The sequence below is a fragment of the Taudactylus pleione genome, unplaced genomic scaffold (genome assembly GCF_031769625.1).
Source record: "Taudactylus pleione unplaced genomic scaffold, aTauple2 ptg000041l, whole genome shotgun sequence".
NCBI lineage: Eukaryota > Metazoa > Chordata > Amphibia > Anura > Myobatrachidae > Taudactylus > Taudactylus pleione.
This window is the reverse complement of record NW_028284443.1, coordinates 32,910,631-33,054,809: the sequence shown is the minus strand read 5'-3', so window position 1 is coordinate 33,054,809 and position 144,179 is coordinate 32,910,631. Positions and strand designations below refer to the sequence as shown.

Genomic DNA, 144,179 nt, shown 5'->3' with positions numbered 1-144,179 from the left:
GGAAAAGGAGGCATTCTGTGTAAAAAAAAAAAAGGCAGAGGTCCAATATGAGTGACCCGCGCCATGCCTTGCACTAAATTTCATTATGCCTAAACTGGGAAATGTTTTTTTTTTTTTTTTTACGGGGAAGGTGCCAAAGGAAATTTTCATCCTGGGCACCCCTTGGTCTAGAACCTGCCCTGAATACCATCCAGAATGTGAAGCTGGGTAAATCCGACTGCATAGCAGTCCCATAGAAACTTATGGGGGCTACTTTTGCGGTTGCAAATGGAGGGACCACAGGGATTCCGGCGGGATATTGGAGGGACTCTGATATCTGGCACGGTCTCTACTTTTTTACATCTAGGGGATACTTAGAATTTCGGGCAAATGTTTTTGGGGGATTCCCAAAAAATAGCTTTAATAAATGTGTGTGTGTGTGTGTGTGTGTACGTACAACATGACACAATCTAGTGATAACGAAGGAAAAGACAATGCCACTGTTATCATATTGCAGAATTCAGGAAACATATAATTTCCCTTGTTTCTCTGTTACAGCAAGTAGTAACATTCTTATTCTGTGTGAGCCACCCTTATCACTTCATACTGCAGGAAATAAACATTCTTTATTATTTTCCAGCATGTATTTGATCTGTTATTCTTGGTATAAAGCATTTTGGTTTTTTTAAAACAGTACTGATTAAATTATTTTTATATGTACTTCTTTATTATATGGGCAACACAGTAAACTACACCACTTCTAACAATTGAACTGTTTTCAAATCCCCTGATGTTTCACTTAAGGGCCGTATTCAATTAGAAGCGAAAAGCCGAGATCCGCGAAAAAGTATCTCCGTATTCAATTCCAAATACTTTTCGCGTACGCGGAAACGAAATGCAATGTAATAGGCGAAAAAGATTTGCCTCTGAATGGCAGGAGAAAAGAAGTGCATTTTTTTTATTTTGGGGTGCAAAGGTGGGAAAACCACTCAGAACCCTTGGAACAGGCCCCCAAAGGACAACTATGTCAAAAATCCCTAAAAATAAATGAGGAACACCCCTAAAAAGTAGTTTGAATTTTGGGGCGAAAAAGGACAAAGTGGGGGTACAAACATAAAAAGTAGTGAAATAGACTTTTTGGGGTCTGCAAGTATGGGTGAGGTGTTTTTTTGATTGCAGGTGCTTGCTTCAGGTGCGTTTTTTAAGACTTCACTTTAGCGACTTTAAAATATGCTTGCCCCATTTTCAAGTACCCCAAATTAGATAGGACTACTTATTTTGTAAAAAAAAAAAAACTGCTTAATGCTATTCTTCACCATTTGTGCAAAGACGCAATTTAAGTACCCCAAACAGTTTTATTTACTTTGTACTTTTTCAAACTACTTTTTAGGGGTGTTCCTCATTTTTTTAGGGATTTTTTTATGCAGTTGTCCGTTGGGGGCCTGTTCCAAGGGTTCTGAGTGGTTTCCCCACCTTTACACCCCAAAATAAAAAAAACGCACTTCTTTTCTCCTGCTATTCAGAGGCGAATCTTTGTCGCCTATTAAATTGCATTTTGTTTCCACGTACGCAAAAAGTATTTGGAATTGAATACACAGATAAGTTTCCTACTGGCAAAAAGTCGCAATCGGCGACACTTTCTTGCGGATCTCGTCTTTTCACTTCTAATTGAATATGGACCTAAGTCTGTGAATATGACATCAAATCAGCCAGGCAGCAGGAGACTTGAAGAAGGTCCAAGTAGAAGAAACTAGGTTACACTTGACATTTAGCCAAATAAAATAAGGAAATATAAGTTATAAAAAATATATTGTAATATAATCTAACTCTATCTATCTATCTATCTATCTATCTATCTATCTATCTATCTATCTATCTATCTATCTTAAATTAGACCCTGATTTTTATTATGTTATCACATGTAGGTGCACACGGAAGCCAGAACTAACGTGCATGGCGCGTACACCTCTACAATATCAGCAGTGTAAATACATAGGAAATAATTACGTGTGACACAGAAGCGTGAGCATCTAGAATTCTGTAAGCATAAACTGTAAATTAAATCCCTAGTCTTTAGCAGGTTAACAAACAAGTGGAAATACCCTCCATTGTGATCTTAAGCTTGGCAGGGAACAGAAAAGTAAAACTAATGTAACTGTGAAAAAGGAATTTACACACTGGGAAGAACTTCCTCCACCTCTGAGAGGCGGATGGCGAAAAATACAAAAAATCAAGATCTTTTGACCATCAATTTTCTATAACAGCGTAGAATCAATTTATTTCCACTGAAGTTTAAATATTTAGCCATCACTGGCCTAGGGCGAGCGTCAGCGTGCATGTGCTAGCCGTGGGGGACACTGGGAGGAATCCGATTAAATCCCTCTCAGGGAACTTTGCGATAAGAAGCCCATAGGCTTCTACTAGGCAACGCCATCTGTAGATGACGTTGCCTTTTTGGTCCAAGCTCTGTAAAGTATTGGAAAGTGGGGAATACAGTCAAACCTCAGAAAACTGCATTTTTGAAGGTTTGACCGCATGTTTGATGTTGATGCATATCGCCGTAGGTTGTCGATTTTATCAATTTCTAAATGTCTGTTCCATAATTGGCTAAATGACCACCAACATTTCCTGAGCTGCTAGAGATATTGGGGCAGTGGATCAATGGGTATATAGTGATAAGGAAGAGGAATCAGAGGAAGACACTGAAGCACATGGACTATCAGAAGGAGGAGAATTACACAATGATCTAACTACTGACAACTTCTTTTTGACTGATTTTTTTGGTAGATGCCATATTTAGATATTTGTGCATAACCAGCAATAATGAGGCAAAGTAGATTGCAGGGTCATTAAAATAAATGTCACTTTTGCATTCTTATATAATTAGATGAGAACCACACAACAATAATATAGAAAAATAGCAATTTAGGTAGTGAAATATGACACCCAGTTGGTGATTTGAGAGATCAATGCTGTCTCTGGAGAAAGAAGTCAGGTTCCATAATATAGTCCAAAATAACACAGAGCGTAGTCAACTACATTTAAAAGGAATAGTCCAGCCACGTAGTAAGGTAAATTGCACAGGAGAGAACAAGGCAAAGGGCAGTCCAGTAGGTCTGCAGACCAATAGAAGAATAGTATGACCAGCAGCAAGGCAAGTCCATTAGGACACCCACAATGGAGAAAAAACAGCACGAGGAAAGTCCAGATGTAAACAGTTGGGATGACCAGCCAGCTGGCTAATAGTAGAATCCAATGGAAACCAGATGATCAGACAATCAACAGGAGTCCAGCAATGATCGAAAAGCCATCAATTCTAACCAACAGCAAAATCCAGAAATATACCTTTGGGGGGGTCACTAATAACACATCACTGATCAGCAATATCAACCAGACATCAGGACCAAAGAAGCAGTGCGTCTCCACCACCAAACTTCAACTGTGTGATACCTCCTGTCAGCCTGACATCCACCCTCACATTGACCATCGGTGTCTCAGGCCCAGGTAAAATTGTGACTGCAAATAGTCTCAAGGCCGACTCAGGAAATAGGGACAGCAAATAGTCTCAAGTCCACCCGCAGTCTCCCAGGCCTTCAGCAGTATCCTGCTTCTGAAGTCTGGGGTGGGAGAAGCAATACCTGTGATGTTTGATGGGCTCTGTAATACCTGCTGGGCTCCAGATTACATCTCAGCTTCTGGGAAATATCAAAGAGTGTCCCACTGTAATGGCTCCAGAGTTGAAGTGTCATACCGGCAACAGCCTTCAAACAACCAGGAGAAGTCAGAATATCCCGAGGCCTCGATCCATACTAATGGCCCACTTCTCAGTCAAGGTTTCTGTATTTAAGGAAGGGGGGCAAAGTTTAACCATGAGAGCATTGCCAGTGGAGCCTGCTTGACTGTTTGGGGCTATCAATCAGGCAGCCAGGTAGTATTTGTCTGGTAGAAGCAATGTTTTCATAGTGAATGACATAAGTAGCTCACAGCCACATAATTATTCTATTAACACTATCCAGCTAGCCAGATGGTGGCCCAAGACATTAAATAGGGGTTTGGCCTGGGGGCACATGCCCTTCTTCACTGACCTAGTTCACTCCAGGATGTATACCACAAAACTTCTGTTTGTTATGATTCAGAGGAATACAAGCTCAAAATTCCACATTTCAGAGACTTTCCCTTGGATTTGTTATTTAAAGCAGAAGAAACATTTTTTTTAGAAAAGACCACTCTCCATTATACCAAAAGAGAAAAAAAACATAAACACACATACACATACAATTTCAACTTTAAGTGAATAAAAGATTCCTAATAACCCTAAAGCACCTTTTTATTATTAAATAAATTATTAATTTCAACATTTTTTGATTAGCTCTATTTAGTTGGTTATATTTAGAGTGCCATCATAGGTGTGTCAAGCCAGGGCCGTATCAAGGGTGGTGCGACCTGTGCCATGGCACAGAGCTCCGCAGGGCAGGGGGCGCTATTTGAGCCTGTCAATTTTTCTGTTTATTTTCATTCTCACTTGTAGCTTCCTCTTCTTTTATCCCCGTCATCTCCTGGCCTCCTCTATCTCTTCCCTGGGCCTTCCCCATGAGGCCACGGCTCTTTTTCAGGTGCACTATCTTATGTCCCTATTTAAAAAATGGGGGGGCGCCAATGTTCTCACTGGCACAGGGCACCAGAAAGTCTAGTTATGGCTCTGTGTCAGGCAACTTTGTCAGTTTTGGGGGTTTCAAATATCATCTCTACACAGGTATTCCGAGGGTCGAATGGATGGCGATCTGGCCAACAACACTTCCTGCTCAGCCAGATAGATTATAGAGAAAAGCAACTGCAAACTTATAAAAAAAATAAAAAAATCTGCAAACCTTAACCTGTCTCTGGTCATTGCCAATAATCATATACGATAAGGTCATTGGCTTCAGGCTGTGTAAATGTAAACACTCTATACTGTCTGTGTAAGAAGTGCCCTGCATTGGACATAGTAGAGGCAGGTACTATGACATGGGCAGATAAGGCACTGCAGCATTTGTCATTATGCACCATCCATGAGCCAATGGCGGCTCATGAACTAGCAACCAATCAGAGAAGGTAAAAGATGCCAGAAGATGGAAAAACATAAAAGACACCAGCTGGCGGAGTCAAGATAGTGACGAGAGTCAAGAGAGGATCCAGTGCTTGGTAAGCAAAGGAGTGTCTCTAACCCCAGTGATGAAGGTCAAGCACAAGGAGTCCAATCCATCTGTGCCTGCCAAGGTCAGCTAGATCAGGTAAGGCCTCAGTGAGGCACCACTTCCTATCTATAACCCTAGACTACCAGAATGTTTCCCCTGGATTACTGGGTGCTAGACCCCGTAGAGATTGCCCTTCTTTTAATGCAGGCACTAGGTCCATTACACATTTGGCACTAGGACCATCCCATGGCGGCACTGGCTCAGAAGGTCAATAAGTCTGCTCTTTAGTCTATGAATCCTTTAACATGATACATAAGCGTAATTGTGCATTTTATATATATATATATATATATATATATATATATTGCACTCTACTATTATCTAGCATCTTAAAACTCTTTCCCTTCCAACAAGTCCATGCAATTTTGCACACATCTCCTGTAATGCAGCAGCATTCAACCCATACTTGCCTATTCTCCTGGGTCAGCCGGGAGCCTCCAAAAAAACGGGTGGCGCTCCTGGACCCCTGTAAAAGCAAGCAAGTCTCCCGCACCTCCCACACAAACTCCCACAGTGGGAAAGGGTGTGACGCAATTCACAATGAATCGCGTCATCATGGCCCTGTCCCTTGCTTCACAATGCTGGAAATCTCTACATTGTGTAGTGGAGGCAGGGCCAAAATGACGCGATCATGCCCCCTCTCTGTCCTTAATGGCGTGTAATATCCCCGGCCATGCCCCCCATGTCGCACCATACCCCCCCGCTATGCCGACATGGCTGCCCCCTCTCTGGGGGGGCAGCCAGAAAGTCAGCAAGTATGATTCAACCTCCTGTAATGGACCACACATATCTAGTAAATTAGCAGATATCGTTGGCAACAAATTACATGTAATTGTTCACATATTGTTGAGCAGACATCCACTGATGTAGCCATCAGTGTGAGCGAAGGCCATTTTCTTGTAGCACACTTCCTCCTTATTCTTCTCTTCGGTGTTTCCTCCATAGTGGGTGGTGAGTGATTATATCATCACTGTGTTATGCCCACTCAGCCCAGTCTCAGGGAGATTGTTAGACTCTCCAGGAAGGAACAGAAATCACCCATTGTTTCAGGGAGTCTCCCTGACATTTAGGGAAAGTGACATATATGATGCAGCTTGTTCCACGATCTGGGGCTGCCTTGCAAATTTTAGCATGGGCAGTAGGAAACTCCACTGGCCCATAGTATATGAATAGTGACACATTTCTATGATGACTGTTCAATGTGTATTATTTGGCTCAGGGCCATACTGAGGGGTGTGCTAGAGGTGCTGTCGCCCATGGTGCAGCGCTGTCTCTGCCCCATGGCCCCTGCATCTGACTAGTAGGGTGACTGCATCAGCACCCTGCAGCCAATGGTCCTCCAGGCACACACCCTGCAGCCAATATACCCAGCTTTACTGAGACGACTATTGCAATTGAAAACAAAATACCATTGTGTCATTAGGCAATATGTAAAGATTCCAGTGGATATATTTGGTACATTGTATTGTACAGTATCGCATATGTTTTGCCAAATTAATACAATCTTGTTATGGAATTAATAAGTATTCTGATTGTATTCTAATAACATATAATAAACTTCTATTCTCAGGAACAGTTCAATTTATTGCTAATTATCCAGGAGCAAAGGTTTATTAATAGCTCATGCATATGAAATAGTAGAGCCTGTCACTCTTGTAGGTCATGAATAGCGGTTACCTTGCTTCCTCTATGGATAATGTATCTTATAGGGGGATGTGAACCAGCATGTCAGTGGCCTGGTGCTGGTGTGTCCTGCACAAGAACAAGGCACCCTATCAGCTCCGACACGTATTTCGTCCTTAGGCTCAGTGAACTTCTGCATTGATATTAGTGCCAGGTACCATCGATAGTTGACCTTGATGGCATAAAACCATCGGATGGAAACCATCAATGGTTTCATCCACCAATGGTCATCCCTGCTATAATAAATTACTTTCTGGGCAGTGGTCCAATCAGAGATTGGGGGAGGAGCTTTGTGGGTTATGCTGGGGGGGCGGTGCTAGGCTCAGTGTCCTGGCACATGAAAGAAAACCATTGCGTTGCTCTTTGCCATCGATGGCAGAGAACCATTGGATCTCCACCATTGATGGCAAAACAATTGCCCATCAGTGCTTAACCATCGATGGTGGATGACCATCCCTAATGTTGAGTTTGGATAATGATTGATGGTTTTAGAGGCCAATTGAAAAAGTGTCTTGGTTTTTTGACAGTCATTTCAGAGAGTTATAGATATATCAGTAGTTCATTTATAGTACATGAAAAGATAGATCAGGGCACTGTCTAATTAGTGGTGCAATCCAGTGTTAGAAATAGGATTGTTGGTGACTTGTTTCACTACATTTGAAGTAGCATATGGTAAAGATCACCTTAAGATTGTCAAATAAGGTAGCAAATACCATCATAACCTCCGACCCTTGTGTGCTACTGCTCTTGAGCAATGTGTCTACGTGTCTTCAGCTCCATCCTCCATGCTGGAATGTCATGCACGACATACTATACTCGAAGTAGTGACTACATTATGCAGCCTACATACCCCTAATAGCTTCACTACAACACCACCACTGTACCGCTACACTTACAGAACCAGCATGCATACTGCACTTCCCCCATTGTATGTACAGAGTCAGGTGTGTGTTCCAATCTGTTGCACACCACCTGGCTGGATCTGTGCATACATCATATACTGAGCTGTATGCCTGTTATACATACCTGCTGCATTAACCATCCTGTAAACCATCCTGTGTCATCCTGTAAACCTACTCTGCTGGTTACTAAACCTAAGACCTGGTTAAGTTTTCTACCTTGTGGAGTAACCTCCATCACACTGCCTAAACCCCCCCGGGTGCCCTAAACCTAACCCTCCCCCCATGCGGCTGTCCGCTCACGGCGCCCGGCATCCTTTCGATCGGGATGCCGGGCGCCTGTCTCCCGGCGTCGGGGAAATGACAGGCGTCTACATCTAGACGCCCGGCATTTCGCCCTCGCCGGGATATAACAGTCGGGAAGCCGGCTGTCGGTTTTAAGGTAGCCAGTTTCCCGATTGTATACCGTTATGACACCTGATGAACTCCTGCACTGTCAAAACCTAAACAAAGTGCCCTTCACCAATAACAACCTCCTTTCCCGGAACACAGACTTGTTCATAGGTATTCGGCTGCCGTCTGGACTTTGCACTTAATGTAAAACCAGTGCTTCAAAAACAGGTATCAAAATATAGACATAGGAATCTGACACTCTAAGAACACATATAGGGAACTACACCTAGATTCTCAGGAGTTCCCCCATCCAGGAATAAACCCAAACCCTTACTGCTTAGCTTCCCATACTAGACAGAAGTCTGTCTAAAGCTAATTAATATAGTAATACAAATAACACTCCTAAAGAATGATTACCAGTATACTCTTCTGCAGTTAATGTCACTGCAAGCTAGTAACAAACAAGGATTCAATTTAGCTACTAATAATGAAGCAGTTAACAAAAGGGTATGCAGTTATATTGTCACTACATTAGTAATATATACATTATTAAGCATTAGTAATAATTACAGAAAGATAATGCAATAAACATGAGTAATTGCAAAACTTAGTAATTTCTTTAGAGACACAGCAAACTGCAGGATAAGACATTTCAAAACACATGAACTATCCAGAGTAGTATATTAGCCAGGTGTAAATCTGCTAGCAATAATATGTAATAGAATGAATCCAGGATACTTAGCAGATGAAGAACCCAGGAATCCTTCCTAGGCAGCTTGCAAACAGCTAGATCCAGGGACCAGACAAGATATGGAATCCTCTGGGAGACTCTGCCAGAACAGAACAACAAACACAGGCCCAAGAGCCAGCACCTGATTAAAACTGCTGGCAAACCAATCACAGTCTACCAGGCCAACGCCCAGGCTGACATCATTATAACAGGTGAGCAAGTCAGCAACCATTCCAATGATTCATTCTAGACTCGACCAGCCGAGTATAGATATAACAATGGGATGGCCAGACCCAGGTGGTGGTTCATGCTGCTTTGCAGCATTGCACACACTTCTGTCTCCATAGGGACCTTTTAACAATGCTACAAAGCCTTTTCCACTAGCAAATTTTATGCATTTTAAATGTTTAAGCAAGAAAAGTTTTATTTTGGTCCCTTCAATGAGTGTGATCTGCCAATGCAGCCCTCAGACTAGAAAATGTTGTACATCCCTACTCTAGACCATCCTACTGCAAAGTCACTGCATCTCTTCCACCATTGAGAGGATTTCCTCCTCTGGTTGATGCCTCCCTGCAGCACCAATCAGACAATTGGAGACCGATCTCACTACTTATATTGTTGTCCACCCTACTTAGCTCCATCTCATAAGTCTCTATGCTGTGCTACGGGTATATGCAGTCACCATGCCAAGGGTCATCAAAGTTGGCCATGGAAGCTGTTGCTCTCTACTTTTTTCTTGTACTGGTGGGGAAACCTACTGCAGAAATCATTTCTGCTTTGATATATTTTGAAAGAGGAGTGCTCTACTGCACAGACTTCAGTCTTCCTGTCCCTCCAGGGAGGCTTCATGTCCTGTTTCAGGATTACTACTGAGCATATGGAGGGGTCTTTTCTGTGTAGAGTAGAGAGTAGAGACAGCATATAATGCTGTTCCAGCATCCTGCACCACTACCCACAAGCGATAAATAGTCACTGGATGTATCACATTCCGCTTAAGCTCCGCTAGATTATAACCAGTGTATCACAGTGAATACGGCTGTACATCACATATTTTTGAATAAACCATCCTATTGGTTAAGCTACCGGGCTGTCTGTAGTTTTAAGACATTCAGCTGTAACTCTGCCATACCACCTCACCTGTCACATGTACACATGCATTTCCAACAATATGGACTCTATACCATTGCCAGTAGTAGCAGCATCTTGCTATATATGTGCCGCTGTGGTGGTACAGGGACTTAACCTTTGGTGTGCCACACCGGGGAATGACGGGGGCAATTGAGACACTCTGCGGCTCCAAGCTGGAGACCAGGAGCGGAGGCTCCTGGTGTTCCAGCGATCCAGCCTCCCAGATGGATGCGGCGCACGCTGACCCCTGGAGGCAGGGAGCCTAGCTCCCGGCTCTCCAGCACAACGGGCAGCGTGGCCAGCAGTTTAACCCTCGGTGCACTGCACCGAGGGGGAGACCGAGGTAGCCGTGTACTGTGGGTCAGGAGCGCTGGCTCCTGGTGCCCCAGGGCAGCAAGAAGGGAGCAGCAGCTGAGCGCTGCTGAAATAGGTACAGCTGCTGCAGCCAGGGCATGATCCCAAGCTGCAGAGCTAAGAGCCCGGTACTGGGGACTGAGAGCTTAGCTCACAGTATCCCAGCACTGCAGGGCTGATTTAGTAAAGCCCAGCACTGAGCGATGGACACAATGGTTAAAAGCACACCCCTAGGTACATATGGTTAAATTAAATGTATAATATGAAATGCATGTATGTTAAATGTATAATTTAAGGAAAAGTGCACTTACCTGTGGTCTGTGAAGGTCCAGGGGGATCCAGAGCTCTCTGTGGGCTGCTGGGTCCCCCAGCCTCTTCCCTAGTGGAATAAAATGTTCTCCTATGCAGCCTCATGCCTGGAAGTGGTATGAGGGGGTGCATAGGAAGCTGGCTAAGGCAGCCAAATAACTGTGGTAGGGAGCTCCAAATGAGCTTCCCTTCCGTGGCCAGGAAACAGCGCCCAGGGACCCTGCTTGCCCACCTCTGGAGCTCAGATTCAGGCAAGGCTAGCAAGCTTGGTCCCTTAGCAGATTCCTGGAAGTCCGTTTTTGGAGGGAGATCCATATCTTCCCAGGCTGTATCCAGACGGAGCGGAGCCGTGGGCGTTGCCCAGCTCCTAGGGTGAGCCCAGGCACAGGGGAGTCACCACTCCCCCTTGCCATAAGGGACAATGTTAAATGTGTATGTGGCCAGCACAGTGGCTTCACAAGGGGGGTGCGGGGGGTGCGGCCACAACGGGTGTCACCCTTCAAGGGGGTGACACCAAAAACAGCAGCACACACAGCCGCGGGCCGCACCCCATCCACAGAGACGTCTGCCCCCTTCCCCGGCACCACCGCCGATCCCAAATTTCATGGCCTTGAACGCCGCCGCTGCCGGGGATCACTTCATTCCCTCACCGCGGTCGGCGTCCAGAGCCACACATAGGCACAAAGCACAGAGCATCTCTCTGTACCTGTGTGTGGCTCTGGACGCCGGTCGCGGTGACATCATCAACCATGCGGCGCGCCTGACCACCTCTAGAGCAAGCCAGCCTGGACATCTTCAAGAAAGGTAAGTAGTAATGCACAGTGGAGGGGGCACAGCATAAGGGGCGTTCTGGGGCCACTGCATAGGGGCACTACTGGGGGTACTGTATAGAGGGCACAGTATAAGGTCACTACTGGGGGCATAGCATATGGGGCACTACTGGGGGTAATGTATAGGGGGCACAGTAAAAGGGCACTACTGGGGTCACTGCATAAGGGGCACTACTGGGATAGTGTATAAGGGGCACTACTGGGAGTATTGCATAAGAGCACTACTGGGGGTATTGTATAAGGGGCACTGCATAAGAGCACTACTAGGGGTACTGTATAAGGGGGCACTACTGGAGGTATTGCATAAGGGCACTACTGGGGGTACTGTATAAGGGGGCACTACTGTCTGGAGGCACTACTGGAGGTATTGCATAAGAGCACTACTGGGGGTACTGTATAAGGGCACTGCATAAGGGTCACTACTGGGGGTATTGTATAAGGGGCACTGCATAAGGGGCACTACTGGGGGTATTGTATAATGGGCACTGCATAAGAGGAGCTACTGGGGGTATTGTATAAGGGGCACTACTGATGGCACTGCATAAGGGGGCACTACTGGGGGCACAGCGTAAGTGGCTCTAATACAGGAGGCATTGCATAAAGGGCTATAATACAGGAGGCATTGCATAAAGGGCTATAATACAGGGGGCATTGCATAATGGGCTCTAATACAGGGGGCATTGCATATTGGGCACAACTACAGGGGGCACTACTAAAGGGGGAACTGCATAATGGGCACAGCTACAGGGGGCATTGCATAAGGGGCACTAATACAGGTGGCATTGAATAAGGGGCACTACTACTGTGGGCATTGTATAAGGGGCACTACTACTGTTGGCATTGTGTATAAGGGTCAATAATGTGGGTGTTGTGTAAAATGGGCACCACTGTGTGCCAGAACATAAATAAGGGACACTACTTTATGGTGTAATGTGACTCAGGAGCACTATGTGCGGTGTAATGTGGATACGATTGTGCTACTGTGTGACATAATTTGAATTGGGGATAGTATTGTGTGACCATGCCCCTTTCTTTCGAGATCACGCCCTTTTTTTGTGCCACAGGCCTTAGGCGCACGCTGTCCTTTTTTTGATAAATCGTCGGGGGAGAGGGGGGAGGGGGTCGTTCCACCACGTCTCAAGGACCAATTTAAGCACTGCTACCCAGAATATCGGGCGTGGCATCACCCACCGGGTGTGCTTTGCATTCTGGGAGGAGTACAGTGTGACTGCTAGACTGGTAAGGGGGCAGAGTTCGCGGAGCTGCGCACCTTTGTCCCGACTTTTTATTTTTTTTTGTGGGGGGGGGTGTCACCATGCATTACAGCACTGGGTGACACCAACCCTAGTGACGCCTCTGGGCCAGCACATGCACAGGTCATGCACTTATGATGAATGGTTAGAAACCACAGGTCGGGCTTACCCCCTGTGGAAGTGTGTGTTAGAATGACATAAAAAGAGGGCCTGTGAGCCCTGTATGTGTACATCTTTGACAATCCTTTGTGGAGGAGACCTGCTGTTTTGATTCCTGTAACATATTGTATGCTGATTATTCCCCTTCAATCCGAAGGGAGGGTCTTTTTTAAGACTGAGAGCAATAAACACCTTTGCCTTTAAATTCTACTACATCTGTATCCTGCGACCAACAGAATTGGCAAAACGCTATTCCGTTCTCCTGCTGTTCTGGGTAAGAGCTCCATGTCTCCAAGTTCAAGCCCTCTGCCAAGCTACCGTGCAGACCTGGTCCATTGTGAGGGATCAGGTGGGAACAGCCGACACCAAACAGGAGGTGTGTCTGCAGTTAATCAACGCATACACAGCAGAAGCGGTTCCAGGTGCCGATGTAGGAGCCTGAGTGTACCAAATAAGCGGTTCCAAACGCCGATGGTAGAGTTTGGTGGTGGCAGCATTGTTACACGCCCATGGAGCAGTGGGCGGAGTCAGTGACAGGCGGTCACTGACGGTGATTGGGATTCCGAAAGCGCTAACCCGTGACCAGGGACGGCCTAGGCGAAAGGCGTCCGGTCACAGGAATATGTGCCGCAGCTCCCAAAGGAGCCGCAGCACTTATGCAGGGGTGCCGCGGGTGGATGGGTTGACAGCTCAGCTAGTAAACTGGTTAGGCCACGTGCTGCCTCTCTCAGCAGCCCGAAGCCATTTACACACATACCCAGCCCCATGCTGTGCTGCTGCTGGCTCTCACCATCTCACTGACAGTCACAGTCAGAGCTGTGCGGCCCCATCCCCCATACCTCACAGCGTGGCTCCTTGCCTCTGCTTAGGTTAGTGATATTCTGTCACACAGAGAGTGTCTGAAGTGTAGAGACAGTGTAGTTATTATTTTTTACTATTTAATATATGTAATTTAATATTTATTTTACCCCTTTTTATCATGTGTTTAATTGTTAAATAATCTATATATTTAGCATTGGTGTGGGGTGGGTGTATTGCAGACCAAGGTACATTTATTATTACATGGTTATAGATGTTTTAAATAGATATAAAGTGCATAAGACTTATATACTTTTTACTTTTTTCTTTTGCACTTTATCTTCAGTTAAAATATCTACAACAATGTAATAATATCATTACCATGGTCCTCAATACTACCTTCCATCCCACACCAGTGTGAAATATAGTCAGTAACAGGGGGGAGATGTAAGAATAGGTGGTAAATGCCAAATGTGCTATAAGCAGCGCTATTTGACACTTAAACCAACATCACAAAGTATGAAAACAGATAATGTAGAGAAAAATCACTTTTCTCTACGTTATCTGCAAACATCGAATGATTTTGACATCGCCTTTCATTCTCCTAGGGGTGCCGTGAAAAACCGGTAGTAACACTAAGGGTGCCTTGAAGTGAAAAAGTTTGGAAACCACTGCCCTACAGTATATATATATATATCAATTAAATATTTATCAATTTCAATGTCGGATGTTTTGGCTCTTTTTTTATTATTTCCTTTTAAATAAGACTAAATTAAATATAGATTTAGAGATACAATTACAAATCATTGTAAATAGTTTTCTAATATTATTATTTTACAGCATCACATATATATTTGCAGCTAAATTCACTACTGTGTGCATTCATTTTAAATGAAGTAGTAGATCAGCTGAGATTACCACTTTATAGCACTAGATGGCAGACACATTCTAAATACGACATGAAAACGTAGAAAATTAGTTGCACATTGCACTCATGGTCACAGAGGATGACATAATTTATGTATTGATTTTATATCATGTTAAATCTAGCAAACCAGTAGTGTGGCTTATGAACGTACCCAGGGCCGACTCCAGGGGTTGCGGTGTCCTGTGCCAGTCCAGTCCCCGTCTCCCCTCTCACGCACTCGGCCTCACTCGCATGAAAATGGTGGTGTGGCCTAATTACCATAGGCCATGCCCGCTAAGTGACGTTATTTGGGGGGGCGTGCCTGCATGGCACACCTCCATTGTAACGTCAGGCTGGGGGACAGCCCAGCATCCCGTCACTAGCTGGGCTTCCCCCAGACCTTTCCCAACACTGAATGGATGCCGCGCGCAGGCACGCACCATCCATTCAGCTACTCCGTGGTCCGGCACTGACGCACAGCTGCGGCGGTGTGGGTGCCCAACCTCCCGATTTGACCATGCGCGGGACACTTCAGCCCATGGGTGGAACAGTGGGATAGTGCTGTCCTACTGAAATCGGGATGTTGCGAGGGGGTGCGCCCTCTATGGGGTGGCGCCCCTGTTCGACCGCTCTGGTTGAACATCCCAAGAGCCGTCCCTGAGTGTAACAGTAAATAAATATAGCGTTGAATGGAAATTGTCATGTTCCTTGTCTGCATGCTCCCAAATTCTCCCCATGTAGCTCAAGAGCTTTTCTACCTCCTACAACATGGGCATATGCAGGATTTCTAGAAGAGGGTTTCCAAGTGCTTAAATTCAGACCAAGGCAAGCAAAAAAAAACATACAAAAAAATGCTGCAATAATAAAATTAGAAAAATAAAATGTATCAAACATACACTAAATAAAAAAGAAAAATAATGAACCATAAAGTAAGCTATGCAAAACACGCTTAATATTAACCTCCTTTAAATAAATCAACCTTGATCATATTTCTAACTTAATATAAAACCTTGTAAAGTAATACAGCTCCACAAAATGAAAACTAATCATCCCTCATATTCAGTTAAAAAAAAATTTTCAAATAATAAAATTAGTGTTACAGTTACCCAGTGCTTCGCATCATTTTTTTCAGTCAAGAAACCGGAGGTTACTTACTTTTCGCATTTTCTTTTTCCCTAAAGTCATGGACACAGAGTCTCATCATAAGTAAGAACCATACACTAGAACCTAAAAATAAGTAACCGGAATAACCGTGGCCATATCATTGAAGCCGAAGTTTATTAAAACATAGGTAGATCCTGTTGATATATGTGTGCTATTGGTGTAGAACCCGTGAGGTTATCAATAGGCACCAGTGGAATGTGAATCATTGAGTTTAGGGCACACAGTGATATGTAACCAGAGTTGTAGGCTTATTGGCAGGGCCTCCAAGAGCCAAGGCGGGCCCCTGTAATAGGGGGCGTGGCCTAATCTCGGGAGGCGTGGCCACGCCCCCTTGCTGGAAAAAAAAATATTTGCAGCGCCGCGCTCTGAGCCCCCTCAGCCCAGCGCAAAGCCAGGGGGGGCGCGATCAGTGTGATCACTCCCCCGCACAGGCATAGGACCTGCTGTGGCTGCTGCTCATCAGCCACGAGCAGTCTCCAACTGCAGCTCAGCACACGCTGTGTGCTGGGCTGCTGTGAGGGAGGGGGGGCGGCGTCGGACCCGGGCCCCCGCCGGGCCCTTCTGGAAGCCCGGGCCCGGGTAATCTGTACCCGCCCCCCCCCTCTTGGCGCCCCTGCTTATTGGTATCAGCAGGGTAACAATGGTAACATAGATCATGCAGCAGTGGTATACACACAATGCTATTGCAGTTGCTGGGCATTGTAGTACACCTGGTGCAGAATGCACCATTGGGCACTGTTCTCACTGTGGGGGCTTGTGTACCTAAGCAGTGGTGGGACAGCTCGGTTCTACAGCCCTTGTGGTAGGGTCTAGATAGGCAAAGCTGCATCCACACTGAGGACGCCGGAGGAAAAGAACTTGTGGAAAAGTGCGCATGCGCAGTAACGCATCTGGGAGGAAAGTCCTCCTGTAAGAGCCACAGCGGGTCCTAGTGCCTGCCGGCTCTAGCTTGTTGAATGAAGACAGCACAAAAAGCTGCACTCCTGTAGCAGGGATAAAAAGGAAGAAGAAAAGGGGATCTGTACATGGTGCACATGTATAAAATCTGATCTTTATTAAATTGTATAGAATTACTCACATAACACATAAGCAAAGCGAAGTATTAAAATAAAGGTATAGAAAAAAGATAGTGCATAGATTGAAAAGAATGTGTGTGATTAAGAATAAAATAATGTGTATTCTTTTATACAGCCGAGTGTCTTTCTTTCATGTCTTATAATAAAGAAGTTTAATCTGTATCATGATATCAGTGTCTGGTTTCTTGTGCATGTATCTGATCAAATACGTTGGTACCATTTCAAATGCATTACACTACTAATCCCACAAATTGTATTGATTTAGATAACGACTGATTATAGATGGAGCTTGAGATTGAGGTGACACCGTATCTCAAATACTGTTAAAATTGAGGTGGTTAAAGTGGACAATAACAGCTCAGTTGCGAAGGATACAATTATCCCTAGCAGCTGTTGCATTCGTCACTTGTATCAGTGCTCTGTATCCTTTTACTCCATCGTGATATATTTATAGTAATCGTTAGCTATCATAAAGATGTGGGAGTAGTCTTTCCTAAATAGATATTTTTTGCCAGGTAACTGATCTAATAAAGATTAAATATCTTATGCTTCACTATGATAGAGAGTAATAAATATTCTCCTGATAAATGGGTATGAATTAAATCGATTCTAATAGTTTTGGTAATCTTATGGCAATAATTCTGTGTCAATGCAGATCTTCTGTGTCATAAGTCACTCTTATCCCAATAACATGCGTATATAGATCATTTGCACGGTATACATATAGTACCGCTGTAACCGCTAATGCTGTCACTGTACCCTTATTAATAAGTAGCACTTTAAGAAGGATCATATCTCCCATTATCAGTCAATTCCTGGTAAGTCTATTGCTCATACATATAGGGAGGTGAGCCTAACAATTCCTAAGTGTAATATACGTGGAGACCATGTCTCCCATATAGGGTAAGTCGGAGCTAGGTTAATGGCATGTAAAGAGGAATAGAAATCATGTTATCAGCACTGATTTACATAACACCAATAACCAGATTCATTTTAACATGACAGACACTTGGCTGTAACTGCCGATGTACGTTTTGTAACACTGCTTTAACAAGGCCTTGTCTGTCATGTTAAAATTAATCTGGTTATTGTTGTTATGTAAATCTGCGCTGATAGAATTATTTCTATTCCTCTTTACATGCCGTTAATTTAGCTCCGACTTACCCTATACGGGAGACTTGGTAGGGCAGATGGGTCAGGATCTTGTATGATCTAGCCCCTGCCCACCACAGCAGCAGAGTTCGGCAGCGGGTGTGGAGATAGCTGTGGATTTTCCAGGCATGAATCCGCAAATATTTAGGCCCCACCAATCACAGAGTTGACAACAGACTGACAGTCAATCAAGGATGGCCGTGGCAAGCCACTCGCGGCTCACCGCGGCTTCACCCCGCCCCCTGAACATGGCTTATATTAGCCAGTGCGAGGGTGCGGCGATCAATCCTATGGCCGGAAAGTAGTGATGAACAGGTCCCGAAGAAAGAAGAAGAAAGGAAAAGATGCCGGAAGCCATTACAAAAGAGCTTAAACAGGCCACCATAAGCCCTAGCGGGTGAAGATAAAAGAGCCAACACCCACCAGAAGTGGGTTCGGTGAAGCCATCGGAAGCCCTGGGGCAGCAGTGTACCATGCAAAAGAGCTAAGGCCGGCCATTTCCGCCCAGGTGAAGGCTTCAGGAAGACCAGAGGTGGTGGACGGTGTTCCACCTCCGGTGAAGACCATGTGGTGGCCGTAGCAGAACCATGCCTGGTCCAGCCAAAAACTACAGGACTAGTAAATCCAGATTTAGAACCCCTAGACCGCCAGGGTCGGGCACAAGGCATGTGTGCACATTCATGCACTAGGCCTGTGGGCAGTAGTGGGCAGTATGCCCCAGCAGTATAGGAGGGCATTGGGCCCCATAGGAGCAATCCCCCATTAGGCGGGCACTAGACCAGGCAGACATCAGGGGGCATTAGGTCCAGGTATTGCACGTTAGGTGGCTGCTAGGCCCTATAGTAGTATCTGCCGCATTAAGCCACACTAGGCCGAGCTCCAAGGCTACTCGGCCCTATAGGTATTGCTTTAACTCAAGTTTAGGCGGGCACTAGGTCCAAAGGTCCAGAGAGGGCATTACACCCTATATGTATTGTTTCAGTCCCAGGTTAGGCAGCCAGGCCCCCATTAAAGGTAGGCTGCGCTAGACCATTGTATTCCCACCACAGCCAGGCCCCCATAAAAGGCAGGCTGTGGTATATCATTGTATTCCCACCACAGCCAGGCCCTCATTAAAGGTAGGCTGTTGGTAAGTCACTGTAAGCCCCCACAGCCAGGCCCCCATTAAAGGTAGGTTGTTGGTACGATACCAAATAGAATATTTGGGTGTTGTAAGTGTCTGTTTGAATTGTGTCACCACTGTTACTGCATTAATGGGTAATTGCATTGTTGGGAAGTTTAGCAATAACGTGTCAAGGAAGTGCACTATACACCATCTGTATTTTCTGGTTGTTCACAGAGGCCAGCTAGAGTTAGGGCCTGATGTGTGAATGAGTAGTCAGGGTGTTGTGGGTGGCCACCTATAAAAACACAATCACATCAGACAGAGCGCTACACTATTCCCTGAAGAAGGCCTGGTAGGCCGATACGTGTTGGAACCCTGCAATCCACACCACCTATAGCGTTTATAACCATAACGCAAACCACACAGCTAAGCAAGCAGCCAGACCAGCCTGAGACCTGGGGACCGCATGACCTCGCGGGCATCCCGGAAGTCTCGCGGCAAGTCGGCAGCCAGCTGTAATCCTCAGCGTGTACCGCTAGATTCATGCTGCAACCCAGAGACAGAGCGGAGGTCAGATGGCGAGGAGGAGAAGACTGGAGCGGACCACTCTCCAGGAGGAGAGTGAAGCAAGTCATCGAGGGTAAGTTGTGCACCTGGGGGATACGGGACGCCGCCCCACCATACACAGCGCTGATACCCAAACTTTATAACAAGACATTTTTTTTTGCTGCAACATCCAAGACTTTGAACAACCCCCCCCCCCCCCCCCCTCATACTTACCCACCTATTCCACTAGCCATTACTACAATTCTGGTCAGCAAATCCTTCACGTGCATCCCGACCAGCTACAACTCCCGCCTGATATTCTTGAATGATTCAAGACATTCTTAATCTCTATACTTCATAGCGGTTTATAGACCACAGGAGTAGTGGTAACTACATTTTTTTTGTCTATATAAATAAACATATTATTTTTCTAAGAATATACGCTGGCACTGATTTCCATAACTAGATACATTTACCATTAGCGCGGACTACCTCTATACCCTTTTGTTGATTTTATGTTTATAGGGATTGGTTACTCCCTACTTGAGGTCCCGCAGCTGTAGCAGACACCCCAGTAGAGTAGTGAGCGCTGATCCAACCTAACCCTTCATATTGCTAGGGAAAGAGTTTAGGGTATTGTAGCCGTGGGGTGGGCGGTTTCTTATGTTTATTTGCAGGTGCCAAGAACAGGACCACTCATCCATCAAGGGGACCAGTGTAAATTTGGTAAGCATAATTTGTGTTGTTGTGTAATCTGTGTTTGTGCATTATCATTTTCCCTCTTTTTTCGTCTGTTTTCATTCGGGTTGCACACTTGTGCTTGGCACGTCGGTGTGAAAGTGCCAATGATAACCATCTATTGATCCCAGTGGATGTCAACTTGACTCAGTGCATGTTTTCCTTGCAGGGCCTGTGAGCAGGAGTTGCAGCAATATGACTAGACCTACACGCTGAGCTTCGGTACCAAATAACAGCGAGTGTAGCCGCAAGTACAACTTGCGGCTCTCCCAGAAATTCAGAAAACTCTTACGGTTCCTCAAGAACCGATCAGGGAGGTTCACTTTGGGCTCTCTCACAGTAGTTTTGGCGACAGATGTTGTACGAACCTCCTCAACATGCAAGGACAATTCCTGAGAGCTTGAATATGTGTGGCCAAAAATTTTGCTAGATTTATGCCTGGATCCATGACAGCCGCTAAATCTGTCCGGTGATAATGTTACGGTGTCCTAGGAATCACTGTGTAAGACCCCAAGAGTCACTCTGGCAAGGTCTTCTGCCAGTAATAGCCACCCACTGTTCCCTTAGAGCTGGCCACGCCCACCGGTACTTAGGTGGCCATCTAGTCTTACACTCGGGACAGTAGGGGCTTACAATGTGAACCTAATGACCACAAGATGTTATGCAGCTGATGATGGTTCAGACAGCAAGTCTGAATTGGCTGAGAGGACATTAACACATTTGTAGTACTGGTAGTATTTTCAAATTGTGCTTTTTAATAACGTTGCCAGCATATAATATTAACAATTTAGTTGCCTTGGGGCCCTTAATCCGGCCCTGTGCTCTGGTGATATTTCACTTTATCAATTATCATATCAACACCCACCCTTAGCATTGTTCCTTTTTTACTAACAGTTGTTTTACCACAGAACTGTTTTAATTCAGATGTAATGCAGTTTCTGATACCAGGGAACTCCCCCTAAGGGGTCCCCTGAGTGAAACATGCATCTGCACTCCCAATTGCAGATATCTGCCATTTTCAGCAGAAATACTGTTTTAAATAAAATAATTAGGACCACAATCGAAGATTGATTTACTTCATCGGGTAAGGTTAGTATTGGGTGTGGCGGTGGGGCGGTGACTCTTTGGCTTCTTGCAAGCATGAAAGTGTTCTTGGGGTGGAAGGTTAGTATCAGGATTGAGGTCATTTCTACTTCCAAACCCTATGTCACACTGGACTTTGCCTAGGTAGACAGCACAAAAGCTATACATCCTTCGCTACTTTTGGCACCTCTCTTCCAAGAGATCTCAGAGGAGATCCATGTGCTAATGTAACCCACGCCATCATGGTCCTATCAGGAGGGTGCCCCACTCTCCAAGAAAAGTCCCCAAAATTCATGAATCTACTGTACGTGCCATGAGAGTATGCAAGCATTACATAGTTTATGAGAGTAAGAAGTTTTAATAAACAAAATGAAATGCAAAAGGAATAGCATGGTAAGTTATTTACTTGGACAAGGAACAGTAAAATCACAATTATTCTGTATACTGATATAATGCTACATTTACATCACAGTAAACTTTGCCTGTTGCTTTACAGTGACAGCTCTCCCCCACTCATCGCAACCACTGCCCCAGCCACTCCACAACGCCATGCCCTCTCTCACCCATGCAAAAAAAATATATATTTTACATGCAAAAAAAAATACACTGGCCCAAGGGAGCCCCAGCGCACAGTTTGGGGACCCCTGGATAAGTTAATAAATGTAGCAGTAGGCATGTGAGCATACGTAACTGTAACTATAGATATGCTTTCCACTCATTCTTTGTTCTGTTTCTGTAAGACTGGTAAAATAGCAGCCAGGTTGAGATTCTGGGCCTGATTCAGACTGTGAAACAATTGTAACATCGAGTACCATCGCAGCCTCACGCACACTTGCACAAGCTCTGACCTTACTCAGGAAGTGCTAACCCCGTCGCATGCAGTGAGTACACAAGCTGCGTATGGCATCGCAGTGGATTAAAACACACTGGCATGCCTGTGTTTCACCGACCATCCCCCCCCCATCACCACCCCCAAATGGTACTTCCTGTCAATCACTCTGTGATGGATCTGCGTAGTCCCGATCTCAGCGGACTGTTCGCGCACACGCACTACGATGCACGGTCACACAGTAAAAGCATATTAGTACACAGCCACTATCCAGAAAAGTGCAGGGGATGTGGTGCACAATCAGGAGTTTCCCAAGATGTAGGGCTGTGTGTGAGGGCCCCTGAGTGCGGAGACTGTAGCAGCCACCGCAAGAGTAATCATACTGCATTGTATGCAGGAAAAATGAGTAAAAATACAAGATTATAAACAAATCGTCTTATTTAGAATTAGAAGCAAATCCAGTTAAAGAATATAGATTTACACCTTTATAACCCATGTTGTGACTCCAGATGTGCAAATACAATTTATTTTTCTTTTAGGAAAAATACTGACGAATTTAGCACATCTGAGCAGCAGTATCATAAAAGGCTATGATACTGACTCTTCTATTCTCATATAACTTATCATCAAAATAACATAGGGGCCCATTTATTAATGATCGCATTTTGCAATGCGATCAGGGCATCCAGTACCGCCCATGATCGCATTGCAAAATGCGATCATATCGGCTGAATGTATGTACTGGCACATGCAGGGAGACGGGCTCCCTGCGATGTGGCAGGAGTGCATGCGGGGCTACTGTGAATGCGCAGTCCCGCGGGCTACACATGAGTGGCGTGCATTGCCGGCGGAGGGATCTGGGAGATCCCTCCGCCGGCTGACTTGCGGTAAGTCCCCATAGACTACAGCGGCTAACGCTATCTTCAGATGGCGCATTCCCGATATTGATACTATGGGTGAGGCGGCTGCCGGCGGCAATGGAGGGATCGCAGCAGGTATCGGAGATATCTGCTACGGTCCCTCCTTCATACATCTGGGGGATACTTAGTATTTGAGGTAAACTCCTTCATACATCTGGGGGATACTTAGTATTTGAGGTAAATTTACCTCAAATTAACTTTGATAAATGGGCCCCATAGAGACTAATTTCTTTGATCTAGTCATAGTTTTTTTGTTAATTTATTTACTAAACTATTATACTATATACTGTATAACAGTGAAAATATATATCATAGAATTGTGAAGTTCTCCTGTATCAGTGACTGCACTATTCTGAATTTATTTCTGAATTTCATCATTACAATTACTAGAAAAACCACCAGGCCATGATCAACAGGAAATATGTGGTTTCATATTCAGGAAATCAAACAGCTGCAGAGTTAAGAGAAACATAGGAAACATGTTTATGGTGTTTTTTTTTATATACTAGTATTTTGATCCATCATTCACATGGTTGCTAGCTTCTGTGGCCACCATACAGCCTAATGCCCTGTGTGTCTCTCACGCCTCATCCCTCAATGTTCTCTACAGCTTCAATACTTCCCCACATATCTCTCCAGCATCATGCTACTCCATGTGTCTCCAGCATCATTTTCCCCTTGTGTCTTTCCAGCCTCATGCCACCCAGTGTCTCTTCAGCCTCCTGCACTCATGTCTCTTAAACCTTATGATGCCCCGGCCCTAGTGTCTATTTTATCTATATCCCCCTTCCATCTTTCTCTCTCTCTCTCTCTCCCCCTGCCATATACTGTACCTCTCTCTGGTCTCTGTCTCCCTCACCCCATCCAATAGTCGTGGGGCCACTGTGGGTGTTGTGGTTGGGGTTGCATGGTGGGAGGCAATCATGTGGGGTGATTGTGGGGAGTGGGGGACAGATGTAGGTACTGGCAGCACTGGATGGCAGAGAGGAGAGACTGTGGCTGAGTCTAGAAGGCAGCCAGTGAGAGCTGTCAGTGGAGGGAGGGTGCGGAGCCTTCCTGCAGCTCTCCACTGACTTTACGCTAGGTCTACAGCATTAGCTGCTTTTATAACTCCACCCAGGAGTGGGTGGTTTGTGTAATATATAAGATCTACGAGCTATGATGAAGGGACATCATTTTATTAAGGTAGTGGTGCTTCCACCTAAAAAGAGATGCAAGCAGAATATTATTTTAGAGAATATTGCAATCTAAATGTGTGCTGTATAACAATAATTAATATGAAAATACACAAATAAAGCCACAAAGGCAAAATTCACGCATCACATGAGATTATGGACCTCATTTTTTTTTAAGCCAGCCTCCCACAGCTTTAGCAAGCGGCCAGGTGATGGTCGCGATCATCGCGACCATCGGGCTTGCGACGAGACCCTTGTGGTAGGGTCTCATCTGCCGTAAGCCCCAGTGAGCTTCCTGTTCTAATAGAGCAGGAAGCTCACTACTGACATCATGAGTGATGTCAGTAGGGCCGTCCACAAACGGCAGGCATTCCTTCAGGAACGCCTCCGTTTGTCCAGCCACCTCCCCTCCCGGCCTACAAAATGGGGCGAGCTGTTGATCAACATCGACAGCCGTCCCACTTATAGCGAGCCCCGAAGCAAGTGAATTTCTCACTCGCTCCGGGGCTTGCGCACGTGCATTGTGCAGTGCCCACCATCGACCCACTTGCGAGTGCATAGCGCTTGCGAGTGGGTCTGAATGAGGGCCTATATCATTTATACTGCACATAATTAGGACATTATAAGCTAAGGAAAAGGAAATATATAAAGATCGGGTAAGCGGAGCTGTCTCCCGTGGTAGATGGTAGGTTTATCCATGCAGCAGTCAATTCACAGCACACCAGTCCAGGGTGTCTGGTACAAACAGCTGCAACTATTTTTAATTGCAGCAAAGGTAAAAACAAAACATAAACATAAATCCTAGCTGGTCCGGCTCTACTGTCCAACTCACAAAACAGCATTCACTTCAAGTAGAAATGGTGTCTCTCAGCAAACCAGTAGCTTTTCACTATTCTATAGAGCATTTGTCGAGGAAGGTTTAGGTGTATGAAACATTAATGTATGACAAAAGGGAGCCAAGCAGTGACGATTTTGGTGAAGCAAGTCAATGAAAAAATGGTCCATGGTAGGTGTCTGTCTGTTTGTCGGGCTAATCTTGAGAACCGCTGGCCAGATTTTGATGCAGTTTTCACTATTCTGTAGAGCATTTGTCAAAGAAGGTTTAGGTGTATGAAACGTTAATGTATGACAAAAGGGGGCAGAGCAGAAAAGATTTTAGTGAAGTAAGTCAATAAATAAATGGACATCCTAGCGCTTTCTTGACTTATGCTGCCTAAACCATTAAAGACATGGGCATAGCTATAATTGTAGTGTCTGTGTTCATTCATACAGATATACATGGAGATCAAGAGCTATGGTCAGCATACTTTCAACATCTTTATTGAACTGAGAACAAACATAAAGCAACACATTTTGCAGCAGATGTAATGATATACTGTAAAATAACAAAGTGGTGAGACATGGTACTGCAGGCATTAAACAACAATGTGAATCTGGCAGAGCCAGATTCCAATATATAACAATTCCTTCCCCATGTAGACAATTTCCTGTTCCCCCTCTCCTTACAAATCCATTCTTTGTGGTGCTTGTCTTACCCAAGGAAGGTAATGGCGGTCTTCATGAAGGACCAGTGAACTTGAAGCATGAGAGCTTACGTTGTCTCCGGACTCAACCTGATCGGTGTCCACGCCAACAGTATCATGGGGTTGACACAATTGCGTTACCCCTGACAAGTCATCCATACAATCCTCTGCATCTACTGGTGCAGGCATTGACCCTTTTCAAAGAGCCACGAATCGGGCCAGTGATCTGGACCAACTGGTCCTCCCACTGAGTCCCCTCCTTTCTCCTCCCCCCACCTGACCTGGCTCTCTTCCTCTCCCCACCTGACCTGGCTCTCTTCCCCTCCCCACCTGACCTGGCTCTCTTCCCTTCCCCACCTGACCTGGCTCTTTTCCCTCCCCACCTGACCTGGCTCTCCTCCCCACCTGACCTGGCTCTTTTCCCCTCCCTGCCTGATCTGGCTCTCTTCCCCACCTGACCTGGCTCTCCTCCCCTCCCCACCTCAACCTGGCTCTCCTCCCCTACCCACCTGACCTGGCTCTCCCCCCACCTGACCTGGCTCTCCTCCCCTCCCCACCTGACCTGGCTCTCCTCCCCTCCCCACCTGACCTGGCTATATGAATAAAGGCAGTCTCCAGTGTCTATGGTGTCCAGCCGAAAAGGAGAAATTGAAAAGGAGTGAAGAAAACTGAAGAAGCAAATAGTTGCAGAAAAAAGGTAAGTGTTTTATTTTAAATGTTTATAATATATCTATTCATATAAGTAATATATTTAATATTTTAAATTAAATATATACAGTGTATATTTCATTCAAATATTTAATATAGTATTTATTATTATTTATCATTGATGCGGTCATATTCTCGACTGTGGGGATTCCGGCGGTCAAAGCACTGCGTAAGGGGCACTACTACTGTGGGCACTGTGTAAGGGACACTACTACTGTGGGTACTGCGTAATGGGCACTACAACTGGGGGCACTGTGTAAGGAGCACTATTACTGTGGGCACTGCGTAAGGGGCACTACTACTGGGGGTACTGCATAAGGGGCTCTAATACTGGGGACACTGAGTAACGGGCACATATACAGGGGGGACTATGTAAGGGGCACTAATACTGGGGGAACTGCATAAGAGGTACTACTACAGGGGGCATTGCATAGAGGGCACTATTACTATAGGGAGCATTGCAAAAGGGGCACTATTACTACAGGGGAGGCATTGCAAAAGGAGCACCACTACTACTGTAGGCACTGCAAAAGGGGCACCACTACTACTGTGGGCATTGTAAAAGGGGCACTACTAATGTGGGCATTGCATAAGGGCACTACTATGGTCATTGTGTATAAGGGGCACTACTGTGTGTTGTAACAGGAATAAGGGTGTAATGTGAATCAGGGGCGGTGTAATGTGAATAAGATTGTGCTACTGTGTAGTTTCATTTGAATAGGGGATACGATTGTGTGACCACTCCCCCTTTTGTGAGGCCACGCCCCTTTGTGCACTATGAGCCTACGGCGCACACTCTCCCTTTGTAGAAAACTAGAAGGAAGGGCGCATATTTAATAGTTTGCAGCACGGCGCCAAACATCCTAGCACCGGCCCTGCTCACGTCTGATCATATTGGCAGTTATGGGAAGACATTCCACTTGCGTCATTGTGAAAACATCCCAAGATTCCTCTGTTTTCTGTGTCAATGGGATCTGTAAAGGCAATCGTGACAAACCATCTGCGTTAGCATGTTGTGCAGTCTGCTTAAATTCTATAGCAATGTCCACCTAAGAACAGAGCCCAGCGATGCATCCTTGCAGCTGCAGTGACAGAAATACCTTTCCGAGGGTTAAAGATGGACAAAAGCGGTTGGTGGTCAGTTATAAGCGTGAAATTCTTACCATATAAATACTGATTGAATCGTTTTACACCCCAAACCAGGATTAAGGCTTGCCTGTCAATCTGTGCATAGTTACGTTCAGCCTTGGATAATGCCCGAGATGTGAAGGCGATTGGGCGCTCCTGTCCATCTGGCATAGTATGTGACATGACAGCTCCAATGCCGTAAGCTGAGGTATCACAGGCCACTCTAACAGGAAGCGAGGGGTCGTAGTGGGTTAATACCGTGTCTGACGTAATCAAAATCTTTGCCTGTGTAAAAGCACGTTCACAGTCTCTTGACCATAGCCATCTTTGACCCTGCTGGAGCAACTGATGTAATGGATGTAGAACTGTTACTAAGTTAGGCAAGAATCTGTGGTAACAGATAGTTAATGAACCCCAAGAAGGAGCGAAGCTGGGACATGTCTTTTGGCGGGGGAGCCTTTAACACAGCTTCCACTTTTTCCTGACATTTGTGCAGTCCATTGGCATTAATAGTGTGCTCACAGTATGTAACAGAGGCCATGAAGAACTCACACTTGTCTTTTCTGGCTCTGACCCCATATTATTCAAGCCACTGCAACACCAGTTTCAGGTTTTGAAGGTGTTCTGCATCAGATGAGCCTCTCACAATAATGTCAACTAGATAGCATTGGGTACCAGGAATCCCTTATAACACTTGGTCCATGGCTCGCTGCCAAAGGGCAGGGGCAGAAGCAATGCCAAACACCAAACGATTGACCTGTAAAGTCCTTTATGTGTGTTAATGGTGAGAACATCTTTGAATCATCCTCTATCTCCATTTGTAGGTATACATCAGCTAGATCAATCTTACTAAACTTTTTCCCTCCTGCCAGATTTGCAAAGATATCTTCAATTCTTGGTAATGGGTATTGATCTGTCTGCAGTACTGGATTTATGGTGACCTTAAAATCCCTGCATAGCCGTACCGTGCCATTTTTCTTTACTATTGTGACGGCAGGAGTTGCCCAAGGGCTCCAGTCCACCTTGGATAAGATATTCTCACTTTCCAGCCTGTCCCACTCCAGCTCCACCTTCCGCCGAATAGCGTAAGGTACCGGGCGAGCCTTATACAACTGAGGAACAGCTCCATCGGTTAGCACTAGCTTCCCTTTTATGTGTTGCAGAGTCCCAATGCCTGGTTGGAAAACTGGTTGGTTAAGGACTGTCTAAGGGACAAAGGTGGGGAGTGTGTGACGCTCAGGCTTTTGGTGGCTGACCAGTCTAACTGAATTTTTCACAGCCATTTCCAGGCCCACAATGCTTGGCCGCCCTTTTGTATGATGTATAAGTCTCCTGCTGGCCATTATATTGTATGAGTACAGGCAACACCCCGCGTGGAATTACCTCCCCAGTATATGTTTTAAGCAGCATCGAAGTTATGTTTAAGTTTACATTTTTTAAATGATTTTGGTACTCTTGCTGTGACATTACAGAGATTGCTGATCCTGTGACCAGTCCCATTTTAGTAGGTTGGCCACTTACTCATGGAGTGACCCAAATTGTTTGTTTGTCACTGCCTTTTACTGCAAACACTTCCAAACTTCCCAAACTGTCTGGGTCCACCTTGTAGTCTTTCAAAGCACATGTATATCGTACTTTAGTGCGATTTGGTCTCCCACCAGTGGTCTCAGGGTGATATGCCTGCGACTGGCAAACCCATTTAATATGCAGTTTTTAGTTGTATTTCCTACACAGTTCATGTTTAAACCTACAGTCTTTGGATAAATGTGTACTTGCACCACAGCGATAGCAAACAGTACATCTAATGGGGCGCCATGTGCGTGCAAAGGTGTTGTTGTTACCACCATTTTGTGAACTGAGATGCTGACTTGCCTCCTATCTGCAATTCCGTAACATCTTTAGCTGCAGCGTCTATAGACAGTGCCACCTGTACTGTATGTTTAAACGTAAGATCTATCCCTGTTAGTAAATGTTTTTGTACACTCTCGCTAGAAATCCCACACACCAGACGATCTCTCAGAGGATCGCTCAGGCCATCTCCAAACTGACAGTGCTCTGACAGTCTTTTTAGTTCTGCCACATACGCAGCCAGTGACTCCCCCTCCTCCTGGTTCCGTTTATGGAATCTGAACCATTCTGCTATCAGGAGAGGCTTAGGGGACAGATGCTCTTGTAAAATCTTAACAATATCTGTAAAAGACTTTGCAGCAGGTTTCTCAGGGGTTGTTATACTATGGAGCAGACCATAGGCTTTTCCCCCCAGAGCGCTATGGGGCCCATTTATCAAAGTTAATTTGAGGTAAATTCCCCGAAAATGCCTGTTTTCGGGGGTTTACATCAAATATTAAGTATCCCCCGGATGTATGAAAGAGGGACCGCAGCAGGTATCTCCGATACCTGCTGCGATCCCTCCATTGCCGCCCGCAGCCGCCTCCCCCATAGGTTTCTATGGGGGATGCGATGCTGCCAAATGTATCAATATCGGGAATGCAAAGCATTCCCGATATTGGCCCCAGCAGCTAACGCTATCTGAAGATACCGTTAGCCGCTGTAGTCTATGGGGACTTACCGCATTTCAGCCGGCGGAGGGATCTCCCAAATCCCTCCACCGGCAATGGGCGCCGCTCATGTGCAGTCCGTGGGACTGCGCATGCGCAGCAGTCCCGCATTCACTCCGGCCACATCACAGGGACGGGCTCCTTTCGGAGCCCGTCTCCCTGCATGTGCCGGTACATACATTCAGCCAGTATGATCGCATTTTGCAATGCGATCATGGGCGGTACTGGATGCCCTGATCGCATTGCAAAATGCGATCATTAATAAATGGGCCATTTAATACAGTGAGTCCCAACCTCGGTCCTAAAGGCACACTAACAGTCCTGGTTTGGTGATATCCATGCTAAAGCACAGATGGTTTAATCAAAATAACTGAGGTACTAATTAAGTTGCCTGTACTCAAGTATGGCTATCCTTAAAACCTGGACTGTTAGTGTGCCTTGAGGACCGTGGTTGGGAACACCTGACTTAATAGGACTGGTACTTGTTTCTCTTCAGCAACATTATTTGCCACAAAATACTGTTCCAGTCTTTCTGTATACAGGAGCCAGTCATCCTCTTGTATGTGAAAGTCACTTAATGTGCCTCTGTGAATAGCCATGACAGCAAGTCCTTACCAGAGCTTGCAGCTGAACAGAGGGGGTCATTCAGACCCGCTCGCGAGCGCAGGACGCTCGCAAGCAGGTCGATGTTGCCCCACTGCGCATGCGCACGACGGAGGGAGCTCCGTCGTGCGCATGCGCGAGACCCAGATAGCGACGGGCTCTCCGTCGCTCCGGGTCTCGCACCAAAGGGGGAGTGCTGTCGATGTTGATTGACAGCACGCCCCCTTTGGTGGGCGTGCCGGGGGTGTGGCAGCCAGACGGAGGCGTTCCCATGGGAACGCCTACAGTCTAAAGCCGGCCCCACTGACATCACTAGTGATGTCAGTGGGAGTGATTTTGGCTCTGATAGAGCCAAAATCACTCCAGGGCTTGCGGCAGCGAGACCCTACCGCAGGGTCTCCGTCGCAAGCCCGATTGTCGCGATGGTCTTGACCATAGCGACCATCATCATGGACGCTCGCATAAGCTGTGGGTGGTCACCCACAGCTATGCGAGCGTCCAGGAGGACGCTCCATTTTCATGGAGGAGGGTCCTGATTCAGAGCGAGCGCTCTGATCAGAGCGTTCGGCTCTGAATCAGGCCCAGAGTGCAAAGTAATTATCTCACAAATGCTGCCACTCCACTTCCCTTCTGGACTGGAAGATGTGGCCTGGGGTCCTGATTCAGACCTGATCGCACAGCTGCGTTCGCACGCAGTCTGTCGATGTTTGCATTCTGCGCATACATCGCAGTGCACGAACCGGTCACTGCGAACGGGAATCGACTGCAGTGAGCACACAAAGCCTCCATACAGTGATTGACAGGACATGACCATTTGAGGGTGGTGATGGGGGGGGTCAGAGAAACACAGGCGTGCCAGGGCGTTTAAATGCCATTTCAGGGACGTGCATAATTAAGCCCCAGTGACGGCATACGCATCCTAACGTCTAGTTACACGCACAAACATTATCAATGTCTGCGGTAGGGTCAGGTCAACCACAACTTGTGCGTGTGGGTCCGATGGTTCTCAAGGTTACCGATGTTTGAGCTGTCTTGCGAGAACAAAAGTAAAGGGAAGTAGGCGGCATTATGTAGTGTTGGGTGTCTACTTATTGTGCTGCAGTTGCATTGCGTATGGGGTCATTAGCATATTTTTGCATCGACAGGATGTGTGATCAGGTCTGAATCAGGCCCTGGGTTCATAAGCCACTCATCGCCATTTGTAGTGTCTGTGTATGTGCTCATTCATACATACATATTGGGAGATCAGGGGATATGGTCAAAATGCTTTCAACATATTTACAGAACTAAGGCCCTCATTCAGAACCGCAGTACGCTCGTTGCATTCCGATGTTGAGAAACCGCGCATGCGTCGGTGTAACACTGCGCATGTGCGTACGGCAGATTGCAAGCTTTTTGTCACTCGTTCGGCAAATTGCGAACAGGAAGTGACATGTCAAATGTGATTGACAGAACAGGCCGTTTTTGGGCATTGACGGGGGTGGAGATGGAAAAACGCAGGCGTGGCAAGGCGTTTTTGGGGCGTACATAAATTAGCTCAAGCGAACGTCCAATGTGTTCGTACCAACTCATACATCACTGGCTGATCCTCTTTCCGTTCAAACTGCTCGCACAGCTTGGGGTCTGGCTTACTCGACCACAATGGCGATGGCCTTGTCCTTTGGCCCGGGCCTCCTCGATGTTTCATCGATTTATCACGGCTTGTCAGATAAACAATCAACTTTGTATTGAAAACCAGCTTGTAATGTTTTTGTTTTTTTTTTCCTTTGGAATAGCACAAAACCGTACGCAGCTGAAAATCTCGGCTGCTAATTTCAGGATTACACAATCAATTAGCGTTTTTTTGGAGGAATGTATTTTACAATTTTGTTAGTGTTTTTGGATATTGTAACAATATTGTAATCATGTTTGTGTGTATTGTAACCTTTTGCATTGGGCTGGAGTTTTTGGGTTATTTTTGCCAAAGTGTTCCTTAAAGTAACATTTTGTTTTAACCCTTGATTTTTTGGAACTCCAAAACTCAGATTTCGTTCTTTCCTTGTGGGACAGGATTAACTAGAAACCAATTTTCAATTAATGTCACAATACAGTTGCGAACAATTTGTAGGTTTTATTTTCAAAACACATTTTAATACAAATCATGTGCATTGTCACGTACATTTTTGGGGTCATTGTTACCCACTAATCTTTGTTACATTTTTTTTTTAGAAATGATATTTTTGGTTCGAAAAATACAAAAATAAAAAAAACAATTCACAAGAAAGGAGAGGGAAGTTTTGGCCAGAAAGGAATATGGGGCAAGCACAGAAGGAGTGTGGGCAAAGTAGCCAGTGCTGTCATCGTTTCTTTCCCCTTTTGGCTGGGGTAGGGTGGGCGCCAGACAGGCTCCGGGATGTCCTCTGGCTGGCCTGTCCAGAGGCAGATGTTGTGGCCTCTGGACTATGCACAGGGCTAGGCACATTTGGAGGAATGGCTTTTGTGGTGCCAGAGGTGGAGGATCCTGATGTTCCGGCAGGAAGGTAGGTTGGCTCCACCATGTGCTGGCGAACGAGCTGCTCCAGGGCATTGGCGATTCGGATGTTGGCCCTGGTATTTTCAGCCAGGGCCTGACCAATGGTCACGTTGGCCGCAGCATTTTGCTCCAGGGCCTCAGCCATCCGTAGCAGACTGGCGTCCATCCTCTGCAGAATCTCCGTATGGGAATCCGATTTAAAATTGAGTTCTGTGAGGAGTGCCACTGCCTGCGAGGGGGATTGCCCAGGACTGGCTTCAGCAGGGTCCTCAGCCGGATGTACTGGTTCCTCCCCTGCAGAGCCAGCAGAAATTCTGCGGCCAAGGCTCCCCTCTGGAGCAGACTCATCCGCCTGTGTCTCTGTGAGAAAAAAGAGAAAAGAGGAACATTACAATCTACATATTATCACATTAACATTTCAGAGTTGGTTACATCACAACATTTACCTAGGACAACATGAGGAGCCGCAAAGTCTGGCATGTCCGTATCCATGTTGGACACGCCAAACACCTCCACATCCTGCACACACCCCTGTGCCAGCTCTTCCAAATCATTAAACTCCAATGACACAGGGGTGGGACCCCCATCTGTCCCCCTTGCATGCCTAGCCCTGTCAGCCATTTTTTGTTTCAGGTGATATTTGAAGTCTTGCCATCTGTGGGTGAAAAAGTAGCCATTATTCCTGCATTATTTCACCCTGTTTTTTTTGGGTGGTCAAGTTTTTACTTACCGCCGTTTGACATCCCGGGCTAGACGGACATAATCACCCACCCTATTGACAGCACTGGCTATCTCCTCCCACATTCTCCACTTCTGGCTTGCACCCATATTCCTGTCTGCCTGTGGCAGGATGTCCACACACTTCTGAACCAAAACCTCCATCTCCTTTCTTGTGAATTGTGGCTGCCTTTTCTTTTTCCCAGCTTTGCCCGGAATACTGGGCCCAGCAGCCTCTTCCATGTCATCCTCAACACCTATTTTCAATAAAATTGTTAAATTTTAGATGGCCAACTTTCACTATATTCTGCCTCAAAATAATCCTTGATTGGAAATGCCAGAAAAACTTACCGGCCGCCTCTTGGCCATTGTTTGGCTGGTCTGTAGCCATTTCTCATAACAAAACAAGAAATACACCAGACCGTTTATTTTTGGTCGTGACGTATTTATACATGCGTCCTTATTATTCGTCCGCATCATTGATTGTGCATTCCTATGATCCCTCCTTAATTTGAGCGGGAAAAGAAACACTATTTATGGCTTGGGACGACTCGAGTCTAGGTGGCGGGTGTTGTTTGTTGGAGGTTACGTTGGTCGGAGTGGATTGTTGACGGGAATTGTATTTGGCGGTGTTTGGCAATATTTTCAGTGCGTTTTTTTTGTGTTTATCTTTCCGTTCGCTTTTTTTCGTGTGGTTCTTTTATTTGTGGTGTATTTTTTTGGTAAGTTTTTTACCGTCTTCCTTTTATTAAATTTGGCTATCCTTTTTTTTAATTTTGGTTCCCAAAATTTATAATTTTTCTCCTTTTGTAGGTTTCTTTTGGCTCTGCCCCAACGACCTTTTTGTTCGGTGACTTCTATATCCTGTATTGGCAAGTTTGGATTTTCACTTGTTTGTTAAATGTTCATGTCTTTTTTTACGCATCTTTTGTGGACATTACTGTTTTTTTCTTTGTTTTTGTGTTTCCTAAATGTCTGAACTAATTAGCGCATTTTTGTCTGCTTATTTTCTCTAGTTAAATTGCGAACTAATTAGCGCATTTTTGTCTGCTTATTTTCTCTTGTTAAATTGCGAACTAATTAGCGCATTTTTGTCTGCTTATTTTCTCTAGTTAAATTGCGAACTAATTAGCACATTTTTGTCTGCTTATTTTCTCTTGTTAAATTGCGAACTAATTAGCGCATTTTTGTCTGCTTATTTTCTCTTGTTAAATTGCGAACTAATTAGCGCATTGTTGTCTGCTTATTTTCTCTAGTTAAATTGCGAACTAATTAGCGCATTTTTGTCTGCTTATTTTCTCTAGTTAAATTGCAAACTAATTAGCGCATTTTTGTCTGCTTATTTTCTCTAGTTAAATTGCAAGCTAATTAGCGCATTTTTGTCTGCTTATTTTCTCTTGTTAAATTGGGTGATATTTACCGTTCACAATCTTGGTTGTTGTTTGGGCCCCAAATTGTGGAAGTCTGCTCAATGTCGGTTTGCTCTTTGGAGAAATGTGTGTTTATCCCCTTTTATGTTTTGTCTTTTACCAAATTAAGAATCTTAAATGGACACCAAAAATTTTGTCCTTGTTCTGGTCTTTTGATTTTTAGGTTTGGTAAATCATGACAATACCCCGGCATGTAAGCATCATTGGATTGTATCGTAAAGATAAGTATTTTTCAATCTTTTTTGGGGGAAACAAACCTTAACTTCAATTCTTGCCATTTCAGGTTGATCTTGGTCGGATTGTTGTGGCCATGCTCCCGGAAGCCGACCAACCTCAATCTCGTCCCAGGCATAGGCATCGTAGGCGTGCAAGGCCCCAGATATATAGAACACGTGTCACCCTTTTTGGAATGCCCGATGATGAGGTGTTAAGGTGCTACCGTCTTCGCCCCAAATCATCATAGATACTCTCTCATTAATAGAGAGTGATCTTGAGCGGCAAATTGACAGTCCTACAGCAATACCACCACTTACGCAATTTATGGCAGTGTTACATTTCTGTGCCTCAGGATCCTTTCAAACCACGGTGGGAATAGTTGCGGGAATATCCCAGTCCTCCTTTTCAAGGATCCTGAGGGCAGTGATGGAGGCCCTTTTCAAGCACCTCCATCATTTTATTAAAATGCCTTTGGATATGGGTGCCCTTAGTGTGGCCAAGGCCAATTTTTACCAAATTGCTGGCTTCCCACACATCATAGGGGTTGTGGATGGTACTCACATACCACTTCAGCCTCCAGCACGGCTGGAGGCCATTTTTAGGAACCACAAACACTATCACTCACTGAATGTAATGGTGGTATGTGATGCCTCCCTCCAGATCCTGTCCCTGAATGCAAAATTACCCGGGAGTGCACATGACTCATTCGTCATCCGGCAATCAGGGATATGGCAAAAATTAGACCTTTAGTACATACCAATGCTAAGCATGATACACAGTGTTCCTGATGTTGTCACTTCTTTTTCACAAGAGACAGTGGCTACCCTTGCACGCCCTGGCTGCTCACTCCTTATTTGGCTCCCACACCAGGGCCACAAAGTAATTTTAATTCCGCACTTACAGCCACCAGGCAAGTGGAGCAAAAGGCTGATTCAGATGCCTCCACCGCTCTGGTGGCGAACTCATGTATTTGCCGGATATGGTTTCGAAAATTGTGGTCCTGTGTGGGATATTTCACAACATCGCCATAAGGAGTGGTGTCCCAATGCAGCCAGAGGATGCCTTGCCTGAGGATGGCCCCCCCGAGGTTGGTCGGAGGTCAGTATGTGGGGGGGCCATACGCGATGATGTGGTGGCCAGATTCTTTAGGTAATTATTGGCACAAAAGAAGTTATTTGACACAATGTCGAAAGGAATTTTTTTGACCATCAAATTACTCGTTTTTTTATTTACCATCTTGTATTTTATTTCATAATCTTTTGGACTGAAACGATGACTACTTCCTGCTCCCAAAAAATGACTTCATGGGCACACATTGGATATATATTCTGGACCCAATTTGGAAACGCAACATTTGTGGAATCATGTTGGCATGCTCATTCGTCAACCAGTTCTTGATTTTTAGTTTATTTTTTATTATGGTGTTTGCTGGTTTTTACATTTTGTTATCACTGTGTGTATTGTTTGTGAACCAACACTTTGTGTTTTTTTTATGTGGTGAATACATTTTTTGATTTTGGAATCCCTAAAATGTATTTGTACATTACAAGCAAGTGTAAGCAGGTTCACCCACGTAAAATCTGCTTAATGGTTAATCCTGTAATGTGGCAATTTGCACATTATTTAACTATGCTTTGTGGGTAAAAACCAACATCAAAAGGTATTATGTAGAATCAGTATGCTTTGGAATCTCGGCCTAAGCAGGTTTCCCACAAAATGTTTACATGTAAATTATATTAAAAAAAAAAAAACATCTGGAAACTCGCAAAACCTATTGTTAGTGTTAGCTGTTTCAAGTGCCTGCTTTAAAAAAACAACATAACACAATCTTAGTGACATTAGTTGCAAATACTTGCTGCAAGAGTCTACTTATGTAAGTTTAAACAATCTAAGATTTTGAGACAAGGAATGAGACTGTATTCAAAATTTAACTTTTTATTTTCGAAAAATAATTTGAGGGAAAAACAAAAAAATTAGGGACGCAGGATCCCTGCCATCCGATCCAGGACCACCAGCAGGCCGATCACGTGCCCCCGCATAAGTTGGACGCACCCGGCTAGGTCCGCCAAATGCCTCTGGTCCTCTGTGGGTTAGAAAATTGTGGTGCTTACTACAATGAATCCATAATTTATGAATCTCAAAAAATACTCAAGCAAAAGAGACTTAGCAAAAAGTGACAATAGTGTTGCAAAAACCACATAAAAAAAAAACCCCTGAACAATCAAAATATGTACAAACAAAAAACCATAAAAAAATAGCAACCGTAAGCCAGACATACAAGTTTGACTGTTTTGACATGTGGGATATGTGTATGGGGAAATCAGCTGTGAAATGTAAATACAAACAGATATATAACCAAACTTTTTTTAACCAAAAAAAAGGAAAAGGCACAGACAAAGGATTAGATCAACACATTTTCCTCAACAAAAAAGGATAAAAGGGAAACATACCGTTAAGAATGACGGCTGGCCCCGAAACCACTCCCTCGTCCTCCTCGGAGGTGGTCACATTTCCCAAGGAGGTGGGAGGGGTTATCACCAATTCTGGAGATGGGGTGGTCAAGAGAGGGGTGGGTTGAGGGGAGGGGGAATTGGGATGGAGGGGAAATTGCAAAAAGGGATGGGCGACAGGGTCTGGGCAGGCTGGGGAGGAGGGGGAATTTTGGGAATTTTGGGGAGAGGAGGTTTGGCTGGGGGTTGGAGAGAGGGGACGAGAGCGCCGTCTTTGCCGGCGATGACGCCGTAGTCTTCGCTCGGCCCCTAAATGATGGGAAACAAATTGAGGTTAGTTTAGAACATCACCTTGTTAAACGCTAATTGTTTAACCCAAAAAAAGGAAAACATGCACACGCAGATATGAGTGCAAAGAATAAACAGGCCAAACAAGAAAACATGCACACGCAGATATGAGTGCAAAGAATAAACAGGCCAAACAAGAAAACATGCACACCGGGATATGAGTGAAAAACCAAAAACAGGCCAAACAAGAAAACATGCACACGCAGATAGGGCCACAAAGATAAACATGAAAACCAAAGAAGAAAAAACTTACTTTCCGCTATACGCATGCGAAAGCATGCCAGCAAGCGGGGCGTCCGCCGTTGAAGGTCGGACTACCTGCGCTCCAGCTGGCCGATCTGTCGGCGTGAGCCGAAGGAACGCAGGCGGCCGCGAACCTCCGCATAGGTGGCACGCTTTTCCCGATTGCTGATGGGGGGAGGCTGGCTGGTGATACGCCTGTCCATCATCTCTGTTAAAACCAGAAGCTCTCGCTTGGTGAATGCAGAGGCTCTCATGATGGCAATGGTGTATTTTTAATAAAACAGTTTTAATAAAGACCAGAAAATAATTTTGATTGGCTAATGTAGTTGGGAAATTAACAGGAACCATTCTATTGGTTAGTGTATGAGTCATGTGTTCGACAGGCCCAAAAATCTATTGTGAGTTATGATAGGCTTGATGCAGTGACATGCGTAAGCTAATTTAAATAAAGAAATGAAGCCAGTAAAATATGCGTGGGTAAAAACACGGAAAACAAATGGATAATTGGCTCAAACATGTATTTTGGCAAAAGAAACTATTGTTTAAACCGTACGTATTCTGCGGGTAAACACAAACACGGACAAGACTAAAGTTTATTGCAATTAAAAAAATAAAAAATAAAAAACATGTGAAGAGCAATTAAGCTAATTGATATATTGATTGGCATGATACGATTGAAGGAGGTAGGCAGAATGAACGAGCAGGTAATCGGAATCTGACAGGCCCACTTCCGGTTTGTACTTGTGTGTGCGTTCCCTGCAAGCCACATTGGGGATGTACGCTCACTATTTGGCTCGCTCGTTACCTAGAGGAGGGGTCGGTAGACTTTGGGGTGGAAGTTTAGCTGCGTTCGAAATTACGTGCGAGCGCTTAAATTTACATATTTCGGCACGTACGCCGAACGTACGATCGGCCACTTGCGTCCGGCTCTGAATCAGGCCCTAAGAACAAACATAAAGCAATACATTTTGCAGAAGATGTAACGATATACTGTAAAATAACACAGTGGTGAGACATGGTACTGCAGTCATTAAGTAATGTGAATCTGGCAGATTTCAATATATACAGTCAGGTGCATAAATATTGGGAGATTTACAGAATTTTCATATTTTGGCCTCTATTCACCACCACAATGGCTTTGAAATGAAACAAACACGATGTGCTTTAACTGCAGACTTTCAGATTTAATTTGAGGGTAATTACATCCAAATCAGGTGAACAGTGTAGGAATTACAACGGTTTCTATATGTGCCTCCCACTTTTTAAGGGGCCAAAAGTAATGGAGCTATCAACTCAAAAGCTATTTCATGGACAGGTGTGGGCTATTCCCTCGTTATTTCATTATCAATTAAGCAGGTAAAAGGTCTGGAGTTGATTCTAGGTGTGACATTTGCATTTGGAATCAGTTGCTGTCGACTCTCAATATGAGATCCAAAGAGCTGTCACTATCAGTGAAGCAGTTAAGGCACATCTTGTTTGTTTCATTTCAAAGCCATTGTGGTGGTGAATAGAGGCTAAAATATGAAAATTCTGTCAATCTCCCAATATTTATGCACATGACTGTAACAATAATGGGTGCAGGGGGTGCCATTGCTGTGAGGCCTAAAGCCTTAGGGGGCCCCGATCCCAGTTTATATACTGTAGTTGCATACCAATTTCCTGTTTGCCTGCTAAGCACTTGGGTCTGATCTGTTGCCCAGCCTGAATAGGGTGACACTCCATTTTCAGTGAGAGGTGTGTTTAGTGGATGTTATAGTGGTAAGGGAGTACTGTAATGTGGCATAATCTGTACTGAGCACTGTAATATGGTATAATATGACTGGAGGACACTATAATGTTACATAATATAAATTAGGTCACTGTAATGTGGCACAATATGAACTGGAGGGACTAAACCATGTAGCTCTTGCGCAAGCTCTTGCGCAGTAGCTACATGGTTTTGTCTTTTTTGGTTGTTACAATTTTTGGTATTAACTAGACCAAGATTGCTACTAGCTAGCCGGTGGTATATCTATGTATAGAAATTACTAGAGAGCGCCGGGTATTGTAGTTTCATAAACTACAAATCAATTTCTTGTCGATGAACTGGAGGGACTATAGTGTGACATAATATGAATTGGAAGCACTGTAATGTGGTATCATTTGAAACTGAGGGCACTGTAATGTGGCATGATGTGAACGGGAGGAACTATAATGTGAACAGAGAAACTGTAATGTGGCATAATATGAACTGGGAACACTGTATATCATAATGTGAATTGGGGGACTGTCTGTATCAAAATGTGTACTGGCAGCCATACAATGTGACATAATGTAAACTATAGCACTACTATGGGGCATAGCATTAACTAGGAAACTATTATGGTTCACAAAATATTCTAGGGCACTTATATGGGTCATAACATTAACTAGGGTACTACTATGGTTCAGAAAATTAACTAGGGAACTATTATAGTGTTAAAATAAAAAAAATAACAACTGTTGCGGAGAGGTGACTCTCTAGAAGCATTAGGACAGGAGCCTATTTTATACCATGTAGAGAGTGATATGTGTTATCCAGTTTCTCCAGAAAAATTGATGCAAGCTCGGTTTACTGATACAACATGAATTTTTTTTTTCCTTTTTTTACAGTTCCTATTTCATTCATGTGAAAAATGATTCTTTAATTTCAAACGAATCCAATTCCCTGTGATTGTCTGCTTTAGCATGACAATAAATAAAACACAGGGACAGGCACTTAACGTGGAGATTGTTTTCCTCGATGACAACTTTATGTGGCCCTTTTGCGTGTCATGTCAAAACAAATTATTTTTGTGATGACGTCAGGATGAAAACTTACTAATGTTGACTACAAGGCAATCTTATAAGACCTCGGTTAAAAAAGATTATATATATATATATATATATATGTATGTGTGTGAGCATGTGGCATAGAATAATGGGGGTATTTCAGCAGAGGGTGGAATTGCAAAGCCGCAAAGAAGCAGCTTTGCAATTCCGTCCTTGCTAAAATCTAAATGCAGCAGGAGGTGTCAGATACATCCTGCTGCATCTGCGATACCAGCAACCGAGGTCACAGCCTGGGATCACCATGATGTTGGATGGTGCCGGCCAGCTGAGTAAGCCTCAGCTTACGCAGGCTGGCCAGCATGCAAGGCCAGGAATCTGCATCCATGGACACAGGTACTGGCCTTGCCGCTCCAGGTCGTAGGCCGCTCGCGCTCCGCAAACTCCTCTGCCTGTCAATCAGGCCAGGGCATACGGGGACCTGCATGTGATCACGCAGGACCCATTCTGCTCATGCACACGTGAAGATTTCCAATAATCGTGAATCTGCGATAATCAGGAATCTGTGTTCAGTAGTGCACTTACACTATATATATTAATATATATTCAGACATCAGGCTACCCACCTGTCAGCTCTCAGGCTCACTGCTTCACCATGGCCCAGGGATACGGGAAGTCGAGTAAATGAGTAAATGACCCGGTTCTGCCTCGAAGGCACTGCAGGCAGGCTGGGCTTTGTTCTGACCAGCCACAGTCTTGCGAGATTTGACGTCATAATCTCACAAGACTGTGATTGTAGTGAAGCACCACAGGGGCGGGGCGCTGTAAGGGAACAGCTGAGCGACCAAGAAGGACTGCAGCACATACTTACCAACATTTGAATGGTGCTCTCCGGAAGAAGGCTAGATGCAGGTGAGCAGTGATTGGCTGGGGCCGGACTATTGTGTCATTAGACCCCATCCCCTCATGACGAAATGCCGCAAATCGCGGACATATGGATAGGGGGCGGAGCCAAATGCCACAGTTATCATATAATCACGTCATTAAGCCCTGACCTTTCTCACCAGACCGTGAATTTATGGTAAGATTCCCCCATTCTGCCCACTTCACCACTCTTCCGGGGGTGTTTGGTACCCGAAATATCGGGAGCCTCCTACAGGTTCTGGGAGAGTAAGCAAGTATGTTGCAGTGGAGACATCTGAATGTTGTACTCCAGTTTTTAGCTAATTGTACTGACCGGGGACAGTGTGTGTGGGCCCCTAGGCAACCACCCCTGCCGCTCCACCTATAATCAGCTCCAGGGCTCCACATAAAAGTAGGCCCATCATCATAGCAGCATAATGATGACCACCTACCTACAGGGGATGCGGTCAATATGCCAATTGCTGGGATTCAGAATGCCATTGCCAAAATCCCGACACTAGTCAGAATACCGGTGCCGGCATCCTGACCACCAGTATCCCGAAAGTAAGTATCGGGGTTAGGAGTAGTGTTAGAGGTTAGGGTTAGGCAGTAGGGGGGGTTAGGGTTAGGCACTAAGGGGGGATGGTTAGGTTTAGGATATGCGGGAAGGTGGAGGTTAGATTTAGGCACTAGGAGGGAGGTTAGGGTAGGGAGAGGGGGAGGGTTAAATACCGTCCTACAAGTGTCGGCATTCTAACCCTGTCAGGATGCCGGCATCGGGATTCTGACTGCCGGGATCCCGAACGCCGCCATCAGTCAAGCCAGCCAGCCTTCCCTGCCTGCCCCCCATCCCCCAGTCCAGCCAGCCTTCCCATATGCCCCCCCCCTTCCCAGTCCAGCCAGCCTGCCTTTCCTGCTTGGACCCCCCAGTCTTCCCTGCACCCCCCCTCATAGTCCAGCCAGCCAGCCTATCTTCCCTGCCCCAGTCCAGCCAGCCTTCCCTGTGCGCCTCCACCCTTGTCCAGCAAGCCAGCTTGCCTGCCTCCCATGCCCTGCCCCTCCCCTAGTCCAGCCGGCCTTCCCTGCTCTTTGCCCCCCTAGTCCAATAAGCCTTCCCTGCCCTTTGCCACCCCAGTCCACCTTCCCGGCCCAGTGCCTCCCTTGTCCAGTCTTCCCTGCCCTAAACCCTCCCCCATTAATATCCAGGCTTCCCTGCCCTGTGCCACCCACCCCCTCCACCATGTTTACACTCCAACTGATGCACCACCCCTGAAATAGCTCCACACACATCATCCACAGCTCCTTCCAACTCTTTTCTATACCCGGGGGGGGGGGGGGTCCTACCTATTTTATCAGTATCGAGCCCCACAATTTCTGATCCATGCCCGTATGCCTGTGCAGGGCTGGTGCAAGGTTTCAAGGCACTCTAGGCAAAACTTCACATTGCCGCCTCTAATTCCCCAATACACTCTTTCAATCCATTTACATAAAGCCAGGGAAACACCATCCAATGGCACTACAGCTGCTGCAGTCCACTCTGCACAGTATTTTTAATGCATTGATGTGTCCTATTTGTATATGACTGCAGGTGACAGATACATACCTGCACAGGACATTAAAATGGGCAACCACTTCATACACATCTGTCCACACTACTTGGAAATAGACTACGCGCAATGAGTAGCTCTTGTCCAGGTACATAAAGGAGAGTACATGGTGTGCATTACCAGGGTGTGCAGAGATGCAGGGCTGGCCCTCAATCACTAACTAGGAAACCAAGAGCAACCTATCACGCAGGCAGGCCCAGCGACAGGAGGGGAGTAGGGGCACAGCTGTACTGGGCCCCAAGATTCAAGGGGCCCACAGACAAACCTAATGGAAGTGCTGCCTGCTCTGCTGCTGCAATGATGCAGGCTGCACTGCAGGCATGTTCGGGCGCTGTCAATGCTTGGTCCATCACAGGCAGACAGGACCCGAACATACCTGCAGCGCACACTACATCAGTGGTGGAACGTCCGGCGGTATAGTGGCAATGACAGCAGTACTAAAAATGAGTCAGACTGACTCATTATAGTGCACTGCCGTGGGCCGTACCACAGAATGAGGAGGCGGTCTGACTGCCCTCCTACCCTCGCGTCTCCTCCCCTCCTTTCCCCTACTGTCTGCTCCGTCCCCTCCTCTTGTCTCGCACTGCTGTTGCCAGGGGCCTGACGTCACACTCTAGTGACCGGCCCCGGCGCAAAAAACAGTGTTCCACTCCTAGATGCAGCCAGGCATGCGTTCTCTGGCTTTGCCCTGCTGCGTCGCCCAGGAGAAGTTCCCTACTGTAGATAGCGTCTCTGCAGAAGAAGCAGGTGAATCAATCAATATCTATTTTTTTCTTCTTCATTTTTATGTACCAACCAACTTACCCACGACCAGCGATGCGCGTCCCCGCATGGACGATTACGATATCGTCCATTGTCCATGCATGCAGGCCAACCTAGAAGATATCGCTATCTCACCATAGGGGTCCGTGATCGTTGGCGGTTTTTGGTGTGTGGATGAACGATATTGTTCCTCCAGCACACCAGGAATTTTAACGGGAGATCATTCAGTGATTTTGTTATCACTGACGATCGTCCCTTGTGTACGCACCTTATGTCTCTCCCCGTCACCCTCTCTTTGGTCAAACCTCTGCTATATGACAGTCACATTGGTTATATTCCTTCGCAAACAGGCGTCTTCCGAACCACGTGATCTCCCTTGTGAAAATGGAATACTGACTGCAGTCCTAGGGAGGAACAATTTCTTCAAAGGTTGTCCATTGCAGAGAAAACACATATAGGTAAGGTAGACTCTCAAACCCCTGGCCTGTACCTGCCAAGGAACCGGGGATGGGGGGCCCCTAAAAAAAGTGTGTACAGGGCCCCATGATTTCTGTTGTATTCTAACCAAGAGGCTACCACTTTCACCTTATACCAGGCACTTTAAACACATCTGCCCTGGCGGCTTCCCATGTAAATTGGCAGGGAGCCGGGCACACCCCGTCACTCCCTGGTCGCCTCCAGTTTGCCCTGTAACCGCAGCTACCTGTGCAGTGCAGGGTACTCGGCTCCTCAGCCCCATTGACAGATGACTGTACATTATGGAGGCCGCCATGTTGCCTCACACCTCTGTATTCTCCTCATTGCGCAGGCACATTCGTCCTGATCATAGAGAGCGCCCGTCTGCTGTCAGTGAACTTGCATAAGTAAAGTGGATTCTATACCCCTGAATGTAGGTAGAAGGTCACACTCTATGGTGCGCGGACAGGTTCTCGACTGTTGCCTGGAACAGCAGTGGGGGATAGTAGCGGGTGGCTTTGGGAGACTTGTCCAGTCTTACAAGCGTCTGGGAGTGACACCTGAAATTCAGGAGCCTCCTGGACGATCCAGTAGAGTAGGCTTAATGCTTAATTTTTGCCCCAGCCAGCCTCAGTGGGTCACCCCCTGAGGTCCCGGCGCCCTTAGACAACTGCCTAAAGCTGCCTAATGGAAGCGCCAGACCTGGTTGCCTAGCTGTCCATACAGATGAACATAAGTATTAGAATTGTATTTCTAGCTTTCTCACAAAATAATGCAATTTTTTAAATTTTATGCATTTAGGGAGACAGTAGGGCTAATAGTGTAGGGCATGTACACGCCCACATGGCTCTAGCTACACCCACACAGCCTTGGTCACAGCTCCTCCCCTACTAAGTATAGGCCCTTGAACATTTTCAACCCCAGGCCCATGTGGCCCTTAATACGGCCCTGTGTGTCACTGCACTTGGACCAATGCTGTGTACTTGCCACAGGCTAACATTTCCGTGCCTGTAGACAATGCAATTGTGGTTTAATGGTTTAGCATACACTATTTTATTTTAATATATTTATTTTGTTAATTCCTTATTGAAAGTACAGTAGCTGTTACAAAAATACAATATAATGCTTAACAATCTCATATTTTAGGGATATTTATCTGCTTGAAACTTTCGTTAGTGCTGTGTGTGTAACCCAGGCAGTTCTATGCCTTCCTGATCTGTCTGCATCACAAGCAGCTTAGGGTGCTGTGTTGTATTTATATCTACACATCCAGGCTAATCTTTTACATGACAGATTAACACCGTAGGAGTAATTGGTAATTTGTCGCTTACTTTAAAAGAAAACTTATTGCAAATTGCATAGTTAGCTAATTTATTCACAATTGTTAGAAAAACAAAACCAACAACAACAATATCGTACTTTAAAATAGCTGTACATTAGGCTTTGATAGGTCACATAACATCTCAGCCTATGTGGCTTCAACATAAACATATGTAATCTGATAGCCCTCACATAACATGTTGGGTTTATGACCTGTATACTAAGGCTTTTCCATTAAGAGCTGACACCACCAAAGAAATGGCTCTCACATGAATAGAGCTTTTTTCCCACATGGGACTACCCGAAGTTGCACTTACCTATCAGGGCACACATTTTATGTCCTAATTAAAGCTGGGGGTCCTGACGCTTTTAGAAATCTGCTTAGTTATGACAGGATTAGGATGCATATCCAAACGGAAAAAGATTTAGATGAACATATACCCTGTCTCTTGCTTGCAGTTTGGGACCTAACCCAGATGTTGACCGGCTTTTCCCATTTGACCTTAGAAAGTCTCACCCTCAGGGTATACATAATGTGCTGTAGGAGTCCTGGGAAGAATGGCCCTTTTGGGAAGAAAATGTATTTCAATATATGTTATACATACCTAACTGCTTAGATTTAATTGGTCATCTGGCTCAAGAAAAATATTAGGAGGTTCACAGCAAGCCCTGGGGAAAATATGTCATCAAGATAATGATTCCTTGCTTATGCTCCAGGCCAGGGGCGGAACTGCCAGAGACAATAGAGGCAGTCACTGCCGGGTGCCAGTCCTGCAGGGGGCACCTCTCCTCCATTGTCCCAGCCAGCTTTCTCCGTCCCCTGCCCTGTTAGTAAATGCACTCAGCACCAGGGTCGGACTGGCCCGCCAACCACAGTGCAGCTGCTTGATGGCGACAGGGTGGGACTACGGGTGCACCTGTACTGGGCCCCAAGGTCCAGACGGGCACAAAGCGGTCCGCGGACGGCATATAGCTCCAGAAGAATTGAAATAACAGCGCTGCTTGCTGTGTCACAATAAAATAATGATAAGGTAGATGGAATACTTATCCGTATTAGTAGAACTTTATATGCCCCTCTTATGATGATAATTTCTTCTTCTACCAGAAACTCCGTGGACACATAGAAAAAAGGGGGGTATGTATGGTGTCAGTGTGTGGTTTTTCTATTAAGTAATAATACACCCCAAAATTACTTCAACACAATACTGAGGATACGAATTGAGGCGTACCCCAACTCACTGGATTAGAGATGGGTATACTCCTATATTGATTTCTCAAATAGAAATTCATCCAACATTGGTAAACGCACCCCCTGCAGTACCAAATAGATTTTCAAAGTATGACAATAAGGCGTACCCCAACTCACAGGTTAAGAGATGGGTATGCTCCTAAATTGGTATCTTTTGATCCAAAGTCCAACAAACAGGTCTAAAACACACACCTGGACCTACACTTGTAAGGAAAAACAGGATATGTAAAGGTATCTTTGACCCAAAAGAAACTTGAAAGCAGAAAGCGTACCAGTACTCACAAAGCTTCTAGTTGTTACAAGCTTTGTGAGTACTGGTACGCTTTCTGCTTTCAAGTTTCTTTTGGGTCAAAGATACCTTTACATATCCTGTTTTTCCTTACAAGTGTAAGTCCAGGTGTGTGTTTTAGACATGTTCGTTGGACTTTGGATCAAAAGATACCAATTTAGGAGCATACCCATCTCTTAACCTGTGAGTTGAGGTACGCCTTATTGTCATACTTTGAAAATCTATTTGGTACTGCAGGGGTGCGTTTACCAATGTTGGATGAATTTCTATTTGAGAAATCAATATAGGAGTATACCCATCTCTAATCCAGTGAGTTGGGGTACGCCTCAATTCATATCCTCAGTATTGTGTTGAAGTAATTTTGGTGTGTATTATTACTTAATAGAAAAACCACACACTGACACCATACATACCCCCCTTTTTTCTATGTGTCCACGGAGTTTCTGGTAGAAGAAGAAATTATCAACATAAGAGGGGCATATTAAGTTCTACTAATACGGATAAGTATTCCATCTACCTTATCATTATTTTATTGTGACACAGCAAGCAGCGCTGTTATTTAATTTTTTCTGTATATCCTATAAATTCCTAGATCTTTTAGGGAAGATCTCTATTAAAAGGGCTGCAGCTTGCTTAGAAGCGCCAATAGTCTCTCCGACCACTTGTTTTGTTCAGGCATATAGCTCCAGCCGGCGCGCCATGGCGTGCCAGTACCCACTGCCCAGCTCCCTTGTAGTCTGGCCCGGGCAGAGCTGGGCTCTTCCATGTGGCTCAGATGCAGCCTGGGCCAGACATGACCGCTTGTCAGGTAGGCTGCGGTGGAGAGGGGAAAGGGCCAGGGGTTTAGGACTGAAGAAAGTGAAGAAGGTTGGGGGCTGAAGAAGGTAAAAGGGGCTGAGGGCTGGGAAAGGGGATGGGAGTGGGACTAAGGGCTGGGGAAGGTGATAGGAGTCTTGGGACTAAGGTCTGGGGAAAGTAATGGGTGTCATGGAATTAAGGGCTGGGGAAGGTGAAGGTTGTTAGGGGTTAAGGAAGGTGATGAGGCCGAGGAAGGTGATGGTGGTCTGATGAAGGTGCTGAGGTCTGAGGTTGGTGGTCTGAGGTTGAAGAAGGTTATGAGTAGCTTTTGGGCTGAGAATGGTGATGAGGGTCTGAGGCTGAAGAAGATGATGAGGAGCTTTTGGGCTGAGGATAGTGATGAGAGGCTGAATTTGAGGAAGGTGATAAGAGGCTGAGGACTGAGGATGGCTGGCTGCAGACTCCATCCCTCCTACCCCTGAGGCATCCACAGCACTGTCATCAAGAAGACCATAGAAGAGATGGCAGATAAGAAATACAGCCTGCATCATCAGTGACAGTGTGGTAAGACATAGTGTATTTTTACCTTATTTAAAGTTATCAAGCTTCACATATCACACATGCAGGGGAAGTATGTACGGGATCGGAGGTGGTGGTGAGAAGGTTTGGCCCTGAGATTTCTGTTGCCGGCCCTCTATGTGTGTGTCTTTTAAAATGTGTGTGTGTTTCATTATTTCTTTTCTAACTAAGGGTGATGTTGGTGGGGTGGTGTTTTAATGTTGTGTGTGGGTAGGGAGTATATTAATAATGTGTCACTGTGTGGTGTATTCATATTATCTGTGTTATATGTGGGTCACTGCTGGGCACTGTGACACTCTTCATTACATGGCAGGCACTGCGACACTCTGCTTTACATGGAAGACACCACAACACTGCATTATCTAGTGGGCATTGCAACACTCTGCTGTATATGGCGGGCACTGTGACACTCTGCATTATATGGTGAGCACTGCGACCCTCTGCATTAAATGGCGGCACTGTGATACTCTGCATTACATGGCGGGCACTGCGACACTCTCTACATTACATGGCGTGCACTGCGACACTCTCTACATTACATGGTGGGCACTGTGACACTCTGCATTATATGGTGGGCACTGTAACACTCTCTACATTACATGGCGGGCACTGCAACAATCTGCATTATCCGGCGGGCACTGCAACACTCTGCATTATATGGCGGGCACTGCAACACTCTGCATTATATGGTGGGCACTGCAATGCTTTCTAAATTATATGGTGGGCACTGCAACACCCTCTGCATATGGTGGGCACTGATGGTCTCTGTATTATATGGTGGGTACTGCAGTGCTCTCTGTATATGGTGAACAGTGATGCTCTCTGCATTATATGGTGGTAACTGATGCTTTCTGCAATATATAGCGGTCACTGTGACGTCCTCTGCATTATATAGTGGTTGCTGTGATGTTCTCTGCAATATATGGTGGTCACTATAATGCTCTCCATATTGTCTGCACAAAAATGCTTTCAGTAGTCTATGGCAGTCACTAAATTGCTATCAGTATTGTATGGTACTAATTAAAAATGCCCTGAGTATTGTCTAGCATCACTAAAATGCTCTCCGTATTGTCTGGCAGTCACAAAGATTGCAAAAGGAATGAGCGATTTTTACACTACTGTACATGCGTCATTTTCTGAGCTGCTGCTCTGTGCATGCATCAGATTAGCAGTACAAATTCACATGGATCTGCATCAATCGTTGAGGTGAGCTGTAACAGGTTAGTGGGAAATGGGCTGTAACTGGATGGGGATTACTGAGTCAAATAATATAACTCATTTTCATAGTGATGTCAAGTGCGTGTCATTTGTTTTACAAAGTTAAAGAGTCAGCATGGGACAAGGAGGGGGCGCCAACATCTATCTTGACTCCAGCCAACTGGGATGAAGTTACGCCACTGCTCCAGGCGGTATTGTTCTGTTGCTGCTACCAATGCTGAAGAGTTTAATTTTGCCAAGATGAAACGAACGCATGAAGGTCTTATGCAGAGTAATTGAAATGAATTTTAAAACATTACAACTAGGAAAGGGAAGTAAATATTATGTTATTTGTTACACCTTTCACAGGTGATGTTGATCCATGGCCCTTAGGTGATGGGAGAGAGAGGGGTATATTTACTAATGGTCAATTTTGAGATCCTGTTCTATGTGTAGTCGATTTTCGTTCGTTATTATAAATCAGAGATTTACTAAAGGCAAAACAGACTATAAAATCGACTATAAACCCAATCCTGACCAAAACTGAACATCGACCAAACATCGATACTTTTACATAGACAACTATAAGATCCCCTGATTTACTAACAGTTGGTTTGAAAACCAAACAAAAATCAAACACAAAGCCAACATACAACTCAACAAAATATTAGACTAATAACAGACAGCTTCAAAAATCTATTCTATTTGTTGGACCTTAATTATAATGCCTATAAAAGGGGACATAAGCATGTGTTGGACTGTGGCTGTAGGAATCATAGCTATTCAAAGCTATGCAATTCTGGGCCTAATTCAGACCCGCTCGCGAGCGCTGAGCGCTCGCAAGCGGGTCAATGTTGGCCACATGCGCATGCGCACAACGGAGGTGGCTCCATCGTGCGCATGCGCGAGACTCGAATAACGACGGCCAAGCCGTCGTTATGGGTCTCGCACCAAAGGGGGCGTGCTGTCGATGGTGGGCGTGCCAGGGGCGTGGCTGCCCAGACGGAGGCGTTCCCATGGGAACGCCTACCATCTGGGGCCGGCCCCACTGACATCACAAGTCAGTGGGGCCTACCGCAAGAGTCTCAACGAGACCCTACCGCAAGGGTCTCCTCGCAAGCCCGATGGTCGCTGCCAGCCATGGTCCAGGACACTGGTCAGTGTAATGCAGACCGCACGGATTGCAGTCTGCACTACACAGTAACAAATACCGCCGCCGGCTAATACACTTGTACTTTCCGGTGGCAGTGTGTTTGTTTTGGCAGCCAATGAGAGTCAGACAGACTCTCATTGGCTTCTGCGCCCACTACCGGAACCGGGCTGGAGCTCACTCATAAGCTCCATCTTCTGGCTCCCGCAGTAGGTGATGGGAGAGACATCATGATGCCTTGTAAGTGGGGGTTTTTATGTGTGTGTCATTGTCTGGCACTGCTGGGGGGGCACTGCATATGGGGGACTACTACTGGGGGCGCTATTTAAGGGGCCCTACTAGGGGCACTGCATAGGGGAAGCACTACTGGGGGCACTGCATATGGGGGACTGCTACTGGGGCATTATATAAAGGGCACTGCATAGGGAGGACTACTACTGGGGGCACTACATAGGGGGACTACTACTGGGGGCACTATATAAGGGGCCTTACTGAGGGCACTGCATAGGGGGGACTGGGGGCACTACTGGGGGAACTGTATAGGGAGGACTACTACTGTGGGCACTGCATTGGGTGGACTACTACTGGGGCACTGTATAAGGGGCACTGCATAGGGGGAACCACTACTAGGGGCACTGTATAAGGGGCACTACTGGGAGCACTGCATAATGGGGACCCTACTGGGGGCACTGTATAAGGGGCACTACTGGGTGCACTGCATAGGGGAGACCACTACTGGGGGCACTGCATAGGGGGTACTACTACTGGGTGCATTGCATAGGGGAGACCACTACTGGGGCACTGTATAAGGGGCACTGCATAGGGGAACCACTAGTGGGGGCACTGTATAAGGGGCACTACTGGGAGCACTGCATAGGGGGGACCAATACTGGGGGCACTGCATAGGGGGGGCACTACTAGAGTCACTGTATAAGAGACATTACTGGGGGCACTGTATAAGGGGCACTGCATAAGGGGCACTGTATAAGGGTACATTACCGGGGGCCCTGTATATGGGGCACTGTATAGGGGCACTGCTACAGGGGGCACTGCTACAGGGGCACTACTACTTGGAGCTTTAAGGTGCATATGGAATGAAAAGGAATGTTCCCAGAGTGACGAGAAATGGTGGTTTGTCATGTTGACATGCCCCCATTTTCCATTGAACACGTCCCTTGTAGCATGTGCCCACACCCACTTTTTCACACCTACTTGAGGAGGGGGCTCCAAATACCCTAGTTACGCCATTGCCCCCGCGACTACCTGTCCTACTTGCAATTTGCAGGAGAAAGCACTTCAATGTTACTGGGGAAGCTGCAGTCCCTAGGTAAAATCTGCCACTGCACAAGATATAAAATAAATATACTGAAAAAATAGGTGTTATAAATAAATTTAGGGGACATTGCTCATTGGTTACCATTGAAGTGGGAATAATAAGTTTCACCTTCTTTAAATACCATTTAGCAGCATATATCATTTATTATTCAGCATGTCAAGTGCCAGGATTTCCATATAGAGTGAAGGGTGTTACTCCATAGATTCTACAACACATGCTCCAAGCAGCAGATGAACAGATTGTGTACAAGAGGATGTATTCAAATGTATAAACTGAGGACTTAATCTTGTTAGCTATTAGCCTGAATACAGGCCTTGACTAAGACATTCCTGTGGCGGACTCTTATTTAGCAATTGTATTGTGGGTTTTCAAGGATTATAATTATGTATTGTTTACAATAATTATACTGTACAATTGCATTTATAGATACTGCATGTAAATATGGAACTCATTTTATTGTTTGCAAGGTTGCTTGTCCTATGGTGTTTGTCCTATGGCTCAAACTGGAATCGGTATGATTAGCCAGAAATCCCGACAATGGAAGGCCGGGTGGATGAGAATGCCGGCAGTGGTGGGTAAGTAAGCTAACCTAACCCTCCCTTGGTGGTGCCTAACCCTAACCTCCCTAGGGGGTGACTAACCCCATCCCCCTCGTAGTGGTGCCTAAACTTAACCCCCCCTCCCCACACACCCTAAACCTAATCCTCCCGGGGGGGGGGCCTAGCCTTAACCTCCCCCCAGTGGTGCCTAACCCTAACCCCCGTCCCCTAGCCTAACCCTAACCCTCCCAGGGGCTGCCTAACCCTAACCCCCTCGCAGTAGTGCCTAAGCCTAACCCCCCTCCCTGCACCCTAAACCTAACCCTCCCGGGGGGTGCCTAACCCTAACCTCCCCATAGTGGTGCCTAACCCTAACCCCCCTTCCCGTAGCCTCACCCTAACCTCCCCAGTGGTGCCTAAACCTAACCCCTCCTTCCCAAGTACTTTGCAGTTACTTCACCATCAGGATGATCGGGATTCTGCTGCTTCGTGATGCTAGCATCAGTATCCCATTTACTGTCGGGATATCGGCATTGGTATATTGTCGGGCCGCGGGATGTGGGCCGCGGGATATCGACGCCTGGCATTTCGTCCGCCAGCAATGTGACTGTATAATATTGTTTGCGGGCCTGGTGAAGGCCACGCCCACTCTGTGTGATGCCACACAGGGGTGGGGCCACAATCGCCGGTGATTACAGCAATGCCCAGAGTATCCTGAGGATGCTCCGGGTAGCTGTAAGGGCAGTGGTGTGACTGTCTGAAGCAGCACTGCTGCATAGATTCTGGCTGCAGGGTACCATTCTAGGCACTCTGCTAGCTAGATGAGGCTACCAGAAAAAAGCTCTGAGGGCCAGACTAAATGATTCTGGGGGCCTTATACGGTCCCCGGGCCTGAGGTTCCCCATCCCTGATATATATATAAACAGGTGTTGGCTGGCAAATATCCTGTGGGCAAGCACATAGCAGTGGCCTACGAGCAGCGGATCTTCCTTAAAAGGTGGATTTAGATATAATACACAGTGGCTGATTTTATATATATATATATATATATAAATTATCTACACTCTGTAATATAACTGATCATTCTTAAGCTAATTACACACCTATACAATTACCGGGCCATTCTTTCGATTTCTACCAGTTAATACGATATCGCAAGAGTGTGTACTCACCTTCGATCATGTTTTGTTTTCTATAGTTTATATATAAAATTCATTGGTCTGTTTGTCTGTCTGGTTATGCATTCGGACACTCCTGCACCGATTGGGATGAAACCAACGTAATGTGATTCAGTTGGATCCTGGCCAGGTTTTAGGGGTGTACGCTGGACAGAACTTTGACTGGGGGAGCCTGTTCTGAGCCTTCCACTGGATGGATTTGGACATAAACTTCACAGAGTGGTAACTTTGGATCCCAGAAGACCTACTAGGGGGTTGAGGTCCCGGTCGGACCTCCTGTTGGTGTACACTGGGCCGAACTTTCACCCGGGAAGCCTGTGCTGGGCCTTCCACTGGATGGATTTGGATGAAAACCTCACAGAGGAGTGGTAATTGGTCTGGGATGCCTAACTTAATAACTATGTAATAAAGGGGCAAAAGGAGCTGGCTTGCGACCTGACAGATGACGGTCCTATGCGATTGTATCCCCTGATACCTCCGGTATACACTCTCGCTGGTCTCCAGATATTGAGATGTGTAGTAATGAGGGGACCAGCGGAGCCGGCTTGCGACCTGCCAAATGTTGCTCCGATGCAACTAAGACCCCCTGGTTTCATGAATACTGGATCTCTATTGAGCGGAATGTAGCGTAACCTCAGCGGTACGACAACATGCAAATAACTATGCTCCTGTGTAACAGCACAGGAGTGCGTATACTGTCATGGATAGCAGCAGGTAGGAATAATGACTTTCCCAAGCACGCCTTCTGACCGGTTTCCTCCGACAAACTGATTTTTTAAAAGAAAATAGGTGCACCTATTTTTACTGTTTTGCCCTGGGTGACAGGAGCGCCATCTGGCAGGCCGCAAGCTAGCTCCATTTGCCCCTTTATTACACCACAGTGGTTGGATATCGGCGGTGAGTGACTGTATTGGAGCACACGGCAGGTCGCAAGCCGGCTCCATCAATCATTTGCTTACATATTTACTAGCAAAGACTGCTTTCTGTTTTTATTCTCATGTTGCTCTGGAATCAACTGAACAAATCATTGAGCTAACTATGAACAGATTTTTTATATATTCGCACACGGATTGCTATACATATTGGTTGATGTAATTCGTATGTACACTGTATGTTTGAAAATAAGTTTTTGTACAGGATGCTTATGATTATAGGTTGATTAATAGAATATATTATATATTTTTTAATAAATAAGGTATTTTACCCATATGTATTTGTGATTAATTTACACCACTATAGAGCTGTTTATAAAATATACTAAGCACATAAGTTAAGTTAAGATAGTATGAAGGAAATAAAAATATCTAAGGTCTACCTGGTGATATTTTCATACGAAAATCGATAAATGAACTGTTGAAATATGGAGTGCGCTACTGGTCTACCTCCTTAGATGAAGCATTCTCCTTAACCAAGATGGTCGCCTTTTTATCTTCTGCTCATGCGCTGCGCCATCTTGTATGAGTGCCACAGTGAGACATGGACCACTTCTGCTTAACTCCAGAGACTCTGCCAGAATATCCTGCATATTGGTCAGTATATACAGCTCATCCAGCCTATACTTGCTCCGCTACCTCCATACATCACCGACTGGTGCTCTGTATGTCCCTCAAGCTCTGCTCCATCTAGAACAGTGTGGGAGTATGGGAGTAAGACTGTACTAGTAACTACTACTACCCTTCAAATAAACCTGACACCAGGTATAGCACCTGGACTGTTTGCCGTATCTGTAATTCTGCTAGGGTTGCTATTAACTCTGCATACAACTGCCGAATAGCACACACATATCAATATGAGCAAGACAGTTATTTAATTGAAATGCTCTAAGTAACATCAAAACATACTCTGTTATTACCTTCTTTAAAGAACTTTCAAAATATTTTGTAAAATCTTTATTTTTACAACATTTTACTTATTTTACAATTAGATTGTACATTTATGTACTTCTGTGGGATTCAACACACCCTGCACTAAAAGGAGCTGGCTGAGTGTCACTGACTTAACCCCCTTTGCTGCTAAGGCATGTCATATTTTTTTTACCCCTTTACTGTGTCTAATTTAACCTTTTTGGGCTAATCACATTTAAACTTCAATACAGGGCCGCAACTAGGGGGGCCAAGTGCCCCAGGCACTGGTCTTGAGGGGGGTGCTGAAGAGATGGTGGGCCTGGGTTGCTGCAGTTGTTTATTTGCAGCTGGGCCACAGCAGTCCTTGAGAGAGTAACACAGTGCTGCAGTCATTCTAAGGTGGCGCTGGTCGCAGTCCAATAGGAGCTCATGGACCGGCAGCCAATCAGCAGCAGCTGCCGGTCCGTGAGCTCTGATTGGCTCACGACAGGTGCCACATTAGAATGACTGCAGCGCTGCAGAAGGTTGCCTGCCAGTGCGGCTCCAAATTAACACCTGCTGATGCAGGCACGGTAAGAGGCTTAGGAGGGGGAGAGGGGAAAGTTAAGAGGCTGCTAGAGGTGGAGGATGAAAGGCTGTTGGAGGGGGAGGGTAAGAGGCTGCTGGAGGGGGAGGGGCATAATGAGTAAGGGGCATTACTGTGTGGCATACTGTAATGTGTAAAGGGCATTACTGTGGCATAATGTGTAAGGGGCATTACTGTGGCATAATGTGTAAGGTGCATTACTGTGTGGCATACTGTAATGTGTAAGGGGCATTACTGTGGCATAATGTGTAAAGGGCATTACTGTGGCATAATGTATAAGGGGCACTACTGTGTGGCATAATATGTACTTGGCATTACTGTGGCATAATGTGTAAGGGGCACTACATAATGGCACAATATGTTGTAAGGGGCATTATTTTGTGTGGCATAATGTGTCCCATAATCACACACCCTTTTCAGGAGCGCACTCTATGTTTGTTTGTTTTTTGTGGCGGGGGGGGGGTGGCGCCAAATTACTGTCTTGCCCCGGGTGACAGAAATCCTAGTTTCGGCCCTGTTCGATAACAGTATTTCTTCAGTGCAGTACTCATGCAAATAATTTTTTCTTTTTTTCAAGAAGACTGCATTTTTAGAAAATACCATTCATTCTTCATAATTTATGACAGTACTTTCAGGAATGTGACACAGCAATGGAAAATAGCACATTTTGGGCAAACAACTGAAAAGAAGGTATTTCTGATAGCAGATCTCCAGATAACAATGGTATGCCATTTGTGTTTGTTCACCTATGCATCTAATACTTTTACTTATATAAATATGTGTTTATTACTTGAGTTTATTTCAATATTGTAGGGTGTAAGGCGATCTAAAGGCAAGGAATAAAAAGGGACACCATAGTTTGAAAGAGAGGATTCCCTCTTTCAAAAATGAAGCTTCCCCTATTTATGTCTGATACAATAGGGTGAGCTCTGAACACCTTTAGAGCCCCTTCCTCCCTCTACTTTAAAATTATTTACTTCCATCTGCTCATTTACAGTTATTATTGTCTGCAGGACCTGTGCAAATGTGTCACAATATGGTTGTGTATAGATCCCCTTCAGTTAATGTACCGGACCTGCCGTGAAGTGAGGGTGGAAGTGCAATGCCATGCCCTGACAGTGCCAATATTTTGTGTCCACTGTAGTATCTGGCCATCAATAGTTCAAATTTGTACCCTCATGGGCTTGCTTCACTCACCGTACTTTTGGGCACGGTGGTTTGTTTCACTCACCACAGGTTACTATTCCCACTCTATGTCCATGTGGATAGTAACTGATGATGTCAGGGTACATCTACTGAAGGGAATCTATCTGCAACTGTCACAGTATTAGGATAAAGTAACTACCCATTGAGTTCAAACGGGACTGCAGGGGCAGTTGGTAATATTGTAACAGGGAAAGAGCAACCTGAAGTATAATGCAATATGAGACCTGGATCTGAGCAACCTGAATACAAAATGTATATGTATAACACTGGGATATGCGTAGGCAAAGCATTCACCTGTAAGAAAGGGGTCAGCAGAGAGATGGGTTCCTAATCAGACAGTCCAAGATTTGATACACATTTGGTCATGACAATGGCAGGCAAGAGTCAGGCAAACATGTAAGACTTCAATGGTCTGATATACAGAGATATATAATCAAATGGAGCGGACAGAGGCTTAGTCTAATTCTGGCCTGTGGGTCTGATACACTGTTCAAATCAAGTGGCAAAGGAACAGGCAATGGCAAGGTCAGATATCAATAGCTGGGTAGGTATGCAATAATCAGCAGACAAGAGAGTAAGCATAGTGAATGGCCAGAAGTCACAGGTATAGTCAATGCTCAGGAAATACACAAGAAGATGGAGTGCAGGAGCTAGATGTATTACTGGCAATCACCTAGAACTAACTGCTAGGTATGAACCTACTTTATAGCACTAGGGGTAGGGATCCAAGGCCATAAAGAACTGCAGGCCATCAATGCACACTGGTCATCCTCCTCTCCGCCTGTGGGAAAGATTTTTAAAGGGTAGGTAATCCATATCGAATATAGAACATTTGAGATAATAGAAAAAAAGAGCACTGGTGTATAACAATTCCAACCACACATACAGACAATCTGTTATTGAGAAGTGGCAACTGGTCTGTTACTGCACCAGTTACAGGAAAACCTACCATTAATAGTGGGCAGTGATTAGTGGGTTTTCTGTAAAGCTTTAGCTGCAGCCAAGTGGGACTGCCCTACAATTCAAACTATACTGTGCTCATACTGAACTATCTTATTCCGTTATATCTGATTAACTATGCTCTCCCTCTCTCTTTCTCTCTCTCTCTGCCTATTTATCAAGGCGCTCTTGCATAAAGATTATGTAGAAATTGTATTCTGCATGATTTAGGTATCAGATCTATTTAACAAGAGCTGATCATAGGAAATATCACAGATCTATCCTTAATTAGGCTATTTAATGGAGCAGATCACAGTCCCCATTATTCGTATTCGGGTATGCAGTCTGGTTTTATTTAACTTGCTCCAAAAAGCATAACTTTTCTGAGCTTGGCCCATTGGCTACCTGCATTAGCTGCTTTGCCCCTGTGGAAGATCTACAGCATGAGAGCATTCTCTGTATCCCTCTCTGGCAGCCTCCATTCATTAATGTGGCTATTTACGCAACATGAGCTGTGCATGCATGACTTTAAGCCCGTGCATGCTCAATGCCAGGTATTGTAATGAAGTGATATTGCAGTACGTGATAGCAGTTAAGCTCTTTGACAGTACAGTCTTTTATTGGAGCTGCTGCCTTTGCAAGAGCTCTTTGATAAATACCAGCGAAACATCATTCCTTATTGCTATGATATGCAGTGATATGGAATGATAATTAAATGGACAGGATCACATTTTTAATAAATAGGCACCTTTTTCTCCTAAATCAAGCACAGTTTATTAACTAGCACTCTTACTGCATGTTTCACTGGGATGTAGTTTCAATCCCAGCTGTCGGGATGCCAGTGCTCAGAATGCCGGTGCCGGAATCCCGACACCAGTCAGAGGACCTTATTCAGAGTCGGTCGCGAGCACTGAGCGCTCGCAACCGACTCAATGTTGGTCCACAGGCATACGCACGACGGAGACTGCTCCGCCGTGCATATGTGCGAGCCCTCGCTAACGACGGATCACCTGTCGTTAGCGGGCTCGAAGCAGACGGAGCGAGCTGTCGATGTTGATTGACAGCTCGCTCCATTTGCTGGGCGGGCATGGGCGGTGCCCGGCCAAACGGAGGCATTCCTTTCGGAACGCTTGCCGTTTTGTGGGCGTCCCCACTGACATCATCAGTGATGTCAGTGGGGAGCTTCCTGCTCAAACAGAGCGGGAAGCTCCCTGGGGCTTACGGTTGACGAGACCCTACCCTAGGGTCTCGTTGTAAGCCCCGATGGTCGCGACGGTCTTGACCATCGCGACCATCTCCCTTAGCGGTCGTTAGAGCTGTTGGTGATAACCCACAGCCTAACGACCGACATGGAGGCGGCCGTTCAGGATGCAAGCGGCCGCCCTGTTTCTGAGCGACCGCTTGCATCCTACGACCGCCTCTGAATGAGGCCCAGAATCCCAACTGCCGGCATCCCGAGGGTAAGTATTGGTCTAAGGGGTTAGGGCTAGGCACTAAGGGGAGGGTTGCGGCTAAGCACTAGGGGAGGAGGGTTAGGTTTTAGCTGCAGGGGGGGTGGGTTAGGTTAGGCACTGAGGGGGAGGGTTAGGTTTAGGCTGCGGGGAGGGAGGGTTCGGGTTAAGGGTAGGGATAGGGGTCGGTATCCTAACCCTGGGATGTCGGCGTTGGGATTCTGACCGCTGGAAACCTGACCGCCGGCATTCCATACCAAACTCATTTCAGTGTCATTGATCATTAACCTTTTATCATCATCTATTCCACAAACTCCACCAGAGTCTGGGGACAAATTTCCACAACTTTCCACCGAATGGCAAGAAGAAAGCTAAGCAAATACGTATTGCTCTGTGAGTTCCTGGACATGAGAGTTTAAGCTCGAAGTTGAAGTGGCAAATAATTTCATCCACGTGCAGCAATATGATTTGATATATAACAAAAAATAACAATAATAGGCACTAGCTCTAGGGGTGTTCAACCAGTGCGGTCGAACAGGGGCGCCACCAATAGAGGGCGCACTCCTCCCCAACATCCCGATTTCAGCACGCATGCGCACAGCATCCACTCAGACTCCGTGGTCTGGCACCGCCACACAGCTGTTGTGGTGGGGGTCTCCAACCGCCCGATTTGACCACCCACGGGCCACTTCGCGGCATCCATTCAGTGACGGGAAAGGGCTGGGGGAAGCCCAGCTAGTAAGGCTGACTGCCCCCAGCCTGACGTTATTTGGAGGCATGCCATGTGGGCACGCCGCCAAATAACGTCACGTAGGGTGTGTGGCCTATGGTAATTAGACCACACCCCCATTTTTGGTCACACGCGGCTTCGCCGCGCGCGATTGTGGGGCGCACTATAAAGAGCCGGCACAGGGTCCTCTGACCCCTGGAGCCGGCCCTGGCTCTGTGCTTGCATATTAGGAGTTGGGAGTAATGGTTGGATTTATGTAGTACGAAACATAGTTTTAACTCCCAATCTGTTCCTTGTCAAATAATTATTTTACGATACAGTAGATCTCTTCTTTTCCCACTTCAACTGTCTACTTCATAGAAGATTGCTTAATCTCATACAAAAAGCTTGAATTCAGCTATAAACAAGGATTCATTAAATAATTTATTGCTTTCTTTTATCCTAGTATTGTATTACAGATTCAGGCCCTGATTCAGAGCCGCCTGCCCGCTCGCATAGCTGTGGGTGACCACCCACAGCTATAGTGAGTGGGGAGGAAGATGGTCGCGATGGTCAAGACCATCGCGACCATCGGGCTTGCGACGGTCTCGTTGACGGTCTCGTGGTAGGGTCTCGTTGCCGCAAGCCCTGGAGTGCTTTCGGCTCAAACAGAAGAACGCCTCCGTCTGGGCAGCCACACCCCCGGCACGCCCACCAAAGGGGTCGTGCTGTCACTCACCATCAACAGCATGCCCCCTTTGGTACGAGACCCGGAGCGACGGCTTGCCCATCACTATCCGGGTCTCGCGCATGCGCATGACGGAGCCGGCTCCGTCGTGCGCATGCGCACTGGGCCACCATCGACACGCTTGCGAGCACTCAGCGCTCGCGAGTGGGTCTGAATCAGGCCCTCTGTTCCATACTTTATGTTATTATTCTTTTTTTACATACTAGGTAATTCTACAATTCTGTGTTCATCCCAACTACTAACCTAACTTCAATAAATTTTCATTCCTACAAAACTAATTCAAACACCTGTGTGTGTATGCTATAAAAATATGCTCATATTTTAAATTAGCTGGAATACCCAGCATTTCCAAGGTTGAAGAATGAACAGGGATGTACAAATGTAGCCTTCATTTCTTACATTGTCCCTGCCTATAACCCTATTCCATTGATCCTGAATAGGACCCCACTATTTGCTAACATGGTTTTAGCCCTGAAAAGGACCTATCTATACATTTATATAGAATATTTAGACACTGTTACATCAACGCTGAGGGTATAAACAATGTTGTTTGTTTTTCCATTAGGTGCCAGAATGAAAAGGCTGTTGGAAGCCCCCACTTTTGAACATGACACAAACAACTGCCTAAACCAGTGGTCTGGGGAACAGGGGTAAATTACGCCATTTGGGGTAAAACTGAAATTCCTGGGGGTAATGGACGGACAGCCGGGCATGCATATGAATCATTGCATGCCAGTCTATCCGTCCATTACCCCCAGGAATGGAGGTCACTGGCGCCGGGTGCAGCGGCACACACGCTGCACCCGGTATCAGTGACCTCCAGCCCGGCGCCGCAGGGAGGCTTTAAGCCGGGTGCCCGCTGAGATGTTATTACCAGCGGGCGCCCGGCTCCTTCTCTGCAGTGCCGCGTTAGCTGGAGGCTGGAGTTCTCTTCTGAACTCCAGCTTCCGGCTCTCTCCATGCGCACTATGGGAGAGACGTCATGACATCTCTCACATAGTTCCGAGGAGCAGCCGGGCGGACAGGACGGCGGCGGATGCAGGAGGTACGTTTTTTTTTTGTACAAGGGGCACTACAGGGGCATAACTATGGGGGCACTGCTACAGGGGCATAACTATGGGGGCACTACTACAAGGGGCATTATATGGGGGCATTACTATAGGATTTCCTTCGTTTCAAATCAAGGGGGTAACGTCGACGTATCTAAATATATTTTGGGGTAAAAGGTAAATAAGTTCCCTGACCCCTGGCCTAAACTTAATTTGAATGTGGTATAGTAAAGGGGGAAAGCTTTGCAAAGGAACACAGAAGTCATTCACACCTGGATAACAATGCAATTTAGGCGTAAATGACATGCAGGCATATTCTCTGACTGTTTGCAATGGGGTATATCAGGAGCAGAGTGACTTACAGGACATAAATCAGTATAGCTTCCCAAATTACTGCAGTTTCAGAAATCACTGCAGAACACAAATCAGTGCAGATCAGAAATCATTGCCAAGCAGAAATCTCTGCAGATCAACATTGGAGACCATGGCATATGAAAATGTGCTTGGAGCAAATGAGTAACTGTCAGTGCAGGTGCAGTGTGACAGTTGATCCTCTGACTCACTGCTCTTCCGTTGGAGCTCTGCCTCCCCTCCCCCCCCCCCCCTGGTACATATCAGCCTGTGCCTTCAGCTCAGTGCAGTTTTAGGCACTGGAAGACATCCTGAGCAAAATTGCATACACAAAAATTTCAAATCAGAGACTCCGCAGCCTACATGTAGACCTCCATGGCCTTGATGAACTTAAAACATAGCCAAAAATCGAATCCTGGTCAAACTACACAACCATGCCAAATTTGTTGGAGCTAGGTACAACACTTTGACCGTGCATAAAGAACAAACAGACAGATATATGCACACACACACACACTTGCTTATTATATAGATTACTTATTGATGGTAAATGACTAAATGTAAACCATATTCAACAATTTTTTTTTTATAATTGTCATATTTAGTTATAGCTATAATGACTTGTACTGCAATGTACCCCTGATAAAATGTATATATTTTATTCTTTTAAATGTTAAAACAATCATTCAGGATTGTTACATTTGTGGATGATACAGCTATTGTTGACTTAATAAGCAACATGGTTGAGTGCGCATAAAGAAGTGAGGTTATCAGATTGTTTGAGTGGAGCCAGGAGAACTGCTTAATCCTGAACATATCTAATACTAAAGAGATGGCTTTTGACTTCAGGAAGCGAAATGCTACTCCAAATGGTACCTGTCTCTTTAAATGGCCTGACCATTGAACAGGTAATGTCTTTTACATTTTTGGTAATTTTTATTTCATATACTTTAGGGTAAATTTACTAAGATGGGAGTTCTATTAAGAAGTGATGTTGCCCATAGCAACCAATCAGATTTCAGGTTTTATCTTCTAGAAGGTGCTAGATAAATGAGAAGTAGAATCTGATTGGCTGCTATGGGCAACATCACTTCTTAAATAGAACTCCCATCTTAGTAAATTTACCCATTTGCCTTGATCGGTTTGTGTGAGTAGAGGGACCTTGTTGAACTTTTATCATAGCATTGTGGAAAGTGTTCTTACCTACAGGATTGCCTTTTGGTTTGGGAACTGTACTGCTGGAGAACCCAAGACTCTGGATCGGGTGGTTAGGATGGACCCAGACAGTGTCGTCATGAAAGGGGTGTGGGCCGAACCCAGGTGCCACCCTCGGAGGGGGTGACACCAAAATGCTGGCTCCTCTGCAGTGACAAGACAGTGTGACATTCTCCTGCAGCACCTGCTCCTGCCATCCCAGTCTCCGAGGGCAGCCCAGCATCTCCGGCGATGCTGGGCTGCTCCCGGAGTGAAGTCATCTGGATCCCCCGCAGGGCCACGACCCTTTATTTTAGGCCATGCCCCCTTTTTTAGCCAAGTGACGCTTGTGTGCCCAGGAGATCTATGATAAGAGAGTCATGAAGAAATCTAAATCAATAAAGACCCCAGCCACCCGCATTTTAGAGCTGTGCAGTCGCACACAAAACGGTTGCACAATAGCTTTTTCCCCAGGGCTGTGCATATGCTAAATGGTTGTAATGATCTTGCTTGAATTTTATTAGAATGTTTTGTTATTTTTAGATTGCAATGTAACTGCTGCTTGCCTTAATATGTGGTAATGCTCTGTTCGGTTTTTTTGTTGACATCAATTAGCTGCTGTTAATGACAATAAAGTATTCATTCATTCAAATAGCAGTAAAACATTACATTTAAGAATGTATTGCTAAAACCTAAACATTTAAGAAAACTGTTAAATCAGAAATCAATATAATTTCATATTAGCAATCAGGGTCCGACTGGAGCAGCTGAGCAGCCCTGGCAGTGCCCCTAATGTGCGTGCCTACGGCACGCACGCCTGGTAAATGGGCGTGACCACTCCACACAGGGGCATGCCACGAGTCAAAGGGCGTGACCTCGTTGCACGACCCCATCTTACAGTGTCCTGGCCGAGCAGAGCACCTGGAGGCGGAGCTGCTCAGCCAGGGTTTGCAGCTGGTCTGGCCCATCTGGCTATCGTCTCTTCTGAAATTTGCCAGAAGAGCCAGGTGGGCAGTCCCGCCCTGCTAGCCATACATTCTGAAATGCATTCTTGATATTTACCTTTTTATCTATTGTGCCACTAACAACTCAAAAAAGACACACATGTATCCAATCGCCTAACTAGTCAGAGTCAGAACGCAGCAGCGCAGAGGCGTAACTATACATTTTGCTCGCCACCTGCAAAAAAAAGTTTTTGGCGCCCTCCCCCCCATGGCATTTTGATAATACTAGTGCAGGGCCGTTTGTAGGCAATTTGGTTCCTAGTGTGAACAGTTAAAAATGCGCCTCCATCCCCCACAGTTTACATTAAGTTTCCTCCTTATAGTAATACCCATTACACATTATGCTACACACTGTAATGCCCATTACACATTATGCCACATAGTTATACCCCTAACACCATTTTATTCCCCATAGTAAGGCTTCAAATTACTTTTCAATTGCCTTCTCATTGCCAGGGTTCTCATGCTCGTTGCCAGTGGTTTCATGTTCATTGCCAGGGGTCTCAGGCTCGTTGCCAGGGGTTTCATGCTCGTTGCCAGGGGTCTCATGCTCGTTGCCAGGGGTCTCATGCTCGTTGCCAGGGGTCTCATGCTCGTTGCCAGGGGTCTCATGCTCATTGCCAGGAGTCTCATGCTCGTTGCCAGGGGTTTCATGCTCGTTGCCAGGGGTTATATGGGAGAAGATGCAGCTTTCTGCATCTTCTCCCGACTGCAATGCACTGTGTTCCCTGACAGACACTAGAGGTCAAGTAGCACCTCTAGCGTCTGTTTCCTATTAGGCGGCTGCCATTTTTGGAGGGTATTTTCAGCAGATTCCATGCGGATGGCTAGTCCACATGGTATCTGCAGCCCAGCGTCCCTTACCTGTCTAAGGAAGCGGCAGCTTGGCTATTAAGTAGCCCGGGGGGCACAAGGCACCCTGCCCCCCGGCCCAGCCCGACACTGGGCCAGAGGGGGTTTCCAGGTACTCGGAAACCCCTCCTGTGTGCACGCCTGCCCTCTGAGGACTAATTAAGCAATTGGAAGTTTCCAATTAGCTTAATTAGTCCATTAGCGTTGTCTTCTGCATCTTCTTCTGCATCCAGCGTCGGAAGCCTGGTCTTCTGCAGCAGGGTGAGTATGTCACCGTGTGTGTTTGTGTGTATGAGTGTTGTGTGTATCCCCCGGTGCGTGTGGCCCCCCCGGTGTCGGTGTGCCCCCCGGAATGGGCGATGGGAGAACTACATCTCCCAGCAGCCTTTGCCCTTTCCACCAGCCCCTGGAGCCTCCCAGCAGCCCCCAGGTTGGGAGCCACAGACACCACCAGATACCCCCGGGCAGGTAAGTGCAGAATATATATTTTTTTTATTTACACAGTGCAGGGTTTCCAGAGCTGAAAACCCAGCAACCACTTATTTATTATGGGAGCACGCATACCTGTAGTATGCCAAAATTGGGTGCGAAGGGTGCAAGTTTTTTTCCTTGCTAAACCTCGCACCCAATTAAATATGCCCCTATGTATGGGATTTCAAAAGTAAATCTTCACTTTATACCAGAGGTTCCCATGCTTGACCACAGGTGACTTAAGTAGCACCTCAGTCAATTTGATCTATCCACCTGTGCTCAATCATGGATATCTCTAAAAACGGAACTGTTGATGTGCCTTGAGGACCGATGACTTGGAAACATCTGCTTTACACTATGTAAAATTGCTCTTTTCTGCTGTCTTGATTTAAACTAGGGATGGGCATATAACCATCAATGGTTTTTTTGTGTTGAAATTAGTGCTTCAATTTGTTGGTAGCTTTCCGATGTTCACCATCGTCGAATGGTATGAAATCGATTGCCTTTCGATGTTAGACCATTGCATTCTTCCTTTGAGCTGCTGGCATGACTGTGAGACCGCTTGTGCATACATGAATCATGTTTTCTGCACATGCACTTGCCATTGCAATTGTTAAGTTAATCTTAAAATTAGACAGTCTCCCAAACTCCCCAAATTCTAACATTAAATGAGGCAGTGACATAATTTGGTGAGAGACAATGGCTAACAAATCGTCAGCAAATAATGCAAGTTTGTAGTCTACACTTGCAACTTGATTGCCAGAGATATGTGGGTTAGCGCTAATGGACCTCGCCATACAAAGTACAAAAATTAAAGGAGATAGTGGACAACCCTGACGAGTACCATTGCTAATAGAAAAGGCCTCCAAAGACTGCTTAGAAAAATATGAGTCTGCAGAAATGGCATTAAAGGCCTGAAGACACATAGGAGCCAGTTTATCATTAAATGCTTTATAATAGGCCAGTGGTTCCCAAACTGTGCGCCGTGGCACCTTGGGGTGCCTTGGGACACTTGCAGGGGTGCCTTAGGTTGGTGGTCCAGCACCAAATCAAATTATTTTTGGTCAATGGAATGTAAATATGTGGACAAACAGAAGTGCAAACCTGTCCACCACCACATAACTGAGCCTAATAAGGATGACAGGTCAGCACAATTTACTTCACTTTACTACTTTACATTTTTTTTCAGAATTTCTCAATTACAAACTTTTGGCTTAGGGGAGCCATGAAAACAATGTTGATACTCAAGGGTGCCGTGATTCAAAAAAGTTTAGGAACCACTGTAATAGGCTATTGTAAAGCCATCAGGGCCAGGACTTTTACCTGATGGAGAGGAAGATATAGCCAGTTCAACCTCTTGAAATGTAAAAGGCTGTTCCAAAGTGTCTATATCCACTGGGGAAATAGTAGGGAAGGATACAGAGGACAGATAGCAAATGGGTCACTTTAGATAGATGCGAGTCTGCAAAAGCAAACTCGCATCATGAAAATCACAAACGTTGCGGCAATGCGCGCACCTGCATAATGCGAGATTCAATAAGGTTACAGTAAAAGAATCTCATTGGCGTTCAGGAGTGCTGACACCTACATTTCATGACTCATCTTTGTAAGCCTGTAACAAAATGTTCACTTCTAATAACTCATACATTTTTCAGGGCTGTCACGGGTTCTGTGTGAAAGGGGTTGACCCGGGAATAACCCTGAAGTGCAGTGTGAAAGGATTATAGGAATTGTGACACGGGTCCAACCTGTGATCAATAACCTGGCAAAAAGCAGGGTTGAAGCCCCGGATTTGGTCAAAAAGTGGTACTATAATGTGTAATACCCCTTTTACACTAAATTCCCGGGTCTAACCCCGTATTTGGAACAAGGATAGATCCCCTTCAGACCGCAGCGCCACCCCGGGTTATTCTCGGGTTGGCGCCGTTCACACTGCACACGGTGCAGTGGAACCGGTCTGCCGGCGCTTGGAGATGACATCGTAGTAGCATTTCATTGTTGGATCTTTACCAAACAACAAACTAAATAAATGCATGACTTACCAATAGCAGCCTAGATTAATGTAGGTTTACATGTGCTATAAAACATCAGTATTTTGTAGCTGAAGCATAATATGCTGTGAAATTGAACATATATTATAATGGGAATGAATATGCTGATTTAACACTGCACTCCTTTAGGTCAATGGTGGAATGTTTAGCTTGTGTGACACCTGCTTTGGTATGCAGTCTTTTCAGGGGTAGGGCATAACTGTGTTCCTTGCAGTGCTGAACCCTGCAATTAATTCTGACTAGGATGCTACCTGCGTACAGTTTTCATATTCTCCCCATGTTCATATACATTTCTTCAAAGTACCAATGCGTCTAATTTGTTGCTATATAAATAACAATTATGGTGATAATAATAATAACTTTGTTTCACATAGATTAAATTGTCACTACTTGGACTTCAGAATGATGCATTTTTCTATGTAAACTTGGAACCATAAGACATTACTTAATTTACATTATTTTCAGACTGTCATTTAGGGGCCTATGCATTAATAATCGCTGCACTGCCGTGATTATTATGTGTCCATCTCGCCGAGGATATTTTTATTTTTAATAAAAATATCCAAGCTATGTACCAAGGTGAGCTTGCAGGGACAGCGAGTTATATCCCCAGCATTTAGAAGGTCTTTCACAGAAGTTGGTATAAACTACCGGGTCTAAACTCCAAAAAGCTTCACTTTTTGGAGTTTGGTACATACTGTAGGGGCAGATTGTAGTCCCCATTGACAATAATGGGGACTGCGATCTGAAGTGCTAATTACCACTTTACCAATGATTTTTGTGAAATCTCCTGCATTGTGCTATTAGTACATAGCAGTAATACATAATAATTTTATGTAAAAATTAGTTTGATACATATGCCCCATAAACTTTAAAACAGCTGCAGATGATGGCTGTGATGAGAAATGAGGGTGTAAATTCACTATAATTTACCATATATCTTTTGCTGGGACCCAGACTCTAATCAGAGCTTGTCCTGAAGAAGAGCTGGAAACAGTAATAGCTACCGCTTAGCTTCTGGGTTTGGACTCAGGCCAGTCTGATGCACATGTGCATCCAACGGGCTGTGTCAGTATGGGCCGGCTGGGAGGGATCTGGTGGATCCCTCTCTGAGAACAAATGTGCTAAAGATGACGTTAGCTACTGGGGAAAATTCTCACAATATAGGTTACTATGGGGGCTGCTTGCATGGGCACCGAGAGGGGGGGAGCGGGTACAGTTTACCCTGGCCCGGGCTTGCTAGAGGATCCCGTGTCTGGCGTCGCCCCCCCCCCTCCCTCACAGCAGCTCAGCACACAGCTTATGCTGGGCTGCAGTGCGAGACTGCTCGCGGCTGCTGCAGCAGCCGGTGCAGTCTCCTATGGCTGTAGAGGGGAGCGATCACACTGATCGCGCCCCCACCTGCTTAGCGCCAGGCTGGGGGGCTCACAGCACCCCCCTCCCCGGCACGCAGCGCCACTGCAAAAGAGATTTTTTTTTATTTTTTGCCCCCTCCTTTACCCGGGCCCGGCCTGGCTCACTATGGCCCTGGCTGCTTGTGCAATAAAAAATGGGGGACCGCGGCAGATTTCTCTGATATTTGCGCCAAATCCCCATGTATACATCCTGAGGATGCATGAAAAATGCCTGTTTTGGGGAGATTTCCAGCAAATGTATATTGCGAGCACTAGGTTATACATGGTGATTAGAATGCATGCTGACTGCCCTGTAATGAAGCCGTTGTGAAAAAGTTTTGTGTGATTATCTAAAAACATTAGTTTATAAATTAAATTACTGGTACTGAAGGTTTGAAATGGTTTTGTACCTCAGTAATAGAAAACACATAATGCGATTTATAATTAAATTATTTAATACTGGGCATAATAACATCTAGCTACTTTCAGAGCAATTGTCTGAGGTAAATTGATGGAATACCTAGGAAAAATTCTGCAAAAGAAATGTCCCCAGTTACAATATGCAATAATATGACCTTGAAGGGAAGGACAGGTGACATGAGTGGGCAAGATAACTGTCATTATTGCCTTCTGTATCCTCAAATGTTAGTGACACATCACACATATGTCCCCGGGTAAATTCTTTAGTGTCATCATGTAGGTGCCCAGCTCCAGGTACACTGGAAACACAAGTGACCACAATTCCAGGAATGTACAGGACGCACGGGGAGGAGACATATTACAGTATGTATATCAGCCAAGCATGAGCTGGGGATAATATTACTATAAGTAGCAGCGCTGTGTACCAGGCAGTAGCGGTGTAAGACAATACAGAAAGGAGATAACCAGCGTCTCCAACCTACAGCAACAGCCACACGTGTAGGAGGTGCCCGGCAATGCTCTCAGGCTGATGAAATCCTTTGTCTGCCCAGTAGAGTACGCACGTCCCGGCGCTGGTACAGCAGCATCATCCGCCGCCTCTGGCTGGTCTCCTTCCCCCCGGATTATTGACCCCCCCCCCCCACCGCCCGGAGCAGGTCCCCACCTTTGGATGTACTGGTCTCTACTATCGGACACGAAGCACCTCATTCCTTCCAGCACACAGGTAACGCCTCACTGGCAGCTTATTATACAGTGTGCCCTTCTGTCTCTCGTAGCATGAGCTGGCACCGGGAGGTTAGTACATAGTGCAGACCTGTATAGTGATTCATTACACTCCTGCCAGGAGTCTCCTGGTAATGACCCGCGCACAGCTGCAGGGAAAGAGCGGGCGCCTCTCGCCGGGGATGTGCTAGCGCTGTGCGGGGCCGGCTGTCAGATAATCGCGGTCTGATAGTGCGCACACATTGTGCCCATTGCTGCTGCTGGGGGTGTACATGTCAGGGCCACACTAGCTCCTTAGCCAGGGGACCCGGTCCTGGAGAAGATAATCCCCCTGGCTGGGACTGGGTGACTCAGTGCAGTGTGTACGGGACATTATATAATGCTGCTGTGCCCGGGGCATGCTGCTATATCCGAGGGCGAAACTGGCTCTAATCTCCCTCCATTCTCATCACCCAACGCGGCCTCTCAGTCATTATACCGCGGGTTACTAGAGTCACCTACAGAGGCGAGGACAGGATGCTAGCCCCCCACCTCTACTGCCCTGTCCCTGTGTCATTCATGCTGAGGGAGGGAGGGAGGGTTTGGGGGCTGTAGGTGGTAGAGAATATGACAGTTATATACCCAGTGACCGCCGGTGATGGGCAGGATCACATGATGTCCCCCATTCTCATCATCACGGAGAGAGAGACCTGACATTGACGTCACTTTGCTTCCTACATAGCCCGCCGGAGTCCTATATCTCTAATGGGTGTCACTCTCGTACAGCACTTACACAGTGTTAGATATATGTGACTATAGTGTATTGTGCACTGTATAGCAGCGGTGACATTGTATTCTAGCGGTCATTAAGGTGTATGGGCAGAACTGCGAGTGAGTGAGTGTGCGCCCACTGTCATGTGCTACTGCTTGGGGAATTATATATATATAGACAAATACAGTATACATATATATACACACACACACACACACACACAAACAGATATATATATATATATTCCTCTCTACTACCAGCACCACACATTGGGAGACTTCGGCCTGTGATTGGCGGCCAGGCAGTGAAGCTTCAGAGAGCCCAGTTTCCATCTACCATAATCCTGTCAGGTCACATACTGTAATCTGACTAACACACATCTCAGCAAGGGAAACATCACTGATGTCACACATTGCTTCTCTTTTCTGTCACATTCAAATAGGTCACTTAAAATAATTTTATAGATATGTATAGGGCAAAATTTACTAAGCGGCGGTTTGACGGCGGCTTCTATTCTAAACCCCGGCGGTTTGGTGGCGGGTTCTATTCTGTTCTAAACCCTGGGGGTTTGTGGCTGTTTGGCAGCAGTTTCTAAATGACAGCCCTCTTCTGTTCTCTTATAAAATGTGTTGTGACTGTGGTTTGGTGGCGGTTTTGCTATCTGCAGATTTACTAAGGCCAAAACCGCTGCAAAACTGCCATCAAAACACATTTTAGAATAGAATAGAACAGTGCTGTCATTTAGAAACCGCTGCAAAACCGCCACCAAACCCCCGGGGTTTAGAATAGAATAGAAACCACCATCAAACCACCGCTTAGTAAATTTTGCCCATAGAGAGAGATATATAGAGAAATATATAGATATATTAAATTATTCGTTTGTATGTATGTTCTCGATAAACTCAGAGAACTACTGACCCTAATAATATAGGCTATACACACACACATGATTTATAGATATAGATGTATGCAGGGTTGAAAAAAAAAAACAGTAAAAAATAAATAAAAACTGGTTTTGTTTACACTTTTTTTTGTAAACCAGGTTTTTTGCATTAATGTTTTAATGAAAATAATTTGAATCCTGCTTATAATATTAAAACTGTGAAACATTGTTATGTATTAGAAACATTAATTAATGCTTTCTAACATTAACAATCCAAAATTATTGGGATTTTTTATCTCATCAGAAGAGAGCCAGACTTTCTTCCTTCCACTAATATCAGTAGGACTGAAAGTTTGAATTGAAGTAAACATGAAGAAGATTAAACCATGAGGTGTTTCTCTGTGTATTGCCTCTATAATTTGTTGGAGTTGTTTACCTTCTAAGATTGAGAATGTTAGGTGTGGTCGTCCTGTCCTATAGGATTGTTAGGGTAGTAGTTTGTGGCGTCTTAACTGATGCTAGGCAGATTTTTAGTACCCCTCTGATCTGGTTCACCCTCCCAACATCCCTATTTCTCTGTTGTGTGTGAATTTACTGTATTGGTTCAGATCACTCACATGTAGACCACAAGCAACAAGAATGTGGAATAATACCAGGGGAATTCCCTTATAATAGGCTCCTTTTAAGTCATGTTGCCATGCCTGTAGTCACTGCAGGATAAAAAAAACCAGAGTGTTTAAATCAATGTGGTTTAAACCAGCCAACCCTGGATGTATGTATGCCTAGCACCCTGAAACACACATTACTAGTCTATCTTTCCTACTCCCTATCAGAGATAACACTCCCTTATAACACGTCACTACACTGGGGAGGCAATCGGGAAGCCGACTGCCTAAATACCGGCAGCCGGCTTCCCGACTGTCTTATCCCAGCAAGGGTGAAATGCGGCCGGCGGTATTTCATACCAATTCCCTACACCGTCCTTCCAGTGGACCCATCTCCTGTTCGCTTCCATCCTAAACTCTTCGCTTACAGCCTGCCCAGCTTGTTCCCCATTGGCTGCTGCTCCTGCTTGTCCTGCTTGTCAACACTAGCGCGTTGCTGCCTGGCCCTGCCCTGCATGCAGGAGGAGGCAAGAAAACAAAAACATCGATTGCCACCATCTTGATTTGGGCTCCGTGCAGTTGATTGGTCAACGATGAGCAGACTCATCGTGTGCACTACCCCTCATCCCTACTCCATATTCTCCATACTCCTCATCACTCCTGGGACATGTGGTCCCTTTCAAATAAAAAACAATCCTATGTAATACAGGATGGGTGGCAACCCTAGCCAGTTATATCAGTAGAGAATGTAGAGATCCGGTAGTAAAACACTTAATCAAGAGACAGAACACAACAATAGTTCAGTGTTAAATTTTTAGACCATATAACATTCTACAATAATGCAGTTTCAATAAATATCTTCTACATTTACTCTTGAGCCACAGAAAAGACTGAACAAACCCTATATTTCTGTGGAAACTAAACAATGCATCCTCCAATGTAGTATAAATGACACTCATCATAGTACAACTTCCCTTTAAAAAGTTTGGCTTCATATGTATATGTACATATATGGTCACATTTTGAAGAGATCTAGTAGTTCCTCAGTTTGTTCAAGCAGTATAATTCCTGTGTGTACGCAAGAAAACATTCAATCAGCGATATTATAATACGTATATCATTTTTAAACTGTTCTACAAAACTATTCTGACCATATTTATTAAAGGGGAGATAAGTCCTTTCTCTTTTAAAATTAATAGATACCAAATTAATACACTGCGCTCATATAAATAATGGAAGATTTAACATGGCAGATAAAGCAATCAAGACATATGAAATTAAAACATTTAATAAATGACTAGACAATCTATATAAAAACAGTAAAGCAGTAAATTGCTAATAGGTGAATGATAACACACACAGTGATGATTGCATTCATAACAGTGTTTATATTCTCATATATTACTTTAAAGTAGGGATGTGCAGGCTCGGTTCCGTTCGGGTTTTTTTACCGAATCTTATTGGGTATCAGCTGTCACGAGTTTTGGATAGCCAATAAGATTCGGTAAAAAAAAACGAACGGAACCGAGTAGAACCGAGCCTGCACATCCCTACTTTAAAGCAGAGAAATTTGAATTAATAAAATAACTTTCAATTGTTAGTTCGGAATGCTGGCTATGCAAGTCCAACATAAATAGTAGCTGCATATTTTATTACCTTCCAAACCTAATAAGGAGTATAATTACTAGTATAATATCCGGCATTGATCTGTCCCTCATGAAGGTGCCCATACACGGTGCGAAATAGCTGCCAATCCAACGGATTGGTACGATATCGCTGCTATATTGTACCATGTATGGGTAAGATATCGGACAGAGCGCGCTCCCGTGGGGTCGTACATCACACCTCCAGATCTTACTGCAGGTTCATTTGTCTGGGGATGCGATGTACGATCCCATGCAGCACTATGCGGGTGGGGGAGGGGGGTGCTGGCATATCGGGCAGTCGGCCACCCGATCGTACCGTGTGTGGGGACCGCCCGAGATGTCGGCCGTCTGATCCCCCTGTCGAGTCACAAGGTTCATATCGCACCGTGTATGAGCAGCTTAATGTTAGCATTAAATTATGATAAATATTGCAATCCTCAAGCCGCTCCTCTGGAAGCTAAATGCTGGCTTGAGCTCACCAATGAGTTGCCATGTGGCTGTATCCTGGACAGAATGCAGATTAACAGTGCCTGTGTTTCCGCTTATTGGGCTCAATGCACGAATGCCAGCACTTTACCGGAAGTTTACACCAAGTTTGTAATCTTACAAACTACCTATTGTGATTTAGTGCTGCTTTTCTGCTTTTTATCTTTATAATTTTATAATTTCATGGGCTAAAGAGCAGACTTATTGATCATCTGTGTAGACTCTTGTAAAAACTGGTTTAAATGCAAAATTTAAATACTTATATAAAAGCACAGCCTTCCATCATCTATCTGTTATATAACTTTAAAAATATATATTTTTTTCTACAATCTAGCAGCCAGCTAAAAAGTTTAGGACCCAGACAATCGTCACCAGCCAAAATATATGAAAACTTGTTTAGAACACCATATAAGTCCTTGCAATTCACATGAGACCTCACCACATGCCTATTCGATGTCCATCAGACTCGGCAACATGCGTACCTCTGGTGCACAATTTATAGTATACCACACAGTACTGCCCCCAACTCATAGCATGCCACACAGCAGGACACTTAATGTACAGCATGTCACACATTAGGGCTATGATGCCCCCAGTTCATATGCCACACAGCAGGACCAATTCATATTATGCCAAGCAGTAGAGCCTGCAATCCAGATTATACCACACCTCAGGGATTCCAATCCATAGTATGCCACACAACAGTGCCTCCAAATAATAATAATTTTATAGGGGAAGACCTTAAAATAATATGTCTGCAGTTGGCGATCTGACTAAATAAACTTGTGGCCTAGCATAGGTGCACTGGTCCTCAGCGTGAGGTCCGTTTCACATAATGGTGGTAAGTGCAGCTGAACAGAGTGGCTCAGGACCGGGCACCAAATAAGGCACAGCAGTAGACCAAGACAGTATGGAGGTGTATGGAGGACTGTGGGGCAATGCAAATGTTCAGCCAGAAGCAACATGTCTTACTGTGTGCTGGGACCTGAGAATTGCTGGGGATCCTAGGACTGCCGGGGATGCTGAGACTTTATCAGCCATAACATGAAAGCCAAAACTGTCGAGGCTTGGAATCCACAAAACCTCTGAAGGTGGTATCTGGCACCAAGACGTTAGCAGCAGATCCTATCAGTCCTGTAAGTTGCGAGGTGGGGTCTCCATGACTTGGACTTGTTTTTCCAGCACATCCCACAACTGCTCAATCAGATTTTGATCTGGGGAATTTGGATGTCAAGTCAACACCTTGAACTCTTTGTCAGTTTGTCAGGACGCATTATCCTGAAAGAAGAAACTGCCATCAGGGATTACCATTGCCATGAAGGGGTGTACTTGGTCTGAAGTAATGTTTAGGTAGGTGGTATTTGACAAAGTAACATCCACATGAATGCCAAGACCCAAGGTTTTTTAAGCAGAATATTTCCCAGAGCATCACACTGTCTCCGCCAGCTTGCCATGTTCCCTTAGTAGATCCTGGTGCCATCTCTTCCCCAGGTAAATGATGCACACACATCCGAGCAGGCCAACTTCTTCCATGGTCCAGTTCTGACGCTTACATGCCCATTGTAGGCACTTTAGGCAGTGGACAGGGGCCAGCATGGGCACTTTGAGCTTTATGTGGCTACGCAGCCTCATATGCAGCAAGCTGCCATGCGCTGTGTGTTCTGACAGCTTTTTATCATATCCAGCATTAACTTTTTGAGCAATTTGTGCTACAGTAGCTCTTCTTTGGGATTTGACCAGACAGGCTAGACTATGTTCTCCACACGCATCAGTGAGCTTTGGGCACTTATGACCATGTCGCCAGTTCACCAGTTGCCTTTCCTTGAACCATTTTTGGTATGTACTAACCACTACATACCAGGAACACCCCACAAGACCTGCCATTTTGGAGATGCTCTGACTCAGTAATTTAGCCATTTGGCATTTGTCAAAGTCACTCAGATGCTTAACGCCTGCCCATTTTTCCTGATTCCAACACATCCACTTCAAGAACTGACTGCTGCCTAATATATCCCATCGCTTCACCTGTCAGTGGTTTTAATGTTATGGCTAATCTCTTCCTGCACCCAGAGTATACCTACCTGGTGCCGGAAAGCAACTCCCCCCTCCTTCGCAGTACCATCTTCCCAGTGACATTTTCCGAAAGATGTTGTTGTGCAGGGAAAGCAGACTCTGGCACTATGCAGATCCTTTGCTATTACTTTAAAGATAGTGCCATGGAGGAGAGGGGACCTGCTTGCCGGCACCATGTAGGATATGGAGGGGTGCGGGCCCTGCTACTCAGAGGAGGGGGCCCCCATTGGCGATTATATGCCCCTGGTACAGCGATTAACCAATAATCTCATGAATATAATGGCTAATATAAATCAATAAGTTTAGTCACAAGTGACAGTCTCTTGAAGTATGGGGTGGCAGTAAATTTCCCAAATGTCCTGTTTGTACTGCAGGATAGGATGTGTAAATTCATAGAGTGGTGTGGAAAAATGCGTCCTCTAGTGGATCAAATCATAAACGTGATGAAATTATATATTCATAAATAATAATAGAGAGGTTGATGTATCAAGCAGTGAAAGATCATAGAAGTGGAGAAGTTGCCCATAGCAACCAATCACCTTCAAGGTAGCATTTATAAAGTACATTCTATAAAATGATAGGTAGAAGCTGATTGGTTGCCTTGGGCAAATTCTCCACCGGTCCACTTCTCCAGTCTTTTCACTGCTTAATACATCAACCCAAGGGTGCTCATCTTATAAGCTTGTCTTTCTGTCTTCCGTCATTAGTAAGGCTTACATGTGACATAAAGGAAGAGACAAGTATATAGAGGTTGGGTACTGGATCCTGGCGGTCGGGATGCCTGCTGCCAGAATACCCACACTGGCATCCCAACAATCAGAATGCCGACCCAACTAGGTAAGTACCCTAACCCTTCCCCTATTGCCTAACCCTAAACCTAATCCTCCCCCTAACACTTACCATTGGGATGCCGGCGATCGGGCTTCTGGCAACGGGATTCCAACTGTTGTCCGTTTGAGCGCCGGCATAACGACCGCTAGGATCCCAACTACATCCCATATATAGTGCACTACCATCAAGGTAGAATAAAAGTAAAATAAATATGCAAAATGTTCAAAAAAGCATTATACCATATAGTTTATTTGAAAATGGTTGACAGTTGTGTCTCTGACACAAACAACAAAGGTAATGCTATGTATCCATAAAAATTAAATTTATTAATAAAGATATAAAATATGTGTACAAGAAATCAATGAAAATAGGCTTATCCGATGATGTCATATGGAGGCTCAATCTTAGAAAATAAAATGAACCAGAATGTAAGAGTATTCAATGGTCCAGGTGAACAATGAAACGACTTGTTTCTTACAGTAGGACTTCATCAGGCGGTTAGGACTTCATAATAATTTTATATACACAATATATATAGGTCATAGTGTAGTTTATAGTATAAGTTTTATATAATATATAAGTTTATGGTATAGCATATACATAGTCTACGTAGCTGCTATGTAACTGCTTTGGGGCTTATTTACAGTTGGACAGACAGAGCAGTTAACACCTTCTTCAGTGCTACACGCATAGGTATTGCTTTCCAATTCTTCATGAAATACTTTTTGATAAGTAGGCAAGTATGAGATGGATCAATCCTATGAATGGGAGAGAGTTGTAGTGATAAAGTTGTTCCTACAAAATACAGTAGTTTGTAGAATTTATTATCGCCTGGAATAGATAGAACCTACTGTATTTATTAAAAACAAATAAGCAAAGATTGTGAATCGTTAAGTTATAAAATAATATAACAGTGTGTAAAAGAGTTATTTTAAAGCCTTGTGTGTGAATCTTTAGTTAGTCTTAAGCTGGCTACACAATGGGCCTGATTCAGACCCACTCGCGAGCGGCTGTCCGCTCGCAAGTGGGTCGATGTTATGCACTGAGCATGCGCACGACGGAGGGAGCTCCGTCGTGCGCATGCGCCAGACACGACGAGCGAAGGAAAGTCCTTCGCTCGTTGTGTCCGATCAAAGGGGGCGTGCTGTCAATGTTGATTGACAGCACGCCCCCTTTGGTGGGCGTTCCGGGGGCGTGCCTCCCTGACGGGGGCGTTCCCACGGGAACGCCTCCCGTCAGAAGCCGGCCCACTGACATCACTAGTGATGTCAGTGGGAGTGATTTTGGCTCTGATAGAGCCAAAATCACTCCGGAGCTTGCGGTTGAAAACCTCAACCGCAGGCTCCGGCTTGCAATTTCGATGGTCGCGATGGTCTCGACCATCGCGGCCATCACAAAGCACGCTCGTATAGCCTGTGGGTGGTGACCCACAGCTATACGAGCGTCCAGGAGGACGCTCCATGAAAATGGAGCCCGGCCCTCATTCAGAGCGTGCGCTCTGCTCAGAGCGTACGGCTCTGAATGAGGGCCAATATGCGATATACAGTTCGTACAGCCGATGAACAATATATTGTTAAATGCATCTATCCGTGTGTACAACCGATATGTCTGTGAGTGATGTCATTCACAGACATATCGTGTCAGCTGCAGATGCCTTTATATATTGCAGGTATATCGGTACATCTGCCTGTGACTGACATGTACACTGGCCGCAGAAACTACCGACACTGACATCACAATTGGGTGCACAAATTTGAATGCCTACCCCTGTGTGATGTCTGGGCAGACATATCGTGCGCCCAGTTAATTATTGTGGATGCTTACCAAAATCGTCTGCTTGGACTGTTGGTCCGTCGGCGTAGTTTGTACCTAGCCTTAGTACACCTGTCTCCTGTACACAGTGGGGGTCAGCAATTTGCTATAGTGCATAATTCTGAATGTTGAATACACTTTTTGTGTCAATGAATCTCACAACAGGCTAACTTATTTTCCATGAAGGTGCACCACTGAACATTTCTCAAGAAAAATACAGTAGCTAGCAACTGGAAAATCACCTTTTAAAATGCCTTTCAAAAATGGCTTGGAATTGACCGAATTACAGAATATGAACACGCCAGAGGATGATAACATTAGCAATGATTCCAATGAGCTGATTGGGGCAGACAGCAATCGTATTAGCAGGTGAGTCACTTTCCTTTAAAAATATCTATGTAACTGACTGGAAATTCCAGCAATGAACTTTTCTATATAGATGCCTTGTTAAGCCATCATCACTCCAGGCCAGTTTTGGTGAGACAGTTGAGTTTCAACATGATTTTATTTGGAGGTAGATGTACAAAAGCTTCTATAAAAGAAAAGTGATTTTTTTTCCTATATCAGTAAATCAGATTCTACCTATCATTTATCTAGTACAATACAGAAAATTATAGCTGATTGGGCAACATCTACATTTTTCCTTTTTATAAGTTTTTTTGTAAATCTACCCCCATGCTTTACACCTTAGCTTTGGGGAGAGGACTGAATAGGTAGCTATGCTTATTCAAATTTTATATTTTCCAGTCACCATTGCATACTTCCCAACAATTCAGATCAAATGATGGAAAAAGAGCCCAGGCACTCATTCAGATACACTTTTCCCCAAAATTGGTGTGACCACGTCACCATTTGCATATGCTACACCAGGTACTGCTTATGGGAACATGTCACTGCCTGTGCCTGTTGGAGGTTATGCCATTTTAATTTATGTAAGGGCAGAATACAGTTTTGGGTCAAAATACAGCATTATCATTGCATGGGAAACTTGTAAAATATTTAATTTTATTAATAATTAATACAATTTTCATAATTTTATTAATCAAAAAATATAATGACACTTTTGGTATTTTTTGCAAGAATACTATATACACATGCCAACATGAGAAATATAATTTTATATATCTGTCCATATTTGTTAACAATTCCAAAATCCTGCAATAGGTCTGATTTTACATTGACACAGTGAAGCAGTGGTTCTCAAATTCGGTGCTCAGGACTGCACACAGTTGACATTTTCCAGGTCACCCAGTAGGTGCACAGGTGTATTCATTACTCACTGACATATTTTAAAAGTTTCACAGGTGGAGTTAGTTATTTCACTTGTGATTCTATGAGGAGACCTGGAAAACATGCACTGTTTGGGGTCCTGAGGATAGAGTTTGAGAACCTGTGATCTAAAGCATTTAGTTCTGATCAACACAGCGAATGCGTCAGAGTAACAATTAGAAGACTGCTAGGTTAGACAAAGTTTTTTTGCAGCAGCAAAGCTTTGACATTCAGATTCAAATAAATCAAACCAAATCACAAATGCATATTTTCTAAGTGTGCTTTAATGGACCTACCTGCAAAAGAAAAACCTAAAAGTAACAGTGGTTGAAAAATGAAGTGGCCATGTTTTCACACACATACTCTATATTGTGGGGATAAATAGTATAAATCACCTGTATGTGGGAAGCATAATTTATAGCACACAAATGATTATTTGACTGTACATTATGAAATAAAGCAAAAAACAAAGTAACTTTACACTTTGGAAAACATTGTTGCACTGCAGATGAGACAGATTTAAAATGTACAGAGTTTTGGCAGGGCTGTGTCCTAATTCAAATCTAAATTGCAGGGTACTGTCCAGCATGTGTGGGTTACATGTAAAATCAACCAGTATTTACCATGCATGCACAAAAACAAGTATTTGAATCCACTACAGTGTAACATGTCAAGTTACTCCCTTTTTTTTGCTTTGCTCCCAAAGTACAGATGTGTTCTCAAACATCTAGCCTCAGTATGCCATGTAGCGTGAGATGCCCTCGCGTAAGTGAGCTGCCAGGTCCCATGTGACTCAGCTGGCACCAAGCGTCTTTTCGTCTGAAAATGCATCTTGGACGCAGTGCTATGCGGTTAATCCGCACCAGGAGAATGCACTGACTAATTTGATATGTGACATTTGTATATCTGTGTGCGATTAAGTGTAAATTAAGCACAACGGCGCTTGGTGTGGAAAAAGCCTTGGTTGCTGTATCGTAGCACTTTGTCGACAGATTCAGACTCCGTCACACACAGATATACAATTGTCACATTACAAATGAATCAGTGCAGTGTCCTAGTCCATCTTAGTCACGTTGCAAGACGACTAACATCAGTGTTCGCAAAATACGCGCTATAGCGCGTTTTTACGCATTTTAGGAAGTTGGGGAACCAGTTTTTAAAACTAAGCGGGTTCTGCAGGACCCGCTATGTGTACTGCCTGTGTGTGTTGCCAAAAAAAAGCCAATCACCGCCGGCGGCTTCTTCTCATCCAATCGCCACCGGAGGTTTCTCCTCACTACAACTCCCAGAATTCCCCTGGAGCTTGTGGCTCCTCCTCCCTCTGTCCACCCTCTGCCGCTGCGCTGCCCGCTCTTCGCTTACGCAGAGAGTATACAGCCACACTCTGCTCCCACCTCAGCCACTCTCCGGTCACTCATCCTCCGCTATCGGACCCGGGCAGGGGTAATGACAGCAGCATCGGCTTGGAGGTGTCGGCCTCGGGGTGCAGAAACACAGCCGGAAGCTGGTGCCGCTGCTGCTGGCAGATGGCCGCAACGCCCCAGCCTCCCTGGGGGAATCTCTGGAAGAGAAGAATGCCCTGGAGCCGATGAAGTTCCTGTCTGACCCTCAGGTGCACACGGTGCTGGTGGAGAGGAGCGCCCTGAAAGGTAAGGGCATCTGTCCCTGGCCGGCTGTGTGCTCCATGGCTGTCCCTGGTATTATTGGCTGGCTGTGTGCTCCCTGGCTGTCCGTGGTGTTGACGGCCATCTGTGGCCCGTCCCTGGTGTTGTTGGCCGGCTGTATGGCCTGTCACTTGTGTTACTGGCAATTTATGTGGCCCTATCCCTAGTGTCACTTGCCAGCTGTCAGGCCCCTGTCCTTGGTGTCACTGGACGGCTGTGTGGCCCCTTCCCCTGCCTGTCTGTGTGTATTCCTTCACTAGCCCTGACTGTGTAGCTGTGTGTATTTCCCATTTACCTTGACTGTTAACTGTATGCTGTGTGCTATCTACCATTGCCCCCTTCCTACCCACAGCACTGCCTGCTCCTAGCCTCCTCCTTGCCCCCAGCACTGTCACAACTACTGTCTGCACTTACCCCTCCCTACCCCCAGCTCTGCCTGCCCCTACTCCTCTCTAGCCCCAGCTCTACCCCAACTTCTCCCTGCCTTTATCCCCAGCTCTACCCCAACTGCTAACTATCGCCTGCCCTCACCCCCCATAATATGTGATGGGACCCAAAAACAGTGGAGTAGGACCCCAACTTTTTAAAGTGAGGGGTATTTTTTTCCGCTCAGTGCGATCACTGTAACATGCATTTTTGGGGCCTGGAGTGGCGAGAGGCTGTTTGGTGCCACTGCACCAACAGTGTATGAGGACACAGCTGTAGAATCACCCCCTATATGTTTACAAATTTTAAATCAAGGTTTCAGTTTAAATTAATATAAATCTATATATCTATCTATAGATAGATATCTATCTATATATATATATAAATCTATTTTCTATTATGGTTTATACCAGATGTTCCCAAACGCGGTCCTCAAGGCTCCCCAACAGCTCAGGTTTTAGAGATATCCATGGTTGTGCACAGGTGAATTAATTAGTACCTCAATCAATTTGATTTAACCACCTGTGCTCATACATGGATATCTCTAAAACCTGAACTGTTGGGGAGACTTGAGGACCGCGTTTGGGAAACTCTGGTTTATATTTACAGGGATATTTATTAGCATGAAGTTGGTGCTAAGCTGAAATTGAACATATGCTCCCGGGTTAAGTGCCCAGAGTAATACAATTACTGTCCGGGAAAAGCCTGCAACAAGCCCAGAGGGTTCACTTAATGCGTATATCTGCTTCCACCCTCCTCAGGTATGAACTGAAACCTGCGTGAACTAGTGCTTCTGGGGCTAGTCGCATGTTTACCATGCACAGTAATACATATAGCTCGGTGCTTAACCCAGCAGCTATGGCTTACCGCGCATTAGTGGCGAGATCACTGTGGGAAATAATTGAACAGCGGTTAACTGAATCTTCCCCTTAGTGTGGCTGCTGCTGCCTATTTGCATAATTTTATTGATATTTGCATTTGGTCCACGCCATGGGTTTCCCATTTGATTTGTAAAGCAATACCACAGATGTTTGTATTTAAATTTAATTACAATTTAAATGTTTTCTCTGTAGTTAATTGCATTTTACTTAGTAAATATGTATTTAGTATTTATTAACAGTTCTGTCTTATGTAAATAACAATTCGGTACGTGTGTACTTTATGGACTCATTGCAGAGAGAACCCAATGAATGTTTTAAATGGTACTTGTGTACTTTACATACACAAGTACCGAAAGCTGTCCCACCTAAAGAGGAAAGTTGTCCCCTCACGGGCTCGGTTGCTCGCTACGCTTGCTACAAGGTTATATCCCCCTTCTATGCCCACTTGGATGGTAGGGAATGTCTAAATCCCCTTCACAGAGAGGACCCTGACGTCATCAGCAAGTGTCCAGTGTCATTCCCTACCATCCAAGTGGGCATAGAGGGGGAATATAACCGAGCCCGAAGCGTGGTGAGCACAGCAAGCCCGAGAGGGGACAACTTTCTTCTTTAGGTGGGGACAATTTTCGGTACTTGTGTACGTAAAGTACACAAGTACCATTTAAAACATTCATTGGGTTCTCTCTGCAATGAGTCCATAAAGTACACAAGTACCAACAATTCTTTAAAATACAATATTGTTCACAAATTTAGTTCTGTCGTGACTGCATTTACTAATAACACTATCAAGCCACAGCTTCTGGTGTAAACCAGTCACATATATTTCTGTTTTGTTCTTGACTTAAAGTGCAGCAAACTGTACTTTAGAGCCTATATTTTTCAATCTTACGATAAGCCCAGGAAGTTGAAATGTTACTATTGCTGTAGTTCACACCTTTATGACAGGGTTTCTCTTTCTGCAGACTCACATGATGGTGAAATCTGTTTAATTATCTGGTGCAGTATGGGGCCTTGCATAGGGATTTGACCTACCCTCGAACATGACCCCTTCCACCTGTTACAAATTGCTCTGCTCCTGGACTTCCCACCTAATTAATGATCGCAGACACCTGTGTTGAACTAATTACAGGTGTTTCAGCACAGGTGTCTGCAATCGATTAAAAAGGAAGTCCAGGAGCAGAGCATTTTGTACCGGATGGAAGGGGTCATGTCGGAGGGTCTGATATGATGGTGTGCGCCTTATAACATTATTTCTCCTGAGCTGCACTACAGTTACACCCGGCCAGGCATGCACACCCCACAGAGAGAGCTACAGGGAGAGTACGGGCTGGACGCTGGGGGGAGAGCTCAGGCTGTAACATTATGTCTCCTGAGCTGCACTACAGTTACACCCGTAGTCATACTGTCAGAAGACAGTAGTCTTTCTGCAGCGACCAAGGAGAACCCTGTAGTTTTACAATGCCACTCCATAAGTCCCAAATCTGGAAACCAGAAAGTGACAGAACTGTAGATTAACACGTCTGATGGTCTTCTGATCAACAGTAAGTTGTCAGAAAGGATTTAATCAGGAAAACCAGCATCTCCAGGTGCCAGTGAATGAACCTGGTGGTGGCATAGCTTAATTCTACTATTGGGGAATCCACATTAGTGTTTGTTTGACACAGTGGGTGAGGGAATGGTTTTGCTCTTAATCACAGAACCCAAAAAAGCAGGGTGGCAATGTAAACCCACCCCATCATAGATTGTGGATAAAGGTCAAAAAGCTGAAACTGAGTCATTTCAGTTATTATGACTTGAATGACTCAGTCCCTCTATGATTCAAACCATAATATTTTTTCTTCTGTTAAGCAAGTCTACCAATCTGTCAGTCACTTTGTGCCTCCTAACATGGCATTCTGTTTTAGTGCTTTTATTTACTATGTATTAACACCTCAGTTATTATTTCATGTATATCATTATGTTCAGTAATACATAGCCTTTCATATATATTAGTAAAATAATACCTATGGTTGCTCTTTAAGGGTGTAAAATGTTCTCTCTCCCAATAAAAGGCCCAAACTAGTTATCACAACAACAAATATATACTATATCATTTTGCACTCATTTAGGGCTTCTGAACGTAGCTGTAAGTTTGCTACAAATGAACACTTGTATCTCCCTTATGCTGATTAGTTGACTGCTTAAATAGGTTTGATTCTGAAGCACAATGAGGGGTAGATTTACTAAAGTGCGGGTTTTTAGAAGTGGAGGTGTTGCCCATAGCAACCAATCAGATTCTATTTAACATTTATCTAGCACCTTATAGAAGATTATAGCTGGAATCTGATTGGTTAATATGGGCAACATCTCCACTTCTAAAAACCTGTACTGTAGTAAATATATCCTTAAGGGTATAAACTCCTATAAAGAAAAACACCTTTTCCTGTGTGGGAAGGTAGTTGTGTAAGAATTCTTCTTACACATTGTTATTTCCATTTCAAGTTGTGTTCATCTGTCTTACGTGTTCCCCACTGCCAGATCACAGCTAACAGAAAGCCTTCTATGTGTTTCCAACCTTATTCTTGCTTTAGTGCATTGTGAAAAGTGTAGTTTTGTGAAGCCATATTTCCTAAAGACTGAGGCTCTATACAAATATTTTTACAATTCATTGAGGCATTGTGTGAGAACTAGGCTGATATAACACATGAGAGTGCATTGAGGAAGTGACAGCTGAGATGTGTGCAGAGCATGTCAGGGGCTCACTAACCACTCTCAATATAAGTCAGGCAGATTTGAGATTCAAGAAGACCACAAAGTGAACCATTAAGTTTTTAACAAGTCCCCATAAAATTACAGACCAATACTATTGCAAGTTGTATCTCCCCTTCTGACTTTAGGAATCAGATTATAGATGATTATTTCTTTGTTAATCTACTGTATAAAATCACACACAAACTGTAATTTACTTTCTCTACAGTAAATTTATTGCTGATCGTGAAAGTAGAAGAAGTCTTACTAACAGTCACCTTGAGAAAAAGAAATCTTGTGATGATTATGTAAGTATACTTTCAATTATACCTGGCAAAAGTGAGGTGGAAGAGAAAAAATGAATGAAAATATTGTGTTATATGCATGATTATGAAGAGTCATGTACAAGTTGAGTCTGCCATATCCAAAATGCTCGGGACCAGGGGTATTTTGGATATCAGAATATTCCGTATTTTGGAATATTTGCATACCATATTGAAATGTTTCAGGAATAGGGCCCAAATCTAAACACAGAATGCATTTATGATTCATATACACCTTATACACACATCCTGAAGGTAATTTTATACAATACTTTCAATAATTTTGTGCATCAAACAAAGTTTGTGTACATACATGAAATTCATTTATGTTTCATATACACATTATACACAAAGCTTATAAGTAATTTTATACTTTATTTTTAATCATTTGTGCCTTAAATAAAGTTTGTGTACATTGAACCATCAAAAATCAAAGATTTCACTATCTCAGTCATGCTAAAATTATTCTGTATTTCGGAATATTTTGATATGGGAGACTCAACCTGTATTCCAGTAAGGGTGAATGCTGTGGGGACAGGTGAGAACTTCCAGCGATTGAGTCTGAGAGCGTCACCTTCTATAGATACTCTGCAGCTAAAACAGAGTGTCTGTAGAAGGTGATGCCGCTGATCACCAACCCCCCTGTCCTCCTTACCTTTCAGCAGCCCAGCACATGCTGCTATGTGCTGGGCTGCAGTGGGTCCAGGGAGACAGCGGCAGTCTCCTCTCCCTGTGCTGGGGTGTGGGGGAGCTTTCACTGTGATTGCTCCCCTCCCTCTCCTCGACCAGTACAATGCTGGTGTTTTTTGTTTTTTTCTAAGGGTGATGTGGCCACGCCTCCCACGATTAGGCCACGTCCGGATAAATGCGGGCTTCTGGGCTAATTGAATTACCCAGAGGGATTAATTAGCCAGCGGTAAAGTACCGTGGCTAATTGAATTCCCCCATAGTCTAACACAAGCACTAACCCTAAAATTGGTCTTGACTTTCTGACTGCTGGCATTCACAATGTCGCCATTGTGTCAGTGTTGACATTGTGAATGTCGAAATTTTGAATGTTGTCATTTTGTACATGTCGACATTCAGACTACGTAAACATTCTGGTGTCGGCATTCTGAATTTTGACATTCTGACTGCATACCGGCATTATTAATAGTAAGTTTTAAAATACAGGTTGAGTCTCCCATATCCAAATATTCCAAAATACGGAATATTCCGAAACACAGAATTTTTTTGGCATGACTGAGAAAAGGAAACCTTTGATTTTTGATGGTTCAATGTACACAAACTTTGTCTAAGGCACAATTTATTACAAATATTGTATAAAATTACCTTCAGGCTGTGTGTATAGGGTGTATATGAAACATACCTGAATTTTATGTATGTAGACAAACTTTGTTTGAGCTACAAAATTGTTGAAAATATTGTATAAAATTACCTGCAGGCTGTGTGTATAAGGTGTATATAAAACATAAATGCATTCTGTGTTCATATTTGGGTACCATTCCCAAGATAACTCATTATGATATGCAAATATTCCAAAATACGGAATATTCCGTTATCCAAAATACCCCTGGTCCAAAGCATTTTGGATACGGGAGACTCAACCTAGATTTTGAATGTAAATTATTTTCACTTACTGCAAGCATTTACCGTCTGCAGAGTACCGGGACGACGTCTATTGGAATGTCTGTCTTTAACTTAAGCAATGCCATTATGGGAAGCGGGATTCTGGGCTTGGCTTACGCCTTGGCGAACACAGGAATCATTTTATTTGTGTAAGTACTTGATATATGTATGATTTTCCCAAATGATTGAGAACAGATAATGCAAGTGTTTGCCATTTTTTGATAAAATAATATGCAGTTTTAGTAGGAACCATTACCAACACCACAGCCTGCTCCATTCATTGTATACCTTCTTTCTTGCGGGACTCCTCCTCAAGGGTGAGCTATATACAGGTCATCATAAGACCCTTTATTGATTTTACCAGCACACGATTTATTGTTGTACAGCTGCTGTTGGAATTGGGGATTTATTATATCAGGTCCAATAAGAGACCCTGATTTGGACAGATTGCACACTGGACTTAATTATACGATCATCGCTTTTCAGGTCCCTACTAATTATTGCATCATCATTATATGTGTGATTATATGTTGAATCCAGTTGCTATTTTTTAAGGATCATTTCCAGTTTTTTAATGTGTAATTCTTATATTAAATAATTGAATTCTGGATCACTGTTTATTATTTATTTATATTGTTATTTTAAGCGCTGTGATATTTTATCTGTATCCTTTTCTCTGCTGAGAATATTAGGAGATATGACACTTCTCCTCACAGCTGCTATTTAAGTAACCCACTTGATTTCTTAGCGCCTATTGAGAATTTTTCTCTTCTAGTTTACAGACTGTGTTTGAATAATGACAGTTAGGAGCTGATTGGTTGGTACTTTATCACTCTCCGAGGCTTAGTGCATCTCCCCCTAGTGTGATATATTTCTGTGAATCAATATTTGAATAATACACGTAACTAATATCAGTGTGTTATACTGTGATAGAAATATTGTTGTTCTCATAAATAAGTACATTGCATGGGTTTAAAGTTAAGCAATCAACAGATATACTTATACAATATTACCCGTTTCAGATAAAAAAATGCATGCCTCCTTTTGAAATAATTTCTGGAAAATTGTGTGACACTGCACAAGGGGCATACCTAGCAACACCCACAAGCATATTTATTGCCATCTAGTGGTGTGTCCAGCAATATCGGTTGGAACATTATACATATATTGTTTATATTATACATGCTTTCATCATATTTTATAAAGAATCATTTGTTCTGTTTTAATTTTTGCTGTTTTTATGCTGTTTTTTTATTTTGGTTGTTATATTATTGTTTTACATATCAGACACATGCTTAATTTGTTAGTGCAGCGATCAGGGATTAGAGATGTACATCATGTACAAGACTAAAGTCTGTTTAAGTTAAACCAATATAGCAAAGCATCTTTTACCATCCACAAATGGAAAAATATATAATAAATACATAAGTAAATAATTTTAAGTGGTGCTTTTTTGAATACAGTGGTAAACAAAGGTTTTCTGGACATATACTGTACATATAAGTATTGGAAACTTATGTGTGTTTAGGTGCACAAGCACAAACCCAACAATTAGTCTGGTCTTGTACATATTTAAACATGGGGACTGATTCTAAACTGGGAGTAAAGCAACACAAGAAAAGTAACTTTACACCTGGATAAACCATGTTACGATCTTCATGGTTGACTGCTGTGTGTAGCCAGAAGCACCTTCCACCTTTTCTTTTTGGAAGGTTTCCTTTGATGTAAAATCAGTATCCAGGTTCAATGAAGTCAGTTGCAAGTCAAGAGCAGACAACAATACTGTCAGAGATAATAGTAATTTCATAGGTCTTCCCATCAATATTTCATCGGAACTTATTCCAATCTCTGCTATTCATAGTTGATCTCATGCTCATTATGGCTAGTGGCAATGCATCAGTCCATTTTTACCTTGTTTATGTACATATCTTGTCAAGTTTTTCTTCTAAAATAGCATTATGGCTTTCTACTTTCCCAGAAGCTTGAAGGTATTACGGATCATTCATTTTCTACATGATTCATAAGCTGTCCACACACCAGGACAATATCGTTCCAACCAGCCAACTAGTTGGCTGGTTGGAATGATAATCGTCTAGTGTGTGGGAGCAAACGATAGTCAGCCGTTTGCTTCCACACGCTGAAAAACGGTCGTTCCAACTAGTTGGTGAAAATCAAACATGTTTGATTTTCACCAACTATCGTTCTAGTGTAGAGAGAAAGTTCCCCCCAACTGAACAATAAGTAGGCGGACATTGCCTGGCAGTGTCCGCCTACTTTGTCATACTCACCTTTTTAGCAGCAGCGAATCCCATCATCAGCGCCGGCTGCAGTGGGTCCCGTCACCAGCACGGCAGCAGCGGGTCCTGTCATCAGCACCAGCAGCAGCGGGTCCCGTCATCAGCGCCAGAAACAGCAGGTCCCGTCACCAGCATGGGCAGCAGCTGTGGCGGTACATCGAGGGGAGGGGCAGGCTGCGGAAGTCGATCAGTGCCTCATCAGTCTGCCCCTGCCAGCCCACGATCCATGGCGGCAGCAGTGGTGGTACAACAGGTGGTAAATCAGGGACAGGCTGCGGCAGTCCATCATTGCCGTTTTGCCACTGTCACCCGTTGACCCTACCAGGAACAGGCTTTGTGTCCTGCTGACCCTGCCCTATACAGCGCTGTTACTGGTCCAGTCCTGGGGACTCACTGCTTTATAGAGAGGGAGGCCGCCGGCGGTGTACTAGGGAGGATAGTACTGTCCACAGGTATGAGACCTCCACAGTGCAGCTGTCTGTGTGCTGTGCCATGTGTATAGCCAGGAGATAGGCACAAGCTGCTGGATGTACAGTATGTCACACAGGCTGGCTGGGGGCAGCACAACCTCCTGCTGTGTCAACTCTCTGCTACATACCAGTAGCCAGGGAGTTTAAGTCTCCCCTCCTTGCAAACCCCCTCCCCTGCAGCACATTTTCACTTGTCTGCAAACCTGCCCCCAAACAGCAGCACAGCCTCCCCTGTCCGCAACCCCCCTACCCCCTGAAGAGCAGCACAGTCACCCCTGTCCACAACCCCGCCACACAGCACAGTCTCCCTTGCTCGCACCCCCCTGCGTTCGCGATCACCCCACCCATCCGCAATCACTTCACCACGGTCACACTCATCCCTGTGTTTGAGATCCGGTCAAAATCCTGACAGTGGGGATGCCGAAACATGTAGAAGTATGTAGACATTGCCCGCCTACTTCTGTGACATCTCAAGTTGGACAGAAGTTAGCTGGTCTGATGAAAAAGTTGGCTGGTTGGATGAAAAGTTGGTTAGATGTGTGGGGAAGGGTTTCAGTTGGACAGGCAAGTTGGATGGTTGGTCAGTTGGATTGTTGGAGGAAAGTTGGTCTGATGTGTGGCCAGCTTTAGACTTTGCTTACATCACATGTTACCGTCCTGTTAAATGAATACTTCTATCTGAATTTGTCCCTAATGGCATCCCAAACAAAATCATGCATTTTATTGCTGAATGTGGTAGTGTCTCTTTTGTGCACATCTGTATTGCGCAACACATCCTGAGCTCATGCAAGCAATTACCAAAACATTTACAAATGTACAATTAAATCAATTTGCAGATTTAAAAATGGGTTTGAGGGCAGTGTCTGTGTAGCATGTGCTTTTTGAGTCTTATAAACATTGTAGACTTGACATATAGGACACATTTGACAATATTGTGCAATTTATGTGAATCCAGTTGCAAATCCATCCCCTCTTTTTTCATATGTGCCATCCATAATACACACCAATAATATGTAGAAGCAAGACCATTGGAGCCATCAGGTGACCATCTATTTATTTCCAAAGGTTTTTATTTTGCAAGATACAGGCAAAAATCCTCCTTGTAGCCTTTTCAGGATTGTGGGCATTATTTTGGAGCATAAAACACTGGCAAGAGAATTGGACTTTATTACTTTGTGAAAACTCAAAAAGGGTGGCATTTTATCAGTATAGTCTGTCAATGTATTTATTTGTGAGACAAACGTAATGAAAAGAAGTTTGAGAAAGCAAGAGCTGTATATTATCATTAAAATATAAACCTGCACTGTATACTCCAACAATAACAATAGATTATTATTAGTATTAAGTTTTATTTATATAGGGTCCATTTACACTGTAGTGCTTTACAATATTGGACAATAACCGTAATAAAACAAAACTGGGTATTAACAGACAAAGCTGTGAGAGTGCCCTGACTGCAACCTTACAATCTATAGGATTTTATTTTAGTTATAGAGAGTAAAGTACATATGGAAGTTTTCTTAGAGAGACTACATATGGAAGTTTTCCTTACTTGAAATGGCCCTGTTATTTCCAGAGCTGTCATATGTCATGAACAATTACTATTATTATCTTATATACAGTATAAAATTCATCGGTCTGTTTGTTTGTTTCTTTGTTTGTTTGCCTGTCCGGTTATGCATTCGGACACCTCTGCACCGACTGGGATTAAACCAAAGCAAGGTGGTCCAGTTGGAACCTAGCCAGGTTTTAGGGGGTTAGGGTCTCTGCCGGACCTCCTGTTGGTGTACGCTGGGCAGAACTTTGACCCGGGGAGCCTGTTCTGGCCCTTCCACTGAATGGATTAGTATGAAAACGTTACAGAGGGGTGGCAATTGGTCTGGGATGCCTAACTTAATAACTTGAAGATTAGGTCCTGATCGGACTTCCCGTTGGGGTACGCTGGACAGAACTTTGGCCTGGGGAGTCTGTTCTGGGCCTCCACAGAGGGGTGGCAATTGGTCTGGGATGCGTAACTTAATAACTTGAAGATTTAAACCCGGGCAACGCCGGGTACTTCAGCTAGTTATTATTATAATAATAATAACAACATTTATTTATATAGTGTCTGCATATTCAGTTGCCCTTTACAATTGGGAACAATACATTATTAAGACAAGACTGAGTAATAACAGACAGATAAGGTAAGGTAAAAGGGAATCGCTCACATGCTTACAATCTATATGAATATCTGATATAAATGAAAGTATTCACTGACTTGTCTTTTGTAAGTACACAGGCACATGTCAAGCTTTACTATCTGCACAACTCTGACTAGACAGAGGATAAGTAACCACTCTCAACTAGTTTGTACTGAGAAAAGTCAGCATAACCAGATATGTGATCACATTGTTTTATTTCATAAACATAAATAATATTGTCAGAATTTTGTAAGTGTATGTCCTTAAGATCTAATCTTGAGGTTAAATGGGACTTGAATACAGTCAGGTTCTACCTGCTTATCTGGAGACCATAGCAATGAAGCTGATTGGTTGCTATGGGCAACTTCTCCACTCTTTTCACTTCTTGATACAGTTGTGTCCTCATACAGCTATAGTGTTCACTCTAGCTCCGGCGGGAGGCAGGGCGCCGGAGCTAGAGAGGGCAACTTTGTGTGTGCGCCCGAAAAGGGGGCGTGGCCATGAAAAGTGGGCGTGTCTACAAGACGCGGCCCCTTTTCGTCATACTTGGGGGCGTGCCCGGCACTTACGGACACGAAGGGCAGCCCCCAAGCGCTGCAGACAGTGAGAATAGATGCCGGGCGCATGCGCCCGGTTTCTATTCCCAGGCGGTGACCGCGTCACCGCAAATTTCTCCACCCGCGGGACACTGCGACCCGCGGGTGAAGACGGCACCCGCAGGCTGTGAGGGCAGGGTGCTTTTTGCCCTCCAGAAGGAGGGCAGGGTGCTTTTTGCCCTCCAGAAGGAGGGCAGGACGCCACGCCGCGCTACAACAGGCTAGCGGGAACGCTACAGCTATCCTTCTTGTGCGTTAAACAGCCCTTCTAGTCGCGCCATGCCATGGCGTGACTCGGTAGCGCCAAGCATCTTTTTGTGCGACTTTTTAAATGCGTATTATTCGCACAGTGATGCGAACAGGATGCACAAGCAGCTTCTGCTGATTAGATTAATATGCGGCATGCCTATATTCTGTGTGCAACTGCGGGTGTATCTGCATGCGAAACGCTACGTTACAGTATCACAGCAGCTTACTCAGCGGACCCTGATAATTAACATAATGAATAGACCTCTTTTTCTCCTAAAGGATTACATTTGTTCTTCATTGCCATTAGTGGATGATTACTTTGTTTATGCAGATTATCCCACCAGAATCTAACAAGATTCAAATATATAAATTCATTTTGTGTCCAATTTTATGGACTGGGGCTACTCTCCAATCATCACATTTGTTGTGAAAACACAAATATTGGTGTATGACAGTGTCAAATTTTCAGTCATATGTGTCGCAGTTTCGGTTTGTGGCGAACCTTTTTCAAGACCGACCACAAAGAGCAACACTTAACATGTAGAAAAAAAGATATCTGTAGATGTAAAACAAAAAATAGACATACAGGGGTATTCAATATGGGAGCGATAACATAGTTTTTGCGTTAATATTGCACTTTTTACGTCATTATCGCAGGTTTGACTTTTACACCGTATTCAATTTCAAAGACATCGCAGTTTTGAAAAGTCTTTGATAAAAAACGGGGATAACTTTTCACCATTGAATAGGTGTCGAAAAAAAGTGCAGAATTGGGGTTAAGGGGTGCAGGCTTATAACAAAATAGCCTGCACCCCTGGGAAAGACATTTAAAAATGAACTGTGTCAAAAAAAGTTTAAAAAAAAATAGGGACACCCCAAAAAATTTATTTAAATATTGGGGTGAAAAAAAAAAAAAGGGAAAAAATTGTTTAACAATAGGGAAATAGGTTCAGGGCTATTCTGCAAGTATGCGGCAGATGTTCTCTAGAATAGAATTATAGCGGCAGGTGCACAAATGCAGAATTTTTAAAAACTTACTTTAGGGACATCAAAATATGCTAGTACCCATTTTCATGTACCCCAAATTTGATGGGACCACTTAAAAAAACGAAAAAAATAACCTAAGTGCTCTTCTGCATCACTTCTTCAATATCGGAAAAAAAACACCTGCTGCGGCTATTTAAATCCCCGACTTTCAATTAAAGGCTAAAACGGGGGTACCCATAGTGTTCCCCCATGTTTTTACTACTTTAGGGGAGTCTTACAATTTTTTAAAGGAAAAATTCGTAACTTTACACAAATCCAACTTCGGAGTTTCCCGTTTTCGTTAATTTTATATTGAATACGGGTATAAGCGGGAGCGCGCCCGATACTTTAACGCAGGTAAAAACTCCGATATGAAATGTTAACTTCGACAGTGAAGTCAACGTTTCATATTGAATACCCTTCGTAGTCTCATGCTTCACAAGTTGTCCTATTCTCATGAAGAACAGCTAACTGTGAAAAAGTATCATGATGTCAATACAGCCAAACGAGTCTAACTGTAACAGAACTATATATCTGGTGGAAATCATAAAATACTGACCAGTGTCATACACAGTATAGAATAAATCATGCATACCACTCTAAATAGCCACATGCCAATACACACCTATATCACAAATTTCGTATGAAGGCACTCTCTAAATGACGGATCTTACCCCTCAGCGTCCACTCCTGAGGCACAGTAAATTGACATATGTAATAATGCAATCAATCTGACATCCTGATTCAAGATGCAGCCAATTACTGAATAGTGTCTAACACCACTGAATAATTATTACCAGCGCTCCTACCTCTTAACGTGTCATCCAGTGTATACAGCCGGCTATTAGTGTCTGATAAGCCGCGTCTCTAGGCCTGCAATAATGGGGTGTACATGAAGGGCTTTCCACGCCTGGTAATTAAGTGTGGTGATAGCGGAAATGATCAGTTGGCTGTTCAATGCGTAACCGGAAGTGGTGGGTGTTCCACCGTGAGGCTGCAAGCCGGAGAGGAGTAATGCAGACTGAACTGCTTTCCACCAAGTGCGTGTACTAGTCAAGAAAACCAAGCTCCCAGGTGGGACGCACACGTCATGCTCTGATGCTGCTGGGAGGGAAAGGACCAAGGCCGACTAATATCTGGCTATTGATATAGAATATTGGATCAATCCTACTCTAAAATAGTGATAGTGATGAATGTTTATATGTTGGGGGGTATTAACATGCTAGTTGTCACGATCCTGGCTAGTTTTTACCTTTTGTGACTAACCTCTGCCAGCTGCTCCATGGATCTATGTTTGTAATTCTCCCGGGACATCTGCTCTGGCTGAATCATGCTGGCTGTAACATCTCTGTGTGTGCAGACTGCTCTCCCCCCACACTGATTAAACCTGGACTCTGCTCTGTCTGTGAGCATTGCTAGTCTTAATTGGAATCACAGGTGTGGTCCTGATTCTCAAGGGCTGCAGAGATGATTACTCCCTCTGCATGTTGTGCCTTGCTCCACTCTGAATGCCACTGCCAGACCACCTGTCTGTATCCACCAATCGCTGCCAGACTCTAGGTGTATAGATCCTCCTCTAATAGCACTCAGGGCTTGAACATCTTGTTACGTTCCGTGGTGTACTGCTTGTGCTATAGCTGTACCTCTGTGTACAAGTATGTCCCAGGCTCCTGCTGGTTCCTAGACCAGTGCTATCCGTAAGCCTGCTGCACTCAGCTATCCTCGCTACCAGCTTCTCCACACGGCTCCCAGGCCGCACCAAGTAGCTTCCACGCTACCATCTCTCACCAACGGCTCCCAGGCCGCTCCAAGTAGCTTCCATGCTACCAGCTTCTCCACACGGCTCCCAGGCCGCACCAAGTAGCTTCCACGCTACCATCTCTCACCAACGGCTCCCAAGCCGCTCCAAGTAGCCACCCAGCTACCAGCGTCTACCCACGGCTATCCAGCCGCTCCACGTAGCCACCCAGCTACCAACGTCTACCCACGGCCTCCCAAGCCACAACAAGTAGCTTCTACGCTACCATCCGTCTGCAAGCCCATCTACTAGTAACCCGACCAGCTCAGTCAGCCTACCCGCCGGTCCCAGTCTGGTCCCTCCAAGTTCCTTCTGGTCTCATTCCTACGTCTCAAGTTTCCAGTTCCAGTCACTCATCACCAAAGGCAGTTCTCACTGCTACCCACTTCTTCTAATAAAAGAGCTATTCATGTTACCCATGGTTCCAGTCCAGCCGGCCTCCAGTGATTCCAGTTCATCACCTGATACAGGTAACTCGCAGACACCAACTGTGACAGTATGTTCAAGCCTAACGATGGTGGCGGATCAAGCACCTAATCCTGGGTCAAGTGCTTTCCGTAACCTAATCACTCATTTGGATTCACAGGAGGCGGTACAGCATCAAGTACTACAGCTTCTGCAAATTCTGACTAACCGGCTAGATGATACCCAAATCTTACCTGAACCCCTAACTACTTTCCATCAACTGCTGGAACAGCTACAGGCTCTACTCAGCAAAATCTTTGAGATCATTCCTGAATTTATTAGAGCTACCTCTGTCTCAACTAAAAACTCTGTCTGGGAAACTCTAAGAACCAAAGATTCTTCCATGCCAAGTAAAGTGAGACATCAAAGTTACCCGCGCTCCAAGCTCTCTGTGGCTGAAAGCCAGCGGCGTAAAGATTTACATCTCTGTCGCTATTGTGGAGCTTCTGACCACTTTATCAAAAGCTGTCCCCTTTGCAATTCCAGCAGTATAACTATGTGTCAACGTCTCAATGCCTGTTCTGGTCCCGTCCCGGATTCTGCCTGTTCCGGTCCCAGCCCGGATTCTGCCTGTTCCGGTCCCGGCCCGGATTCTGCCTGTTCCGGTCCCGGCCCGGATTCTGCCTGTTCCGGTCCCGGCCCGGATTCTGCCTGTTCCGGTCCCGGCCCGGATTCTGCCTGTTCCGGTCCCAGCCCGGATTCTGCCTGTTCCGGTCCCAGCCCGGATTCTGCCTGTTCCGGTCCCGTCCTGGATTCTGCCTGTTCCGGTCCCAGCCCGGATTCTGCCTGTTCCGGTCCCAGCCCAGATTCTGCCTGTTCCGGTCCCAACCCGGATTCTGCCTGCTCTGGTAGGGGACTCCAGTTGGCAACCCCAGGAGGGGTCTCCAGAGTCTCAACCCCAGGAGGGTCCTCAAGTCTCGTAACCCAAGAAGGGGTTTTGAGTCACTCACCCCAGGAGGAAGTCTCTGTCCTCGCATCCCAAAAGGGGGGTTCATGTTCCATACCCCAAAAGGAAAAGTCGAGTCAGCTTCCCCAGAAGGGGATTTTGGGTCCCATACTCCAACAGGGAGTGTCAAGTTCTGTACTCCAGGAGGGGACCTTAAGTCTCTCACCCCAGGAGTGGGTTACAAGAATTATGCCCCAGGAGGGGGTCCCAAGTCTCGCACCCCAAGAGGGGGTCCCAAGTCTCTCACCCCAAGAGGAGTCCCAAGTCTCGCACCCCAAGAGGGGGTCCCAAGTCTCTCACCCCAAGAGGGGGTCCCAAGTCTCTCACCCCAAGAGGGGGTCCCAAGTCTCTCCCCCCAAGAGGGGGTCCCCAGTCTCGCACCCCAAGAGGGGGTCCCAAGTCTCATGCCCCAAGAGGGGGTCCCAAGTCTCGTACCCCAAGAGGGGGTTTCAAGTTCCGTCCTCCAGGAGCAGATTTCAACTTCCACACTCTTGATGGAAATTTCCACTGTCCTGTCTAAGAAAGAACATCTATAAAGTTCGGCTGAATAATCATCATGTTAAAGAATTTCTAAGTGGTTCCTTCTCAGTTCCTGAAAAGAATGCTGTAACTCAGGATGATATAGTGTCCATGACCTTCGATGATGTGTCCCAGTACACCATATTGCTTAAGCATTATGATGCCCTAATAAAAACCAATCCAACCTGTGGTATTACTCCCACCAACATCGTCCTGTTTCTTTTTATGCACTTTAGAGGTAAAGCCTTGGAGTGGGCCAACCCACTCATTGAGTCCAAGGATCCAATTCTACAAGACATAATAGCCTTCAGTACAGCTCTGCTTAAAGAATTTGTTCCCGTTTGTCTGTCTCCAGATACCCGTTCTGATAAATATTCTAGAGTTATTTCAGCACCTTCAGATATTAAACTCACATACACCGCTGTTCTCCCTTCTCAAAATCATATGGTACAGGATCAATCAGTCCGAAAGAAGAAGACTCAAAGAACTTTTAGAGACCAACAACATGATACCATGAGAGTTGGTTGTGTTTCCCTCTGCCCATCTCCGGAGTCCTCTAGGTTTTCAAGTCATGTTAACTCCTCTGATCTTCCTTTGGACATGGATTCTGATTCTGAATTCGATCCTGTGCATGACAATACTCCTTTCCTCGACAACCATTTGGTATCAGACCATGCTCTTCCTAGTCATACGTTCTCCCAAGAATTACCAGTAAAAACTACTTTGCGGAAAAAGGAAAATTCTTCAGCTACTCTTCTTAACACTATGCAAATTCCTCTAGGGACAGAGAGATGCTTGAAGGGATTAACCTTTGTGATCGTGGGATACGGAGTCCATAGAAAAGGAGGAAGCCAAGTTGTTAATTGAGAGTTATAGAGGCAAAGTTTCCGAGAAGATATGCAGTAAAATCGATTATCTCATTATGGGTCGTTTCGGTGGAAAAACCAAGCGAGAGAAAGCAAAAGAGTCTTGGGGTCAAGGTTATTAAGGAAAATGGCTTGTTTAAGTTGATTGACATTATGCTCTCCAAGGAAAAGTTTTTTGAGCAAATTACCTCAGGAAACAATTTTCCAAACACCTTCTAGAGTTCTCAAAGTTTCAAGTTCTTGAAGATATCGGACAGGCCCAGCCAAGTTTTTAGAAGTTTTCCGAGTTGTCCTGGTGTTTCGAGTTTCGAGTCTTTTGGAAGCTTTCTTGTATTTCTGAAGGAAGTTTTGCCTTGGTGTCCGGAGTCCACCCATAGAATAATATAAATACAATAAAAAAATATATATATAAATACATACACAACAAAAATATAGACAAACAACCAAGCTACCAGAGAAAGGTATCCCACAACTTCATAATTACCAAAGTAAAATAAACCAATAGAAAAAGAGAATCCACTAAGAGATGCCCCTATATCTCCTGAAAGCATCAAATAAGTATATCAGAAAAATATAAACATAAAAAAATGGAGATGATATCTAAACACAAATGATAGAATAATAATACCCAGTGTATCATGCTTGCAATGAGAGATGTAGACAAAAAGGACAAAACGAACCAATAGGTATTTAAAGAAAAGAAGTAAGCGGATTGTGCTCATTGAGGCTCTTTGCGGCAACAGTGTCCAATTGATGGATCCAGTAACTTTCTTACCTCTACAAGGTCAAATGCCTACCACCTCCTAATTTCGGGGGTGGTATCCAGTATATGAGCTTGTTTTTCAGACTTGCAACTTGATGACCCTTTTCCTTGTAATTCCTCGTGACAGGTTTATCTGTGAAGCCAGTTGATAACTCCAAGCGTATTGACGCCCAGTGATTGGCCATACGCTCTTTCGTGCAGTCAATCCTACATTATATAGCTCACAGGGGCACGTCAAGATATATATGATGAAATCTAATGTGCAGTGTAAACGATACCATATTTTAATCTTCTTGCCACAGTGTGGGTGTGGAACGGTAGGTCCCACCAACATCGATGCGCATGTTGCACAACGACCACAAGAAAAACTTCCCGGTTTGCGGGTCATCAATTCCGTTGTCGTATTTTGACTGCCTGGATGGACAGTGAGTCTCATCAATAGTTGTTTTAAATTTGGCCCTCGTTTATAGGCCATCATTGGAGGACCAGTATTTTTAAATGGCAAGGAATGGTCGCTGGTAACAATGGGCCAAAATATCTTCAGAGCTTTCTGTGTGATGTGGGAACAATTATCGTATTTGGTGCAGAATATCTGGCGTGGCTGTCCACACATATTGCCCTTATGGTCTTGATGTGATCCTAAGTAAATCCTCTTTGCCTTATTTAGGCACCGCTGCAGTGTTCCATCCTTGTAGCCTATCTTACAAAATCTAGTATTCATCTGTTGCAATTGTTCCTCCCTGGTAGATTGGAGTTAATTCTCATAACACAAAGGTACTGGGAGATGGGGAGGTTCTCTTTCAATGCTGGAGGATGGTGACTTGTGGGTAATAGAACCATATTCCTGTCTGTGGATTTGCGGTATAGGGATGTTGTTAGATTGCCATTATCCTTTTTGATATCCACATCCAAAAAATGAATATGATGATAATCCACCTGATAAGTGAATCGAATGGGGCTGTCCAGTTGATTCAGTTCATATATATAACGCAGAGAGGTGGCACTCAGAGGCTTTTGTTCAGGTGAGAAAATCAGTGTTTACTGCATGTCAATGTTTCGGGGACAGTCTCCCCATCATCAGGAGACTGTCCCTGAAATGCTGACAAGCAGTAAACACTGATTTTCTCACCTGAACAAAGCCTTTGAGTTCCGCCTCTCTGCGTTGTACACATGTGGGTTGTTGGACCAAAGGAAGGCACCGTGAGCAACTAACCTTTTATTTATGCCATTGAGTGCCGGATTTAGTGGCTGTTTTATATATATATATATATATATATGTATATATTATATATATATATATATATATATGACCCAGATCATCATGACCCGAGTTATGTCGTTTACGCCACACTGTTACCCGGGACCTTCCCGGTTTCGACCCTGGGAGCTATCAGGGTCAGATTCCCGGGTCACTCGACTTGGGTTATTTTTTAAGGACAGAAAAATAAACAAGACGGAATACCGCACTGAAAAATGGTCTGCCTGTATGTCGTAAACTATGTTTTCTTCTCGGTATAACCTACTTTTGACTACACAATTTACCATATAATATATATAATAAAATATTCCCAAATGGTCATGCGGCCTCAGTCAAAAAGACCTCTTTTATTGGTAAGTCTATGGTGCTCCCCAGAGTCTGTTTATCATGTATAAACCAAATATGAACAAAGAGAAAAAGGACTCCTTGTGGGGGCACACTTATAGGTTTAGAGAAGGTGCTAATATCGCTTGATTAAAACGTAACTTTTAATAGTAATGCTAAAAAGGCGAGCATACAGTGAATACAAAATTCAAAAAAAGGATATTATATATCCAACTGGAATGAAAAAGAGCCAGGCAAAATATTAACAATAATGTAGAATAATAAAGTGTTTACAGCCACTAATTACAATAATCGCCGATTAAATTACAGTCTGGGCATTCATATGTATTATTCACAAGAAAATCGCTTTCAGCAATTTAAGGAATCAAAAACATGTATGCAGACATAGTAAGCCTGTCTAGTGCATGTAAAAAGCTGTTAGTAAGGTAAATATACATCATGCAACTATGATTCATTAATTCATTACATAAGCGGTAAAATACATATATCCTGCCTGCATGCACTATAAGATAAATATCAGACTTACTTATGCAATATATGTAATCACACTCTTGGTTCATAAATTATAGACCACTCCTTGTTGGTTGTGTTGAGAAATGTAACACTGGTGAAATGAGTATTGTTTACACAATGAAGGAGTTGCAAAACACGGCTTCTCTGCTAGAATAGGCAGGGGGCTGGTAGTGTGATAGATTAGCAGAAAGGGAAAGTATCTAGCTGTTAGGAATCGTGGCTGTATGCCCTGGTGCGCTAGGCAGTGCAGGGGGTGTGCCACTTACCTGATCCAGCGATACAAATCTGAAGGTAAACACAAGCAACACGGAGTGATCTATAATTTATGAAGCAAGAGTGTGATTCCTTAAATTGCTGAAAGCGATTTTCTTGTGAATAATACATATGAATGCCCAGACTGTAATTTAATCAGCGATTATTGTAATTAGTGGCTGTAAGCACATTATTATTCTACATTATTGTTAATATTGCGCCTGGCTCTTTTTCATTCCAGTTGGATATATAATATCCCTTTATTTTTAATTTGTATTCACTATTTGCTCGCCTTTTTAGCATTAAAATTAAAAGATAATTTTTAATCAAGCGATATTAGCACTTTCTCTAAACCTATAAGTGTGCCCCCACAAGGAGTCCTTCTTTTTCTCTTTGTTCATATTTGGTTTATTTTTTAAGGACCCTTTTACACCAAGCTGCGACCATTGTAGACCTGCCAATAACCGGTGGAAAAGGGGTATAACAAGGCTGCTACCATGGCCTAAGGGACTTGATATGGCAGGCCTCCAATCCTTGTGTGTAATTAAGAGTTCTTCCTAATCTTCTACTGACTTGCCTTATCTTATTTACATGCACTTAACTTTGTCCAGTATTCTCTAGAAGGGAATATTTGCTTTACTGCCTGTAAGAGCTCACATTTGCAGGTATCTTGGAACTGTTATAGACAATTTGCAATTCTAATTAATTTTTCTGTAGCCTTAAGGTGGGTACACACCTGACAGATATATCTGCAGATGATGGTCGTTCAGACACACTGAACGGCCATCATCTGCTTGTGCCCTTGGGTTCCGGCGGCCGGTGGGTGTGTTGGGGCGTGTCGACCTCCCATTCACACCTGGCGATGGACAGATATGTCTGCAGACATATCTGTCCATCTGCTGTGCAGCACAGCCAATGCGATATGTCGGTGAACGGCCAAAGCATCTGTCAGTGTCTACCCAACATTAGCTAGAAATGCTGTTGTCAGCAAATTATTATTATCTTCCCAACTGGTGCTGTAAGGCAGAAATATAATTTCCATTTTTTAAAACAACTTTTCTGGTTCCTTACAGTTCTTAAACAGACCTCTACTGTATGTATCTATATCTGATCATGGGACTTGTTTATTTGAGGATTATTGCCTCCTTGTTAAGAAATGATCACAAGTGGGATGACTGAACTTCTTTGGAGATATTAGGTTGTTCCCATACCAAAGAGATCTTAGTATATCGATGGAATGAGATTGGTCTGTGCACCTCTTTTTCCACTAGGTGGGGGTAATCAAATATTGGTTCTAGTACTAAGATGAAGCAGCAAAGGAGGAATCTAGTGACCCAGTACGTGTATTGTATTTTATGTGTCATTTGTGATTGCTGTGTGGTTGATTGAGTAGTTGCAGCCATAGGGGATTTCTTCATTGTATTTGTAGCATACAAATGTGTACCTACCCTTTCCGCAGTCTATTGGGAACACTAGACACGGATCGGAACGATATTGTGTATGTCCAATCTGTCAATCATGGCAGTTGTTCATTGCATCGTCTTATCTGTTGTTCTGCACGGCAGATGGGACGATGCAATGAATGATATCATGCTGTAACATGCAGCATATAACGATACATCACACCAGGGGCGTATTTAGAGAGGAGGGGTCCCGTGCTCACTCACCACCTGGGGATCCCTCTCCCTCCGGCGGCTGCAGCATACTGACATATTGAGTAGACTCTGGGCACTAGTCTGTGCCCAGAATCTACTGCGCATGGCGTCATTTTCCCTGTGATTTCCCTACTGCGCATGCGCCGCTGCGGTCACTTTCCTAGCATTCTTCCAAGCATTCTGTGTAGAGCCTCTGCAGCCAATGTGGGACTTCTGAGAGGTAAGTATTTGGAAGTGCCCATTATAGATTACGCCCCTGCATCACGCTGTCATACACCAGATCGTGCAGTGTGCATGGCGCGCATGATTATCGTTACATTACATCGCACCATCGCTGGGTCACACATCCTATAGCTTTAGATTGTTTTATTTAGTGGCTTCTTTAAGCATCTCAGCATATTCTTTCTATTGAGAACTGAGCACTTTAATGCGCCTTCAATTGAAAGCTCTGTTGTGGCATTTCTAATTTCTCTAAATTAATGGTACCTTTAAGGGAAACAAATAATTTTTTTTTTCTTTTGTAAACCTGTGCAAGGACTTTTCACAGTATATTTGCATATCTCCAAGGTTTAAAAGGAACTTAAAAACTTGCTGCCACTGAAAAATAGCCCAAAAAATTGTCTTTATTAAACTTGAATGTTAGTGCTTTCCACGTTTGTCATGGTGACACTTATTCAGAAAAAGTGAAGCGTATAGGCCTGATGTACACCACTATACATTTCCCATTTATCACTTTTGAACAGCATAAATCTACATGGAGGGAGATTTTATTTTATTTTGGTTTAAATGTAGGTTAAAAATTTGCCTTTTTAAAAAAAAATTTGCATGTATTTGTTTTATTGACATTTATATACATTTAAATTAAGTCTTTATATGATTTTTTTTGCTACATTTTAAATACGTTTAATATGCTTGAAACTGTTAACGAATAATATTAATTTCTATTTAAAAGGGTTATTTATGTGCATTGTTGGCAGATCTAGAAAAGTAATATAGGGAGGGAAGGGAATATTTGGAGAAAAAAAACAAAAGAAAAACATAGACCTGTAAAACTGCACTACCACCTACCGTAACATTTGTACTAACATGCTCCCCCCTTCCACTAGCGGAATCGGCATGAATACTGACGGCTGAATAGCTGCCAGTTTTCATACCGACGCCGGAAGCCCGATGAACACATATAATGACAGGGACACGTAAGTACCCTAACCCTCCCCTCTCTCCTCCCTCACCCTAAACCCCACTTAGTGGTGCCTAACCCTAACTTTCCTGGGGGCAGTCTAACCCCAACCCCCCCTTCCCCGGTGGTGCCTAACCCTAACCCCCCCCTTCACGCACCCTAAACCTAACCCTTCGGGGGGTGCCTAACCCTAATCCCCCTCCCCCTAGCCTGACCCTAAACCTCCCGGGGGGTGCCTAACCCTAAGTACCCCCGAGATGCCTAAACCTAACCCTCCCCCCGTGGCTTCGAGCTAACTATCTCCGCTTACCTTGGTTCGGGATGCTGGCCGTCGGGATTTCGTTGTCAGGCTAAAGATAGGTGTCATGATTTTGACGCCTATCTCTAGTCCTGGGTCGGCCACCCACTGTCGGGATTCCGACGGCCGGAATTCCGGGCAGCGGTAATGTACCTACATCCCCCACTAGCTAGAAGCCATTTTCCACAGGGCTCCTCTGTTCTTCCTGGCCAAGCATTGGTGTACATTGCAGGTGTAACCTGCAATCTCTTGTGATTGGTTCTCCTTTCCTTTTTGAACATCCCTTCAGCTGCCATTTTAAAGTGGACAACACAATCATAGTCGCTCGGACTAGAAATAGGACCACTTCAGTAGTATTTAACAACATTTAGGGTACATGGCTTATCCAGCCGTGCACTGACCCTATTTAAAAAAGTCAGAATGCAACACACGCAAGCTAACGTATTCTCATTACATTGGAAAGCTGGTGATGCTTTTATTATTGTGCCAGCTTATCTGTTTGCCATGGGAAAATGGGATTCTGTGAGGGTGAACTTAAACTACCTATAATCCAACAAAGCAAAATTATTGTGTCATCCAGTGGCGCTGGATATAAAATGTTGCAAAACACAAAGTATTGGGATAGTACTTAATCCTTATCAGAAATTTGAAATCCTGCTGGTCATCCTTTTGTATCTGGAGTTCTCAAAATCTTCATAATTTGTCCATATGATACATGTAACAAAAATAGTAAAGGAATGTCTTAATAGTCTGATGTAATTTTCCTATTAATGTTCATATGCAGAATGACGTTGTTCTTAGCAAATGGGCACGTATGGTTGATGCGTACCCCACTCCATTATATATACCAGGAGACAGGAAGCCCAGATCAGTGAGGGGCCGGGGTCCTCCAACACCACCAAATGCTTGCAGGAACTTACGCAAACATATACCATTTCCTTCTTTATGAGGAAACATCATATGGGAATTAACCCCGAGGATACTCCAGGAGGATATCCGAAAAGAAACCATTATATGCAGGTTACAGCATTTACACCATGTGAGTAGGGTACGCATCACTTCACCCCTCATAAACATTTGTGTGTCACGATATAAAAAGACTTGTTTGGAATAACAATTAGGAAGGAAGAGTAAAGAAACCTTTTTAGGAGTTAAACCACACTTTCTAATGTGAGTGGGGTACGCATCAACCATACGTGCCCATTTGATAAGAACAACGTCATTCTGCATATGAACATTAATAGGAAAATTACATCAGACTATTAAGACATTCCTTTACTATTTTTGTTACATGTATCATATGGACAAAGTATGAAGATTTTGAGAACTCCAGATACAAAAGGATGACCAGCAGGATTTCAAATTTCTGATAAGGATTAAGTACTATCCCAATACTTTGTGTTTTGCAACATTTTATATCCAGCGCCACTGGATGACACAATAATTTTGCTTTGTTGGATTATATGTATTGGAGTCGGGTGAGCCTCCATTTGTTGTGTTGAACTGGGGGCAGCAGGTTTTGCGCACCATACCTTATAGTCACTTTTTAATAGACTGTAGAACTTAAACTACCTGCCTGCGCTTGTCCTGAAGGTTGTCAGACTTTAAATTAATATTTTCCTTATTTTATTTCTAGGATACTTTTAATTTCAGTGACTCTATTGTCTATCTACTCTATAAACCTTCTACTGAAATGTTCCCAGGAAACAGGTACTTATTAATTTTTTTTTTAGTACCAGACCTTCAGAGGCTTTAGAAAGTGCATTGATTTACAAGCTGTGGGTGCTCTATAAGCATTGTGAGGGGGTGAAATGTTAATGTTACAGCATTTCAAATATGTCTGTATATATATATATATATATATATATATATATATATGAGCATAAGAACTTGCCTCCAGTACCTGCTTGATTGCTACTTGCTAGAAAGCTTATTATTGTTATTTATTGAATCATTGTATAATAATATTTATAATAATAACTTTTATTTATAAGGCACCACAAAGTATCTGCAGCACCATACATGGTAAAAAAGTAAACTTTTCATAATAAGAGTATGAGAGGATAAGTACAATACACGACTGACCATATCGTTAGTATATAGCAAAAGTACCAAACATAACAATAACACCATAGGCAGAGAAGGAGAAATAAGAGGGGCAAGGGTAGAGCAACTTGCTGAAGCTCGCAGGAGCATGCCTTGGTAAATTGCAGGTGGGCATCTATACAATACTCAGTAATCCTGTATCCAATGTATTGGTGACCAAACAGTGTCAGTGTTCAAGAGAAGAACAGAAGGGAGGAGTGCTGTGCCCATTAAAGATAAATAATAAGGGGAAGGGGTGACAAGTTGAAGGTTGAATTGGGAAAGCTATTAAGAGTATGGGAAGATGAAAAGATTATCAAGTAATGAAGAGGGTTGGTAAGCATAGGTAAAAAGGTACATTTTAAGGGTGCATTTAATGCTGGGGGGGACTGGTAGGGAGGTCTGACTAGGTGAAGGAATGAGATCCAGAGAAGTGGGGCACCTCAAATTATTTGAGGCAAATGTGAGAAGCATTAACCAGGATGGTTGTGAGGTGGCGGCAGGAGAAGGAGTGGCGGGGGCAGAAGACATTGTTGACTAAGATGAGGTTAGAGATGTATTGGGGGGGGGGTGTTGGGAAGTGATTTAAAGCTTTGTAAGTGAGGATGAGACACTTGAACTGCAAAAGAGAGGCCAGAAGCTATATAGTGGGAGAGGAAATTTAAGCAGAATAGCAGAGTTAAGGAAACATTGAAGTGAGGAAAGGCAAAAAAGAGTTCAGATGGGAAGATGTTACAGTAGTATAAGCGGCAAATGATGAGAGAGTGAATGAGAACTTTGGTGGCATAAGGGGCAAGGAAAAGCTGGATTCTGGAGATGTTCCAGAGGTGGAAGATGTCCTTGACGTGGGGAATGAAGGAAAGAATGGAGTAGAAAATGACAAACGGAGAGAACAGAGTCGGCAAATGATGAGAGAGTGAATGAGAACTTTGATGGCACCAGGAGCAAGGAAAAGCTGGATTCTGGAGATGTTCCAGAGGTGGAAGATGGCCTTGATGTGGGGAATGAAGGAGAGAACAGAGTCGAAAATGACACCAAAGCAGTGGACTTGAGGGACGAAAGTGAGAGTGGGGAATGTCTATTGGTGGAGGAAGAGGTGGAGGTGGAGTCAGAGGTAGAGACATAAAAGGAGTGGTTGGTGATGTAAGAGGTGAACCATTATAGCGAATGATGATAAAGTGGAAGGTGTGGAGGAGGCAATGATTTTTGAGAATGTAAAAGGTAACAAACAAATGACAGATGTGAAGAAGTGACCATTGGACTTGGGAGTGAGAAGTTTTTGGTTACCTTAATGATGGCAATTTCAGTGGAGCAGAGAGTGGGGAAACCAGATTGAAGATAGCCAAAACGTGAGTGGGCAGTGAGGCAGAGATAGACAATCCTCTTAAGAGCTTGGAGGCATAGCGGAGGAGAGAAATAGGGAAGTATTTAGAAAGAGAGTCAGGTTAAGTGTTGGTTTCTTAAGGATGGGTGCAATTAGGGCATATTTGAAGGAAGAGGGGACAGAACTGGAAGAGAGGTACATATTGAAGAGATTGGTGCAAGATGCAGGAGAGTGCAGAGGGGTGGGAGAGGATGGATTTTAGGGGGAAAGCCTGGATTGGATCTGTGATCTGGAGCAGGAGTGGTTTGGGACAAGATGAGCCTGGTGAAAGACGGTCCTGCGGAGGACATTGGCAGGGATGAGTGGTGGAGCAGTGCCTGCGCATCTACAAATGATTCCAGGATTCAGAGGGTGGAAGTTTCTGGTTCCCAGAGTAGAACTCAGTTCAGCACCTGCAAGCTGGACCATAGCAATGTTCAGTACAAAATTCATATCTTACACAAAGCAAGCCCAATTCTGCAAGAGCCTCATATTCCACATGCATTGCTTAAAAAAAGTTTACCTATTGCCTGTGTACTAAAAACATATATTTAAGATGTCTTCTTCCTCTTACAACTAGATTTGATGAATTAAAAAAAATATCCTTATATACATACACAAAATCCTGTCTTTAAGATTAGCTTTGCAAGTACCTATGTTACAGAGTAGACATGCTTTTTGGATTTTGTTTATAATATTTATGAAATAACAGTAACCATTCAATTTAACCAGGCTGCATGGTGTATGAAAAGTTGGGAGAGCAAGTGTTTGGTACTCCAGGACGGTTGTTGGTCTTTGGGTCAACGTCACTTCAGAACACAGGGGGTAGGTATTTTGATCACTTAATACTCAGCTAACATCCTGTATTACTTGTTAATGTCTGTTTCACTCATACTATTTGTTAAATCCTGAGAATATACATATAAAGTTTCAAGGCAGATATAGACTGATGCATTAAACTGAAGAATATGATACATTATTATACAACCAGGTATATACTGTATATTGAGAATGTTATTCATCTACAAACTTATACATGAAGGATGAATGTTTTCTCTAGGTAAGGACAACACTTTAAGTACAATTCCTGTACTTAATAAAAGGGAAGCACAGTGGTTAGCAAAATTTAATTAGAGTCTCTTTATCTATACATATACAGTGAAAAATTATTACCAATTATATATTTAATTTAATGTACATTTATTAATCATTAATTGATGATTTGGAAGTTTAGAAATGTACAAATGTCCACAAGGGTGGTGAAATTGAGTAAAACTTACTACCTTGGTTATAATGCATGTGAATATTACCAAGTAGACGTAGGGGCAGATGTATTATTAATCAAAATTTGAATGCAAAAATTATCACTTTTAATCATGTTTATAATAATGGGCTTTCATCCGAATGTATCAAAGTGAATTCAAATTCAAAAAGTGTATTTTCAGAGAAAAATTAAAAAAAAATGAAAAATGTTCTCAGCATATAACAATGAAAACCATATATAGCAAAGGTGATTAAAATGTAATAAACATAAGTATTTTAAACTATTACAAAAGAATTATATTGTAAAATAAATTCTGAACAAGGTACAAAATTATTTTACAGCTCCAACTGGAAACAATAATAAACAAACAAACAAACTGTGAAAATGGACTGACTTAAACTTAAATTTGATACAGTTATTTGGGAAAAATATTTGTCATCAATTTTATTAATGCAAATGGATATGACAAATAATAAATTAACAATATCAAATGATCATATTATATTGGAAAGTGAAGTAAATAGTGGGTCATGGATAGGAAACCTGTGGCACTATCTGTTGTGGAACTACACATTCCAAGCATGTCCTGTCACAGTTTTAGCATCTTCTAACAGCAAAACTGTGTCAGGGCATGCTGGGATATGTAGTTCCACTACAGCTGGAGTGACATAGGTTGCCTAACCCTGTAGTGGGTAGTTAAGTAACTAGTGAGGACTGTATTAAGTTTTGACAAGCAGAAAAAATCTATTAAATTTTCTGTTGCCAAAAATATATGCTCCCTGTGCTGGGAGAGGAGTAACAACACAGAGGTTCAGGAGAGGGATAAGAATATATGCCTTTCCCCCAATGCATTTTTATGAAATTCTACCCAACTCGACATCAAAAGATGGATGAAAATACGTTTCTGTACTCCTTACAATTGACAAGTATCACTTTTTCAAAAATAGCTGCAATGTTTAGAGATATTTTAGAGACACAAGTTCTTAAGCGACTATGAAATCCCTAATTTTTGGTTTTATGAGGCATATATAATTTATAGCATAGATGTTTAAATATGGCTTGTTGCTGTAATGTATTTACATTGAAGAGTTTTTCAGTTCATTTAAGCCCACCTCACCCTAATATTAATGGTTATTCTTTATGAGTTGACTCATTTCTGCGTAGTATGTGAATGATCACTAAAGCAAGGCAATTATGGAGATGGTTTCATAACAAAAGATCAGTGATAAAGATTAGCAGGCTTCTAATTAATCCTTACTAGATCAATTAAATACTGCCTGTGTGAAGGCAATTCTTTTATTACAAACTAATGAATCATACAAACAGCATCCAAATGCTAATACATTTTATAAATACAAATTATGTGCTGTTCCAAAATCAACCAAATGGTTGATCTTTTATAGTACATTTTACTTGACATTGCACTGTTGCATTGTACTGTATATGTACAAGGATGTGAATGCAGTAAGAAAAAAAAAGTCTGAAAATAGTAACAAGTCAGAAATAACTTATGAAGATAATATGGGAACAGATTAATAGCAGATAAACATAAGAATGAAAACTATTTTAGAGGCTGAAATTTTAAATGGTGAAATAGCTATATTATGATGTAATATATCTTTATTTTTCTCTTTTTACAGCAATGCTGAGCTATCTGTTTATAGTAAAACATGAACTACCCATTGTCATTCAATCCCTGACGGGGAAAGAGTTGTAAGTTGACTTTTGAGATGTATACATATTATTGTAGTACAGTACTATGATAATAATTAAGTGGTAGTTTTTTACTGTAACCTGATGAATTTGTATTCACATTGCATGTTAAAAAAAAAACTAGTGTAAAGGACATCTTACTCTTTCTGTTACTCGTTCTGTTGTGTGTATCAACAATATAATAACAGTATTGTACTGGTACAGAACATCTAGTAGCTTTTTCAGCATACAGTCCCAGAGTTAAGCTAAGCCTTTGGGTACATTAAAAATCAAATATAGAAATCTTTATTAAAATTTAGGACTGTATTTATTAATATTGGCGATGTCCTTACGCAAATGAACAGTACATATTGCCGCATATAACAAGGATACAGAATGTTTCTGGTTGATAAATTATCAATCCTGGGCTTGTTAAAGGAAGTTTTCACCTTCACCGGCAGCCTGACTAATGGGGACTTCAGGCAATATGCACATGCACATCAGACATGACCAAAAGGGGATCCTGCAAACCCTCTCTGGATTTGCAAGTTACCCATTAACGGGTTTTTGTTAGCGGCGTCTCAGGATGGCATTATATATATATGACTTCTATGAAGTAGGCAACCACTAAGCAGAGATTTTTTTTTAAATTCAACTCCTAAGGGGTGAAAAGGGCTAACATCTTTCCTCCCCTATGCAATGTCCTGACTGACTGACTCATCAACGCCCTGCCCAAAACACTTTACCTAGAAACATGAAATTCAGGGAGTATATTCCTTTAAAGACGCAAGCACCCACTAAACAGCGATATTTTTAAATTCGACTCCTAAGGCGGGTGATAAGTGGCAGAATGTTTCCTGGTGATTGAGTGACAAATCAATATGTTACAAATACTGTGGGACAGTAAAATCATTGTCTGGGTCGAGTGGCAGCTTCAGATATGGGGGCTGCAGTACATTACTCAAATAGGGGAGCCACACCAACTGCCAGTGATGTGTGGCAGCAGTTGGCGTGACAGTTGGTGTGGCTTCCCTTATTTGAATATTGAACTGCGCTGCAGCCCCATCTCTAGAGTCACCACTGCTAAGAACTTAACAATTTGACTAGGTTTTTTCCGTTTGGATACGATACTTGCTTTTGTATTTGTTTTTTTATTTTTCTTGAACATGGCAATTGAGTTTTTGAATGTTAAAGGGGAGATGGTGCCTCACACCCAGTGGCAAAACTAGTGTTTTTGGAGCCCAAGGCAAGTTGAAGTAAGGCACGTGGCAAAAAATTGTCCGTGGTCACACACAGAAGGGGCGTGGTCACTGAAAATGGGGTGTGCCAACATGACACGCCACCCATTTCCTCATCACTCTGGGAACATTCCTTTCCATTCCATATGCACGTTACCTATACAGTGGTTTCTCACAATGTGGAACCTCTGAAGAAAACGTATCCTCCATAGGAAGACGGTGTCTTCAGTCGGTATTCACTATTCATGTAGGTCACATCATCAGGAAGATGCCTGTTTGTGTAGGAATATTAACAAGGTCATCATCATACAATAGCGGTTCAACCAGACTCGTTCCCCCTGTGTAACTTCCTTCCCCCTGCATCTCTCAGCCACACAATCTCCCCCCTGCGTCATCTCTCAGCACACCATCACCTCCCCCCTGCGTCGTCTCTCAGCACACTATATCCTCCCCCCCTGTGTCATCTCTCAGCAACACCATCACCTCCTCCCACTGGGTAAATGTATACACTTACTTTTTTGGACTGTTTTCAACCAGTGTGTTTGTATTTTGTGTGTTTTACTTTAATGTAACGTTTACTTATCTGTACTCCTTTACCCCAGAGGCATCAAATTAACTAAACAGATAAGCTCAGTTAAGATGGGATGAAGGAAATTAAAATATCTAAGGTCTACTCGGTGAAACTGGGTACATCAGCTATTATATACAAATATAAAAACACACCACTCGCGTACTAAAGAGGGTCCAGCGGGACTCTACTTGAGATAATCTTAGTCTGGTTCCCTCCGACCACCACGGCAGAAATGGTAAAAACATACAGGTTGAAATGGCAGCTCAAAACAACATGAGGCAGTGGCTACTTAGCACTTTAGGCTCTTTGATTCACAATATGGACTAGATTTACATCGGTTTCTCAAAACCGCCGATAATCGACGGACTACGGATAGTAAATTTAGCCCTAAATGTCTACAATATTGTAAAAACGTTTTCAATTTCCATTACAGGCCGTGGTACCTGGATGGTTGTTTTCTCCTGGTTCTTGTAACTATTGGAATCATACTTCCATTGTGTCTTCTCAAGAATTTAGGTATCATATATAATTTTCAGGAAAGAAATGTTTTTTTGAATTCTTGTTTAGGTGTCAGGTAAAGTGGTTCAACTTTCTTAACCCTCACCAACACAAAATACATCAGCCAAAGAGTGACACAGTCAAATGATGAATATATATATATTCCTTAATTTACCAGTTAAGGTTTATTTATAATAATTAGCTATTTTTAGTTTATTATCATTAGTGTAAAGCAGCAGTCTTCAGGTTAGATCCCTCTGCCGTAGAGATCAGAATAGGAATTTTATAGATAAAGTACCTGGGGAGCGCTAAATATTTTTATATATTCTGGTTAAATCACCTATACTTTAATATATTAATATACAATAGGTACCAATAAAGAGGTGGAAGATAATTTTCTAAATATAGCACTGAATTTATTAAAAAAACAAATTGCATTTAAAATTGTCAGACAAATATAATATACCAGATAAATGTATATAGTAAAAATTCCTTTATTTTTATCCACATAGACCTGTTGCTGTCCCATAATTAAAAGACATTCAAAAATATCCTAATTCCCTGCCCATTAAGCGCCAATGCGTTTCGTCGATCGCGACTTCTTCAGGGGCATTATCTTGGACTGTACAGATAATTTCTCACTTTCAAAACCTATTATAAACTCATGGTCTGTATATGATCTTCCAATTTTGGAACACTCTTGGATAGTATTAAAATTACTTGATAGTGAGACCAGGTAGTTCTTCTATTCCCCAGTTAGTAGCCAACCCTTGAACACCACTCAGCAGTTTATGCAGAGTTGTTTATATAAGGATATATGTCAACAAACACAGGAACAATTTCTTCCAGCCTTGTGATCTCTGTGATTTATACATGTATCTGGTATATTATATATTTGTCTGACAATTTTAAATGCAATTTGTTTTATAATAAATTCAGTGCTATATTTGGAAAATCATCTTCCACCTCTTTATTGGTACCTATTGTATATTAGTATATTAAAGTTTACGTAATTTAACTAGACTATATAAAAATATTTAGCGCTCCCCAGGTTCTTTATCTATAAAATAAATAAATATATATATACTTTGCATTCTGTATTTGCTAGTGGTGAACTGTAATCTCTATATAAATTGTTGATTGCAGTATGGGACAATTAAAGTGCTATGTAAACCACTTTTGCTACCGTATTTAATAGAATAAAATAGCAGATTCTGAAAATCCCTATAAAATTAATTATGACATTAGCTGCTCTCATTTCTAGGCATATTTTAATTGTTGTACATGTCATCATAGTAGCAGTGAAGCACAACATTTACATTCACACTCTCAAGTAACCTGCTGCATAATATTGACTTGCATTTCAAATGTTCAATAATTGTTCCTGGTGATTTTGCACATATCTAGTTCTGTGGAAGAACATGCAGTTTCACTGAGGTGTGCAACTTCTGTCATACAATCTTTCAGTTCTGCTTTAGCATCCTGCATCATGTTATTTATTTGCATTTTTCACAATATGTAGTGTATAAATAAAGCTGGAAGAAAAGAAAACTGCACAGTAATAATGTGTGACATTTAAAACATGGTACGTTTACCAATATTTTATAGAACTCAAAATAAAAGAAGATCCGAGCTAAATAAAAACATTTATTAAAAATATTAATATACTAAAAAGTATAAATTTGCACTTACACGCATAAAAACACAGCCAACAGTTTCACTTTTAACGTTATTAAAATATGGCCAACTTTAGTACTAGCCAAGGATAGCTCTCGTAGTCAATATGCATATTTCACCTTAGTTCATCTTAGGTAAGAATATTAGATTGAAATAAGTCCAGCAAAAAATGTGATATATTATCAGTTTCCATGGGTGCTTTTAAGTTATGAATATTAAAATTAAAAAAGAAAACATGGCGTGCTGAATTAAGTTGCTTAATTAAAAAATGTATATTGGTTTATTAAGTCATATATAATGTATAAAACATACATAAAATATATAACACATCACAAAGTGGGTCACGTAGGACCGGAAAAAAGTTGAATGCAGGTACATATTAATAAATCTGTGGCCACATACCAATATATGGATCCTATTAGTCATATGGCAAAGTTCCAGCCCCTATATAAGAGTAAAAGCTTCTACTGGAGATAGGATTAGTTTTCAAAAAAGCATTCAATTCATTATATTCCATAGAAAATCAGAATGCTGTCAGTGGGGAATGCTGGAGAATGTTAGTCAGCAAAAGGGCATAATTAGCAGAATATAGTCATCATAACCTGATTTAGGATAAATGCCCCCTCTTATGCCGAGACAAAAGGTGCAGTTGATTCACTCAGATACCCTTAGTTATGCTAATTAGGTCCTCTGATGTAACTGCCATGTCATAGGGTGGGGTAAGGCAGCAGTCGACTTCCTGTATCATAGAAATCTTATTGTGCCCTTAGATGGCGCTAGATATAAAGTAAAAAACAGTATAAGATATTAAGACAATACTTAATCCTTTTGAAAGATGTCTTAATTGTCTTTAATCGCCCACAATCCTTTTTGTGTAGTTTCAAATAATCACAGAGGGCTCCACATGATGCAAATGTAAAAAAACATATACAAAAATGATTCTTAACAATATGGAAATAAATATATATATATATCTCTCAACTTCGTCTATATTTTAGATCAGAAGATCATAAGTATTTTGCGTACCAGACTCACATAACAAAGTGTGAATCTGTATATATCTGGGTATCTTTATCTTCCCACTTTATATGATAACCGTGCGTTTAATCAAAATAAGTGATCAGCCCAGCGCAGAGACGGTACTGCGTACCTTACTCACATTCAGTGTACGCTAGCAGTGCCTGTAATGGTTTCTTTTTAGGTGTCATTCCTTAACACTTCAATCTTCCATCATTCAGCCATACATCCTCATCATGTAAAGAAAGGGGATGATATATGTAGCTGAACAGCGATTTTATTACAGAAGACAAAACATAAATATAAACAAATATAAAAGATCACGACCTGATATGTTGTGATAGTGAAGTCCGGAATTCACTATCTACTCCAACCAGGTTAATGCATCCAATATCAAAGACATTTTATATAGCCAGAGTCCCGTTACGGGACTCGCTGTTCAGCTACATATATCATCCCCTTTCTTTACTTGATGAGGATGTATGGCTGAATGATGGAAGATTGAAGTGTAAAGGAATGACACCTAAAAAGAAACCATTACAGGCACTGCTAGCGTACACTGAATGTGAGTAAGGTACGCAGTACCGTCTCTGCGCAGGGCTGATCACTTATTTTGATTAAACGCACGGTTATCATATAAAGTGGGAAGATAAAGATACCCAGATATATACAGATTCACACTTTGTTATGTGAGTCTGGTACGCAAAATACTTATGATCTTCTGATCTAAAATATAGACGAAGTTGAGAGATATATATATTTATTTCCATATTGTTAAGAATCATTTTTTTATATGTTTTTTTACATATGCATCATGTGGAGCCCTCTGTGATTATTTGAAACTACACAAAAAGGATTGTGGGCGATTAAAGACAATTAAGACATCTTTCAAAAGGATTAAGTATTGTCTTAATATCTTATACTGTTTTTTACTTTATATCCAGCGCCATCTAAGGGCACAATAAGATTTCTATTGTACTGTATTTTTGAGTTTAGTGAGACTCTTATTTTGTGCATATAGGGGCGGCAGGTGTTGCGCACCATATACGTGGCCTTCCTTTATTATATATATTGACTTCCTGTATCAGTTGGCACACAGTTGCAACGCAGGTAGTGAGTGAAGCAGCACTGTGCGGCAGTATCACACATTCACCTAACATGGCATAGGAGATGCTGCATTACACAGGTTCCCACATCATCTCTGTTTGCCTAAGTGAGGGGAGTCTGCGTGGAGGGACTGAGTGTCTGTAGTCCATACACATGCCCAACAGGGGGCGGACCTAATTATCTGCATATCTAAGGGTACCCGAGTGAATCGGCTGCATGGGAGCGGCGTGTATTCCAAATCAGGATAAAGTGACTATACACTGCTAATTATCCCCTTTTGCTGATTAACATTCTCCCGCGTTCCCCACTGACTGCATACCTAATGGTCGTCTAAGGCTGTTTATACTATATAATTAATTGTATGCCTTTTAGAAAACTAATCCTGTCTCCAGTGGTAGCTTATACTAATATATGGCCGGAACTGTGCCTTATGCTTAATTGGATCCATATATTGGTCTGTGGCCACAGATTTATTAATAGGTACGTGTCCTCAGCTTTTTTTCTGTCCTGTGTGACCCACATTATTATATAATGTCTTAAATATTATATACATATTTTATACATTATATATGATTTAATAAACCAGTATATATTTTTTAATTCAGCATCTTTTTTCAGCATCCCTATTTTTACATTTTAGCTATCTGGTTTGTGTAGGTTTCCAGACCTGTTAGTGTTGGGGCAGCAGAATATAGCTACATCATAATATCACATTTAATGATATATTGATTTATTATTATGTTTATAGCTCTTAACATTGTCTTTTAAATTGTGAAAATTACCTATGATTTCCGGAATTTGGCTACGATACCCGTAGGGTTACATTACATTTCGAGAGAGAGATCTAGTAATCTCAGCATGCACATGCATAATCTGATGACCTCGCGTGACCAGGGTCTGAACCCAGGAGTAAATTGATCTCATTAGCAATCACTTTAAATTTTACACATTGTGGGTTCCTATTGGAGCCTCTGTCCCTGCATGTGATTATTGGTAAACTTCTGCGATACTAGTTTCTTCTCGAGGTGTCGGGTTGTAAAACCTGACACTTCTGATCATGATTTTTCCCGATTATTAAAAGAGCACTGCTTTTACTAGTCGTGTCTTGCTAGTAACAGCATTGCCCTTTTAAATATCAGGCATAAACACGAACAAAAACCCGACACTTCGTAAGTAAACCCCTTAGTGTTAACACATAGGCTTAGCTCAGTGGTAGTGTGCCGACAGCATTGCGGCTATGTAGAGTTCTGCAAATGTGTCATTACGTCTGTTTTCAGAAGGATCTATTGCACCTAGTGTAGGGCTGGAGCAAGTACGCACTAATAATGATGATAGCTATAAAACCAAGCATTCTGATAGGGATTGTCCGTCCACAGCTGTATACACCTCTGCATATGAGCAAATATACACATTTAGTTCTCTACAATTACGGGAGCAATTAGTCTACTTGTGTTCAACTCTGCATTGGCCCTATATAGTAAATATTATTGCTACTTCCAGTTCTGGTAATGTAAAAATATTACCCTGCCCTGCAAAGAAGAAGCAGTATACAGGCTCATAGGACAACTCGTGATGCAACAAATCCTATCTGTAATCAGGTGTCCTAAAATATATTATGTTATTAATGATAAATTAGGCAGATATAATAATTAGATTACTTGTGGTAAGTTTAAATGTTAAATTGTAGATTGTATTTATAAACAATAACGTGTACAATGTCTTTGATCCATACAGGGTATCTTGGCTACACCAGTGGGTTCTCCCTGACTTGTATGTTTTTTTTCCTTGTTGTGGTGAGTTATAAAAATGTCAGTGATTGATCAGTTGCCATGTCAGCCAGTGATCAATGTTCATCTTTTATCATGTGCTTCTCTTCTGTTTGTTTCCTCTCTGTTCATGTCACAATACAGGTCATCTACAATAAATTTAAAATCACTTGCCCCTATGAAAGTATCAATGGAACTTCAAATAGTTTGCAGAATGCAACAATGGAGGAAATGTGTACACCAAAGTATGTTACATTCAATTCCAAGGTAATGCTGTTTTCTTGTTCTGTGATGATTGTTTATTAATAATATTTTAGTTGTATTTTTCTAGCAATGTCATGTATACTAAAGTCTACTCCACTTGTCTTTATATTTGCAAACAGTTTATTCTAAACTATTCTCTGCCCTCAAGGACTTTTTAAAGCCTTGTACCTGATGGCGTATTTTTTTATGTACATATTTCCAGCGTTTACTTAAAAGCATTGTTTTGAAGGCCTGTTGAGTAGCTTGGCACTTGTGTTGTGTTTTTTTAGTTACTGCCGTAAAACAAAGTGGGACTACAGTGGCCCCGAAATGCTACTTAAAATGCAAGTAAAGGTTAACATGTTACTAGGTTACTAGCTGTTTTAACTGCAGACTTTACAGTGAGTATGAAGCTTTAATAGCAATGCATTGGGTGTTCATATGAATGACTGTCTATTTTTCTTTTTAGTAAAATTATAAAACAAATAATAAATACATAATATATAGCACAGCTTTTTCTCATGTCTGAACTCCATTTTGCACATATACAGTATTTGGATATATTTCATGTTATAATAAAAGTACTGTTAAAAGTAGATACAGTATTATATATAATCCTTGATTGAATGTCTAATTTGGATTTGAAAATAGCAGTAGGTTGTCTCTTATGCTGTAATCTAAAAAGAAAACTTTATTTCCTTATGTTTGTGGTAAATAATCTCAGAATAACATTCTTAATGTTTTTAATCAGTACAGTATGTCGACACTCACATTTTAGCCTAAAAATAGCCCTAACCCTAACTGCAGCCTAGCCGTAACCATACTATGTGTGTGTCGTTGCTGTTACTGCCGATATTCATCATGTCAACATTTTGAAAATGATGTCAGTGTTGACGTTGCATATATCAATATGTTAAATGACGACATTCTGAACATGTCGACATAAATGACGACTTGCATGTCACGTTGACATTCTGAATATTGACATACTGACCACATCCAAAATATAACTATGCTTCAACACAGGCGAATGAATGAAAATTACTGAGGCACTAGTTATCCTTCAAATCCGGACTATTAGTGGGGATTGAGAACTGAACATAAGAAATATACTGTATATTGCCTGTTTATGTGTACTGGCTATATAATTTACACAGTGACAGTATACTCTGATCTGATGTTTGCCTAAAAATGAAATTTAAAAATATCAATATTTTCACTCCTTGGCTCTATGTTATTTCAAATATTTGAATGAATTCATTGTGCTGTTCAGATGTTAGCAACAAGGCTCCCATTATTAATGATTGCATTGGCAATGCGATCACGGCATGTCAGTATTGCCCATGATCACATTGCAAAATGCAATCATAGCGGCCGTATGTATCATCAGGGCCACAGGCTGTATGTATGGGACATGCAGGGACACAGGCTCCAGAAGGAGTCCGTCCGTGCTATGTGCCCGGAGAGCTGTCGGCCACTGTCGGTGCTGCTGAGCATGTGCAGTCACGCTGACTGCACATGTGTGGCGGCCTCCGCCGACTAATTATGCACGGTGTAGCCCACAGGCTACAGCGGCTAACACCATCTTCAGATGGCGTTAGCTGAGGAGGCCAATATCAGGAATGCATCGTATTCCGGATATTGGTAAAATTGGTAGCCTCACATCCCCCATAAAAACTTATGGTGGATGCGGCTGCCAGCGGTAATGGAGGGATCACTAATGGTCCCTCCTTAATACATCAGGGGGCTACTAAATATTTGAGGTAAATCCCCGAAAACGTGTGTTTTCAGGGCTTATACCTCAAATATTCAATGATAAATGGGCCCCAAAGTCACTAATAATACATTCAATCTGATTGTTCATTGTTTCCCTCCATTCTGTTTCCATTACAATATATTCAGCAGATATACATGCTAATGTGTTACACCGATTATCACTATGAGGTTAAAGGCATGTGTTTTATTGCAAATGCATTGACATTTGCAATGATGAATTGTACACAATGACTATCATTTAATTTCTATGCGTGTCTGTTTCTTTTCATCTACAGACGGCTTATGCACTGCCGACACTAGCATTTGCGTTTGTGTGTCACCCATCAGTCCTTCCCATATACAGCGAACTGAGAGAGTAAGAATATAACTCTTATTTATATATTGAAATAATGCCTCTAGGGTTCACATCATTTATAATATCAATGTATAATCTAGCTTGCATAATACTGTATTAGCCTAAAAATAATGTAGCTAGCTTTACTCGGTTATAGAAAGAGATTACTTTGTCACGAAAATACATTTGTGTCAACAGTAACAATAATGGAATGGTAATTTTAATACTATTTCCTCACAAAAAAAACATAACAAGAGTAATTTAATCCTCACTTAACAAATTTGGACTAGAGACATGCATATTGTTCCTTGTACATCCTTCAGGATCCTAAACTGCCAAAAGGACAAAGAAGAAGCATTTTGCGTGTGTCTGCGTGACGGTCCCTAATGTTTTGGTCATGTAAGGCAATTAGCTCTTTTTATAGCATGGAATGTGTGAATACCAACCCCACTAACATTAGTGGTTACTTTGTATGGCTATTCTACATGCCCAACACCATAAAAGCCAGTGACCTGTATATTGTATCATACCGTTTAACAATCCTAAATTTCATGGGATAGTTCTGATTTCTGGATGTTAAACATATGGTCATGGTATAAGTGAGCATCGGGTGACAAATAGTCATGGTATAAGTGAACATAGGGTGACCTAAACAATTGAATGCATTGCCTAATTTGTCCCAAATGCTGTAAGATATGCTGTGATGAGATCTAGTAAGATTGACAGGCTGTGTTCAAGATGATTGCATGGCTCTACACTTGTGCATGGAGAAGCATGAATCTTGGACTCAAAAAGCATATGTCTCTTCATATAACTATGCTATTACATCTACATATATAGCTAGCCTGGAACATACATTAATGTGCATGTCCTTAACAGTTCCCTAAGTGAGAATTAAAACCTTAATTATGTTTTCAATTTGAGAGTATTGTCCTTTCTATAGCAGGAGCATGTTAATAACTTCTGCATTAAAAAGGTTTTTTACTGACCTTGAAAATTTCATGCATGTAAAGTTTTGTTTTCCCATTTTTGGTGGAACTTTTATCAACCATACTCAAGGCAAATTATTTTATATACAGTATATTGAGCTTTTTCTATTATTTTGGAAGATTCACTGAATATTGCTCAAGACATTCTTGTTAAGGTTTCATTTTTATTTCTACAAGTTGTTCATTTTAAAGTCCCTTCTTCAAAACTATATAATATATCAGTGTAATTCTGAACTAGGTAATATGCATGAATACATAAAAGTATGTACAAATGCTTATGCATAGAAAGCTTTGTAAATCTTGCCGTTCATTAACAACACTAATTAGGCTTAAGTTTGCATAGCTGACTCCAGAGAAGCCCCATCCTGCTTAAGCTATGTACACATTGGGTGATATATTGGGCATTCAATCATCAACGTCTGTGTACCCCCGATATTTCTGGTAACGACGTTGTTCAGACATATCGCATCTGCTGGTGTGTATGGACGACCTGCCAATTGCCCGTACACATGCTGCAGGGACCTGGCAGTGAGTGACAGCACAACTGGACGGGCCCTACACATCGGGTGGGGTTGAGTACGGGATGTCGGTGCCCGACGAGGAGAGCTGAGTATTCTAACCTAAGCCCTATCCCTGCCCCTTAACCATCTCTCTCCAGTGCCTAACCCTAACCTCCCCGTTCCCTGTTCCCTAAACCTAACCCTGCCCCCTAGTGCCTAACCACTAAACCTCCCCCTAACCCCGCTACTTATTTCGGGATCCCAGTGGTCGGGATCCTGGCGGTCGGGGTGCTGTCGCCAGTATTCCGATAAGTGTCGGGATTCCGGCGTCAGCATTGTGAACGCCGTAATCTCGGCTATCGGGATCCTGAACGTATCCCCATTGGGTGGACGTTTGGTAAGTGTATATGTATTTACCAATCATCTGATAAGTCAGTGACCTAGTGTGTACCCAGCATTAGTTGCTACATGAATCTTGATTTAACTGTATCTGTCATCAAGTTAACACATAGGCCATGTACAATTATCAGTGCGATGTCCACAGCAACTTGTGTTGCCTGTATAAAAGCTTATCACTGCAGGCTGATCTCTGCATGCATCTCCATGGGCTGTGTGCAGACATCAGCAAGATTACTGTATCAAGCAATTTAGGCTCTCCAGTAATTCATCAGTATTTTGCCAGGTTAAGTAAATAAAATAACAAAATATAAATAATACAAAAAGGAAACAATTTGAAAAAATAATTATATTGTATTGTTTTGGGGTTTTTTGCCTGGGGTTTCCACATTAGCTAAATAAAACATATTGGTTACTAAATATTACCTCTACCTTTATTAAACAGAAAATTCTCATAAGTTGAAACTACAAATATTATTTGTCATGACAATCTTTAGAAGCAAACTTTCACTGAATTCTGTTTGTTTTTTGTAATGTGGTACATAATGACATATACATAACTTAGATTTACAGAAAAGGTTACGTAATAAGTCATTCATTTGAATTTTATGTTCTAGTCGCACACAGAAGAAAATGCAGCTGGTCTCACACGTTTCATTCTTTGCAATGTTCCTTATGTACCTCCTGACTGCTGTTTTTGGCTACCTGACTTTTTATGGTAAGTTTTAATGAAATCCTTTGTTCTAAGCGTACATCTGAGCTCTGTGTTTCACATAATATTGTAGTCAGTACAGATTTTGAAATTAAACTTTTTGAAAACTTTCAGCTGCTCTGTAATTCTATACACAATGGAACATTTTTCATTGGTACATTTTAAGCTCCTTTTGTGCAATTTAAACAATAATTATTTTGTTAAACTACAATAAATAAATGTACTACGAATTTCATTTAATATGAGTAGAATTTGATTTATAGGTCTAGTAAGTATAACATAAAACTCTTTTTATGTTTTGAAACTATATTCTAAATGTTCACGCTTACCTCTACTCCGGTGAGATGTATCTGAGGAGTCCTACATGAGTGAGGCACTGCTTCCCACCATCCCTGTGCAGTTTATAGCCAGGGCTCGTATCTGAAGGCTGCCAGATGTCTAATCCTGAACTCACACAACTGCCTGAGTTGAATATAGAGCAGAAATGGATCAGACAGAAAGAGAGGAGAAACTAGTTTTGTCAAGCAGGGTTTCCTGCAGAAGACTTGCACAGCCACAGTAGTAAGGCAGTAAGGCTAAAGAACAATTTAGGAAAAGGATATTCAGATGAAAAATAAATTGTGCTTGTTGGTTCTTTACGGTCTTCTCTGTCTCTTTTAGAGTGCCCCTGCTCCTATTGCGAATGTCCATCTCAGATCATGCAAACATGGATGCTTAATGTTCTCCATATTAATTAACTTTAACTTGTTCTGTCCTACAGTGCTTATAAAACAGACTTAATAAAATTAAAAAAAAAACAAGTTAAAAAGCACTTATGTGCTGGTTACATGTAAGAGAGTATTAGTATATAATATAATATAATAATTCAGAAATTATTGCAGGATTCATAGCTAGTGATGTAAAGACCTGTGCTAATTTTTGGTACCCACTAGCACTGTATAGGAATGGCACATAATACTATCTTCATGTAGCCCTGGTATAGTTTGATTACTCATTTAAATTTCATGCCTTCTCAAGCTTTCCACTGCGTATAACTGTCTGATACAGAGGCAGTGCTGCCGGATATAATGGAGGTGGTCGTCACCGGGTGCCAGCCCTGCAGAGAGCACCTCTCCTCCATTGTCCCAGCTTCCACCATTCCCTAGCAATAAGTGCCCGAAACCCCCGGTCAGTGTCCTGGACTTGCTGCTCTTACTGAGGAGCCAGGCACCAATCAGCATCAATGGCGACCCGCTCCTGCTCAGTGTCTCAGACAGATTTAGCACTGACAGAGGAGCCGAGTATGCCGGGTGTACAGATGCAGATCAGCTTCACTGGGGAGTTAGAAGGTGCATGGCAGTAGATGGCGGTAGGTAGGAGTAATTTTGTCATGGCTACAGTGGTAGCAATTTTAAAAACAGAGTAAATAAAAATGGATTGTGAAGTTCACTTTTAGTACAGTTCCATTGTTTGCTCTCTCTCTTCCCCAGTTTTACCTTCTCACGGGGTTTGAGTGTGAACATAACTGAAGTCTGCTATGGGTACAGCCTATGACAGTAATAGATAACCTGATACAGCTGCATGGACAGCCTTCAAAAGGGCTGCACAATACATTTAAGCATGCCGCTTTACACCACATTGTAAATTTAGTCCAGTGAATCAAAGAAATAGACACCGATCTGTTATAACATGTCAGCAGCCATTTTAGGCAAGTGTTACAAGCTATAACTAAGGAATGCTAGCTATGTTTACCTTTGTTTGCATAACCATAAAGCTGGGTACACACTGGACGATATATATCGAGATTGGGTCGGCAGGTGTGTACCCCAGATATGTCTGTGAACTACATCGTTCACACAGTGGCATCCCTCCCCGTGTTGACACCCAGTGAGAGGCGGGTTGTAGTGCGCCCGGTCACTTCTGGCTCCACTGCGTTCACAGACATCACATCTGCTCTGCAGTACAGCAGATGGGCGATATATCTGCATTGCTTTGTGTACATACTGCAGGGACCGCCGGTGATTGACATCTCAGCTGGGTGGGCAAATTCAATGCCTGCCCAGTTGAGATGTCAGTGCGGACACGTCGAGCGGCCTATCGCTAAGTGTGTTTAGCTTACCCGATCAGCCATTTTGTTGCACAACGACGGGTCAACAGAGAGATCTGCCTAGTGTGTACCCACCTTGCCAGGTTTAAATTTGTTTTACAAAGGTTACGCATAGAGGAAAGGCCGGGGGGGGGGTGGAATCCTCCTGGCTACTGGGATGAAGTTATGCCACTGCTCTGACAACAACTTAAATATATGCCTTGGTGCTTTTCAGACTTGTCTTTAATGACGCATGTTCAGCAGCAGCAGATGGCCTCCTCCTGACACTTCCGATAATGACTCAAACCTCTTCTCTGCTGCTCTATATGCGTTGACATCCATGCTTGCTTGAATGGGTTCCTTTCATTTAATTAGACTCAGACTTTGTGAATGTTATGTAGTGAGATATTGGGGTATATTTACTAAAGTGCGGGTTTTTAGTAGTGGAGATGTTGCCCATAGCAACCAATCAGATTCTAGCTATCATTTTCTAGAAGAGGCTAGACAAATGTTAAGTTGAATCTGATTGGTTTCTATGGGCAGCATGTCCATTTCTAAAAACCCACACTTTAGTAAATATACCCCATTGTGTGATATCCAGCCACATTTAAAATTTTAAGTTAAAAATATCAACTAAAAAGGTAATATTTATAGAAATAGAATCAATTCCTTTACATCTAATATGTGTGTGTGTGTGTACAGAAGGTCCGGCACTCTCAACATCTCAGGTACACATTACTGGGGTGCTTCTAGGGAGACTTGCAAGAAGAATCCCATAAATATCAGTGTTGCATCTTAATGAAAGAAGAAAAACAAGCTGATTAATCTTGCTAAAAATCTGGACAGTGCTTTTCTTCTTTCTTTAAGATGCAACACTGATATATATATATATATATACATATATATATGAAGCAATAGGCTGCACTCCCGGCAACTTCACAAAACTCACTGACGCTCGTGATATTGAATTAACGTTTCAGAACTCTATTAAAGGTTCATTCCTCAGGATACAATATCCTGAGGAAAGAAGCTTTAATAGAGTTCTGAAACATTGATTTAATGTCACGAGCGTTTGTGTGTTTTGTGAAGTCGCCGGGAGTGCAGCCTATTGCTGCATATATTTTTTCCTTCCCAACACAGGGATAGGTAATCTAGGAAGGCACCAGGCGCACATTATATCTTCAGCTCTTTGGAGTGCCGACCGTAATTGCTGTGTATATATATATATATATATATATATATATACACACACAGTATATATATATATATACATATATATATATATACACACACACTGTATATATATATATATATATATATATATATATAGAGTTTCTTGTGTCTTAAATACAATATTTATATCAAATAAATACTTAGATAACATTGTCCTTTTTTTTCTTCATATGTGAATTCCAACTTACAGATACAGTACAATCTGAGCTCCTCAGCACATACAGCAATAAAACCGATGTTCTCCTCCTGACTGTGCGTCTGGCTGTTATAATTGCAGTTATACTCACTGTCCCTGTGTTATTTTTCACTGTAAGTATGTGTAGGTAATACTACTGCCGAACAATTTAGACTATACTGGATTATATTATTATATGATGAAACATTTAAATTATGAAACACTGTTAAACAATTCAAAAAGCTAAAACAAGGTGTAAAAACATGAAAGAGAGGATGAGACAGATGGCTACATTTACTGAGCTTTGCATTTCAAAGCTGCCCCATCTTCAGCAGTCTCAGCCACTGGATCTACAGGAGCAATTATTTTCAATTGAAAGCCAGGCATGTTTGTATTGAATCTAAGGGCGGTATTCAATTAGTTTCGCACCCGCAATAAACTTTCGCATGCCAGACTTTTCAACTATATCTCGTATTTTAGCTGCAGAAACTTATCGTGCGCGTCCCCGCTATTCGCCCTATTCAATTCCAAAAGACGCGAAAGCAGCGACATGCAAAGTCAGAACAGGCAGAAAGTGGTGTCACAATCAGGGAAATCAGCCTGAACCCCCCCAAATAGATGCAGAGGGATCAATGTAGTAGTGCCCGATTAAACCTAATAAAACTGTTTGGGGTACTTAAGTTGGTGCAATAGCCTCTAATTAGCGTCTTTGCACAAGTGGTGAAGAATGGCATAAAGCAGGTTTTTTTTGAGAAAATAAGTAGTCCTGGCAAATTTGGGGTACCTGAAAATGGGTGCGAGCATCTTTTAATGTATCTAAAGTGAAGTTTTTTAAAAAAAAGTGAAATTCCTCCCTCATACAAGCACCTGCAATCCCCAAAATACTTGGCCCCTTCTTAGAGCACCCCCAGAACCTTATTTCGCTAGTTTGCGAACTTGTCCCCCCACTTTGAGCTTTTTCGCCCCAAATTCAAAGTATTTTTTTGGGATGTACTTAAGTTTTTTCAGGAATTTTTGACACAATTGTCCTTTGGGGGCTGTCCCAAGGGTTCTGAGTGGTTTCCCCACCTTTGCACCCCAAAACAAAAATTTTGCACTTTTCTCCTGCTATTCAGAGGAGAATCTTTTACGCCTATTACATTCGATTGACTTTCTGTGTACGCGGAAAGCGGATGGAATTGAATATGGAGATAAGTTTCCAACAGGCGAAAAGTCGCAATTGGCGATACTTTTTCGCGGATCTCGGCTTTTTGCGTCTAATTGAATACGGCCCTAATTCTGAGTTGCACGCACTGCATGCAGTTGGATGCAGTGGAGCGATTTCTGTCTTCTGCACATGCATCTAATTCGCACTGCACATGCACAGATAGTGTGCGCACAGAGTCGAAGTAGTGATTAAGGCAGATGGTAGACGCCTGGTCTCAGAAATGTGTTGAAAATGTAGTGGGTGTTCCTGGGTGGTGACAGGGAGTGGGCTTAGAGCATGCCTGGAGATGGTCCGTCTTGTGGGTGTGTTATGGGAGTTTCAGTGTAAGTGGTTGCGTATAGAGACATTCAGCAGTTCATAATGGAGGCCATGGTTTCATGGTGGGCCCGTCATACTCTATCTTATCTATTGCTATCCTATCTATTACCAGGGCCGGCACTACTACTAGGCAAGCTTAGGCAGCTACCTAGGGGCGCCGGCCACTAGAGGGAGCTTCTGAGTCCGCCTAACTACGGAGGGTGCGGTTGCTATGGGGCCTGGCGGCTTAAGGGGACCAGCGATCGCACCCCCTTCACCCTCCATTTACCGGGCGCCCACTGAGATTGTGTTACCAGCGGGCGAGCTCATTCCTGACGTCACTCCCATAGTTCAGAGGAGCGGGCGCCAGGGACGGACGGCAGCAGGCACTGTTACTACAGGGGGCACTACAAGGGCCTTACTACTGGGGGCATCAAATGGGGGCACTATTGGGAGCACTGCAACTGGGGGCACTACAGGGGCCCTTAGAACTGGGGGCACTTCAAGGGGCATTACTACTGGGGCACTGCAGGGAGCATTACTATGGGGGGCACTACATGGGCATTACTACTGAGGGCACTGCATGGAGCATTACTACTGGGGGCACTACAGGGAGCATTATTATTGGGCGGGCACTACAAGGGCATTACTACTGGGGGCACTGCAGGGAGCATTACTACTAGGGGCACTGCAGGGAGCATTACTACTGGGGGCACTGCAAGAAGCATTACTACTGGGGGCACTGCAGGGAGCATTACTACTAGGGGCACTGCAGGGGGAATCATCCCTTTAATTCGGGTCATGTGAATATTATTAGGGCACTGTGTATGTGTCTCTGAGCTGGGCGTAGGGTTTGGGGGAAAATGGGCGGCATTGTGAACCTTTGCCTAGGGCGCCCTGAAACCTTGCACCAGCCCTGTCTATTACTTGGATTCATATTCAGGCCAATGACACCGGATGTTTATCTTTCAGCAGAAAAATATCTTCTCTAGAATGTATATTTATTTTTGACCCCATCTTTAATATGATTACAGGATATACAGAATATGACAATTTGTTTCCAACTTCTTTCTTTCAAAGGTTCGTTCTTCGTTGTTTGAACTTGCACGGAAGACAAAGTATAACTTCTGGCAACATTTAATAGTGACTATGGTTCTTCTAACACTGATTGACCTACTTGTTATTTTTATACCAACAATGAAGGATATTTTTGGTGCAATAGGTAAATATTATTTAATTGTATTTTTTACTGTGGAGGAAGTGGTATTATGAAGTCAGGAGGGCAATGTCTTCATAGCATTAGGTGCTGTTTTCTGTTTAATTGGATTCTTGTCAACCAGCTTTAATTAAAATATACAAATTATGTGCTTAAATTGTAAGTCATTGTATTAATGTGTCAGCTTTTTTGGATGTGAGCTGTAAAATGTATCACCTGGAGTTCTGCACTGTTCTGTAAGAATACGTGTGTGAAGCTCTTACGAGCAGGGCCCTCTACCCTCTTGTGCTTCTCCCTACTTTAGTTTCATCTACTTCTTACTCACCACTAGGGCACCTAACACTTGGTTGCTTATGCTCTGATGTTTATCCGGGTGTTATGGTTGCTACATTCGCTAATGTAGCAATATACATTATCTATGCCCTGGTCCTGTATTGTATTGTTCAGTAAGTCGCTTATCTACAACTTGTTTATGTACTTTGTAAGGCGCTACGGAACATTTGTGGCGCCATATAAATAAATAATATCTATACAGTATATATATATATATATATATATATACACACATATATACATACATACAGTACTAGTCAAAAGTTTGGACACACCTTCTCATTCAACGGTTTTAGTTTATTTAAATTATTTTCAACAAAGTAGATTAATACTGAAGACATCAAAACTATGAAAGAACACATATGGAATTATGTTGTAAACAAAAAAAAAAGTGTTAAACAAATCAAAATATGTTTTATATTTTAAATTCCTCAAAGTAGATCCCCTTTTGCTTGGATGACAGCTTTGCACACTCTTGGCATTCTCTCAATCAGTTTAATTCTGTACTTCGAGGAGGCCAAGCTGTGTCTGGCCTCCAGGAAGTGTTTATAATATATATCTTTGTTTTTTTCACAGGCGCTACATCTGCCAATATGCTGATCTTCATTCTTCCTTCGTCTTTATATTTAAAAATCACTAAAGGTAATGATGCCTTGGCCAGTGAGAGATTGTGGGTAAGTTCTCAAGTTCATTGTACTTATTTTTATTCACCACCATTGTATGCTTTCAGAAACAGGTATATTGGGCCTGATTCATCTCGGCCGATTGTTGCGTTCTGTGCATGCATTGCGTGTACGTGAGCCGGCCACTGCAGTGACTACGCAGGCCCATCACAGAGTGATTGATAGGAAGTGCCGTTTGTGGGTGGTGACGAAGGGTGGTCGGGGAAACACATGCGTGCCAGGGCGTTTGAACGCCGTTGCATGGGCGTGCATAAATGATCAACTGCGATGCCATACACAGCCTGAGGCCTGATAGCGTGCGCTGAAGTTAGCAATTTCTGAATAAGGTCTGACCTTGCGCAAGTGTACGTGAGGCTGCGATGCTACTCGATTGTACTGATGTTTTAGAAGTCTTTCTAAACATTACGGATGTGTGCAAGGTAAAGTGGGCATCCTTATGTTGTGCTGCGGCGGCATAGCGAACCCAGTGAACTACCATTCTATCGCAGTTGAACTACGTGCGTAATAGCAGCTGCAATCCCAATAGCGATCCTTGCTGAAAAAGGCCCTGTAATCGTAATTACCACTCCCAGTCACTTTCATAAAAATAATGACAGAGCTTATAAACATCTCTTCTCCACCCCCTCAATACTAATGTTTTTGTTTACCTTAGCAAACTTGGAAAGGTTGGAAAATGCTGTCACCTGGACCTAATTATTAATCTGTTTTAGCCCTGACATATGTACATATTAGTAATTCCAAGGTCTCGTCTCAGAGATAATAACTTTTTCAGTTTGTTTTGATAATTTTGTGTACTTTGTTGCAAGTGAGTTACACTTTTGTGAAGTTGCAAACGTAAAAAACTCATGTTAAAATACAATGGGCTCGATTCTATTCAGTGCGATGTAAATAGCTCCGGGAGTGAGCCCCCGGAGCTATTCAATACACCACGCTGACAAGTCCGACTAATGATTTCTTCTCTCATCCCTCCGGGGATGAGAGAAGAAATCCGACAAAAGTCCTGGCGCGAGGCTGTTTTCTGCCCTTAGCGCCGGGGAAAACAGCCTCGCGCCGGGAAGTTAGGTCGGGGAATGCCCGTTATCGCGCCTAAACACCCTGTTTAAGGCATGATAACGAGCCGTCCCCGACCTAACAGCGCGATGAATTGAATAGCTCCAGGAGCTATCTCCCGGCGCTATTTACATCGCGCTGAATTGAATCGTGCCCAATGATAGTAAGTCCCTGATTTTTCTGTATGTTTGCAGATTTCACCTAATGTCTTGGTTATTCCCTCTCTAATGGTGCACACACACACACTGTCAGATCAGACAACTATAAAGATATCGTTGTCTGATCGTCCTGTATGTGCTGGATGATCGTTATCGAATATCCAGCACAGCACCAACCCCCAAACGACTAAACGACCCGTGATCAACGATCACGGGTCCCTACAGTAACCTGGTCGATATCAACCAGGTTGGATTGCATGCACGGGTGATGGTCATTATCGACCATCCATGCCCACGCATCGTGCGTCGTTTGGGGGTTGGAAGGGGCTAAATTATGGACGATATAAATGATCTAACTATAATGTTATCGTTTATATCGACCAGCTAAATCTGACCGTGTGTATGCACCATAAGGGAACTTTATATTATTAAATATATGCAGCATATTTCCTAAAAACATCCGTTTTCGGGGGATACTTGCAAATATTAAGTATACCCACAATGTATTATGGAGGGATCACAGCAGATATCTCCAATATCTGCTGCAGTCCCTCCATTTCCGACAGCTGCCGCAACCCCCATAGGCTTCTATGGGGGATGCAATACTATCAGTTTGGCTCCTGCAGCTTATGCCATCTGTAAATGGTGTTGTGCTGCTGTAGCCTGCGGACTACATGTCGCAAAAATTACCAGGAGGCAATCGCAATGTCAGTAGACCACGCATGCGCAAGTAGTCCCGAGAGGTGAGTGAAGAGAATGCTAATACAGGTTGAGTCTCCCATATCCAAATATTCCGAAATACGGAATATTACGAAATGCAGAATAATTTTGGCATGACTGAGATAATGAAACCTTTGATATTTGATTGTTCAATGTACACAAACTTTGTCTAGGGCACAAATTATTAAAATTATTGTATAAAATGACCTTCAGGCTGTGTTTATATGGTGTATATGAAACATAAATGAATTTCTTTTCTGTACACAAACTTTGCTTGAGCCACAAAATTAATAAAAATATGGTATAAAGTTAACTGCAGGCTGTGTGTATAAGGTGTATATAACACATAAATGCATTCTGTGTGTATATTGGGGTCCCATTCCCAAGATATTTCATTATGATATGCAAATATTCCAAAATACGGAATATTCCGTTATCCAAGATACCCCTGGTCCCAAGCGTTTTGGATATGGGAGACTCAGCCTGTATGGTCACTTCACTCCAAGCTCATTGCAGGGACAGGCTCCTTCCGGAGCCCTTTTCCCTGCATGTACTGTTTAATGCATTCGGGGAGCTAGTATCGCATACTACAATGTGATCATTGGCACTAATATCGTGCCCAGATCACATTGCAGTATGTGATCATTGATATATGGGCCTCATAAGAATTAAATAATAAGGAGACACTGTTTTCAATTTAAGAATGTTATCTATTTATATGTTTTGTTTTTAATATATTGATTTCCTGGAGTACTATTATTATTATTATCATTTATTTATAGGGCGCCACAAATGTTCCACAGCGCCTTACAAAGTACATAAAAAAATTTGTAGACCAGCGAGTTACAGAACAATACAATACAGGACCAGGACATGGAAATATATATTGCTACATTACGACCATAACACCCAGATAAGCAACAGAGCATAAGCAGTCAAGTGTTAGGTGTCCTAGAGTAAGAAGTAGATGAAACTAAAGTAGGGAGAAGCACAAGAGGGTAGAGGGCCCTGCTCGTAAGAGCTTACATTCTAAAAGGGAGGGGAAGACAAACAGGTTTGACACAGATGGGGTAGATGGGGAGGAAGGAGCATGTAGCAGGGAGTTAGAATGATAGCTGGAAGGCTTTGATGAAGTAGTGGGTCTTGAGAGCCCGTTTGAAGGATTGCAAAGAGGTGGAGAGTCTGATGGGGAGTGGGAGAGTTCCAGAGGTGGGGAGCAGTGCGGGCAAAATCTTGGAGGCGGGAGTGCGAGGAAGTAATCAGCTGGCATGAAAGGCGGCGTGCATTAGTTGAACAAAGACAGCGGAGAGGAGAGTGAAGGGGGATGAGATCAGAGATGTATATGGAAGACGACTGGGTGAGGGCTTTGTAAGCGAGCGTGAGAACCTTAAATTTTGTTCTAAAAGGGAAGGGGAGCCAGTGAAAGGCTTGTAGGAGAGGGGAGGCAGATGTAGAGTGTTTGGAGAGGAAGATAAGCCATGCAGCAGCATTAAGGATAGACTGGAGAGGAGAGAGATGGGATTTGGGGAGGCCAGATAGGAGGAGGTTACAGTAGTCCAATCTGGAGATGACCAGTGAGTGTATGAGGGTTTTAGTAGCATCCTGGATGAGATAGGGTCTGATCTTAGAAATATTTTTGAGATGGAAACGACAGGACTGTGAAAGGTTCTGGATATGTGGTTTGAAGGAGAGGGATGAGTCCAGGATAACTCAAGACAGCACACCTTGGGACTAGATGAGATAGTTATTCCATCAATTGATAAAGAAATAGTGGGAAGTGAGGTTATGTGGGAGGGTGGGAAGACGATCAGCTCTGTCTTAGACATATTAAGTTTAAGAAATCGCTGGGACATCCAGGAAGGGATAGCAGAGAGACAGTTGGAGATACGAGTCAGAAGAGAGGGGGAGAGATCAGGGGAGGAAAGGTAGATTTGAGTATCATCAGCGTAGAGATGATAATGGAGGTCAAAAGAGCTGATGAGTTCACCTAGAGAGGAAGTATAGAGGGAGACTAGGAGAGGTCCAAGAACAGAACCTTGGGGAACACCTACTGTAAAAGGATTTGAGGGGGGAAGAGGAGTCATGAGAGGAAACTGAGAAAGATCGGTCAGAGAGGTAGGACGACAGCCAGGAGAAGGCAGTGTCACGTAGACCAAGGGAGTGAAGGATATGCAGCAGGAGAGGGTGGCCCACAGTGTCAAAAGCAGCAGAGAGATCAAGGAGAATGAGAAGAGAGTAGTGGCCTTTGGATATGGCAGCAAGGAGGTCGTTGCTGACTTTCATGAGGGCAGTTTCCATGGAGTGGAGAGAACGGAAGCCGGACTAAAAAGGGTCAAGGAGGGAGTGGGAGGAAAGAAAAGTGGTAAGGCGGTTGTAGACAATCCGCTCAAGGAGTTTGGAGGCAAAAGGGAGGAGATGGGTCGGTAGTTAGAAAGAAGGTTAGGATCAAGGGTAGATTTTTTAAGAATGGGGGAGACAAGGGCATGCTTGAATGCAGAAGGAACAGTGCCTGATGAGAGGGAAAGGTTAATAAGGTGGGCAAGATGGGAGCAGGCAGAAAGAGAGAGGAACTGGAGGAGGCGGGAGTGGATAGGATCAAGGGGGGAGGTGGAAGGGGGGGAGGACCGAATGAGGGCCATGACTTCCTCTCCAGATACAGGGGAGAAGGATGTTAAAGTTGATGGGGAGGGGTGATCAGGGAAAGGAGGAGGTGGAGAGCTGGGGGACTGGTTGGATATGATGTCCTGACATATGGAATCAATTTTAGATGTAAAGTAGGTAGCAAAGTCAAGGGCAGAGAGCAAGGAGGGGAGATGAGGAGGGGGTGGGCGAAGGAGGGAGTTGAAAGTGGTGAAGAGATGCTGGGGATCAGAGGACTGAGAGGAGATGAGGATCTTGAAATATGACTGTTTAGAGAGAGAGAGTAGCACTATAGGATGAGAGCATAAATTTGAAATGAAGAAAATGTGCCTTAGAGTGTGATCTTCTCCACTGTCGCTAGGCGGTTCGAGAACACTTTTGCAGGTATCTGGTGCATTTGGAATGCCAGGGTTGAGGAGTAGATCTGCGAGTGTGAGTAGTGATCGCCGAAGCAACAGAGTCCAGAGCAGAAGTAAGGGAGGCGTTGTATAAGGAAGTGGCTTGTTCGGGGCAGGAGAGAGAGAGAGGATAGGGGAGAGAAGTGAGTCATGCAGGGAAGAAAAGGAAACTGTGTCAATAGCGTCAATGTTACGCTTAGTAATGGTGGCTTTTGGAGGTAGAGGAGGGGAAGGAGAGAGGGACAGGTTAAAAGATAGAAGGTGATGGTCAGAAACTTATACCGCTTTCACATCGTAATGCTGGGTCGTAACTGGGATTTTGTACACTGGTCCAACCCGGGTGTGACCCAGCTGAGACCTCTTTCAGACTGGCGCCCCGACCCGGCAATAAGCCTGACGCTACCAAAGGCATGTGCCAAGTCAACACTTGGAGATGAGATCATCTCCAAGCGCCAACTCTTCCTATGCTGTAAACAGGACCCGGGTCACATCGGCCTGGTTTACCCATTCACACTGCACCGCGAGCCGGGTTGAACATGTGTTCAACCCTGTTCATTACCTGGGTTGAAATGCTGGGTCGCTCAACCTGGGTTATTTCAACTGGGCTCTTTCACTCTGCACAGTAACCAGGGTTATTGCTGGCAATGTGAAAGGGGTATTACTTGCTTTAGATTGCATTTTCTGAAATGCCTTACAACCCAAGGAAGACTTTAGTTTTCTCTATGTGTGAAATGAGTGATTGAATAGGCAGAGTTGTATTTAGAGGAGGTGGGGAGTTGTGATAGGTACCATGGTACGCAGTGTTTAAACAAGCTTTGATCCCAGATAGGTCTTGCAATTCCCAATTCACATTTATCTAGTAATTGATTACATTAATGCTATGCAATTATGCTGCCTCTTTTCATTTACTGTTATCATGTGAGCTATGTATAATGCTTTAACTATACAAGCCCCTCATTTTGAGCCTGATCAGAGATGCACACAATGTCGATGTTGGACACAGTGGAGTGAAATTTTGCTACTGTGCATGTGCCAAAGCCGCACTGCGCACATGCAGCATTTGGTTAGCGACGGCGGTCACAGAGAGGATTTATTCGCAAAGTGATAGGTAACCAGCATTTGGGGGAGGTTATGGGTGGGCTAGAAAAACTGCAGGCATGCCCTAGTGAGCCTCTGTGAATTTGTTCACAGCTCACACACGGCATCTTAGGTGATATGCTTAATCTGAGGAGTATACAAAAGTGGAGGAGATGTTGACCATAGCAACCCGCACTTTAGTAAATATACCCCTGAGACAGCATAGACTAGCTCAGAGGTTCGATGTGTGATTGATGTCCCCAATGTTTTGTACGTAAGCAGCAGATGTGGAGACACAGACAGTGTTGTCTCTGTGCACAAGCCGGCAGCTGAGGCATTAGCATATTTTCGCACGTCCACTGCATATGGGATCGCAGCAGTGACGGGCATTGTGTGCATGTCTGAATCAGGCCCTTTATCTGTATATATAAGCACACACAGTAAAATACTTCTACCCTTATGTTTTACTTAGTATTTGCTCTTTTGTTCATATATGAAAATATTATTGTTTTTCAGTGTCTATAACATTCACACTTTGTCCCAATGAAAATCAATAAATGTTTTTGTCAGTATATAGCAGCAGTCACAAAACAATTTATCTCCTGCTTTTATAACTTCTATTTCTTTCATTTTGTATTGCAGGCATGTGCTTTCTTTGCCCTGGGGCTGCTATTCTCTTTAGTAAGCATTCCTCTTGTGATCTATGACTGGGCTCAGCCAGGAAGCCAAAAAGAAGGAAGCTGAGCCTGGCTGCGCTGTGTCTACTTACCCACATTACCACCAACACCACCACATTGTTTTACAGGCTCAAACAGGCAAATTTGTTGGAGCAGTAATTCTTCCCAAATCTCATTGCCTACCATTGCTCAATCTATTTCAAATGACATAAATGTACCCTGCTGCCAGACAGATCCGTTTTGTTTGCAGAAAATCTGTGTAAATGACCTCACCTATTTAATCCCTGGTGCCACCTATGTTGTCAGTAACCCCAGCCCGGAAATCTGATGACATCTTCTTTATAGCCGTTCTCACTTGGATAATAGCTCCAACACTTTGTTTGCTGCTGTATTTCTACAGTAGTTTTTTTTTTTTGTAACTTCCCTCTCCACATTGGTCATATACAAGATAATACATCTTTGGAATATGTCAAATTTAAACTTAGTGCAACATATAACATCTCATGGAATAGGATTGTTATGCCGGCGGCTGTTTAGCTGTCGGTTAAAATCCCGACAAGGCTAGCCCGGCAGGATGGAATCCCGACAGCAGAGGTAAGTAACCCTAACCCTCCCCTCTCCCCCCCTAGTGCCTAACCCTAACCTCCCCCCATTAGTGCCTAAACCTAACCCCCCCCGCTCCCTAAGCCTAGCCCTCTCGGGGGCGTGCCTATCCCTGACCTTCTCCCCTTCCCCTAGCCTAACCCTAACCTTCCCCGGGGGGGGGGTGCCTAACCCTAAGGTCCCCCCGGGGTGCCCTAAACCTAACCCCTCCCATCCCCGGGCTAAGTGAATACTTACCCTGTCCGCGATGATCGGGATGGTGGGGGTCAGGGTTCCAGTGTCGGGATTATGAAAGATGTCGGTATCTCGACGCCTGTCATGAATCCCTAGCCAGCATTCTGCCATCGGGATTGTGACTTGGCGGCCTTGCGGTCGCCGGTCACATAACATCCCACATCTCATATATGTGTACGTACCTATTTGACAAGGCTTCACATTTCATTTTCTAGTTTTTATTAGAGTCTCTTATTTGGATTATTTGTTTCTGATGATTGATGTGGCCAATGGAAATAAGCTGTAGAGTCATGAAAATAACACAGTATAACCAAAGTGCAATAGGAGCCATTTACCAAGCAAGGAAATGAGGAATTATAATATATCAATTATAACTACATCTGACTAACAAAGAAGATATCGTTTGTAGAGTATCCCCTCATTAAAAAGCAGGAATAGACCCAGATTTGAAATTAATCTTCCTTTATGGACATCTGTATCTAAATGAATTTAATTCCCATCCATTCAACACTTATTATGAGTAATCGCATTTGTCCTGCATTGTCTGAGAGCAAGTTGGTGAAAAACCACAATATAATTTGACTAAATTGTAAGGGCCATTTACAAGATGCAAACAATGAGAACTACTTCTGTATCTCCGCTACTACACCTACTTGTCTGCCTTGTGCATTACAAGATACATGGCCACATTCCAGTGCTTGGACTGCTCCCAGAGAATCTGCGCTTAGCTTTCTTTATACACGTGAAAAAGCAGAAAGAGCGACTTCAAAGTCCAGTCTACTAACACTTTAGGGCATATTTACTAATTGTCGGGTCCTATACCTGATAATTATAATTTGTTATTGCAGCTATTCGCGTAAATATGAAATTCAGTTCTACCAGGATAGTCATATACACATGCAGGGACAGGAGCTCCATCCCTGCGATGTATAAAAGTAGTGATCGCTTTACTTTCACTTCCTGGCATCCTCTGCGCACATGCACTAGTGAGTGCCCGGGTGGGCTCCCGTTACACTTTGCGTTATGTAGCTCATCTTCAGAGGTGCTTTTGCGATCAGCTCAGGCATTATCAGAAATTGAGCCCTAAACCTGTGGGTGTCTATGGGCGTTGTCTGTGAGGTGGCCTATAGTGAACGCAAAAAAAGTCAGTCTCGTGGGCGTGCTATGGGAGTGTCACAGGCATGTCAGTGAAAGTGGCTGCGTTCTCAGACAGGCAAATTAGTGATTATTCTTTACCATTATAAGATGGTAATGTGCGCAGTCAGACATCACTTTGCTGTCAGGCTACACATGACAACTTGAATTCCCTTCTTCATGTAAATGTTTCAGGTCTCAGTAAGCTGTTTAGAGTAAGATATGCAGAGTTACTAAACCTGTCTGTTTACTAAATAGATTTTAAAAATAGAAGTGTAGCAGAACTGAGCTTTATGACCTATGGGCCTGATTCAGACCCACTCGCGAGCGGCTGTCCGCTCGCAAGTGGGTCGATGTTATGCACTGAGCATGCGCACGACGGAGGGAGCTCCGTCGTGCGCATGCGCCAGACGCGACGAGCGAAGGAAAGTCTTTCGCTCGTTGTGTCCGATCAAAGGGGGCGTGCTGTCAATGTTGATTGACAGCACGCCCCCTTTGGTGGGCGTGCCGGGGGCGTGCCTCCCTGACGGGGGCGTTCCCACGGGAACGCCTCCCGTCAGAAGCCGGCCCACTGACATCACTAGTGATGTCAGTGGGAGTGATTTTGTCTCTGATAGAGCCAAAATCACTCCGGAGCTTGCGGTTGAAAACCTCAACCGCAGGCTCCGGCTCGCAATTTCGATGGTCGCGATGGTCTCGACCATTGCGGCCATCACAAAGCACGCTCGTATAGCCTGTGGGTGGTGACCCACAGCTATACGAGCGTCCAGGAGGACGCTCCATGAAAATGGAGCCCGGCCCTCATTCAGAGCGTGCGCTCTGCTCAGAGCGTACGGCTCTGAATGAGGGCCTATGTCCCTAGACATGAGCCAATACATGTGTAATGTTTTTCTATACCTCATTGGCACTTACTTGACCGGTGCAAATACTGCCACATGTGATACTTTGAGACTTGGTTTCTATTCCTTGTTGATCAGTTGTATCCTATAAAGAAGCAGTGTATGAATACTGGTATGTGATGGGTCTCGAGCAGGATAGGTAAGTGTTAACGAGGGTAATGAAGTTTTAAGTAATGGTATGACCATTGCTGGCTTCCATTATGTTCTGAAATGGGCCTAACCATAGAACTCAGATTATAATATAATAGTAAGTCACTATTTCTATCAGGTGGTGATAGGCTTACATTTAGAATGAAAACATTTTTTCACCATTGGTTTACCTGTCCTCAGCCAGATGCCACACAACTTCTGTCATTCAGCTCGGCATAAATGCTTTGCACTATATAAATACAAAAGTTAAACCATTTACAATGAACTTGTTTTTTTTGCATCATTATATATATGCTCA

General features: G+C 43.5%; 1 protein-coding gene across 1 annotated transcript; it reads left to right on the top strand.

Moving 5' to 3' along the window:
- Positions 1-81,359: 81,359 nt before the first annotated feature.
- Positions 81,360-140,970, top strand: SLC38A1 (solute carrier family 38 member 1). The gene is made up of 15 exons (XM_088456504.1): positions 81,360-81,478; positions 88,306-88,384; positions 90,062-90,177; positions 109,341-109,414; positions 111,885-111,977; positions 114,057-114,129; positions 116,351-116,433; positions 121,951-122,009; positions 122,127-122,249; positions 124,277-124,356; positions 126,838-126,938; positions 130,421-130,539; positions 132,990-133,131; positions 134,035-134,132; positions 140,827-140,970. The coding sequence occupies exons 1-15, from the start codon at positions 81,360-81,362 to the stop codon at positions 140,926-140,928; spliced, it is 1,461 nt and encodes a 486-aa protein (XP_088312630.1). The 3' UTR covers positions 140,929-140,970.
- The last annotated feature ends 3,209 nt before the right edge of the window (positions 140,971-144,179 follow it).

Bases quoted from the DNA above. Each gene is read 5' to 3' on its own strand.
- SLC38A1 (XM_088456504.1), top strand. From the start codon at position 81,360: ATGCCTTTCAAAAATGGCTTGGAATTGACCGAATTACAGAATATGAAC. The intron at 111,978-114,056 runs GTAGGTATTTTG...CTCTTTTTACAG, and splicing joins GTCACTTCAGAACACAGGGG to CAATGCTGAGCTATCTGTTT. The intron at 126,939-130,420 runs GTAAGTTTTAAT...TCCAACTTACAG, and splicing joins TGGCTACCTGACTTTTTATG to ATACAGTACAATCTGAGCTC.